The following is a 144,179-nucleotide window of genomic DNA, read 5'->3' as shown; positions in this document are numbered from 1 at the left end:
TCTGTTCGTAATGCTACCATTGTTGGTGATGTTCCACTCTCTGGTCGTAATGCAACCATTGTTGGTGATGTTCCACTCTCTGGTCGTAATGCAACCTTTGTTGGTGATGTTCCACTCTCTGTTCGTAATGCTACCTTTGTTGGTGATGTTCCACTCTCTGTTCGTAATGCTACCTTTGTTGGTGATGTTCCACTCTCTGTTCACAATGCTACCTTTGTTGGTGATGTTCCACTCTCTGTTCACAATGCTACCTTTGTTGGTGATGTTCCACTCTCTGTTCGTAATGCTACCTTTGTTGGTGATGTTCCACTCTCTGTTCGTAATGCTACCTTTGTTGGTGATGTTCCACTCTCTGTTCGTAATGCTACCTTTGTTGGTGATGTTCCACTCTCTGTTCGTAATGCTACCTTTGTTGGTGATGTTCCACTCTCTGGTCGTAATGCTACCTTTGTTGGTGATGTTCCACTCTCTGGTCGTAATGCTACCTTTATTGGTGATGTTCCACTCTCTGGTCGTAATGCTACCTTTGTTGGTGATGTTCCACTCTCTGTTCGTAATGCTACCTTTGTTGGTGATGTTCCACTCTCTGTTCGTAATGCTACCTTTGTTGGTGATGTTCCACTCTCTGTTCGTAATGCTACCTTTGTTGGTGATGTTCCACTCTCTGGTCGTAATGCTACCTTTGTTGGTGATGTTCCACTCTCTGTTCGTAATGCTACCTTTGTTGATGATGTTCCACTCTCTGGTCGTAATGCTACCTTTGTTGGTGATGTTCCACTCTCTGGTTCGTAATGCTACCTTTGTTGGTGATGTTCCACTCTCTGTTCGTAATACTACCTTTGTTGGTGATGTTCCACTCTCTGTTCGTAATGCTACCTTTGTTGGTGATGTTCCACTCTCTGTTCGTAATGCTACCTTTATTGGTGATGTTCCACTCTCTGTTCACAATGCTACCTTTGTTGGTGATGTTCCACTCTCTGTTTATATTGCTACCTTTGTTGGTGATGTTCCACTCTCTGTCTGTTCGTAATGCTACCTTTGTTGGTGATGTTCCACTCTCTGTTCGTAATGCTACCTTTGTTGGTGATGTTCCACTCTCTGTTCGTAATGCTACCTTTGTTGGTGATGTTCCACTCTCTGGTCGTAATGCTACCTTTGTTGGTTGGTGATGTTCCACTCTCTGTTCGTAATGCTACCTTTGTTGGTGATGTTCCACTCTCTGTTCGTAATGCTACCTTTGTTGGTGATGTTCCACTCTCTGTTCGTAATGCTACCTTTGTTGGTGATGTTCCACTCTCTGTTCGTAATGCTACCTTTGTTGGTGATGTTCCACTCTCTGTTCGTAATGCTACCTTTGTTGGTGATGTTCCACTCTCTGTTCGTAATGCTACCTTTGTTGGTGATGTTCCACTCTCTGTTCGTAATGCTACCTTTGTTGGTGATGTTCCACTCTCTGTTCGTAATGCTACCTTTGTTGGTGATGTTCCACTCTCTGTTCGTAATGCAACCTTTGTTGGTGATGTTCCACTCTCTGTTCGTAATGCTACCTTTGTTGGTGATGTTCCACTCTCTGTTCATATTGCTACCTTTGTTGGTGATGTTCCACTCTCTGTTCGTAATGCTACCTTTGTTGGTGATGTTCCACTCTCTGTTCACAATGCTACCTTTGTTGGTGATGTTCCACTCTCTGTTCGTAATGCTACCTTTGTTGGTGATGTTCCACTCTCTGTTCGTAATGCTACCTTTGTTGGTGATGTTCCACTCTCTAATGCTACCACTGTTCGTGAATGCTACCTTTGTTGGTGATGTTCCACTCTCTGTTCGTAATGCTACCATTGTTGGTGATGTTCCACTCTCTGTTCGTAATGCTACCTTTGTTGGTGATGTTCCACTCTCTGGTCGTAATGCTACCTTTGTTGGTGATGTTCCACTCTCTGTTCGTAATGCTACCTTTGTTGGTGATGTTCCACTCTCTGTTCGTAATGCTGCCTTTGTTGGTGATGTTCCACTCTCTGTTCGTAATGCTACCTTTGTTGGTGATGTTCCACTCTCTGTTCGTAATGCTACCTTTGTTGGTGATGTTCCACTCTCTGTTCGTAATGCTACCTTTGTTGGTGATGTTCCACTCTCTGTTCGTAATGCTACCTTTGTTGGTGATGTTCCACTCTCTGTTCGTAATGCTACCTTTGTTGGTGATGTTCCACTCTCTGTTCGTAATGCTACCTTTGTTGGTGATGTTCCACTCTCTGTTCGTAATGCTACCTTTGTTGGTGATGTTCCACTCTCTGGTCGTAATGCTACCTTTGTTGGTGATGTTCCACTCTCTGTTCGTAATGCAACCATTGTTGGTGATGTTCCACTCTCTGTTCGTAATGCTACCTTTGTTGGTGATGTTCCACTCTCTGGTCGTAATGCAACCTTTGTTGGTGATGTTCCACTCTCTGGTCGTAATGCAACCTTTGTTGGTGATGTTCCACTCTCTGGTCGTAATGCTACCTTTGTTGGTGATGTTCCACTCTCTGTTCGTAATGCTACCTTTGTTGGTGATGTTCCACTCTCTGTTCGTAATGCTACCTTTGTTGGTGATGTTCCACTCTCTGGTCGTAATGCTACCTTTGTTGGTAATGTTCCACTCTCTGGTCGTAATGCTACCTTTGTTGGTAATGTTCCACTTTCTGGTCGTAATGCTACCTTTGTTGGTGATGTTCCACTCTCTGTTCGTAATGCTACCTTTGTTGGTGATGTTCCACTCTCTGTTCGTAATGCTACCTTTGTTGGTGATGTTCCACTCTCTGTTCGTAATGCTACCTTTGTTGGTGATGTTCCACTCTCTGTGTAATGCTACCTTTGTTGGTGATGTTCCACTCTCTGGTCGTAATGCTACCTTTGTTGGTGATGTTCCACTCTCTGTTCACAATGCTACCTTTGTTGGTGATGTTCCACTCTCTGTTCGTAATGCTACCTTTGTTGGTGATGTTCCACTCTCTGTTCGTAATGCTACCTTTGTTGGTGATGTTCCACTCTCTGTTCGTAATGCTACCTTTGTTGGTGATGTTCCACTCTCTGTTCGTAATGCTACCTTTGTTGGTGATGTTCCACTCTCTGTTCACAATGCTACCTTTGTTGGTGATGTTCCACTCTCTGTTCGTAATGCTACCTTTGTTGGTGATGTTCCACTCTCTGTTCGTAATGCTACCTTTGTTGGTGATGTTCCACTCTCTGTTCGTAATGCTACCTTTGTTGGTGATGTTCCACTCTCTGTTCGTAATGCTACCTTTGTTGGTGATGTTCCACTCTCTGTTCGTAATGCTACCTTTGTTGGTGATGTTCCACTCTCTGTTCGTAATGCTACCTTTGTTGGTGATGTTCCACTCTCTGTTCGTAATGCTACCTTTGTTGGTGATGTTCCACTCTCTGTGTCGTAATGCTACCTTTGTTGGTGATGTTCCACTCTCTGTTCGTAATGCTACCTTTGTTGGTGATGTTCCACTCTCTGTTCACAATGCTACCTTTGTTGGTGATGTTCCACTCTCTGTTCGTAATGCTACCTTTGTTGGTGATGTTCCACTCTCTGTTCGTAATGCTACCTTTGTTGGTGATGTTCCACTCTCTGTTCGTAATGCTACCTTTGTTGGTGATGTTCCACTCTCTGTTCGTAATGCTACCTTTGTTGGTGATGTTCCACTCTCTGTTCGTAATGCTACCTTTGTTGGTGATGTTCCACTCTCTGTTCGTAATGCTACCTTTGTTGGTGATGTTCCACTCTCTGTTCGTAATGCTACCTTTGTTGGTGATGTTCCACTCTCTGTTCGTAATGCTACCTTTGTTGGTGATGTTCCACTCTCTGTTCGTAATGCTACCTTTGTTGGTGATGTTCCACTCTCTGTTCGTAATGCTACCTTTGTTGGTGATGTTCCACTCTCTGTTCGTAATGCTACCTTTGTTGGTGATGTTCCACTCTCTGTTCGTAATGCTACCTTTGTTGGTGATGTTCCACTCTCTGTTCGTAATGCTACCTTTGTTGGTGATGTTCCACTCTCTGTTCGTAATGCTACCTTTGTTGGTGATGTTCCACTCTCTGTTCGTAATGCTACCTTTGTTGGTGATGTTCCACTCTCTGTTCGTAATGCTACCTTTGTTGGTGATGTTCCACTCTCTGGTCGTAATGCTACCTTTGTTGGTGATGTTCCACTCTCTGGTCGTAATGCTACCTTTGTTGGTGATGTTCCACTCTCTGTTCGTAATGCTACCTTTGTTGGTGATGTTCCACTCTCTGGTCGTAATGCTACCTTTGTTGGTGATGTTCCACTCTCTGTTCGTAATGCTACCTTTGTTGGTGATGTTCCACTCTCTGTTCGTAATGCTACCTTTGTTGGTGATGTTCCACTCTCTGGTCGTAAATGCTACCTTTGTTGGTGATGTTCCACTCTCTGTTCGTAATGCTACCTTTGTTGGTGATGTTCCACTCTCTGTTCGTAATGCTACCTTTGTTGGTGATGTTCCACTCTCTGTTCGTAATGCTACCTTTGTTGGTGATGTTCCACTCTCTGTTCGTAATGCTACCTTTGTTGGTGATGTTCCACTCTCTGTTCGTAATGCTACCTTTGTTGGTGATGTTCCACTCTCTGTTCGTAATGCTACCTTTGTTGGTGATGTTCCACTCTCTGTTCACAATGCTACCTTTGTTGGTGATGTTCCACTCTCTGTTCGTAATGCTACCTTTGTTGGTGATGTTCCACTCTCTGTTCGTAATGCTACCTTTGTTGGTGATGTTCCACTCTCTGTTCGTAATGCTACCTTTGTTGGTGATGTTCCACTCTCTGTTCGTAATGCTACCTTTGTTGGTGATGTTCCACTCTCTGTTCACATGCTACCTTTGTTGGTGATGTTCCACTCTCTGTTCGTAATGCTACCTTTGTTGGTGATGTTCCACTCTCTGTTCGTAATGCTACCTTTGTTGGTGATGTTCCACTCTCTGTTCGTAATGCTACCCATTGTTGGTGATGTTCCACTCTCTGTTCGTAATGCTACCTTTGTTGGTGATGTTCCACTCTCTGTTCGTAATGCTACCTTTGTTGGTGATGTTCCACTCTCTGTTCGTAATGCTACCTTTGTTGGTGATGTTCCACTCTCTGTTCGTAATGCTACCTTTGTTGGTGATGTTCCACTCTCTGTTCGTAATGCTACCTTTGTTGGTGATGTTCCACTCTCTGTTCGTAATGCTACCTTTGTTGGTGATGTTCCACTCTCTGTTCGTAATGCTACCTTTGTTGGTGATGTTCCACTCTCTGTTCGTAATGCTACCTTTGTTGGTGATGTTCCACTCTCTGGTCGTAATGCTACCTTTGTTGGTGATGTTCCACTCTCTGTTCGTAATGCTACCTTTGTTGGTGATGTTCCACTCTCTGTTCGTAATGCTACCTTTGTTGGTGATGTTCCACTCTCTGTTCGTAATGCTACCTTTGTTGGTGATGTTCCACTCTCTGGTCGTAATGCTACCTTTGTTGGTGATGTTCCACTCTCTGTTCGTAATGCTACCTTTGTTGGTGATGTTCCACTCTCTGTTCGTAATGCTACCTTTGTTGGTGATGTTCCACTCTCTGTTCGTAATGCTACCTTTGTTGGTGATGTTCCACTCTCTGTTCGTAATGCTACCTTTGTTGGTGATGTTCCACTCTCTGTTCGTAATGCTACCTTTGTTGGTGATGTTCCACTCTCTGTTCGTAATGCTACCTTTGTTGGTGATGTTCCACTCTCTGTTTGTTTGTGATGTTCCACTCGTAATGCTACCTTTGTTGGTGATGTTCCACTCTCTGTTCGTAATGCTACCTTTGTTGGTGATGTTCCACTCTCTGTTCGTAATGCTACCTTTGTTGGTGATGTTCCACTCTCTGTTCGTAATGCTACCTTTGTTGGTGATGTTCCACTCTCTGTTCGTAATGCTACCTTTGTTGGTGATGTTCCACTCTCTGTTCGTAATGCTACCTTTGTTGGTGATGTTCCACTCTCTGTTCGTAATGCTACCTTTGTTGGTGATGTTCCACTCTCTGTTCGTAATGCTACCTTTGTTGGTGATGTTCCACTCTCTGTCGTAATGCTACCTTTGTTGGTGATGTTCCACTCTCTGGTCGTAATGCTACCTTTGTTGGTGATGTTCCACTCTCTGTTCGTAATGCTACCTTTGTTGGTGATGTTCCACTCTCTGTTCGTAATGCTACCTTTGTTGGTGATGTTCCACTCTCTGGTCGTAATGCTACCTTTGTTGGTGATGTTCCACTCTCTGTTCGTAATGCTACCTTTGTTGGTGATGTTCCACTCTCTGTTCGTAATGCTACCTTTGTTGGTGATGTTCCACTCTCTGTTCGTAATGCTACCTTTGTTGGTGATGTTCCACTCTCTGTTCGTAATGCTACCTTTGTTGGTGATGTTCCACTCTCTGTTCGTAATGCTACCTTTGTTGGTGATGTTCCACTCTCTGTTCGTAATGCTACCTTTGTTGGTGATGTTCCACTCTCTGTTCGTAATGCTACCTTTGTTGGTGATGTTCCACTCTCTGTTCGTAATGCTACCTTTGTTGGTGATGTTCCACTCTCTGTTCGTAATGCTACCTTTGTTGGTGATGTTCCACTCTCTGTTCGTAATGCTACCTTTGTTGGTGATGTTCCACTCTCTGTTCGTAATGCTACCTTTGTTGGTGATGTTCCACTCTCTGTTCGTAATGCTACCTTTGTTGGTGATGTTCCACTCTCTGTTCGTAATGCTACCTTTGTTGGTGATGTTCCACTCTCTGTTCGTAATGCTACCTTTGTTGGTGATGTTCCACTCTCTGTTCGTAATGCTACCTTTGTTGGTGATGTTCCACTCTCTGTTCGTAATGCTACCTTTGTTGGTGATGTTCCACTCTCTGTTCGTAATGCTACCTTTGTTGGTGATGTTCCACTCTCTGTTCGTAATGCTACCTTTGTTGGTGATGTTCCACTCTCTGTTCGTAATGCTACCTTTGTTGGTGATGTTCCACTCTCTGTTCGTAATGCTACCTTTGTTGGTGATGTTCCACTCTCTGTTCGTAATGCTACCTTTGTTGGTGATGTTCCACTCTCTGTTCGTAATGCTACCTTTGTTGGTGATGTTCCACTCTCTGTTCGTAATGCTACCTTTGTTGGTGATGTTCCACTCTCTGTTCGTAATGCTACCTTTGTTGGTGATGTTCCACTCTCTGTTCGTAATGCTACCTTTGTTGGTGATGTTCCACTCTCTGTTCGTAATGCTACCTTTGTTGGTGATGTTCCACTCTCTGTTCGTAATGCTACCTTTGTTGGTGATGTTCCACTCTCTGTTCGTAATGCTACCTTTGTTGGTGATGTTCCACTCTCTGTTCGTAATGCTACCTTTGTTGGTGATGTTCCACTCTCTGTTCGTAATGCTACCTTTGTTGGTGATGTTCCACTCTCTGTTCGTAATGCTACCTTTGTTGGTGATGTTCCACTCTCTGTTCGTAATGCTACCTTTGTTGGTGATGTTCCACTCTCTGTTCGTAATGCTACCTTTGTTGGTGATGTTCCACTCTCTGTTCGTAATGCTACCATTGTTGGTGATGTTCCACTCTCTGGTCGTAATGCTACCTTTGTTGGTGATGTTCCACTCTCTGGTCGTAATGCTACCTTTGTTGGTGATGTTCCACTCTCTGTTCGTAATGCTACCTTTGTTGGTGATGTTCCACTCTCTGGTCGTAATGCTACCTTTGTTGGTGATGTTCCACTCTCTGGTCGTAATGCTACCTTTGTTGGTGATGTTCCACTCTCTGGTCGTAATGCTACCTTTGTTGGTGATGTTCCACTCTCTGTCGTAATGCTACCACTCTCTGTTCGTAATGCTACCTTTGTTGGTGATGTTCCACTCTCTGTTCGTAATGCTACCTTTGTTGGTGATGTTCCACTCTCTGTTCGTAATGCTACCTTTGTTGGTGATGTTCCACTCTCTGGTCGTAATGCTACCTTTGTTGGTGATGTTCCACTCTCTGTTCGTAATGCTACCTTTGTTGGTGATGTTCCACTCTCTGTTCGTAATGCTACCTTTGTTGGTGATGTTCCACTCTCTGTTCGTAATGCTACCTTTGTTGGTGATGTTCCACTCTCTGTTCGTAATGCTACCTTTGTTGGTGATGTTCCACTCTCTGTTCGTAATGCTACCTTTGTTGGTGATGTTCCACTCTCTGTTCGTAATGCTACCTTTGTTGGTGATGTTCCACTCTCTGTTCGTAATGCTACCTTTGTTGGTGATGTTCCACTCTCTGTTCGTAATGCTACCTTTGTTGGTGATGTTCCACTCTCTGTTCGTAATGCTACCTTTGTTGGTGATGTTCCACTCTCTGTTCGTAATGCTACCTTTGTTGGTGATGTTCCACTCTCTGTTCGTAATGCTACCTTTGTTGGTGATGTTCCACTCTCTGTTCGTAATGCTACCTTTGTTGGTGATGTTCCACTCTCTGTTCGTAATGCTACCTTTGTTGGTGATGTTCCACTCTCTGTTCGTAATGCTACCTTTGTTGGTGATGTTCCACTCTCTGTTCGTAATGCTACCTTTGTTGGTGATGTTCCACTCTCTGTTCGTAATGCTACCTTTGTTGGTGATGTTCCACTCTCTGTTCGTAATGCTACCTTTGTTGGTGATGTTCCACTCTCTGTTCGTAATGCTACCTTTGTTGGTGATGTTCCACTCTCTGTTCGTAATGCTACCTTTGTTGGTGATGTTCCACTCTCTGTTCGTAATGCTACCTTTGTTGGTGATGTTCCACTCTCTGGTCGTAATGCTACCTTTGTTGGTGATGTTCCACTCTCTGTTCGTAATGCTACCTTTGTTGGTGATGTTCCACTCTCTGTTCGTAATGCTACCTTTGTTGGTGATGTTCCACTCTCTGTTCGTAATGCTACCTTTGTTGGTGATGTTCCACTCTCTGTTCGTAATGCTACCTTTGTTGGTGATGTTCCACTCTCTGTTCGTAATGCTACCTTTGTTGGTGATGTTCCACTCTCTGTTCGTAATGCTACCTTTGTTGGTGATGTTCCACTCTCTGTTCGTAATGCTACCTTTGTTGGTGATGTTCCACTCTCTGTTCGTAATGCTACCTTTGTTGGTGATGTTCCACTCTCTGTTCGTAATGCTACCTTTGTTGGTGATGTTCCACTCTCTGTTCGTAATGCTACCTTTGTTGGTGATGTTCCACTCTCTGTTCGTAATGCTACCTTTGTTGGTGATGTTCCACTCTCTGTTCGTAATGCTACCTTTGTTGGTGATGTTCCACTCTCTGTTCGTAATGCTACCTTTGTTGGTGATGTTCCACTCTCTGTTCGTAATGCTACCTTTGTTGGTGATGTTCCACTCTCTGTTCGTAATGCTACCTTTGTTGGTGATGTTCCACTCTCTGTTCGTAATGCTACCTTTGTTGGTGATGTTCCACTCTCTGTTCGTAATGCTACCTTTGTTGGTGATGTTCCACTCTCTGTTCGTAATGCTACCTTTGTTGGTGATGTTCCACTCTCTGTTCGTAATGCTACCTTTGTTGGTGATGTTCCACTCTCTGTTCGTAATGCTACCTTTGTTGGTGATGTTCCACTCTCTGTTCGTAATGCTACCTTTGTTGGTGATGTTCCACTCTCTGTTCGTAATGCTACCTTTGTTGGTGATGTTCCACTCTCTGTTCGTAATGCTACCTTTGTTGGTGATGTTCCACTCTCTGTTCGTAATGCTACCTTTGTTGGTGATGTTCCACTCTCTGTTCGTAATGCTACCTTTGTTGGTGATGTTCCACTCTCTGTTCGTAATGCTACCTTTGTTGGTGATGTTCCACTCTCTGTTCGTAATGCTACCTTTGTTGGTGATGTTCCACTCTCTGTTCGTAATGCTACCTTTGTTGGTGATGTTCCACTCTCTGGTCGTAATGCAACCTTTGTTGGTGATGTTCCACTCTCTGTTCGTAATGCAACCTTTGTTGGTGATGTTCCACTCTCTGTTCGTAATGCTACCTTTGTTGGTGATGTTCCACTCTCTGGTCGTAATGCTACCTTTGTTGGTGATGTTCCACTCTCTGGTCGTAATGCTACCTTTGTTGGTGATGTTCCACTCTCTGGTCGTAATGCTACCTTTGTTGGTGATGTTCCACTCTCTGTTCGTAATGCTACCTTTGTTGGTGATGTTCCACTACTCTGGTCGTAATGCTACCTTTGTTGGTGATGTTCCACTCTCTGGTCGTAATGCTACCTTTGTTGGTGATGTTCCACTCTCTGGTCGTAATGCTACCTTTGTTGGTGATGTTCCACTCTCTGGTCGTAATGCTACCTTTGTTGGTGATGTTCCACTCTCTGTTCGTAATGCTACCTTTGTTGGTGATGTTCCACTCTCTGTTCGTAATGCTACCTTTGTTGGTGATGTTCCACTCTCTGTTCGTAATGCTACCTTTGTTGGTGATGTTCCACTCTCTGTTCGTAATGCTACCTTTGTTGGTGATGTTCCACTCTCTGTTCGTAATGCTACCTTTGTTGGTGATGTTCCACTCTCTGTTCGTAATGCTACCTTTGTTGGTGATGTTCCACTCTCTGTTCGTAATGCTACCTTTGTTGGTGATGTTCCACTCTCTGTTCGTAATGCTACCTTTGTTGGTGATGTTCCACTCTCTGTTCGTAATGCTACCTTTGTTGGTGATGTTCCACTCTCTGTTCGTAATGGTGATGTTCCACTCTCTGTTCGTAATGCTACCTTTGTTGGTGATGTGTTCCACTGCTCTGTTCTGTTCGTAATGCTACCTTTGTTGGTGATGTTCCACTCTCTGTTCGTAATGCTACCTTTGTTGGTGATGTTCCACTCTCTGTTCGTAATGCTACCTTTGTTGGTGATGTTCCACTCTCTGTTCGTAATGCTACCTTTGTTGGTGATGTTCCACTCTCTGTTCGTAATGCTACCTTTGTTGGTGATGTTCCACTCTCTGTTCGTAATGCTACCTTTGTTGGTGATGTTCCACTCTCTGTTCACAATGCTACCTTTGTTGGTGATGTTCCACTCTCTGTTCGTAATGCCTTTGTTGGTGATGTTCCACTCTCTGTTCGTAATGCTACCTTTGTTGGTGATGTTCCACTCTCTGTTCGTAATGCTACCTTTGTTGGTGATGTTCCACTCTCTGTTCGTAATGCTACCTTTGTTGGTGATGTTCCACTCTCTGTTCGTAATGCTACCTTTGTTGGTGATGTTCCACTCTCTGTTCGTAATGCTACCTTTGTTGGTGATGTTCCACTCTCTGTTCGTAATGCTACCTTTGTTGGTGATGTTCCACTCTCTGTTCGTAATGCTACCTTTGTTGGTGATGTTCCACTCTCTGTTCGTAATGCTACCTTTGTTGGTGATGTTCCACTCTCTGTTCGTAATGCTACCTTTGTTGGTGATGTTCCACTCTCTGTTCGTAATGCTACCTTTGTTGGTGATGTTCCACTCTCTGTTCGTAATGCTACCTTTGTTGGTGATGTTCCACTCTCTGTTCGTAATGCTACCTTTGTTGGTGATGTTCCACTCTCTGTTCGTAATGCTACCTTTGTTGGTGATGTTCCACTCTCTGTTCGTAATGCTACCTTTGTTGGTGATGTTCCACTCTCTGTTCGTAATGCTACCTTTGTTGGTGATGTTCCACTCTCTGTTCGTAATGCTACCTTTGTTGGTGATGTTCCACTCTCTGTTCGTAATGCTACCTTTGTTGGTGATGTTCCACTCTCTGTTCGTAATGCTACCTTTGTTGGTGATGTTCCACTCTCTGTTCGTAATGCTACCTTTGTTGGTGATGTTCCACTCTCTGTTCGTAATGCTACCTTTGTTGGTGATGTTCCACTCTCTGTTCGTAATGCTACCTTTGTTGGTGATGTTCCACTCTCTGTTCGTAATGCTACCTTTGTTGGTGATGTTCCACTCTCTGTTCGTAATGCTACCTTTGTTGGTGATGTTCCACTCTCTGTTCGTAATGCTACCTTTGTTGGTGATGTTCCACTCTCTGTTCGTAATGCTACCTTTGTTGGTGATGTTCCACTCTCTGTTCGTAATGCTACCTTTGTTGGTGATGTTCCACTCTCTGTTCGTAATGCTACCTTTGTTGGTGATGTTCCACTCTCTGTTCGTAATGCTACCTTTGTTGGTGATGTTCCACTCTCTGTTCGTAATGCTACCTTTGTTGGTGATGTTCCACTCTCTGTTCGTAATGCTACCTTTGTTGGTGATGTTCCACTCTCTGGTCGTAATGCTACCTTTGTTGGTGATGTTCCACTCTCTGTTCGTAATGCTACCTTTGTTGGTGATGTTCCACTCTCTGTTCGTAATGCTACCTTTGTTGGTGATGTTCCACTCTCTGTTCGTAATGCTACCTTTGTTGGTGATGTTCCACTCTCTGGTCGTAATGCTACCTTTGTTGGTGATGTTCCACTCTCTGGTCGTAATGCTACCTTTGTTGGTGATGTTCCACTCTCTGTTCGTAATGCTACCTTTGTTGGTGATGTTCCACTCTCTGTTCGTAATGCTACCTTTGTTGGTGATGTTCCACTCTCTGGTCGTAATGCTACCTTTGTTGGTGATGTTCCACTCTCTGGTCGTAATGCTACCTTTGTTGGTGATGTTCCACTCTCTGTTCGTAATGCTACCTTTGTTGGTGATGTTCCACTCTCTGTTCGTAATGCTACCTTTGTTGGTGATGTTCCACTCTCTGTTCGTAATGCTACCTTTGTTGGTGATGTTCCACTCTCTGTTCGTAATGCTACCTTTGTTGGTGATGTTCCACTCTCTGTTCGTAATGCTACCTTTGTTGGTGATGTTCCACTCTCTGTTCGTAATGCTACCTTTGTTGGTGATGTTCCACTCTCTGTTCGTAATGCTACCTTTGTTGGTGATGTTCCACTCTCTGTTCGTAATGCTACCTTTGTTGGTGATGTTCCACTCTCTGTTCGTAATGCTACCTTTGTTGGTGATGTTCCACTCTCTGTTCGTAATGCTACCTTTGTTGGTGATGTTCCACTCTCTGTTCGTAATGCTACCTTTGTTGGTGATGTTCCACTCTCTGTTCGTAATGCTACCTTTGTTGGTGATGTTCCACTCTCTGTTCGTAATGCTACCTTTGTTGGTGATGTTCCACTCTCTGTTCGTAATGCTACCTTTGTTGGTGATGTTCCACTCTCTGTTCGTAATGCTACCTTTGTTGGTGATGTTCCACTCTCTGTTCGTAATGCTACCTTTGTTGGTGATGTTCCACTCTCTGTTCGTAATGCTACCTTTGTTGGTGATGTTCCACTCTCTGTTCGTAATGCTACCTTTGTTGGTGATGTTCCACTCTCTGTTCGTAATGCTACCTTTGTTGGTGATGTTCCACTCTCTGTTCGTAATGCTACCTTTGTTGGTGATGTTCCACTCTCTGTTCGTAATGCTACCTTTGTTGGTGATGTTCCACTCTCTGTTCGTAATGCTACCTTTGTTGGTGATGTTCCACTCTCTGTTCGTAATGCTACCTTTGTTGGTGATGTTCCACTCTCTGGTCGTAATGCTACCTTTGTTGGTGATGTTCCACTCTCTGTTCGTAATGCTACCTTTGTTGGTGATGTTCCACTCTCTGTTCGTAATGCTACCTTTGTTGGTGATGTTCCACTCTCTGGTCGTAATGCTACCTTTGTTGGTGATGTTCCACTCTCTGGTCGTAATGCTACCTTTGTTGGTGATGTTCCACTCTCTGGTCGTAATGCTACCTTTGTTGGTGATGTTCCACTCTCTGTTCGTAATGCTACCTTTGTTGGTGATGTTCCACTCTCTGTTCGTAATGCTACCTTTGTTGGTGATGTTCCACTCTCTGTTCGTAATGCTACCTTTGTTGGTGATGTTCCACTCTCTGTTCGTAATGCTACCTTTGTTGGTGATGTTCCACTCTCTGGTCGTAATGCTACCTTTGTTGGTGATGTTCCACTCTCTGTTCGTAATGCTACCTTTGTTGGTGATGTTCCACTCTCTGTTCGTAATGCTACCTTTGTTGGTGATGTTCCACTCTCTGTTCGTAATGCTACCTTTGTTGGTGATGTTCCACTCTCTGTTCGTAATGCTACCTTTGTTGGTGATGTTCCACTCTCTGTTCGTAATGCTACCTTTGTTGGTGATGTTCCACTCTCTGTTCGTAATGCTACCTTTGTTGGTGATGTTCCACTCTCTGTTCGTAATGCTACCTTTGTTGGTGATGTTCCACTCTCTGTTCGTAATGCTACCTTTGTTGGTGATGTTCCACTCTCTGTTCGTAATGCTACCTTTGTTGGTGATGTTCCACTCTCTGTTCGTAATGCTACCTTTGTTGGTGATGTTCCACTCTCTGTTCGTAATGCTACCTTTGTTGGTGATGTTCCACTCTCTGTTCGTAATGCTACCTTTGTTGGTGATGTTCCACTCTCTGTTCGTAATGCTACCTTTGTTGGTGATGTTCCACTCTCTGTTCGTAATGCTACCTTTGTTGGTGATGTTCCACTCTCTGTTCGTAATGCTACCTTTGTTGGTGATGTTCCACTCTCTGTTCGTAATGCTACCTTTGTTGGTGATGTTCCACTCTCTGTTCGTAATGCTACCTTTGTTGGTGATGTTCCACTCTCTGTTCGTAATGCTACCTTTGTTGGTGATGTTCCACTCTCTGTTCGTAATGCTACCTTTGTTGGTGATGTTCCACTCTCTGTTCGTAATGCTACCTTTGTTGGTGATGTTCCACTCTCTGGTCGTAATGCTACCTTTGTTGGTGATGTTCCACTCTCTGTTCGTAACCTTTGTTGGTGATGTTCCACCTCTTCGTTGCAACCATTGTTGATGTTCCACTCTCTGTTCGTAATGCTACCTTTGTTGGTGATGTTCCACTCTCTGGTCGTAATGCTACCTTTGTTGGTGATGTTCCACTCTCTGTTCGTAATGCTACCTTTGTTGGTGATGTTCCACCTCTGTTCGTAATGCTACCTTTGTTGGTGATGTTCCACTCTCTGTTCGTAATGCTACCTTTGTTGGTGATGTTCCACTCTCTGTTCGTAATGCTACCTTTGTTGGTGATGTTCCACTCTCTGTTCGTAATGCTACCTTTGTTGGTGATGTTCCACTCTCTGTTCGTAATGCTACCTTTGTTGGTGATGTTCCACTCTCTGTTCGTAATGCTACCTTTGTTGGTGATGTTCCACTCTCTGTTCGTAATGCTACCTTTGTTGGTGATGTTCCACTCTCTGTTCGTAATGCTACCTTTGTTGGTGATGTTCCACTCTCTGTTCGTAATGCTACCTTTGTTGGTGATGTTCCACTCTCTGTTCGTAATGCTACCTTTGTTGGTGATGTTCCACTCTCTGTTCGTAATGCTACCTTTGTTGGTGATGTTCCACTCTCTGTTCGTAATGCTACCTTTGTTGGTGATGTTCCACTCTCTGTTCGTAATGCTACCTTTGTTGGTGATGTTCCACTCTCTGTTCGTAATGCTACCTTTGTTGGTGATGTTCCACTCTCTGTTCGTAATGCTACCTTTGTTGGTGATGTTCCACTCTCTGTTCGTAATGCTACCTTTGTTGGTGATGTTCCACTCTCTGTTCGTAATGCTACCTTTGTTGGTGATGTTCCACTCTCTGTTCGTAATGCTACCTTTGTTGGTGATGTTCCACTCTCTGTTCGTAATGCTACCTTTGTTGGTGATGTTCCACTCTCTGTTCGTAATGCTACCTTTGTTGGTGATGTTCCACTCTCTGTTCGTAATGCTACCTTTGTTGGTGATGTTCCACTCTCTGTTCGTAATGCTACCTTTGTTGGTGATGTTCCACTCTCTGTTCGTAATGCTACCTTTGTTGGTGATGTTCCACTCTCTGTTCGTAATGCTACCTTTGTTGGTGATGTTCCACTCTCTGTTCGTAATGCTACCTTTGTTGGTGATGTTCCACTCTCTGTTCGTAATGCTACCTTTGTTGGTGATGTTCCACTCTCTGTTCGTAATGCTACCTTTGTTGGTGATGTTCCACTCTCTGTTCGTAATGCTACCTTTGTTGGTGATGTTCCACTCTCTGTTCGTAATGCTACCTTTGTTGGTGATGTTCCACTCTCTGTTCGTAATGCTACCTTTGTTGGTGATGTTCCACTCTCTGTTCGTAATGCTACCTTTGTTGGTGATGTTCCACTCTCTGTTCGTAATGCTACCTTTGTTGGTGATGTTCCACTCTCTGTTCGTAATGCTACCTTTGTTGGTGATGTTCCACTCTCTGTTCGTAATGCTACCTTTGTTGGTGATGTTCCACTCTCTGTTCGTAATGCTACCTTTGTTGGTGATGTTCCACTCTCTGTTCGTAATGCTACCTTTGTTGGTGATGTTCCACTCTCTGGTCGTAATGCTACCTTTGTTGGTGATGTTCCACTCTCTGGTCGTAATGCTACCTTTGTTGGTGATGTTCCACTCTCTGTTCGTAATGCTACCTTTGTTGGTGATGTTCCACTCTCTGGTCGTAATGCTACCTTTGTTGGTGATGTTCCACTCTCTGGTCGTAATGCTACCTTTGTTGGTGATGTTCCACTCTCTGGTCGTAATGCTACCTTTGTTGGTGATGTTCCACTCTCTGGTCGTAATGCTACCTTTGTTGGTGATGTTCCACTCTCTGGTCGTAATGCTACCTTTGTTGGTGATGTTCCACTCTCTGGTCGTAATGCTACCTTTGTTGGTGATGTTCCACTCTCTGGTCGTAATGCTACCTTTGTTGGTGATGTTCCACTCTCTGGTCGTAATGCTACCTTTGTTGGTGATGTTCCACTCTCTGTTCGTAATGCTACCTTTGTTGGTGATGTTCCACTCTCTGTTCGTAATGCTACCTTTGTTGGTGATGTTCCACTCTCTGTTCGTAATGCTACCTTTGTTGGTGATGTTCCACTCTCTGTTCGTAATGCTACCTTTGTTGGTGATGTTCCACTCTCTGTTCGTAATGCTACCTTTGTTGGTGATGTTCCACTCTCTGTTCGTAATGCTACCTTTGTTGGTGATGTTCCACTCTCTGTTCGTAATGCTACCTTTGTTGGTGATGTTCCACTCTCTGTTCGTAATGCTACCTTTGTTGGTGATGTTCCACTCTCTGTTCGTAATGCTACCTTTGTTGGTGATGTTCCACTCTCTGTTCGTAATGCTACCTTTGTTGGTGATGTTCCACTCTCTGTTCGTAATGCTACCTTTGTTGGTGATGTTCCACTCTCTGTTCGTAATGCTACCTTTGTTGGTGATGTTCCAATGCTACCTTTGTTGGTGATGTTCCACTGTTCGTAATGCTACCTTTGTTGGTGATGTTCCACTCTCTGTTCGTAATGCTACCTTTGTTGGTGATGTTCCACTCTCTGTTCGTAATGCTACCTTTGTTGGTGATGTTCCACTCTCTGTTCGTAATGCTACCTTTGTTGGTGATGTTCCACTCTCTGTTCGTAATGCTACCTTTGTTGGTGATGTTCCACTCTCTGTTCGTAATGCTACCTTTGTTGGTGATGTTCCACTCTCTGTTCGTAATGCTACCTTTGTTGGTGATGTTCCACTCTCTGTTCGTAATGCTACCTTTGTTGGTGATGTTCCACTCTCTGTTCGTAATGCTACCTTTGTTGGTGATGTTCCACTCTCTGTTCGTAATGCTACCTTTGTTGGTGATGTTCCACTCTCTGTTCGTAATGCTACCTTTGTTGGTGATGTTCCACTCTCTGTTCGTAATGCTACCTTTGTTGGTGATGTTCCACTCTCTGTTCGTAATGCTACCTTTGTTGGTGATGTTCCACTCTCTGTTCGTAATGCTACCTTTGTTGGTGATGTTCCACTCTCTGTTCGTAATGCTACCTTTGTTGGTGATGTTCCACTCTCTGTTCGTAATGCTACCTTTGTTGGTGATGTTCCACTCTCTGTTCGTAATGCTACCTTTGTTGGTGATGTTCCACTCTCTGTTCGTAATGCTACCTTTGTTGGTGATGTTCCACTCTCTGTTCGTAATGCTACCTTTGTTGGTGATGTTCCACTCTCTGGTCGTAATGCTACCTTTGTTGGTGATGTTCCACTCTCTGTTCGTAATGCTACCTTTGTTGGTGATGTTCCACTCTCTGTTCGTAATGCTACCTTTGTTGGTGATGTTCCACTCTCTGTTCGTAATGCTACCTTTGTTGGTGATGTTCCACTCTCTGTTCGTAATGCTACCTTTGTTGGTGATGTTCCACTCTCTGTTCGTAATGCTACCTTTGTTGGTGATGTTCCACTCTCTGGTCGTAATGCTACCTTTGTTGGTGATGTTCCACTCTCTGGTCGTAATGCTACCTTTGTTGGTGATGTTCCACTCTCTGGTCGTAATGCTACCTTTGTTGGTGATGTTCCACTCTCTGTTCGTAATGCTACCTTTGTTGGTGATGTTCCACTCTCTGGTCGTAATGCTACCATTGTTGGTGATGTTCCACTCTCTGGTCGTAATGCAACCATTGTTGGTGATGTTCCACTCTCTGGTCGTAATGCTACCTTTGTTGGTGATGTTCCACTCTCTGTTCGTAATGCTACCTTTGTTGGTGATGTTCCACTCTCTGGTCGTAATGCAACCATTGTTGGTGATGTTCCACTCTCTGGTCGTAATGCTACCTTTATTTGTGATGTTCCACTCTCTGGTCGTAATGCTACCTTTGTTGGTGATGTTCCACTCTCTGGTCGTAATGCTACCTTTGTTGGTGATGTTCCACTCTCTGTTCGTAATGCTACCTTTGTTGGTGATGTTCCACCTCTGTTCGTTGCTACCTTTGTTGGTGATGTTCCACTCTCTGTTCGTAATGCTACCTTTGTTGGTGATGTTCCACTCTCTGTTCGTAATGCTACCTTTGTTGGTGATGTTCCACTCTCTGTTCGTAATGCTACCTTTGTTGGTGATGTTCCACTCTCTGTTCGTAATGCTACCTTTGTTGGTGATGTTCCACTCTCTGTTCGTAATGCTACCTTTGTTGGTGATGTTCCACTCTCTGTTCGTAATGCTACCTTTGTTGGTGATGTTCCACTCTCTGTTCGTAATGCTACCTTTGTTGGTGATGTTCCACTCTCTGTTCGTAATGCTACCTTTGTTGGTGATGTTCCACTCTCTGTTCGTAATGCTACCTTTGTTGGTGATGTTCCACTCTCTGTTCGTAATGCTACCTTTGTTGGTGATGTTCCACTCTCCACTGTAATGCTACCTTTGTTGGTGATGTTCCACTCTCTGGTCGTAATGCTACCTTTGTTGGTGATGTTCCACTCTCTGTTCGTAATGCTACCTTTGTTGGTGATGTTCCACTCTCTGTTCACAATGCTACCTTTGTTGGTGATGTTCCACTCTCTGTTCGTAATGCTACCTTTGTTGGTGATGTTCCACTCTCTGTTCGTAATGCTACCTTTGTTGGTGATGTTCTCTCTGTTCGTAATGCTACCTTTGTTGGTGATGTTCCACTCTCTGTTCGTAATGCTGCCTTTGTTGGTGATGTTCCACTCTCTGTTCGTAATGCTGCCTTTGTTGGTGATGTTCCACCCTCTGGTCGTAATGCTACCATTGTTGGTGATGTTCCACTCTCTGTTCGTAATGCTACCTTTGTTGGTGATGTTCCACTCTCTGGTCGTAATGCTACCTTTGTTGGTGATGTTCCACTCTCTGGTCGTAATGCAACCATTGTTGGTGATGTTCCACTCTCTGGTCGTAATGCTACCTTTATTTGTGATGTTCCACTCTCTGTTCGTAATGCTACCTTTGTTGGTGATGTTCCACTCTCTGGTCGTAATGCAACCATTGTTGGTGATGTTCCACTCTCTGGTCGTAATGCTACCTTTGTTGGTGATGTTCCACTCTCTGGTCGTAATGCTACCTTTGTTGGTGATGTTCCACTCTCTGTTCGTAATACTACCTTTGTTGGTGATGTTCCACTCTCTGTTCGTAATGCTACCTTTGTTGGTGATGTTCCACTCTCTGTTCGTAATGCTACCTTTGTTGGTGATGTTCCACTCTCTGGTCGTAATGCTACCTTTGTTGGTGATGTTCCACTCTCTGTTCGTAATGCTACCTTTGTTGGTGATGTTCCACTCTCTGTTCGTAATGCTACCTTTGTTGGTGATGTTCCACTCTCTGTTCGTAATGCTACCTTTGTTGGTGATGTTCCACTCTCTGTTCGTAATGCTACCTTTGTTGGTGATGTTCCACTCTCTGTTCGTAATGCTACCTTTGTTGGTGATGTTCCACTCTCTGTTCGTAATGCTACCTTTGTTGGTGATGTTCCACTCTCTGTTCGTAATGCTACCTTTGTTGGTGATGTTCCACTCTCTGTTCGTAATGCTACCTTTATTTGTGATGTTCCACTCTCTGTTCGTAATGCTACCTTTGTTGGTGATGTTCCACTCTCTGTTCGTAATGCTACCTTTGTTGGTGATGTTCCACTCTCTGTTCGTAATGCTACCTTTGTTGGTGATGTTCCACTCTCTGTTCGTAATGCTACCTTTGTTGGTGATGTTCCACTCTCTGGTCGTAATGCTACCTTTGTTGGTGATGTTCCACTCTCTGTTCGTAATGCTACCTTTGTTGGTGATGTTCCACTCTCTGTTCGTAATGCTACCTTTGTTGGTGATGTTCCACTCTCTGTTCGTAATGCTACCTTTGTTGGTGATGTTCCACTCTCTGTTCGTAATGCTACCTTTGTTGGTGATGTTCCACTCTCTGTTCGTAATGCTACCTTTGTTGGTGATGTTCCACTCTCTGGTCGTAATGCTACCTTTGTTGGTGATGTTCCACTCTCTGGTCGTAATGCTACCTTTGTTGGTGATGTTCCACTCTCTGGTCGTAATGCTACCATTGTTGGTGATGTTCCACTCTCTGTTCGTAATGCTACCTTTGTTGGTGATGTTCCACTCTCTGTTCGTAATGCTACCTTTGTTGGTGATGTTCCACTCTCTGTTCATAATGCTACCTTTGTTGGTGATGTTCCACTCTCTGTTCGTAATGCTACCTTTGTTGGTGATGTTCCACTCTCTGTTCACAATGCTACCTTTGTTGGTGATGTTCCACTCTCTGTTCGTAATGCTGCCTTTGTTGGTGATGTTCCACTCTCTGTTCGTAATGCTACCTTTGTTGGTGATGTTCCACTCTCTGTTCGTAATGCTACCTTTGTTGGTGATGTTCCACTCTCTGGTCGTAATGCTACCTTTGTTGGTGATGTTCCACTCTCTGGTCGTAATGCTACCTTTGTTGGTGATGTTCCACTCTCTGGTCGTAATGCTACCTTTGTTGTGATGTTCCACCTTTGTTGGTGATGTTCTCTCTGTAATGCTACCTTTGTTGGTGATGTTCCACTCTCTGTTCGTAATGCTACCTTTGTTGGTGATGTTCCACTCTCTGGTCGTAATGCTACCTTTGTTGGTGATGTTCCACTCTCTGGTCGTAATGCTACCTTTGTTGGTGATGTTCCACTTTCTGGTCGTAATGCTACCTTTGTTGGTGATGTTCCACTCTCTGTTCGTAATGCTACCTTTGTTGGTGATGTTCCACTTCTGGTCGTAATGCTACCATTGTTGGTGATGTTCCACTCTCTGGTCGTAATGCTACCTTTGTTGGTGATGTTCCACTCTCTGGTCGTAATGCTACCTTTGTTGGTGATGTTCCACTTTCTGTTGGTAATGCTACCTTTGTTGGTGATGTTCCACTCTCTGTTCGTAATGCTACCTTTGTTGGTGATGTTCCACTCTCTGTTCGTAATGCTACCTTTGTTGGTGATGTTCCACTCTCTGTTCGTAATGCTACCTTTGTTGGTGATGTTCCACTCTCTGTTCGTAATGCTACCTTTGTTGGTGATGTTCCACTCTCTGTTCGTAATGCTACCTTTGTTGGTGATGTTCCACTCTCTGTTCGTAATGCTACCTTTGTTGGTGATGTTCCACTCTCTGTTCGTAATGCTACCTTTGTTGGTGATGTTCCACTCTCTGTTCGTAATGCTACCTTTGTTGGTGATGTTCCACTCTCTGTTCGTAATGCTACCTTTGTTGGTGATGTTCCACTCTCTGTTCGTAATGCTACCTTTGTTGGTGATGTTCCACTCTCTGTTCGTAATGCTACCTTTGTTGGTGATGTTCCACTCTCTGTTCGTAATGCTACCTTTGTTGGTGATGTTCCACTCTCTGTTCGTAATGCTACCTTTGTTGGTGATGTTCCACTCTCTGTTCGTAATGCTACCTTTGTTGGTGATGTTCCACTCTCTGTTCGTAATGCTACCTTTGTTGGTGATGTTCCACTCTCTGTTCGTAATGCTACCTTTGTTGGTGATGTTCCACTCTCTGTTCGTAATGCTACCTTTGTTGGTGATGTTCCACTCTCTGTTCGTAATGCTACCTTTGTTGGTGATGTTCCACTCTCTGTTCGTAATGCTACCTTTGTTGGTGATGTTCCACTCTCTGTTCGTAATGCTACCTTTGTTGGTGATGTTCCACTCTCTGTTCGTAATGCTACCTTTGTTGGTGATGTTCCACTCTCTGGTCGTAATGCTACCTTTGTTGGTGATGTTCCACTCTCTGGTCGTAATGCTACCTTTGTTGGTGATGTTCCACTCTCTGTTCGTAATGCTACCTTTGTTGGTGATGTTCCACTCTCTGTTCGTAATGCTACCTTTGTTGGTGATGTTCCACTCTCTGGTCGTAATGCTACCTTTGTTGGTGATGTTCCACTCTCTGGTCGTAATGCTACCTTTGTTGGTGATGTTCCACTCTCTGTCGTCGTAATGCTACCTTTGTTGGTGATGTTCCACTCTCTGTTCGTAATGCTACCTTTGTTGGTGATGTTCCACTCTCTGTTCGTAATGCTACCTTTGTTGGTGATGTTCCACTCTCTGTTCGTAATGCTACCTTTGTTTGTGATGTTCCACTCTCTGGTCGTAATGCTACCTTTGTTGGTGATGTTCCACTCTCTGTTCGTAATGCTACCTTTGTTGGTGATGTTCCACTCTCTGTTCGTAATGCTACCTTTGTTGGTGATGTTCCACTCTCTGTTCGTAATGCTCTCTGTTCGTAATGCTACCTTTGTTGGTGATGTTCCACTCTCTGTTCGTAATGCTACCTTTGTTGGTGATGTTCCACTCTCTGTTCGTAATGCTACCTTTGTTGGTGATGTTCCACTCTCTGTTCGTAATGCTACCTTTGTTGGTGATGTTCCACTCTCTGTTCGTAATGCTACCTTTGTTGGTGATGTTCCACTCTCTGTTCGTAATGCTACCTTTGTTGGTGATGTTCCACTCTCTGTTCGTAATGCTACCTTTGTTGGTGATGTTCCACTCTCTGTTCGTAATGCTACCTTTGTTGGTGATGTTCCACTCTCTGTTCGTAATGCTACCTTTGTTGGTGATGTTCCACTCTCTGTTCGTAATGCTACCTTTGTTGGTGATGTTCCACTCTCTGTTCGTAATGCTACCTTTGTTGGTGATGTTCCACTCTCTGTTCGTAATGCTACCTTTGTTGGTGATGTTCCACTCTCTGTTCGTAATGCTACCTTTGTTGGTGATGTTCCACTCTCTGTTCGTAATGCTACCTTTGTTGGTGATGTTCCACTCTCTGTTCGTAATGCTACCTTTGTTGGTGATGTTCCACTCTCTGTTCGTAATGCTACCTTTGTTGGTGATGTTCCACTCTCTGTTCGTAATGCTACCTTTGTTGGTGATGTTCCACTCTCTGTTCGTAATGCTACCTTTGTTGGTGATGTTCCACTCTCTGGTCGTAATGCTACCTTTGTTGGTGATGTTCCACTCTCTGGTCGTAATGCAACCATTGTTGGTGATGTTCCACTCTCTGTTCGTAATGCTACCTTTGTTGGTGATGTTCCACTCTCTGGTCGTAATGCAACCATTGTTGGTGATGTTCCACTCTCTGGTCGTAATGCTACCTTTGTTGGTGATGTTCCACTCTCTGGTCGTAATGCTACCTTTGTTGGTGATGTTCCACTCTCTGTTCGTAATGCTACCTTTGTTGGTGATGTTCCACTCTCTGGTCGTAATGCTACCTTTGTTGGTGATGTTCCACTCTCTGTTCGTAATGCTACCTTTGTTGGTGATGTTCCACTCTCTGGTCGTAATGCTACCTTTGTTGGTGATGTTCCACTCTCTGTTCGTAATGCTACCTTTGTTGGTGATGTTCCACTCTCTGTTCGTAATGCTACCTTTGTTGGTGATGTTCCACTCTCTGTTCGTAATGCTACCTTTGTTGGTGATGTTCCACTCTCTGTTCGTAATGCTACCTTTGTTGGTGATGTTCCACTCTCTGTTCGTAATGCTACCTTTGTTGGTGATGTTCCACTCTCTGTTCGTAATGCTACCTTTGTTGGTGATGTTCCACTCTCTGTTCGTAATGCTACCTTTGTTGGTGATGTTCCACTCTCTGTTCTACCTAATGCTACCTTTGTTGGTGATGTTCCACTCTCTGTTCGTAATGCTACCTTTGTTGGTGATGTTCCACTCTCTGTTCGTAATGCTACCTTTGTTGGTGATGTTCCACTCTCTGTTCCACTCTCTGTAATGCTACCTTTGTTGGTGATGTTCCACTCTCTGTTCGTAATGCTACCTTTGTTGGTGATGTTCCACTCTCTGTTCGTAATGCTACCTTTGTTGGTGATGTTCCACTCTCTGTTCGTAATGCTACCTTTGTTGGTGATGTTCCACTCTCTGTTCGTAATGCTACCTTTGTTGGTGATGTTCCACTCTCTGTTCGTAATGCTACCTTTGTTGGTGATGTTCCACTCTCTGTTCGTAATGCTACCTTTGTTGGTGATGTTCCACTCTCTGTTCGTAATGCTACCTTTGTTGGTGATGTTCCACTCTCTGTTCGTAATGCTACCTTTGTTGGTGATGTTCCACTCTCTGTTCGTAATGCTACCTTTGTTGGTGATGTTCCACTCTCTGTTCGTAATGCTACCTTTGTTGGTGATGTTCCACTCTCTGTTCGTAATGCTACCTTTGTTGGTGATGTTCCACTCTCTGTTCGTAATGCTACCTTTGTTGGTGATGTTCCACTCTCTGTTCGTAATGCTACCTTTGTTGGTGATGTTCCACTCTCTGGTCGTAATGCTACCTTTGTTGGTGATGTTCCACTCTCTGGTCGTAATGCTACCATTGTTGGTGATGTTCCACTCTCTGGTCGTAATGCTACCTTTGTTGGTGATGTTCCACTTTCTGGTCGTAATGCTACCTTTGTTGGTGATGTTCCACTCTCTGTTCGTAATGCTACCTTTGTTGGTGATGTTCCACTCTCTGTTCGTAATGCTACCTTTGTTGGTGATGTTCCACTCTCTGTTCGTAATGCTACCTTTGTTGGTGATGTTCCACTCTCTGTTCGTAATGCTACCTTTGTTGGTGATGTTCCACTCTCTGTTCGTAATGCTACCTTTGTTGGTGATGTTCCACTCTCTGTTCATAATGCTACCTTTGTTGGTGATGTTCCACTCTCTGTTCGTAATGCTACCTTTGTTGGTGATGTTCCACTCTCTGGTCGTAATGCTACCTTTGTTGGTGATGTTCCACTCTCTGTTCGTAATGCTACCTTTGTTGGTGATGTTCCACTCTCTGTTCGTAATGCTACCTTTGTTGGTGATGTTCCACTCTCTGTTCGTAATGCTACCTTTGTTGGTGATGTTCCACTCTCTGGTCGTAATGCAACCATTGTTGGTGATGTTCCACTCTCTGGTCGTAATGCAACCATTGTTGGTGATGTTCCACTCTCTGGTCGTAATGCTACCTTTGTTGGTGATGTTCCACTCTCTGTTCGTAATGCTACCTTTGTTGGTGATGTTCCACTCTCTGGTCGTAATGCTACCTTTGTTGGTGATGTTCCACTCTCTGGTCGTAATGCTACCTTTGTTGGTGATGTTCCACTCTCTGGTCGTAATGCTACCTTTGTTGGTGATGTTCCACTCTCTGGTCGTAATGCTACCTTTGTTGGTGATGTTCCACTCTCTGTTCACAATGCTACCTTTGTTGGTGATGTTCCACTCTCTGTTCATAATGCTACCTTTGTTGGTGATGTTCCACTCTCTGTTCGTAATGCTACCTTTATTTGTGATGTTCCACTCTCTGGTCGTAATGCTACCTTTGTTGGTGATGTTCCACTCTCTGTTCACAATGCTACCTTTGTTGGTGATGTTCCACTCTCTGTTCGTAATGCTACCTTTGTTGGTGATGTTCCACTCTCTGTTCGTAATGCTACCTTTGTTGGTGATGTTCCACTCTCTGTTCGTAATGCTACCTTTGTTGGTGATGTTCCACTCTCTGTTCGTAATGCTACCTTTGTTGGTGATGTTCCACTCTCTGTTCGTAATGCTACCTTTGTTGGTGATGTTCCACTCTCTGTTCGTAATGCTACCTTTGTTGGTGATGTTCCACTCTCTGTTCGTAATGCTACCTTTGTTGGTGATGTTCCACTCTCTGTTCACAATGCTACCTTTGTTGGTGATGTTCCACTCTCTGTTCGTAATGCTACCTTTGTTGGTGATGTTCCACTCTCTGTTCGTAATGCTACCTTTGTTGGTGATGTTCCACTCTCTGTTCACAATGCTACCTTTGTTGGTGATGTTCCACTCTCTGTTCGTAATGCTACCTTTGTTGGTGATGTTCCACTCTCTGTTCGTAATGCTACCTTTGTTGGTGATGTTCCACTCTCTGTTCGTAATGCTACCTTTGTTGGTGATGTTCCACTCTCTGGTCGTAATGCTACCTTTGTTGGTGATGTTCCACTCTCTGGTCGTAATGCAACCATTGTTGGTGATGTTCCACTCTCTGGTCGTAATGCAACCATTGTTGGTGATGTTCCACTCTCTGTTCGTAATGCTACCTTTGTTGATGATGTTCCACTCTCTGGTCGTAATGCAACCATTGTTGGTGATGTTCCACTCTCTGGTCGTAATGCAACCATTGTTGGTGATGTTCCACTCTCTGGTCGTAATACTACCTTTATTTGTGATGTTCCACTCTCTGTTCGTAATGCTACCTTTGTTGGTGATGTTCCACCCTCTGGTCGTAATGCAACCATTGTTGGTGATGTTCCACTCTCTGGTCGTAATGCTACCTTTGTTGGTGATGTTCCACTCTCTGGTCGTAATGCTACCTTTGTTGGTGATGTTCCACTCTCTGTTCGTAATGCTACCTTTGTTGGTGATGTTCCACTCTCTGTTCGTAATGCTACCTTTGTTGGTGATGTTCCACTCTCTGTTCGTAATGCTACCTTTATTTGTGATGTTCCACTCTCTGGTCGTAATGCTACCTTTGTTGGTGATGTTCCACTCTCTGTTCGTAATGCTACCTTTGTTGGTGATGTTCCACTCTCTGTTCGTAATGCTACCTTTGTTGGTGATGTTCCACTCTCTGTTCGTAATGCTGCCTTTGTTGGTGATGTTCCACTCTTTGTTCATAATGCTACCTTTGTTGGTGATGTTCCACTCTCTGTTCACAATGCTACCTTTGTTGGTGATGTTCCACTCTCTGTTCGTAATGCTGCCTTTGTTGGTGATGTTCCACTCTCTGTTCACAATGCTACCTTTGTTGGTGATGTTCCACTCTCTGTTGCTACCTTTATTTGTGATGTTCCACTCTCTGGTCGTAATGCTACCTTTGTTGGTAATGTTTCACTCTCTGTTCGTAATGCTACCTTTGTTGGTGATGTTCCACTCTCTGTTCACAATGCTACCTTTGTTGGTGATGTTCCACTCTCTGTTCGTAATGCTACCTTTGTTGGTGATGTTCCACTCTCTGTTCGTAATGCTACCTTTGTTGGTGATGTTCCACTCTCTGTTCGTAATGCTACCTTTGTTGGTGATGTTCCACTCTCTGTTCACAATGCTACCTTTGTTGGTGATGTTCCACTCTCTGTTCGTAATGCTACCTTTGTTGGTGATGTTCCACTCTCTGTTCGTAATGCTACCTTTGTTGGTGATGTTCCACTCTCTGGTCGTAATGCAACCATTGTTGGTGATGTTCCACTCTCTGTTCGTAATGCTACTTTTGTTGATGATGTTCCACTCTCTGGTCGTAATGCAACCATTGTTGGTGATGTTCCACTCTCTGGTCGTAATGCAACCATTGTTGGTGATGTTCCACTCTCTGGTCGTAATACTACCTTTATTTGTGATGTTCCACTCTCTGTTCGTAATGCTACCTTTGTTGGTGATGTTCCACCCTCTGGTCGTAATGCAACCATTGTTGGTGATGTTCCACTCTCTGGTCGTAATGCTACCTTTATTTGTGATGTTCCACTCTCTGGTCGTAATGCTACCTTTGTTGGTAATGTTCCACTTTCTGGTCGTAATGCTACCTTTGTTGGTGATGTTCCACTCTCTGTTCGTAATGCTACCTTTGTTGGTGATGTTCCACTCTCTGTTCGTAAAGCTACCTTTATTTGTGATGTTTCACTCTCTGGTCGTAATGCTACCTTTGTTGGTAATGTTCCACTCTCTGTTCACAATGCTACCTTTGTTGGTGATGTTCCACTCTCTGTTCGTAATGCTACCTTTGTTGGTGATGTTCCACTCTCTGTTCGTAATGCTACCTTTGTTGGTGATGTTCCACTCTCTGTTCACAATGCTACCTTTGTTGGTGATGTTCCACTCTCTGTTCGTAATGCTACCTTTGTTGGTGATGTTCCACTCTCTGTTCGTAATGCTGCCTTTGTTGGTGATGTTCCACTCTCTGTTCATAATGCTACCTTTGTTGGTGATGTTCCACTCTCTGTTGCTACCTTTATTTGTGATGTTCCACTCTCTGGTCGTAATGCTACCTTTGTTGGTGATGTTCCACTCTCTGTTCGTAATGCTACCTTTGTTGGTGATGTTCCACTCTCTGTTCGTAATGCTACCTTTGTTGGTGATGTTCCACTCTCTGTTCGTAATGCTACCTTTATTTGTGATGTTCCACTCTCTGGTCGTAATGCTACCTTTGTTGGTAATGTTCCACTCTCTGTTCGTAATGCTACCTTTGTTGGTGATGTTCCACTCTCTGTTCGTAATGCTACCTTTGTTGGTGATGTTCCACTCTCTGTTCGTAATGCTACCTTTGTTGGTGATGTTCCACTCTCTGTTCGTAAAGCTACCTTTATTTGTGATGTTTCACTCTCTGGTCGTAATGCTACCTTTGTTGGTAATGTTCCACTCTCTGTTCACAATGCTATCTTTGTTGGTGATGTTCCACTCTCTGTTCGTAATGCTACCTTTGTTGGTGATGTTCCACTCTCTGTTCGTAATGCTACCTTTGTTTGTGATGTTTCACTCTCTGGTCGTAATGCTACCTTTGTTGGTGATGTTCCACTCTCTGTTCGTAATGCTACCTTTGTTGGTGATGTTCCACTCTCTGTTCATAATGCTACCTTTGTTGGTGATGTTCCACTCTCTGTTCGTAATGCTACCTTTGTTGGTGATGTTCCACTCTCTGTTCGTAATGCTACCTTTGTTGGTGATGTTCCACTCTCTGTTCGTAATGCTACCTTTGTTGGTGATGTTCCACTCTCTGTTCGTAATGCTACCTTTGTTGGTGATGTTCCACTCTCTGTTCGTAATGCTACCTTTGTTGGTGATGTTCCACTCTCTGTTCACAATGCTACCTTTGTTGGTGATGTTCCACTCTCTGTTCACAATGCTACCTTTGTTGGTGATGTTCCACTCTCTGTTCGTAATGCTACCTTTGTTGGTGATGTTCCACTCTCTGTTCGTAATGCTACCTTTGTTGGTGATGTTCCACTCTCTGTTCGTAATGCTACCTTTGTTGGTGATGTTCCACTCTCTGTTCGTAATGCTACCTTTGTTGGTGATGTTCCACTCTCTGGTCGTAATGCAACCATTGTTGGTGATGTTCCACTCTCTGGTCGTAATGCAACCATTGTTGGTGATGTTCCACTCTCTGGTCGTAATGCAACCATTGTTGGTGATGTTCCACTCTCTGGTCGTAATGCTACCTTTGTTGGTGATGTTCCACTCTCTGTTCGTAATGCTACCTTTGTTGGTGATGTTCCACTCTCTGGTCGTAATGCTACCTTTGTTGGTGATGTTCCACTCTCTGGTCGTAATGCTACCTTTGTTGGTAATGTTCCACTTTCTGGTCGTAATGCTACCTTTGTTGGTGATGTTCCACTCTCTGTTCGTAATGCTACCTTTGTTGGTGATGTTCCACTCTCTCTTCGTAAAGCTACCTTTATTTGTGATGTTTTACTCTCTGGTCGTAATGCTACCTTTGTTGGTAATGTTCCACTCTCTGTTCACAATGCTACCTTTGTTGGTGATGTTCCACTCTCTGTTCGTAATGCTACCTTTATTTGTGATGTTCCACTCTCTGGTCGTAATGCTACCTTTGTTGGTAATGTTCCACTCTCTGTTCACAATGCTACCTTTGTTGGTGATGTTCCACTCTCTGTTCGTAATGCTACCTTTGTTGGTGATGTTCCACTCTCTGTTCACAATGCTACCTTTGTTGGTGATGTTCCACTCTCTGTTCGTAATGCTGCCTTTGTTGGTGATGTTCCACTCTCTGTTCGTAATGCTACCTTTGTTGGTGATGTTCCACACTCTGTTCACAATGCTACCTTTGTTGGTGATGTTCCACTCTCTGTTCGTAATGCTACCTTTGTTGGTTATGTTCCACACTCTGTTCACAATGCTACCTTTGTTGGTGATGTTCCACTCTCTGTTCACAATGCTACCTTTGTTGGTGATGTTCCACTCTCTGTTCGTAATGCTACCTTTGTTGGTTATGTTCCACACTCTGTTCACAATGCTACCTTTGTTGGTGATGTTCCACTCTCTGTTCGTAATGCTGCCTTTGTTGGTGATGTTCCACTCTCTGTTCGTAATGCTACCTTTGTTGGTGATGTTCCACTCTCTGGTCTAATGCTACATTTGTTGGTAATGTTTCCCTCTCTGTCGTAATATTGCCTTTGTTGGTAACGCTCTTGTCTCTGTTCACAATGTTTGTTTTGTTAGTAACATTCAGATTTGCTTAGTGGTTAGTTTCACGGGAAAGTCTTGCATTCAATTCCTAATAGAGTGGGTATATTTTTATTAGATTATTAATTAACATGTCTACAGTAAGATTGCACAATATTAGAAAACAAAACAGAATTACATGATATTTAAGAAATTGGACTATTTGTTAACATTCAAATACAAAGACTGTTTCATATAGTGGTTACATTGTTTAATTAACATGTATTTAATTAGCATACAAATCCCAGAGGAGTTGGTTTGTTTTGTTTGCTTTGAATTTCGCGCAAAGCTACATGAGACCTACCTGGCTAGTCGTCCCTAATTTAGCAGTGTAAGACTAGAGGGAATGCAGTTGGTCATCACCACCCACCGTCAACTCTTCAACTACTCTTTTATCAACGAATAGTGGGATTGATCGAACATTTTAACGCCCCCACAGTTGAAAGGGCGAGCATGTTTGTTGTGACGTATGAGTGTTTTGAGCTCTACAAGAATTAATCACAACGATTAAAGAATTGTATGTACAGCTTTTACGCATGCACACACTATAATACACCGTTTCTTCTATTATTATTTTACTTGAAGCTCTGGTATGTCTACGGTGCTTCCAATAAACAAATAGAAAGAAACGTCTCTTGTCAATAGTAAAATAAATTAATAAAACGTTTATTAGAAACATAGAAATTAAGTTTAGACAAGAGTAAGTCCACGTCGGTGTAGTTATTACACGCATAATTATAATGATTAGAGAGGGTATACAGAAATGAGACAAGAAACAAACCACGTTCAACTTACAATTCCTATTTCCACGGGTCTGGGCAAGACAAAAACACAAATATCAACTGGTAAAGAAGCAAGGTATTGATTAGATGCTAATTCGCGCAGTGTTTTGATTAATTGAGGTTAAACTAACACGTAAAACCTACCACCATATGTTTAACATCGCGAAACTTGTTCATTATATGAAGTTCAACTATGGAAAACGTGTGATATGACACTAGCATGTAACGACAAAAACACGAACAAGGAAAGCTTCAGTTGATGAGAAGGAGTTTGTGAGACGTGAAAACAAAATTTAATTGTGTTAATATAATTTTTATAAAGACATCACCAAATCTGTAAAAACGCTCATTGTATATCTTAACTAAAGTGTTATGTGACCGGCAAATATTTGGTTACCCATTGACCAGAGCGATCAAGTGTAACTCACCACTCCTGAACATATTATGGATTTTTATGGCCTTCGCTACTTTGTCGTGTTTCTTCAGTTTAAGTCTATGGTTTAGTGAATCTCTTCAATCAACTTTCTTTTATATATTAAAACATTACAGTTTAAATCTATCTCTTCTTCTCCATTTATTTTTTGCTTCACTGTATTAGACGACATCTTATACCCTTTGAAAACTTCTGGTTTGTGTTATTCTGTTAGATTGATAACGTATAATAAGCCTAAATGAGAGAAACGTACGGGATGGTCAGGTAGCTAGGGGGCGCTCGACTCATAATCTGAGTGTTATGGATTCGAATCCCCGTCACATCAAATGATTCCAGACGAGCTATGACATGATATATCTATTTCTACTTGAGATTTAAGACAAGGTATGACATGATCGACCGCAACACAAAGTGTTGTCTTTATCCATGTACGTCACGCCATGTTTATTATGTTGTTCTTCACCAAGTTTTAACTTTACGTCGTTGTAATGGTCTCACTAATCCATAAGTGGATAAATGAATTCTGAAACCAAGCTCAATCCCTTTAAGTGTAGTCCATAATGGATGCAGGGCTGTCTTACACAGCGACTTAATGATCCGTTTTTGTTGGTTATTCTCATAAATGTGTTCCCCCTATTTTTGTGTAATAACTAACAAATCCCCAAGTGGCATAACGTAAAATCGATTTACTATCAGATTCAACACGTGGCATCATCATGTCCAACAACTGTAACTACAATATTGTAACCACAGATATTGTACTACATGTATCAATAATAAACAAGACTAACGTTTCACATAACAGGTTAATTCCTTTAGTTATCGGTGTGTGACATTATATACCTGTATCTTAATACAAGTGAAAAACAGCTGTAATAACCTAGGCGTTCAACACTAGTTCCTTCCAAATGAAACAACCAAATACAACGTCTCAAAAGTGTTATACTTTTTGTCACTTATATGTAGTTCTTATGATAGAATGACCTTATGTGTTTTTAGTTTGTTGTTTTTAGAGTAATGCAACGTTGAGCTATATGTTGAATCCAAAATGGAGACTCGTGTCCTGGATATAAGTGTTGTAAGTCCATAGATTTACGCTGTCCTATTGAGGGAAGGTGTCTTATGCACAAGATATACTGGTAATATATATATATATATATGTAATAAATATTGCGTTGGGCGTTTCTGATAATAGGAGAAGTTAGTATTCGTTTGTTTATTGCTAAGGGCAAAGTTAAAAAATAGGCCATCTGGGTTTAATCTGCTGGTATCGAAACCTGATATTTAGTGTGGTAATCCATCAGACATACAGCCGAGGGTCCGTGGAAAAGATAGCTGGAGTTCATACCGTCGGTAATCATTTGGAAGATTATTGTTTTAAAAGAGGTCTACTCACAAGTCTGTAAGAAAAACAAGAGGGAATCCGCAACAGTTGCGGTGCTTCAAAATATTTCATGTAGAATAAGAAAACATTTAATTTGTTGGTATATTTTTTTGCACCGACAATGTCAAACGTGTGGCCGCGTATAACTGATTCGATTTTATTACTCACCGAGGTCTCTCTACCAGTCTACCTCCAAAGTGAAATTTGTTTAAACAGGATTAGAAAATATTAATTTATGAGACCTTCGGTGTGGTCAAATACATCAAGCGAAAGGATTTGACCTCCTGAGTCCAAAACTGTAATTAAATCTCAACTCTGTCAAGACAATGAGGGAACCACGAATTAATAAAAAAACACAAAACCGTTTTTTTTTTCTCTGCGTTTTATTCGTGATAATCGAAAACAAGTCGTGGCTCTCGTGCTGAAGACTGGTCCGCTAGCGCCACCTATTGTTGTGTTGTTGTACTAAAGCTGAGTATATAAGTGATTATATATGAGAAATGATAATTCAAACGGACAACTGTGAAGTAAAGAAAGTATTAAAAAGAAAAACGGGGGATTCAAACCCGCGATCTCAAATTACAGTTGAGTGTCTAAACTACTTGGTCATGTCGGGCCGCACACTGTTAGAAATATATTCCAATAACATATATTGCGCTGCCTTCTGTTTTTGGTGAATATTTTGATAAGTATTTTAAGAACGAACTTACAGTAGAAAATCCTAACGAAAAGAATCTTATAAGTTATCGTTTGGTTTATTATATGTGCAAAACACAAATAAAAGTTAACTAATTTGAAAACTAGCTTAAACGTTTTTTTTAATTTTTGAAACATCAAAAATGTATTCACTTGCACTCCGCTTCATAATAGTATATTGTTTGTTTTTGAATTTCTCGCAAAGCTACATGAGGGCTATCTCCACTAGCCGTCCCTAATTTACCAGTGTAATACTAGAGGGAATGCATCTAGTCATCACCACCCACCGCCAACTCTTGGGCTACTCTTTTACCAATAGAATAGCAAGATTGACCGCACATTATAACGTCCCCACGATTGAAAGGGCGAGCATGTTTGGTGTGTTAGGGATTGGAACCAGCAACCCTCAAATTACGAGTCGTGCATCCCCTAACCACTTGACCATGCCGGGACTCCAAATAGTGAGAATTCACGAACTCACCCACGGTTTTTTGCTCGCGGGATACAAGCCGCAGATTCACAGTCCGATGGAGTTATAAGAAGAGGTCAGTGACCGAGAACAGTTTTTTTTCTTTTTTTTCTTGTAAACATTCTTTTGTTTTCTCTCCACTACTTTCAAAATTGTAAAGGAGAATAGTCGTTTTTTATGAATTCGCTTTCTATTTAATGATAAAACATGAGACTTATTTATCATTCATGACGTTTTTATTAAACAGTTACGTTTACAACTGGTGAGGAACAAATAGTTTGATTTTTTTTTACTATTTGTCGTTCTTTCACGTTAGGATATTTTATTCTTACTATCCGCAACTGTACGAAATGAAATGTCATAGATATTTTGGGATTAATCAACTTAACGAATATTCAACGCAACGGTACATTAGGAGTTTTTTTTGTGCATCGTATGTCATTCACGTAATAATCTTCACATTGTTAAAACGTTTTATAGGGATAACTGAGGCGTGTCAACATATGATGTTCGTAGATTACAGTTATTCCTATTCGTGATATAATGATTATGGAATTAACATGTATGTGTCATTAAATGGTTTGTGGATATAATGGAAGATAAAATTCTCACTGAGAGAGTTGAAAAAGTTCCCCTTTCACACCAACAAAGGAGCTGAGATATATATAAGCCTAAATAAACACAGAATTAGACGATGGAATCTATTACTATTGATAATTAGAATGAACAGATGGTAAGGAGAAATTATAAATTTAGTTTCTATTTTTGTGAGAATTCCATAGTTTACAAAATACAATTTCTATACATTTCAAGTTTCTAGTCTTTCAATTTAATTTTTCCCTCTAACAGGCTTCCTGATGATTGAGAAGTTTGAAGTTTTATAACAATAAAATTACTTATTCGATCCCTGCGATGGGCATAAAGCAGTTTAATACTCTGCGGTGTTAAATTACGTGCTTTAACAGACAACTGAATTGTCTGCATGTTTTCTGCTTTTATGTGGTGTTAGTGATTGAAACTTCCATGTGTTATACTTTACATAAAATCATCTAAAATGAAACTTCCTCGATTGGTTCTATGGTACATTGCTTCTTTTACTAGATATTTCATTAAATATTGGCTTAGTTTGTATCAAAACTCTGTGATTTATGAGATAAGTCTTTAGACTATGCTAAGCCTAATAACAGGCCAGTACCAGCCTGATTAGGCTAACAATAATTTAAGCGATCTACAGGTCTAGACGTGTTAAGTAAGAACTACAGTATACGTTAATTAAATACTGGCTTAGTTTGTATCAAAACTATGTGATTTATGAAACATGTCTTTAGACTCTGCTAAGCCTAATGACAGGCCAGCACCAGACTGATTAGGCTAATTTAAACGATCTGCAAGTGTGGACATCTTAAGTTAGAACTACGACAAACACAGATAAGAAAACAATGTTAAAAATAACCCCTACTTTCAAAAGGTGAGCATTTCTCGTTTGGGTTTCTTTTAATTTATTGACCTTATTGATACATATATCCTTACCACAGTAAGTTTAGGGCTTCTGTTACAGGTTTCGGAATACATCATGTTGTGTACTACAGCAAGACATTGTTGGTTACATACAGTTTCTTGCACTTCGAGTTTAACCAAACGAACTACGCTTCGTATTTGAAAACATCTCTGTGTTAACGTTTTATTGTGTCAATTACGTTATAAAACTAGAACGTTCTTCAAAAATGTCACTCACTCTCGTGTGAAAACGTTGAACTAAAATCGTTAAGTAAACATTAATTTCGTGAATAGATAATTTGATAATTTGTTTAATATAATTATTTCACAGGTATTTGTGTGGTACTTTGTTCTCGCTATTAGTTTATGCATTAAAAAGCATTCCGTAATAATGTTTTTTACATCGCGTCCCAAAATATAATTCTATCAAGCGTTTCTCTTGTATTATAGAAGTAGGCTAATGTTAACAATAATGCACAGTCTTAGTGCAAAATCTGACCTACTTAAGAGAGATAAACACTTTCAAAATAAGTGTGGCTTCTTTGAATATATCTCTTCTTTTCATATAAAACTGACTTTGATCTTCGCCTAAGAATCTATATATGAACGTATGCCACTCTATAAATACAATCTAGGAACAAAAGTCGCAGGTATATTTAAAAAAAGGCGGGAAATTTTGTGAAAATATTATTATAGTTACGATTAATGTTTGCTTAATTTTTTTGCACACCTAGAATTTGTACATAAGATAAAAATGGCTGCTAACTAATGATGTTTAACACACACAAAAAGAATATAATTTTGTTAAAGTTATGGTGATAAAATAAAATAACTTTAATATTATTCAAACAAACAATTATTTATTATTAAAAATACAATTTTTTAAATGTTCCATTTTTTGGCACATTAGTGTATGTGTGATGCTATCACACTATTTGGGTTCTCAATACGTAAAAGTCATGTGTAGTCAATAAATATTTTAAAATGGTTTTGCTTTATTACTTTAGTTATTTATGGCATTTAAATAAAATGTGACGTTTTCCTGTGATTTTTTTCTTAGCCAAATGTGTGACTTTATTTCCTTTCACTGATAAATGTTGTTTCGAACGACCTGAATTAAAATAAAAGAATTATTTCATATATGATAAATCTTCAGTCCACTTCTCAATTCGGTATTACATGAATCTTGTGATTACAGTAACCATATGAAAACCATACTTTGGTTGTTTTTGTTTGTATCCACTTTATATCTTTGCTTTGACGAGTTTGGTTTGCATTTCGCGCAAAGCTACACGAGAGTTATGGGCGCTAGCCGTTCCTAATTTAGCAGTGTAATAATAGAGGGAAGACAGCTAGTCATCATCACCCACCGCCAACTTTTGAGCTACTCCAATAAATAGTGGGATTGATCGTCACCTTATAACGCCCCCACGGCTGTTTGGTGTGACGGGGATTCGACCCCGCGACCCTCGGATTACGAGTCGAGTGCCTTAACCACCTGGCCTGGTTTGACGACATCTGAAACTTAATTGACCATCGTTAACTCCTGGTTCAGCAGTATTCTTATAATTGTATAAATACAGATGAAATGAGTGATGGGTAAATACATAGTAAGTTATTTAAAGAGCTATAGAGACAGAGAAATGACAAATAAATTACAGTATTGTCATTTAAACAAAAATAGTAGATATTTATGTATTTGTCACTCCAAATAAAGTGAAAAATGGAACTTTTCATTTCTTTCTTTGTTTCTTATTCCGTGGAATCTTTACTGATATGTGGCAATTCCTCTCCCGTACTAAGTTTCGTTTATTTCTCTTGTAGTATAGCATGAAACCCTCCACCATTTTGTTTAGTTCTTTCTCAGGTGATATCTTGTCTTTGAGATGTGGTATCAACTCTCTCCCATATCTAGTTGTTTTTTCAGGTGACCTCTTAGTACGAAATATAGCTAGCGCAGACAAGTCATCAAGCGACCTAAGTTAGAATTAGTGAAGAAAGTAAACTGGGATCACCTGTTTTGGGATAAAAAAACATGCACTCAGTTTCATGATAGCAAACTAATAGTTAACGTTGTTTCATCTATGTTTTTAAATAAGACTATACATTACTGAGAAGTAGGGTCATCGTAGTTTAAAAACAGTGAAAATGAGTGTGTCGATATTCATACATTTAATTTACCAAACACTTGAATTTCATCGACCAAAACACAACAGCTCACAAGAACTAGGGTTACTGCTATAAAGTTGTTTTAAAGAACAACCTACGTCACTCAATTAGCAAGCTGTCTTGTCTGGTTTTGTGTTAAACTTCCTTTACATTAATTAGCTGAACGTTACTGTTTACATGATTAATCTACCTTTCTAAAGGAAATACAGAAAAGAGAATGAATCACATTCAGACTAAGTTAAACATATTTTCTCTAAGAAATGCTAATAGAAAGTAAAGGGGGAAAACATCAGTAAAAACCCAGTGTGTGTGTGTTTGTGTGTGTGATCAGATGAAACAACAGAAGGCACGCGGGGTTGGGTGTGAGCATTTTGGTTGTCTAGCATTAAGATTTCTTATCGCATATTCAAAGATATATGTTGGCTGGAGTAAATACCCTCTCACACAACCGGAAGTAGCTGGAGTGAACACCCCCCTCACACAACCAGAAGTAGCTGGAGTGAATACCCCCCTCTCACACAACCGGAAGTAGTTGGAGTGAATACCCCCTCTCACACAACCGGAAGTAGCTGGAGTGATACCCCCTCTCACACAACCGGAAGTAGCTGGAGTGAATACCCCCCCTCTCACACAACCGGAAGTAGCTAGTTGTAAACACTTTTCAACAAAAGGAAGTGTTCTTCATTCGATGCATGCGGACATCAACCTGATTAGTTAACCCTCTTCTGGTCACATGGGTGATAATAACGCTCACTGCGTTCAATAAGCCTACGCCTGTTCGGGAAGACAAGAATTTTGGAGAAAATTGTTTAGAAGACAATGGTCGTTCCAGGGTAAAACCATAACTTAAGAACCTCACAAGGACACTATATCGTTATTAAACCATTTGTTTGTTTGTTTTTTCACTTCTAGAATAAGTGTACGACGTTATGCAAATTGAAATGTTGTACAAGAAATATAGTTCGTTTCTCAGAGAGAGAACACCAAGATAGATTAAAGTATTCGCTCACACAGGAGTTGTACGGCGCAACGTTTCAAACGAGAACTCGCGAGAATATTCTCTGTTGATGTCTGCGGTAGTTGACACTGTATAACACGTAGCGTCCCTAGAAAACGGAGGAAAACTGTAATAAGCCAAGTCTTTCATTGATTCGGATAACGGTATGCCAGGGTTTGTGTTGCGGCGCCCTCTACTGGTCGATGGGCAAGGTGAAGGTTCACGCGATGTATCTCGCGTTCGACTGTTACGCGGACCTCGTGGGTGACGCCTACACGGAACGTGGTCTTCCCCTGATTGTATAAAGTCTTCATACTTCAGTTTTTCCATGTATTTCTTAGAATCGAGCTTGTACCACTGAATGTACAGAAAAAGTGAAAATGTTCCAGACAGTTCACATGTTAAGATACTCGCAATCGTAAAGGCAAAAGTGTACCCATAACGATATTTAAAAATCGGCCCTTGGAAAGAGGATTTCGGTTGGAGTTTGTTCCCAACTTCTGCTTTGAAACTTGAAATATAGATGACCACACCCATGAGAACAAGCAACCCTAAAGAAAGATAAAAATATTTAAAAACATAACACTATATATATATACCTACTCTCGAAATATTATAAAATTAAATTTATGTTAATTAAAGAGAAAGTAGGGCTAATAAGTCTATAAATTTTTTTTTTCAGATAAAGGAAATATTTGATTATTTTTAGTTTTAAAATAGCTTATTCTGGTCTTTAATTAACTTTTAAGCACGAAATATTATGTTTTCTTTGAAAGAAACAACAACAAAGTATGTTAGATTATGGTGGCACATTAACTAGAACAAACTAATACTAATTTAGGTTAAACTGTATCGACCAAAGTAACATTAATACCATTTTATCCTGGGTATTGAACAATATAATAGAGTTAAACATGTTCGAAAATTGCTACAAATTGACATGAAAATTCGAAAGTTTACTATTTACACCTGCGCTCAGATTGGGCTCTAATATTAATTAGCACTGTGATATAACATATTTAGCTTCGTCTTTGTATTTATATATTCAACTTGAAGGTTTCACTCAAAGTTTTATCTCATTTGAAGGATCAAGAACACTTAGAAGTCGTTATGTGATCATATATCAACTCGTCGTTATGTGATCATATATCAACTCGTCGTTATGTGATCATATATCAACCCGTCGTTATGTGATCATATATCAACTCGTCGTTATGTGATCATATATAAACCCGTCGTTATGTGATCATATATAAACCCGTCGTTATGTGATCATATATAAACCAGTCGTTACGTGATCATATATAAACCCGTCGTTATGTGATCATAGATCAAGCAGTCGTTATGTGATCATATATCAAGCAGTCGTTATGTGATCATATATAAACCCGTCGTTATGTGATCATATATCAACCAGTCGTTATGTGATCATATATCAACCCGTCGTTATGTGATCATATATCAACTCGTCGTTATGTGATCATATATAAACCCGTCGTTATGTGATCATATATAAACCAGTCGTTATGTGATCATATATCAACCCGTCGTTATGTGATCATATATAAACCCGTCGTTATGTGATCATATATCAACCAGTCGTTATGTGATCATATATCAAGCAGTCGTTATGTGATCATATATAAACCCGTCGTTATGTGATCATATATCAACCAGTCGTTATGTGATCATATATCAACTCGTCGTTATGTGATCATATATCAACCAGTCGTTATGTGATCATATATAAACCCGTCGTTATGTGATCATATATCAACCAGTCGTTATGTGATCATATATCAACTCGTCGTTATGTGATCATATATCAACTCGTCGTTATGTGATCATATATTAACTCGTCGTTATGTGATCATATATCAACTCGTCGTTATGTGATCATATATAAACCAGTCGTTATGTGATCATATATACACCCGTCGTTATGTGATCATATATAAACCCGTCGTTATGTGATCATATATCAACCAGTCGTTATGTGATCATATATCAAGCAGTCGTTATGTGATCATATATCAACCCGTCGTTATGTGATCATATATCAAGCAGTCGTTATGTGATCATATATCAAGCAGTCGTTATGTGATCATATATAAACCCGTCGTTATGTGATCATATATCAACCAGTCGTTATGTGATCATATATAAACCCGTCGTTATGTGATCATATATCAACCAGTCGTTATGTGATCATATATCAACCCGTCGTTATGTGATCATATATCAACTCGTCGTTATGTGATCATATATCAACCAGTCGTTATGTGATCATATATAAACCCGTCGTTATGTGATCATATATCAACCAGTCGTTATGTGATCATATATCAACTCGTCGTTATGTGATCATATATCAACTCGTCGTTATGTGATCATATATTAACTCGTCGTTATGTGATCATATATCAACTCGTCGTTATGTGATCATATATCAACTCGTCGTTATGTGATCATATATCAACCAGTCGTTATGTGATCATATATCAACCAGTCGTTATGTGATCATATATAAACCCGTCGTTATGTGATCATATATCAACCAGTCGTTATGTGATCATATATCAACTCGTCGTTATGTGATCATATATCAACTCGTCGTTATGTGATCATATATCAACCAGTCGTTATGTGATCATATATAAACCAGTCGTTATGTGATCATATATACACCCGTCGTTATGTGATCATATATAAACCCGTCGTTATGTGATCATATATCAACCCGTCGTTATGTGATCATATATCAACCCGTCGTTATGTGATCATATATAAACCAGTCGTTATGTGATCATATATAAACCCGTCGTTATGTGATCATATATCAAGCAGTCGTTATGTGATCATATATCAACCAGTCGTTATGTGATCATATATCAACCCGTCGTTATGTGATCATATATCAACTCGTCGTTATGTGATCATATATCAACCAGTCGTTATGTGATCATATATAAACCCGTCGTTATGTGATCATATATCAACCAGTCGTTATGTGATCATATATCAACTCGTCGTTATGTGATCATATATTAACTCGTCGTTATGTGATCATATATCAACTCGTCGTTATGTGATCATATATCAACCAGTCGTTATGTGATCATATATCAACCAGTCGTTATGTGATCATATATAAACCCGTCGTTATGTGATCATATATCAACCAGTCGTTATGTGATCATATATCAACTCGTCGTTATGTGATCATATATCAACTCGTCGTTATGTGATCATATATCAACCCGTCGTTATGTGATCATATATAAACCAGTCGTTATGTGATCATATATACACCCGTCGTTATGTGATCATATATAAACCCGTCGTTATGTGATCATATATCAACCAGTCGTTATGTGATCATATATCAACCAGTCGTTATGTGATCATATATCAACCCGTCGTTATGTGATCATATATAAACCAGTCGTTATGTGATCATATATAAACCCGTCGTTATGTGATCATATATCAAGCAGTCGTTATGTGATCATATATAAACCCGTCGTTATGTGATCATATATCAACCAGTCGTTATGTGATCATATATCAACCCGTCGTTATGTGATCATATATCAACTCGTCGTTATGTGATCATATATCAAGCAGTCGTTATGTGATCATATATAAACCCGTCGTTATGTGATCATATATCAACCAGTCGTTATGTGATCATATATCAACTCGTCGTTATGTGATCATATATCAACTCGTCGTTATGTGATCATATATACACCCGTCGTTATGTGATCATATATAAACCCGTCGTTATGTGATCATATATCAACCAGTCGTTATGTGATCATATATCAACCAGTCGTTATGTGATCATATATGAGCTCGTCGTTATGTGATCATATATCAACCCGTCGTTATGTGATCATATATCAACTCGTCGTTATGTGATCATATATCAACCCGTCGTTATGTGATCATATATCAACCAGTCGTTATGTGATCATATATCAACCAGTCGTTATGTGATCATATATCAACCCGTCGTTATGTGATCATATATCAAATCGTCGTTATGTGATCATATATAAACCCGTCGTTATGTGATCATATATCAACCCGTCGTTATGTGATCATATATAAACCAGTCGTTATGTGATCATATATCAAGCAGTCGTTATGTGATCATATATCAAGCAGTCGTTATGTGATCATATATAAACCCGTCGTTATGTGATCATATATCAACTCGTCGTTATATATCAAACCCGTCGTTATGTGATCATATAAAACCAGTCGTTATGTGATCATATATCAACCCGTCGTTATGTGATCATATATAAACCAGTCGTTATGTGATCATATATAAACCCGTCGTTATGTGATCATATATCAACTCGTCGTTATGTGATCATATATCAACCCGTCGTTATGTGATCATATATAAACCATATATAGTCGTTATGTGATCATATATCAACCCGTCGTTATGTGATCATATATCAACCAGTCGTTATGTGATCATATATAAACCCGTCGTTATGTGATCATATATATATCAACCAGTCGTTATGTGATCATATATCAAGCAGTCGTTATGTGATCATATATCAACCCGTCGTTATGTGATCATATATCAACCAGTCGTTATGTGATCATATATCAACCCGTTATGTCGTATATGTGATCATATATCAACTCGTCGTTATGTGATCATATATCAACCAGTCGTTATGTGATCATATATAAACCCGTCGTTATGTGATCATATATCAACCAGTCGTTATGTGATCATATATCAACTCGTCGTTATGTGATCATATATCAACTCGTCGTTATGTGATCATATATACACCCGTCGTTATGTGATCATATATAAACCCGTCGTTATGTGATCATATATCAACCAGTCGTTATGTGATCATATATCAACCAGTCGTTATGTGATCATATATGAGCTCGTCGTTATGTGATCATATATCAACCCGTCGTTATGTGATCATATATCAACTCGTCGTTATGTGATCATATATCAACCCGTCGTTATGTGATCATATATCAACCCGTCGTTATGTGATCATATATCAACTCGTCGTTATGTGATCATATATCAACTCGTCGTTATGTGATCATATATAAACCCGTCGTTATGTGATCATATATAAACCCGTCGTTATGTGATCATATATCAACCAGTCGTTATGTGATCATATATCAACCAGTCGTTATGTGATCATATATCAACCAGTCGTTATGTGATCATATATCAACCCGTCGTTATGTGATCATATATCAACTCGTCGTTATGTGATCATATATAAACCCGTCGTTATGTGATCATATATCAACCCGTCGTTATGTGATCATATATAAACCAGTCGTTATGTGATCATATATAAACCCGTCGTTATGTGACCCGTCGTTATGTGATCATATATCAAGCAGTCGTTATGTGATCATATATCAAGCAGTCGTTATGTGATCATATATAAACCCGTCGTTATGTGATCATATATCAACCAGTCGTTATGTGATCATATATCAACCCGTCGTTATGTGATCATATATCAACTCGTCGTTATGTGATCATATATCAACCAGTCGTTATGTGATCGTATATAAACCCGTCGTTATGTGATCATATGTCAACCAGTCGTTATGTGATCATATATCAACCAGTCGTTATGTGATCATATATCAACCCGTCGTTATGTGATCATATATCAAGCAGTCGTTATGTGATCATATATCAAGCAGTCGTTATGTGATCATATATAAACCCGTCGTTATGTGATCATATATCAACCAGTCGTTATGCGATCATATATAAACCCGTCGTTATGTGATCATATATCAACCAGTCGTTATGTGATCATATATCAACCCGTCGTTATGTGATCATATATCAACTCGTCGTTATGTGATCATATATCAACCAGTCGTTATGTGATCATATATCAACTCGTCGTTATGTGATCATATATCAACTCGTCGTTATGTGATCATATATTAACTCGTCGTTATGTGATCATATATCAACTCGTCGTTATGTGATCATATATCAACCAGTCGTTATGTGATCATATATCAACCAGTCGTTATGTGATCATATATCAACCAGTCGTTATGTGATCATATATCAACTCGTCGTTATGTGATCATATATCAACTCGTCGTTATGTGATCATATATTAACTCGTCGTTATGTGATCATATATCAACTCGTCGTTATGTGATCATATATAAACCAGTCGTTATGTGATCATATATACACCCGTCGTTATGTGATCATATATAAACCCGTCGTTATGTGATCATATATCAACCAATCGTTATGTGATCATATATCAACCAGTCGTTATGTGATCATATATCAACCCGTCGTTATGTGATCATATATAAACCAGCCGTTATGTGATCATATATAAACCCGTCGTTATGTGATCATATATCAAGCAGTCGTTATGTGATCATATATCAAGCAGTCGTTATGTGATCATATATAAACCCGTCGTTATGTGATCATATATCAACCCGTCGTTATGTGATCATATATCAAGCAGTCGTTATGTGATCATATATAAACCCGTCGTTATGTGATCATATATCAACCAGTCGTTATGTGATCATATATCAACCCGTCGTTATGTGATCATATATCAACTCGTCGTTATGTGATCATATATCAACCAGTCGTTATGTGATCATATATAAACCCGTCGTTATGTGATCATATATCAACCAGTCGTTATGTGATCATATATCAACTCGTCGTTATGTGATCATATATCAACTCGTCGTTATGTGATCATATATTAACTCGTCGTTATGTGATCATATATCAACCCGTCGTTATGTGATCATATATAAACCAGTCGTTATGTGATCATATATCAACCATCGTTATGTGATCATATATCAACCATCGTTATGTGATCATATATCAACCCGTCGTTATGTGATCATATATAAACCAGTCGTTATGTGATCATATATAAACCCGTCGTTATGTGATCATATATCAAGCAGTCGTTATGTGATCATATATCAACCAGTCGTTATGTGATCATATATAAACCCGTCGTTATGTGATCATATATCAACCAGTCGTTATGTGATCATATATCAACCCGTCGTTATGTGATCATATATCAACTCGTCGTTATGTGATCATATATCAACCAGTCGTTATGTGATCATATATCAACCAGTCGTTATGTGATCATATATCAACCAGTCGTTATGTGATCATATATCAACCAGTCGTTATGTGATCATATATCAACTCGTCGTTATGTGATCATATATCAACCAGTCGTTATGTGATCATATATTAACTCGTCGTTATGTGATCATATATCAACTCGTCGTTATGTGATCATATATAAACCAGTCGTTATGTGATCATATATACACCCGTCGTTATGTGATCATATATAAACCCGTCGTTATGTGATCATATATCAACCAATCGTTATGTGATCATATATCAACCAGTCGTTATGTGATCATATATCAACCCGTCGTTATGTGATCATATATAAACCAGTCGTTATGTGATCATATATAAACCCGTCGTTATGTGATCATATATCAAGCAGTCGTTATGTGATCATATATCAAGCCAGTCGTTATGTGATCATATATCAACCCGTCGTTATGTGATCATATATCAACCCGTCGTTATGTGATCATATATCAAGCAGTCGTTATGTGATCATATATAAACCCGTCGTTATGTGATCATATATCAACCAGTCGTTATGTGATCATATATCAACCCGTCGTTATGTGATCATATATCAACTCGTCGTTATGTGATCATATATCAACCAGTCGTTATGTGATCATATAAAAACCCGTCGTTATGTGATCATATATCAACCAGTCGTTATGTGATCATATATCAACTCGTCGTTATGTGATCATATATCAACTCGTCGTTATGTGATCATATATTAACTCGTCGTTATGTGATCATATATCAACTCGTCGTTATGTGATCATATATAAACCAGTCGTTATGTGATCATATATACACCCGTCGTTATGTGATCATATATAAACCCGTCGTTATGTGATCATATATCAACCAGTCGTTATGTGATCATATATCAACCATCGTTATGTGATCATATATCAACCCGTCGTTATGTGATCATATATCAACCAGTCGTTATGTGATCATATATCAACCCGTCGTTATGTGATCATATATCAAGCCGTCGTTATGTGATCATATATCAACCAGTCGTTATGTGATCATATATAAACCCGTCGTTATGTGATCATATATCAACCCGTCGTTATGTGATCATATATCAACCCGTCGTTATGTGATCATATATCAACCAGTCGTTATGTGATCATATATCAACCAGTCGTTATGTGATCATATATCAACCCGTCGTTATGTGATCATATATCAACTCGTCGTTATGTGATCATATATCAACCAGTCGTTATGTGATCATATATCAACCAGTCGTTATGTGATCATATATCAACCCGTCGTTATGTGATCATATATCAACCAGTCGTTATGTGATCATATATCAACTCGTCGTTATGTGATCATATATCAACTCGTCGTTATGTGATCATATATAAACCAGTCGTTATGTGATCATATATCAACCCGTCGTTATGTGATCATATATCAACCCGTCGTTATGTGATCATATATCAACCAGTCGTTATGTGATCATATATCAACCCGTCGTTATGTGATCATATATCAACTCGTCGTTATGTGATCATATATCAACCCGTCGTTATGTGATCATATATCAACCCGTCGTTATGTGATCATATATCAACCCGTCGTTATGTGATCATATATCAACTCGTCGTTATGTGATGATAATAATAAACAAATGTATGAATTACTTATATGCTTAACTCCAGCACGAAGTGTATCTGGAATGTTAAGATTTTCAATGTTGTTTGTAAATTAGGTTTAATCAAAACGCTTTCAGTGTGCTACAAAAAAGAAATCGTCTTCAAAATTCCAACGTGACGTATGAACGCATGGCAACTGTATTGAAAACTAGGCACCATTATTGTGGCCTGTAGCCCACCTTCTGAGTCAACACTGAAAATATTTCATATGACGTAATGCGCTCTCGGCCAATCACAACAAATAATTCGTGTTGGGGGTGGAGATTGAATGAAAGCTATTGAGTCTACGATTAGGATCAGTTTAAATTGTTTTAATATAATCTTGTATCTTTGTTTTTTCTCCTACTTACTCACTAAATAAGAGCGTAACCAAAATATGTCACAATTAAACCGAATAAGCGAATATTGTCAAAAATATCGAATCAAGATAAACACAGCAAAAACACAACTAGTGAAAGTTACCTAGTTAACGAAGCACAAAAAAGTACAACCAGAGCTCTATATGAATGGAACACTCCTTCAGACTACCACATCCGCAAACTTTCTAGGATTAACGTATGATTCGAAACTAAGATGAATAAGCCATCTATGTAATATTAAAATTAAAGTCTGGCGATGAACAAACTACGGTAGGATTCTAACTGATAAAAACAATGGAGTAACAGCAGACAATATTCTAAAAATAAACAAAACATATATAATACCTGTAACTGACTACTGCAGCTCCAGTATGGATTAGTGTAACCAGACAATCAAACTACAGACAATGCAAAATACATTACTCAAGACAGCACATGAAGTACCACGAACAACCTGATCAGAGTTCATGCGCAAATATTCAAACATATCAATAACAGCAGATAGACTCCTACATAGTACAATAAATTACTTTGATAAAAATTGGAAGGAAAACGAACCCGTATGCGAACTTGACAGGTACTGTATAAACGATGAAGATAGTTCTAAACATCTCTCCCCTGTGAACTTATACATTAGGTTAAACAAGCATAAACAAATAAATAAATAATATTAATTTAAAAAAAAAAAGCCACCTGCAAGCTAGACATCACATTAGTCAGGAACTCACTAATAAATATTAAAGGGTAGTTTATATAAATGATTTTCAGTAAATTCCTTCTAGTGAAAGTACAACCTATTATAGAACTTTAGAGATAAATAATATATTTGCACCAAATGTATTGGTGAATGATACATGGACATCACCCTGATCGGAGATTGAGTAAGTGTGGGTCTTCATGTAATATTTATCCATACATTTAACCGTTGTGATATATAAAAATAAAGGAAGGAGAAAGAGGTCAAAGCGCACCTGACCCTCCCGGGTATGCAAATAGCCAAACAACGAAAGACAGAAGGTCAGAGAGTAACACTACTTTTTGTGTATGGATTTAACAATATTTTGTTTCTATTGCGTTGTTTACACTTGATGTTAGGTTACATCTACAGTTGATATTCTTTGTGGTTTTTTTTTTTTCAAATCAAAAGAAGTGTTGTCTCATTTCTGGCAATTCTTTAAGAGCCATATTTATTGCTCGTAATCTGAGAGTCGCGTGGGAGCGTTATAATGTGACGGTCAATCCCATTATTCGTTGGTAAAAGAGTTGTCCAAGAGTTGATGGTGAGTAGTGATGACTAGCTATCTACTCTCTAATCTTACATTGCTAAATTAGGGACGGCTAGCGCAGATAACCCTCGTGTAGCTTTGCGCGAAATTCAAAACAAGCCAAACCAATCATATTTATTGATCGTCCGTTTGACAATGTTTTCCCACCAAAGGGGCCTGGCATGGCCAAGCGCGTATGGCGTGCGACTCGTAATCCGAGGGTGGCGGGTTCGCGCCCGCGTCGCGCTAAACATGCTCGCTCTCCCAGCCTTGGGGGCGTATAATTTTACGGTCAATCCCACTATTCATTGGTAAAAGAGTAGCCCAAGAGTTGGCGGTGGGTGGTGATGACTAGCTGCCTTCCCTCTAGTCTTACACTGCTAAATTAGGGACGGCTAGCACAGATAGCCCTCGAGTAGCTTTGTGCGAAATTCCAAAACAAACAAAAATTCCCACCAAAGTCTGTTGTGTTTTGTTTTTTTCTGTAGAGTAGAAGATAGTTTGAAACAATGGATCATAAAGAAACTAAATATCGAAGACTGTCTTAAGTAAACTGACTTGGAAAAAGAAATGAAATGATAAATAATTTAAACAAACTCAACATGATGTAGTCAAAGTGGTGACGTTTTATGGCTTTGCATTTCAAAAGACAAATGTTTTAGTCCGTAACAAACTGTTAGAAATCCATGGTGTTCCACAACTGACCGTTTCTTTTCCTGAAGGTCTGAGAGTACTGCACCATCAATGTGGAATACTTCGATTCTCATAACTTCGTATTTGTCTTGTCTTATATTATTACAGGCCCGGCATGGCCAGGTGGATAAGGCACTCGACTCGTAATCTGAGAGTCGCGGGTTCGAATCCCAGTCACACCAAAATGATCGCCCTACGGCTGGAATGGCGAGCAAGTTTGGTGTAATAGGTATTCGAACCCACGTCTTTCAGATTGCGAGGCCAGCGCCCGAACCACCTGGCCATACTGGGGCTGATTTGGACAACAAACGACTACTCAAAAATACGTGAAAGTCATCTAATCATGTGTCTTAAGGAAACGTCATGTCCTAAGCTGTAAGTGCTTCGTATAACTGAAATTGACATTACCTGATTGTTTTGAATATTAAGTTAGCTAATTTGATGTTTTTCTTATAAAGTATAAGTGACAAGTTTAAATAATCTGTGATGAACTATATTTCTACGTTTGCTTTACATATTAGCCAAATAAATAGGAACTTCGACTTCATCTTTTCAGATACTTTGTCTTACTTCGCGACTACAGAAAGCTCATAATTGTGTTAAATCAGTCTGTCCAAAACTGGACAATATTTGTGTCGTTTTTTTATTATTTAGATCCTTAAAATGTGTTTCCGTCTTGTAACCAGAAAAGTAAATAGTAGAAATCAGTATGACATACATTGATTGACATGTAAGTTTGAGAAACTAGCGGATATCTTTAATTAAAATTATTACTTTAAGTATGGAAACACAGTTCTGGAGTGGTTGAGAACATAACTAGATAGCCTATTTCAGGGCCCGCCACTGCCAGATGGGTTAAGGTGTGTCACCGTCACACCAAACAAGCTCGACCTTTCAGCCGTGGGGACGTTATGTTGTTACGGTCAATCCCACTATTCATTGGTAAAAGAGTAGCCCAAGAGTTGACGGTGGGTGGTGATGCCTAGCTGTTTTCCCTCTAGTCTTACACTGCTAATTTAGAGACGGCTAGCGCAGATAGCCCTCGAGTAGCTTTGCACAAAATTCATAAATAAAACATAAACAAAAAGACTATTTTAACGAGTTAAAAGGCTACGGTACATAAAACATGTAAGTCAATTCTTTAACCTCAGAGGTTTTTTTTTTGCTACCATGCCTTTGTAGTTTCTAACTGTCACTAAAAATAAAAATAAAAAAATAGTGGCGGTTTAAATAAATGTATATTTAAATTTCTATTTCCATATTTCAGTTTTACAGACTTTTAAAAGCAAACGAATTAACTCACCCGATAGAATGAAGGCAACACCTGCAGTGAAGGTTAGAATTCGTCGTCTCGTGACCACGTGACCACAGAAACACAGCATCTCACCAATCAGAAGGGCTATAGAGCTCATGAAGAGAAACGTAGCTGTCCTTTTCATGGAATCTTAACAAAAAACACAACAAAAAACGAAATATAAAAACATTCATAAATAGTTGGAAACTATGAAACTTAGTGAATCTACATTCATATTAAATTAATGACGTAAAACCACCGTTGGGCTCGACCAAACTTCGGGTTGCAAATCGTAGGGTCTAAAGTTCGATCCGCGATATACCGCTGGACTTTCTCTGGATTTTTAACTACTTGAAATATTCTCTATTTCACCCATGTTATTGCTTCCTGCCCTCCGCTAGTACAGCGGTATGTATCCGGATTTAAACGCTAAAATGAGGGGTTCGATTCCCCGCGGTGGGCTGAGCAGATAGCCTTTGTGGCTTTGCTATACGAAAAACACACACACACACACGTTATTGCGTCCACGTTAAACTATCTAAATAGCAATCAGTGTATTAAAATAATGTTTTGTGAACCTTCCAAAGTTTTCTCGCATTACTTTAAAAATATTCCTCAGACGAAACGTTTATCTACACTTCAGCTGTTGCCACATTTTGACACTAGAGCACGCTTGCGGATTACGTCACACGAGGTTTTGAGCACGGGAATATACAATGCTAAGGTTTACTATAGGCGCACTTGGCTCTCTGTTAAGTTCATCGCGGGAAATCGAATCCCGGATTTTTAGATTTTTAGCGTTGTACCTCCGTAGACTTACTGTTTTCCCATTAGCAAACGTGCAGTTAGAAGAGTATTAGAACTTCTGCTTCAGGGTGTGTGTGTTTTTTTGTAGCAAAGATCACATCGGGCTATCTGGTGCTGCTGGGACAAAGAAATAATGAAAAACAGAGAAAAGGTTGGAAAGGATTAGGAGCGAGGTCGGTGCAACCTAAACTGATGATAAGAGTTGTGAGTGAGGTTAGTGCAATTAGAACTATGAAGAAAGAAGACGCGAGCTAATGACTACATATCAGAATGGGCTTAAGTTTACAAAAAAAGCGACAGTGAAGTATACGCCAGTCTCGATCGAAAGAGAAATACCATAGAAAATAAATTACAAAAGATAACATTTTAATATTTTGCACTGACGACCTAATCGCGCTCCTGGGGTTGGTTTTCCATGTTGTGAATTGGCGTGTTCAAGGTTCGAGCCAATATCTGCAAGTACACTCCACTCTCTCAACAGGACTGGCATGGTAAGGGTGCTCCATTCGTAATCTGAGGGTTGCAGGTTCGAATCCCCATCACACTGAACATGCTCATCCTTTCACCTGCGGGGGCGTTATAATGTAACGTTCAATCCTACTATTCGGTCCTCTATCTGTTGGTAAAGGAGTAGCCCAAGAATTAGCCATGGGTGATGATGACCAGCTGCCTTCCCTATAGTTTTACACTGCTAAATTGGGAATGGCTAGCGCATGGTGTAGTTTTACGCGCAATTCAAAAGAAACAAACCACACTCTCAACTGTAGGGTGTTCTAACTGTGACAGCTAATCCAACTATTCAGTTATCAGTTAAAGTTAACCATGTACGAAGCAGGTACTGTTAATTTCTTGCCTTCATTCTGATGGATTTTAATGTATGGATAGTTTTGTTTGAACTTCGGAGTACCCGTCATGACCTTTCAGTTAATACGTCACTTAAGTTGCCACTTAATATGAAAATATCAAATTTAATGGTTAATTTCCTACTTGCGTCTTAAGACCAACCAAGCATGGTTCAAAGGTTGGCAAAATAGGTTAGGAATGTAAAAGTTTGCAATCTTTAAATTACTTAAATATCCGTCCTTTATAAATATTCTCCATATAGGATTAATCTTATTGGTTTATTTTGTAGAACAACGCCGTTTTATCTACTGTGTTCACCGCACGGAATCGAAGTACGAATCTTAACATTGCAATTTCGTAGACTTACCGCTTTCCCACCAGGCGAAGGATTACCTCGACAATCATAAGAAAGCTAGCTAGCTTCAAGGTCTCAGTTGCTTATAAAAACGTGGATTGCAGTTTGTGTCAGAAAGGGTCTCCCACTATGAAAACATCCACTGGCAGAAAGTTCCAATAATAATTAAATGAATATTGTTAACTAAATTGTGAAAACCAACCGATGATATAAAGTAAACAAGGTCGAGTCAGTTACATGAGTTAATATTTTTTATTTATTAAATATGAAAAAAACACTTTTTAATACGTAAACGTCTCGGGTTTATGTAGAAATAACGTCTAGAACACGATAGTTAAATAAATGAAAAAATTTATTCTCAAGACGGCTAGTATGGGTATTAAAACTTTAATTAAAATAAAGTACAGAACAACGTTTTGACCTTCTTAGGTGGCCTGGTATGGCCAAGCGTGTTATAGCGTGGGATTCGTAATTTGAGGGTCGCGCGTTCGCATCCCCGTCGCGCAAAACATGTTCGCCCTTTCAGCCGTGGGGGCGTTATAATGTGATGGTCAATCCCACTATTCGTTGGTAAAAGAGTAGTCCAAGAGTTGGCGGTGGGTGGTGATGACTAGTTGCTTTCCCTCTAGTCTTACACTGCTAAATTAGGGACGGCTAGCGCAGATAACCCTCGAGTAGTTTTGTGCGAAATTCCAAAAAAAAAAAATCAAACCCCTCGTAGTAGGTCAGCGGTAAGTTTCTGGACTTATAGGCCTGGCATGGCCTAGCGCGTTAAGGCGTGCGCTTCGTAATCTGAGGGTCGCGGGTTCGCGCCAAACATGCTCGCCCTCCCAGCCGTGGGGGCGTTATAATGTGACGGTCAATCCCACTATTCGGTGGTAAAAGAGTAGCCCAAGAGTTGACGGTGGGTGGTGATGACTAGCTGCCTTCCCTCTAGTCTTACACTGCTAAATTAGGGACGGCTAGCACAGATAGCCCTCGAGTAGCTTTGTGCGAAATTCCAAAAAACAAACTGGACTTATAACGTTTCGATAGTTGTGGTTGGCAAAGCATAAATAACCCATTCTTTAGTTTCCGCTTATCAACAAATAAAGCACATTCTCTTCAAGTTGTAAACTTCTTCGTTATTATTGTATATAACTGATTCGACTTGCTACTAAGTTTCCTGAAGTCATCAACAAAATTTCATTATTTTATACTCTATATAAAAACAACGAAGTTACTTGACGTACACGTATCTAACGGTCTGATTCAACAATCTTGCACACTATCTGTCAGTTTTTATCAGCCGTGGAATAGTGGTGCATAGAATGGCTATGAATTTTCTTTTATTTTTAGTCGTGGTTTAGCGGTTCATACAAGAGCTCCAGGTTTCTATTTTATTTTCAAGTACAAGCATGTTGCTCATACCTCCAATTCTTCTTGACCAATTTGATATCTAATTATAGTTTTGGGTTCCATTAAGGAGTCACTGATCTATTTTACTGATGTCTCATAAATTAACTTACTTTAATCCTGCCCCAAATAATTTCGATATGAGGGTAGGTAGATGTCCTGATGAGCAATAAAACTGTATTGGGTACACCTGCGCCCCAAGTTTCTTATTGCTGATACACAAAATATTGCTATTTGAAAGGAAAATATAAGGTTTCATAGGTTAACTTATTCTAATCCCACGTGAAATAATTTCAAGTGCTGCGGCTATTGAGGATTCCCTCTTGTTTTATAATTTATAAACCTTTACATGCTGAAAGTTGGTAGGAAGATTGCCAGTACATGTCTTTTATTACTGCCAAGATATGTGGCTTAAGATTGCCAAGAATTGTGGTCTATGATGCCAAGACGTGTGGCCTAAGAGTGCAAAGAATCGTGGTCTAAGTCTGCCAAGAATTGTGGTCTATAATGCCAAGACGTGTGGCCTAAGATTGCAAATAATTGTGGTCCAAGATTGCCAAGAATTGTAGTCAAAAATGTCAAGGCGTGTGGTCTAAGATTATCAAAACAGTGGAAACTGTAGTGCTGAGTAATAATGGGTAAGCAGAATTAGCGCGATAGATAACAAATGAAGTATTTCCAACACTAGTTTGGATGAGAGATGAGGCTGTTGCATTATTAAGATGACAGCTGTTAGATCGTTCTTATTGAGTAAAAGAAATACTTGTAAAACAGTTATGTGTTCCTTATAGTGAAAATTCTGTCCTCATTGTGAAACATAGCGTTTTAGTGAAATGTTTTATTATCGTCGATCTTGAATAAGAGAAAAAAATTAAACAGATAACTAACGGAAAGCAAGAAGTGAAACCTGGTTGATGCTTGAGTACGTCTTCCAAGCATGAAACATACATATGTTTCAAAAATGTTATGAATTGTTCTGCATCAGTTTTTAAAACATCTTAACAAAGACATCATTTTACGAACAAACCAGTTTTTTCCCACTGTTTTTGACGTTTAGTTTATGCAAGAATAATAGTGATAATAATTACGTTTACGCTTGTACTTTTCATTCGTATTAGTTCAGTTATCGCGGTTCAGAAATATGAATGTATGACTGACTTAAGAGTCTCTAATCATATTAACAAAAATATATTTTTTCTGTCATGGAACTTTGAACCCTAGCTCTAATTGATGTATTATATTTATTTTTGCTTCGTCCTAATTTTCTCGAATTCATTAAAATTAGGACAAATTAAAAATAGGTATACCAGTTAGGGCTAGCGTTCAAAGTCCCATAACAGAAAATAAAGATTGAACGCTATTCCTAAGTGACATAATTATTGTTACTTCGTCATAATTTTCCCAAATTAATAAAAATTAGAAATAAGTAAAAAAAAATATAATATGCCAGTCAGGGCTAGCGTTCAAAGTCCCATAACAGGAAATAAAGACTGAACGCTGGACCTAGTCGATGTTATTATTTATACTTTGTCGTAATTTTCCCAAATTTATTAAAATTAGGACGAAGTAAAAATAATGTATCAGTTAGGGTTAGCGTTTAAAGTCTTATAACGGGAAATAAATATTTTCCGAAATGCTTAGAGTCTCCTAAATCAGTCATAAATTTATCTCTGTGTCACGATGACTATGTATGATATATATACGAAAGAACGGTGCAAGGGTAAATGCAATAGTTTTAAGAAATAATATAATGAATTGAAAGAATGTTCAGAAGATAATTAATTTTGTCTTCTAACTTCTACATTAATGAAACAGTAATTTTAATAATTACAAGTCGTCCTCTGGAAAACCTTCATCTGCTTATCATTCAACAAACACTTGCAGTCTATTAAAGTTCGCAAATGTAACATAAGATATTGTTAAATTACTTTCGTGGCCAGGTGGGTTAAGTCGTTCGACTCCTACTCTGATGGTCGAGGGTTCGAATCCCCGTCGGGACGCTACAATGTGACGGTTAATCCCACTATTCGTTGGTAAAAGAGTAGCCTAAGAGTTGGCGTTGGGTGGTGGTGACTAGCTGCCTTCACTCTATTCTTACATTGCTCATATGGGGAGAGATAGCGTTCGTGTAGTTTTGCGCGAAATTAAAAAAAAAATTACCTTTCCTGGTTTAATTTATCAAACCAAATGTCTCGACGCTATTTCTCTGCAGACTCCAGTGCTGTCTGTCTTTATTCACTATTATTTTTAATGAAAACTGGAAAATCATCTAGCTAAAACAATCTGTTAAAATAACAAAGGTATTATGCTTGGAGATAAATCTGTTTATTAGATTTTATATAGATGAAAACATTGTCTTTCATTAAGTAAGCATAGCCTCACTACGTCTTAACTTACGTGGAAGTGCCATCGTGGAGTCGTTGGGGTCAGGGCTGTAGTCTTCTTTTGTAAAATAGTCGATGTCAAAACAGCGCATATTATTTTTGCCAGCTAAAGAAAGAAAACAACACCAATAATGCGTTTTAAACCAATAGAAAGACACGTACATTGGACACGAAACTACTCAATAAATTTTAACAAAAGGAATGATTTTTCTTAAGCGAAAGGAAGTTTTCAGGTAATATAAAAATAAGCGTTTCGTTATTGTTAATTGTCGATAAGAATTTCTAAATTTGTTAATAATTAATTTATGATAAATACTAAATTTGAAACTTATCTTTCGGAACCATTAAAATATTTTTCAGGGTAACGAAACGAGTTATAGACCAGATCGAACATACCTCGGGCAGAAACAAAATACAATTAATTATTGGGGAATATTTGATGAACATTTATCGATTTTGAGTCATTTGATTTTTATCATTTACGCTACAGTTGGAGAACCAAGTCTAGAAATCATCCTAACAGTTCCATAAAGGCCCGGCATGGCCATGTGGGTTAAGACGTTCGACTCGTAATCTGAAGGTTGAGGGTTCGAATCCCCCATCACATCAAACATGCTCGCCCCTTTCAGCTTTGGGGGCATTATAATGTTACAATCAATCTCACTCTTCGTTGGTAAGAGAGTAGCCCAAGAGTTAGCGGTGGGTGGTGATGACTAGCTGCCTTCCATCTAGTCTTACACTGCTAAATTAGAGACGGCTAGCGCAGATAGCCCTCGTGTAGCTTTACGCGAAATTCAGAAAACAAACGAACAAACGGTTCCATAAAGTACATATATAGATAAGGAAAACAGAACTGTTATCACTCTACCAGCACGTGAAACTTCTTTTCTCCGGTGACCTCTGGCGAGTGTTTCGTAAACACAACTTAACCAACAGTAATTCAAATTTCATTTTAGCGTTGCCATAGAAACGGCTAGCTGGTGAAGGTGACTTCTCAAGAATACGCAATTTTATGTAACGAATCTGGAAATAACCAAACAGCTAAGTAAAAATATATGAATACCCAAACACTATATAAAATTATTTAACGTTGCACCTGAGAGCTCCATTTGTTTCTTTAACAAAATTGCTCTGAATAGTCTGTGCAATTAGTTAGCCAGGTTAATTTATAAATAAAGAATTATTTTGATACTAGCGTATAGATCATATAAAATGACGGAGAAAATGTTATCACCCCCTCTTCATAGCATACTCTAAACTTACATTTCGTAGCTAACTGAAATTAATACATTTTGCGAAAGCAAGCTTGACTAACAAAGAGGCAAAAAAGTGGAGCCGAGGTAGATAAACATTTGTAACTTCCTTTGAGAGCCAATCAAAATAACCATGATTCACGAAATAACTTCATGGTGTATTTATAGAACAAATGCTGTTAAAAACAGTTATATTAACGATTTCTAATATATAGAAAAGCCAGTGGGTTTCGGTAACACTACGTACGTTTCAACATTGGCTTTTATGTCATGTCGCTTAGTTATAAAAGTATAACCAGATATTGTTGTTTGTTAATTGTTTGAATTTCACACAAAGCTACACGAGGGCTAGCTGCACTAGAGGTCCCTAATTTAGCAGCGTAAGACTAGAGGAAAGGCAGCTAGTCATCATCACTCACCGCCAACTCTTAAGTTACGCTTTTACCAACGAACAGTGAGATCGATCGTCACATTATATCGGCTTTACGGTTAAAAGACGAACATGTCTGGTTAGATGGGGATTCGAACCTGCAACCCTCAGATTGTGAGCCAAGCATCCTAATCATCTTGCCATGCTGAGCCAATTTGGCGTGTGTATCGTACATGGTATTTTACATTTAATTACGAGATAAAAATTTTATATAAAATCGTTTAATTAAAACATGGTATTTGAACTATTTCGTCATCAAGGGAAGTGTGACTGCCTTTTTCGTCAAATAATGCGGATGTGAAAAACCAAACAACAGCTGAAAACATCCAGCGAATGAGATCCGATTAATAAAACTCGCAATCTTAAACATTCGTTACTAACTTTTACAATTCTTAACATTGCATCAGTGGGCTTTCTTTTTAAAGCGAAACGGGATGACTTCTGTTGAGAAGATTTGAAAATATATTTCGCAACGATTACCAAGTGTTTTAAATTACATGTCATTTCGTTCGGCTCGAGCCATTTCCCTTCTGATATTTGTGGATCATTATTTTTGTTCCGACAGTCTTCTTGAATAATCAGATTAGCGCTGTTAGTGTTTCTTGGAACTGAAAGTCGAATGACACAGACGCGTTATTTTTGTATTTTCGAGGCCAAGCACAGTTTTCCACAAAGCAACAAGTTACAACGACTTCTGCCTTAAACTGAAGAAAGATCAAACTGCGCCAGAAAGAGTGAGCGTTCATTGGCTGTCTCAAGATGAAAGGAAATGACGATGCTGCGCGGGCGTGTATCAATATTTAGTAAGATTTTCATGGTACTATGAGAAAATTATAATTACTTACTTCAGCAAGCTTTAGATTCTAAGAAGCGAAAGGGCAGTTATAAAGGTTAAATACACTGTATACAATACGCTTGTTTTTAACTTCTTGATAAAATTTAACTGTTTCGAAACTTCCAAATATTATTCAATACATGTATGTAGGAAAAGTGAAACTGTCTCTATCCGTTTCTTTTTTTTAACCGTTTAAATAAAAATAAAAAGGGTGGACATTGTTCTTTGAATATGCTGAAAAACGTACAAAATAAAAAAAATAAAATTCCATAGAATATATTTTTTTTACCCACAATCCACTTTGTTAGTTTCTTTGCAGCTGAGTTTCCCTGATAGGTAGTTGTATGTTCAGAATGTGAACCGGTACGTTCGAATATTTAAAAACTATTTGTAGGTTTTTGTGAGTTTTAAGGTGAGTTTCGAGTTTAAAACATTGCAGTATTTTACTGTAGTTAAAGAGAAACAAGGTTCTAGCATAATACTAATATTTTCGGCGGTGTACGCATTTTGCAAGGAGATAAAGGCTTCAGTAATGCAGTATATACAATACATTGTGCCATTAGTCGTACTGTATACACGTGCAGTTGAAGTGAGAAAACCAAGATACCAGATTATGCCCTTGAAAGACTCAAGTTACTTTGCTGTTTAGAAATGGCTCAGTGGAAAGTCTGAAAGCTTTTAATGCTAAAAAACTGGTTTATAATACCAGTGGTAGGCTAAACACCAACATCCCATGTTGTATGGGTTTACCTTTAACAACAAATAAATACATTGTATCTCAGAACGGCTGTTATGGGTATTAACACTTATATTGATAAGGAGAGAACAACCTGAAGGTGACCTAGGAAGGTCAAAACGTTGTTCTCTCCTTATCAATATAACTGTTAATACCCATAACAGCCGTTCTGAGATACAGTTTTATTTCAAGTGGGTTTCTCGTCATCAAGAAATAAATACACGTATTGTGCCATATACGAAACGCCCTGCTTCTCACCTTCGATTATTTTGACTGTAATTTCTAGTTGAAGTATAGAAAAAAAATGGGTTCAAACCTACGTTGACAGTTGTGTCAGTTGTGTTTGTTTTTGAGCTTCGCGCAAAGCTACACGAGGGCTATCTGCGCCAGCCGTCCCTAATTTAGCAGTGTAAAACAAGAGGGAAGGCAGCTGGTAATCACCATCCACCAACAATTCTTGGGCTACTCTTTTACCAACAAATAGTGGGATTGACCGTCACGTTATAACGCCTCCACGGCTGAAAGGGTAAGCATGTTTGGTGTGACGGGGAGCTTTATAAAGGTTGAGTACAATGTTGTATTAACACTCCTACGAAAAGTGGGGCCTAATAGGCCCCAGAGCAACTTGAAAGGTTATTAATATTAGGCTAATAATTTTGTATTTAAATGAAATTGCCATTTAAATCCATTAATGAATCGATTAACGAGAGTCCCACTGTCCCTATCTACTATCTAGCGAAACCACAGTCATGGGAACGGGATTGGAGAAATCAGGACTAGAAACGTCTTTTCGTAGGAGTGTTAAAACTGTTTTGGAACCTTATCACGTCGTTACAGTCCATGTCACCGTGTCAATTTATGACGACCGTGCAGACTGACAATAACCTGCAGTACGGTTTTCATTGTAAAGCTGACACTGTTAAAACGTATCAAGATTGTTTCTCATAATCTGTCTACCGTTCCAGGATGATAGCTTTCCAGTACTTGATTAAACAGTCTGATTGCTTGGCAATCCATAAGCGATAGGCTTGTAAGTTAACCGTTATGTGTTAATATGGAATATTTGTGTCATTTCCAGTTCCTTTCAGTATGCGACGTTTGAAGAGATATATCTAGGAAGCAACTTGTGTAGATATGGTTTGATTTGTAAGGCAGAGATAAGTTTTGTTTGTGTTAAACATAATGTTTACGATTATGTTTTTTCAAGCATTGCGGCGGTTTTTGCAACTCCTCATTATGGTTGGTGGTTCTGGTTTGTTATAAGAGGATGTATTTTACTTAAACAGCTTATTGCAGGTTTCAGTTTGGATGGTCTTGGTTTCTAAGTTGGTCAATATTTCTTGCTTTTACTAACTGTATTAAGTACATGATATATCTTCTATTTTTTAAGGAAACTCTTAAGTCTTCTATCCGTATATATATTCATGATTTAAATGTATGAACATTTTACGTCTGAAATGGACGTCACACACCCTTCAAAGGAGAAATCGATTTGTCCTGACATCACACTACCTACGAATCCCCGAAATTTTTTTCAAAATGTAGTTCTGATACATGGCGTTCCACGAAACTTTATATCTATTGTGATTGTCATGTGACTTATTGGCTTGCATATTCCATAACGTTTAATACAACCTTCTGTAGAAACAACGTTATAAAATTATTTAAGAACTCTGAAATAATATTGTCAGAAATCACACATCATGTTGATATACAAATTTACGAGACAGCAACAGTTGAGAAAAAAATGTCTTCAGCTTCTCATAGTCAGAGTTTTTTGAATAAGTATTATACGAAGAATAAATAAAATAAATTTTAAAATAATGTACACTGACTTATAAACATGTAGATAATATCTTATTCATGTGGCGTCCAAGTGTATTGTGAAGATTATAAAAGAACATAAGGGAAATTTATTTAAAAAATTGCAAACAGAAAGCGTATTGATGTATTGTATTGATGTATTGGGAAACTTGAAACATGCAACAGAATATTACGTTCTTGTTGACTTAATTCGATCGCATAAAATACTAGTCTGAAATAACATTTGATGAATACAACCTCTAAAAATCACATGACGTAATTGTTTCGTTCAGTAAGCGGTACTGGGTTTTGTTATTAGAAACTACCACAGGCCCTGAAGGTCTACAGAAAACGTATTACAGGTTTTGAAATTTCTAGTAGTGGAACGCTACTCCAAATATTTAAAGAAAATTCTTGGATAACTTTGTAGGTTTTGGAGTTCCTAAGGGATACTGAACACGTCCGGTACAGCAATATAAAAGTGTAGGCTGATAAACACATCCAGTAGTGCAATATATAAAGTGAGGCTGATAAACACACCCAGTACTGCTATATATTTAAGTGTAGGCTGATAAACACACCCATTACTGCTATATATAAAGTGTAGGCTAATAAACACACCCAGTAACGCTATATATAAGCTGAAGGCTAATAAACACACCCAGTAACGCTATATATTACCTGTAAGCTGATAAACACACCCAGTAATGCAATATATAAAGTGTAGGCTGATAAACAGATCCAGTACCGCTATATATAAAGTGTAGGCTGATAAACACACCCAGTAGTGCAATATATAAAGTGTAGGCTGATAAACACACCCAGTACTGCAATATATAAAGTGTAGGCTGATAAACACACCCAGTAGTGCTATATATGAACTGCAGACCAGTGAACACACTCAGTAGTGCTATATATGAACTGTAGACCAGTGAACACACTCAGTAGTGCCACATATGAACTGTAGACCAGTGAACACACCCAGTAGTGCTATATATGAACTGTAGATCAGTGAACACACTCAGTAGTGCTACATATGAACTGTAGACCAGTGAACACACTCAGTAGTGCTATATATGAACTGTAGACCAGTGAACACACTCAGTAGTGCCATATATGAGCTGCAGACCAGTGAACACACTCAGTAGTGCCATATATGAACTGCAGACCAGTGAACACACTCAGTAGTGCTATATATGAACTGCAAACCAGTGAACACACTCAGTAGTGCTATATACGAACTGCAGACCAGTGAACACACTAGTGCAGTAGACCAGTGCTATATATATGAACGAACTGCAGACCAGTGAACACACCCAGTAGTGCTATATATGAACTGCAGACCAGTGAACACACCCAGTAGTGCTATATATGAACTGCAGACCAGTGAACACACCCAGTAGTGCTATATATGAACTGCAGACCAGTGAACACACCCAGTAGTGCTATATATGAACTGCAGACCAGTGAAACACACCCAGTAGTGCTATATATGAACTGCAGACCAGTGACCAGTGATATATGAACTGCAGACACACACTCAGTAGTGCTATATATGTAGTGCTATATATGAACTGCAGACCAGTGAACACACCCAGTAGTGCTATATATGAACTGCAGACCAGTGAACACACCCAGTAGTGCTATATATGAACTGCAGACCAGTGAACACACCCAGTAGTGCTATATATGAACTGCAGACCAGTGAACAGTGAACACACACCCCAGTAGTGCTATATATGAACTGCAGACCAGTGAACACACCCAGTAGTGCTATATATGAACTGCAGACCAGTAAACACACCCAGTAGTGCTATATATGAACTGCAGACCAGTGAACACACCCAGTAGTGCTATATATGAACTGCAGACCAGTGAACACACCCAGTAGTGCTATATATGAACTGCAGACCAGTGAACACACCCAGTAGTGCAGAACTGCAGACCAGTGAACACACACACAGTAGTGCTATATATGAACTGCAGACCAGTGAACACACTAGTGCAAGACCAGTAGTGCTATATATGAACTGCAGACCAGTGAACACACCCAGTAGTGCTATATATGAACTGCAGACCAGTGAACACACCCAGTAGTGCTATATATGAACTGCAGACCAGTGAACACACCCAGTAGTGCTATATATGAACTGCAGACCAGTGAACACACACAGTAGTGCTATATATGAACTGCAGACCAGTGAACACACCCAGTAGTGCTATATATGAACTGCAGACCAGTGAACACACCCAGTAGTGCTATATATGAACTGCAGACCAGTGAACACACCCAGTAGTGCTATATATGAACTGCAGAGCAGTGAACAGGTCCAAAGTTGTATGATGTCTCCAGAAGATGTTATCGAACTGTTTGATAGTTTTAGAACTAGGCTTCAGTTTTTTAGTAAAATAAATACCAGTTCGATAAGAAATCACCATTATAGTTTACAATAAAATACACGTTTAGCAAATAACGAACAAAAAGTGCCACTTTGAGCTAACTCGTTAAGTTAATTAAATGTAGTTGATACTATGTCAAAAATTAGATTTCCCATAAATAATCAGGAACACGAGAGGGTAAAATGTCATATTTATGCTAGGAGTTGTGTGTTGAGATGAGTTTACCACTGTAATGACACCGCAATAAGAAACTTCTCTGATAATATTGGCAGAATGTATTAACAGTTGTTTAATCAAAAATCTCAGTACTGTATCACGTTTCATCCGAATCACTCATTTAGGGTAATGAACTTAGTTCCCTGGGGTAATTTTCACAGTTAATGTAGCTCAATGTTTCACGCGCGTGATATAAGTACCTTGCTCGTGCACTCATATCCCAACGTCAGAGTAGAAGACGTAAATATACGTAATTTATCTGTAAACCTGAGCTTACTTGGAAATCTGTAGAAGAGGGAATAAAAAAAAGAAAATATTCAGAATACGAAGAGTGGATGAAACGATTCACGAACTGTCGAATATATTAATTAATACTAACATGTTAGTAGTCCTTCTATGTACATATAGTTCAATACTAACATGTTATTAGTCCTTCTATGTACATATAGTTCAATACTAACATGTTAGTAGTCCTTCTATGTACATATAGTTCAATACTAACATGTTAGTAGTCCTTCTATATAGATATAGTTCAATACTAACATGTTAGTAGTCCTTCTATATAGATATAGTTCAATACTAACATGTTAGTAGTCATTCTATATAGATATAGTTCAATACTAACATGTTAGTAGTCCTTCTATGTACATATAGTTCAATACTAACATGTTGGTAGTCCTTCTATGTATAGTTCAATACTAACATGTTAGTTCAATACTAACATGTTAGTAGTCCTTCTATATAGATATAGTTCAATACTAACATGTTAGTAGTCCTTCTATATAGATATAGTTCAATACTAACATGTTAGTAGTCCTTCTATATAGATATAGTTCAATACTAACATGTTAGTAGTCCTTCTATATAGATATAGTTCAATACTAACATGTTAGTAGTCCTTCTATATAGATATAGTTCAATACTAACATGTTAGTAGTCCTTCTATATAGATATAGTTCAATACTAACATGTTAGTAGTCCTTCTATATAGATATAGTTCAATACTAACATGTTAGTAGTCCTTCTATATAGATATAGTTCAATACTAACATGTTAGTAGTCCTTCTATATAGATATAGTTCAATACTAACATGTTAGTAGTCCTTCTATATACATATAGTTCAATACTAACATGTTAGTAGTCCTTCTATATAGATATAGTTCAATACTAACATGTTAGTAGTCCTTCTATGTACATATAGTTCAATACTAACATGTTAGTAGTCCTTCTATATACATATAGTTCAATACTAACATGTTAGTAGTCCTTCTATATAGTCCTTCTATATAGTTCAATACTAACATGTTAGTAGTCCTTCTATATAGATATAGTTCAATACTAACATGTTAGTAGTCCTTCTATGTACATATAGTTCAATACTAACATGTTAGTAGTCCTTCTATATACATATAGTTCAATACTAACATGTTAGTAGTCCTTCTATGTACATATAGTTCAATACTAACATGTTAGTAGTCCTTCTATATACATATAGTTCAATACTAACATGTTAGTAGTCCTTCTATATAGATATAGTTCAATACTAACATGTTAGTAGTCCTTCTATATAGATATAGTTCAATACTAACATGTTAGTAGTCCTTCTATGTACATATAGTTCAATACTAACATGTTAGTAGTCCTTCTATGTACATATAGTTCAATACTAACATGTTAGTAGTCCTTCTATGTACATATAGTTCAATACTAACATGTTAGTAGTCCTTCTATGTACATATAGTTCAATACTAACATGTTAGTAGTCCTTCTATGTACATATAGTTCAATACTAACATGTTAGTAGTCCTTCTATGTACATATAGTTCAATACTAACATGTTAGTAGTCCTTCTATATAGATATAGTTCAATACTAACATGTTAGTAGTCCTTCTATGTACATATAGTTCAATACTAACATGTTAGTAGTCCTTCTATGTACATATAGTTCAATACTAACATGTTAGTAGTCCTTCTATATAGATATAGTTCAATACTAACATGTTAGTAGTCCTTCTATGTACATATAGTTCAATACTAACATGTTAGTAGTCCTTCTATATAGATATAGTTCAATACTAACATGTTAGTAGTCCTTCTATGTACATATAGTTCAATACTAACATGTTAGTAGTCCTTCTATGTACATATAGTTCAATACTAACATGTTAGTAGTCCTTCTATGTACATATAGTTCAATACTAACATGTTAGTAGTCCTTCTATGTACATATAGTTCAATACTAACATGTTAGTAGTCCTTCTATATAGATATAGTTCAATACTAACATGTTAGTAGTCCTTCTATATACATATAGTTCAATACTGACATGTTAGTAGTCCTTCTATGTACATATAGTTCAATACTAACATGTTAGTAGTCCTTCTATATAGATATAGTTCAATACTAACATGTTAGTAGTCCTTCTATGTACATATAATTCAATACTAACATGTTAGTAGTCCTTCTATATAGATATAGTTCAATACTAACATGTTAGTAGTCCTTCTATGTACATATAGTTCAATACTAACATGTTAGTAGTCCTTCTATGTACATATAGTTCAATACTAACATGTTAGTAGTCCTTCTATATAGATATAGTTCAATACTAACATGTTTATTCCGTTAGTAGTCCTTCTATATAGATATAGTTCAATACTAACATGTTAGTAGTGTACATATAGTTCAATACTAACATGTTAGTAGTCCTTCTATTATAACAATACTAACATGTTAGTAGTCCTTCTATATAGATATAGTTCAATACTAACATGTTTATTCCGCCTATATATATGTGTGTGTGTGTATGTATTATAACCTTATAAATTTTAAGACATTAAACAAAACATATTAACATGAAATAAAATTTGCTGCATATTTTTAAAAAGTATCTAAGGGTCCAAGCTATAATGTGGGATTATAGAATGTATCCTAGGTTTTGAAGGTGACTGATGAAGTAGAACCCACATTGCAGTGGGGATACACTGTCTATCAGTCTTAACCTCTAATTCGCTAATCTCACATAAAATTAGAAATTTATAAATTAGGAAAGTGAGATGTATTTGCTTAAGCCCTCAGTGTCCCACATCTGTGTCACCTTTCACTGCCTGCAGACAGTTGTGGGAAGGTGACTGGTCTCCCAAGTTAAAATAAGAAAAAGAAAAACGTAAACATAAAAACATGAAAAAAAAGAAAACAAGGTATTATCATTTGGTGGTAAGTAAGATAATACGTACCTCTTGAAGTTAACATTCCTACCACCAATATGGTAGAGCATCTAATTAACACGACATCAGTAAAGTGATAGTTTAGTGAGACTGTTGTACTTTGATATGTGACTCGAGGTATACATCCACATAAAGTAGTGCCAAGTTCTTAAATGACCTTATTTTAAACTAAAAATAATATATTTATTAACGTATTACAAAATGTTAAATATCATCCTAATACGTAACGAAACATGAAACATAAGTGCAGACACGTAAACAAACAGTTTGAGAGTGAACTTAAGACGTAGCACTGAGCTTTTAGTTATCGTTGAAATGATTTATTTACCACAAAGAAAAACACAGTTAATCAGTTAATGTATAGGTCATTTATTTATAATTATTATTTATTTATAACTACTTTATTCAAAAATGACACATTTTTAAACCGAAAATAGAAATACCATTAAACAGCCATCGTAATATATATATATATATATATGGCTTACACAGATCACTCTCCCTGTTGGCTCAGCGGTAATCCTGAAGGCTTATAAGATTCAATATCAGGTTTTGATGCCAGCAGCGAGAAAAAAACACAAAACAGCACGTTATGAGCTTCAATAGTAAGAGAAAAAAATAATAAAATAGTATTTTTGATGTGGAAAAACGTTACTGATGAATTTGAAGCCAGCAAATGGATTTTTAAAATCAAACGAGATCACTGTGTAATTTGCTGTTTTATATATTATTCGTTCGTATTATTGTTTTTGCTGTTTATGAATTTCGCGCAAAGCTACTCGAGGGCTATCTGCGCTAGCCGTCCCTAATTTAGCAGTGTAAGACTAGAGGAAAGGCAGCTAGTCATCACCACCCACCGTGGGCTACTCTCTTATTAACGAATAATGGGATTAACCGTCACGTTTTAACGCCCCCACGGCTGAAAAGGCGAGCATGTTTGGTGCGACGGGGATGCGAACCCGTAACCCTCAGATTACGAGTCGCACGCCTTAACTCAACTAGCCATGCTGGGCCGTCGTTCGTATTATATCTGCTGTTACTTCTGTGCTTCGTTTCAGGGATTTATTGCTGTGAACACATCAAAATACCTGTGTACTTGAACGTTCACGTATACAAGTAAGTTGAAGGAGATAAATATTAAATAAAACATATTTAACATTATAAAATTACATTACAAAGTTGATAACTAAATACATAAATATATTTATTATAATATTGTTAATTTTTTGGGTCATTTGTTTCTAGGCCTTTTATACATGAGGTGCAATAAGGAGTCGTGTATTAAAGTATGATGAAGATAGGATATTATTGTGCAATTGAAAGAAGTTCCTTTGCTCTGTTTGAAACGATTTAGTTGGTACTCGTATAAAATAATGCGCTTCAAAACTAGCTTAAAAATGTAACATGTTTTACAATCTTATTGAAAGATTTTCGTCAGGTTAAACGTTGTGTGTATTATTATGTTTTATTCGATAACCTCGCCGAAGCTGGAATAATGTTATTGCTTGACACGAGAAAAGTGCAGAAGGAATTTTAAGGAAGAAATGTCTGTTTGTTGGCTCACCAGACATTTAATCTGGACACTGTGACTTCACACGAGATTTTATAAAGATGGTAACAGTTCTCAGCTACAGAGGGCGCTCACATTCTTTCTTTGATTTCTACGTATCAAATATTTTAAAGATATAGTACAATCAGTGTAAAAATGGTGAATATTTTTGTTATCTGTCTGTTAACAACTGTCGTCCATATTCGATGTACAAGAAAGAGAAGAAAAAAAATATCTTTCATCATCTTAGTTATAGGAAATATTGATCTTTGTGATTTAGTTATAAGTTATAAGGCATTCTTCAAGCTCCTGTCAAATCTTGAATAATTTGTTAAATGTGTTTCTTAGTTTCTTATAAGCATAGATTGATATCAGAATTTTTAAAATGCTTTGGAGAATCGTCTATTTTAAAAGTTTTTTTTCAGATCAGTTAAAGAACTCGTTTCTTAAAATATTTTTAAAAAATATTTGATCAATCTTGATATTATAAAAGAGTCTTTAGACTTCAGGAACCCGTATTTTAAAGGGGTCTATACACTAGATTTTAAAGACACAAATCATCGGGAAAAAATGTCCACAAAAACCGAAAATCACAAAACTGAATTTTTTTGGACCTTATGAATCTCTACACCAATTTTGGTGAGGGTCCATTTACACCCTATGATGTAGTCAAATGAACAGAGAACACACAAAACTATTATATTTATGTAAATGACATACAACAGACAGTATTATTATATTTATATAGATGACATACAACAGACAGTACAATTATATTTATATAGATAACATACAACAGACAGTATTATTATATTTATATAGATAACATACAACAGACAGTATTATTATATATATATAGATAACATACAACAGACAGTACTATTATATTTATATAGATAACATATAACAGACAGTACTATTATATTTATATAGATAACATACAACAGACAGTATTATTATATTTATATATATAACATACAACAGACAGTATTATTATATTTATATATATATAACATACAACAGACAGTACTATTATATTTATATAGATAACATACAACAGACAGTACTATTATATTTATATATATAACATACAACAGACAGTGCTATCATATTTATATAGATAACATACAACAGACAGTACTATTATATTTATATAGATGACATACAACAGACAGTACTATTATATATACATACATAACATACAACAGACAGTACTATTATATTTATATAGATGACATACAACAGACAGTGCTATCATATTTATATAGATAACATACAACAGACAGTACTATTATATTTATATAGATGACATACAACAGACAGTACTATTATATATACATACATAACATACAACAGACAGTATTATTATATTTATATAGATGACATACAACAGACAGTGCTATCATATTTATATAGATAACATACAACAGACAGTACTATTATATTTATATAGATGACATACAACAGACAGTACTATTATATATACATACATAACATACAACAGACAGTATTATTATATTTATATAGATGACATACAACAGACAGTGCTATCATATTTATATAGATAACATACAACAGACAGTACTATTATATTTATATAGATGACATACAACAAACAGTACTATTATATATACATACATAACATACAACAGACAGTACTATTATATTTATATAGATGACATACAACAGACAGTGCTATCATATTTATATAGATAACATACAACAGACAGTACTATTATATTTATATAGATAACATATAACAGACAGTACTATTATATTTATATAGATGACATACAACAGACAGTACTATTATATATACATACATAACATACAACAGACAGTATTATTATATTTATATAGATGACATACAACATACAGTGCTATCATATTTATATAGATAACATACAACAGACAGTACTATTATATTTATATAGATAACATATAACAGACAGTACTATTATATATACATACATAACATACAACAGACAGTACTATTATATTTATATAGATGACATACAACAGACAGTGCTATCATATTTATATAGATAACATACAACAGACAGTACTATTATATATACATACATAACATACAACAGACAGTACTATTATATTTATATAGATGACATACAACAGACAGTACTATTATATTTATATATATAACATACAACAGACAGTGCTATCATATTTATATAGATAACATACAACAGACAGTACTATTATATTTATATAGATAACATACAACAGACAGTACTATTATATTTATATAGATAACATACAACAGACAGTACTATTATATATACATACATAACATACAACAGACAGTACTATTATATTTATATAGATGACATACAACAGACAGTACTATTATATTTATATATATAACATACAACAGACATTAATATTATATTTATATAGATAACATACAACAGACAGTACTATTATGGTTAAACAAATAACATGCAAGAGACAGTATTATTATATATGTATAGATGACATACAACAGACAGTGCTGTTATTTTTATATAGATTCAAAGCATAAACACTAAATGTAAATTTCTTGATATATTTTATGGAATTTTAAAACAGAATATTGTTTTTGTTATTAATTGATGTCTACCCTAAAATAAATACAGAGTAACTGTTATATTTCTACATATCAGTGACTAGGCCTTGTGTTTTATATTTATCGCGAGCATAAACAGCCATTGTTAAAACGTAGTTTGATTATAATTAAAACAAGAATGATTTATTATAAAGTATTCTGTAGGTAAAACATGGTGTGAAATGTGTGTATTTTATTATAGCAAAACCACATCAGGATATCTGTGGAGTCCACCGAGGGAATCGAACCGCTGATTTTATCTTTGTAAATCTGTAGACTTACCGCTTTACCATCGGGACACATAATTGGAAGCAATTTGCTACTTTTCAGTGGCATACCTTATATTTGATAACATTGTCTAATCAAGGGGAGAAAAACCTCCAGTAACAAAGATATTCTGGAAATTAATAGTTCATTCATTACATGAGTACAAAGAAAAACAGAGATATATTTTTAACTATCACGATAACACGATCAGCAGCTAAGACTGACTTCTCCTTACTGGTCACTCGCCATCTTATCGATTTGTGAGCTAAGCTTCAAAAGAATACATTTTTCTGTATGTCAGTTATCCTACGTAAATCACGTGATAACTGAAAGAGATAGCTGCACCCGGTACAATCGTAGGAATATAAAAAAAACAACAAAATAAACAAAAGTTTGGCATTAACAGTATACACACACACACACACACACACATATATAGGTAGAAAATTCTAAACAATCTTTACACTTTTACAGGGTTGACACAGCTTTTAAATGTAATCGAACGTTTCGTTTTCAGCAACTTCTGTGTAACGGATCCTTAATCATGGATTTTCACCTGAAAATTTACAGTTTTTTGTTTAGGTTCTGGTAAGTTACTTTTAGGTTTACGTCTCTCTCAGGTTTCTTTGTTTTGAACAAACAAAGATTCAATTATAGCCATTCAGAGTTCAACTGACGTTTAGGTTTAAGCTCAATTTTTCATGGTAATTTCTTCAATTGCGTGTCTATGTGTTTAAGGCTAAGTCAGTTTTTTAGATTAATTTATGTATGGTTGAGGGGGGGGGTAATATAAACAAGTTTTTATAACAGATTATTTAGCTATGCCTGAGGTGTCAAATCCCTCCAGAGTGAAACGGATCACAGCATCCGGTAATTTCAGTTTAACTGATACAAACGGAGAAAAATGGTAAAAAGAAAATTAAAAAAAATATATATCCATGAACCGTGCACAGAACAACGTGTCGTAATGTTGAATTAATCCATAGGATTAACACACAGAGATATATACTGATAATGAGTAGACATGTCTGTTTGAAGTTAAATATAAAGCCGCACAATAACCTGTTGGTGTTGTGCCACATCCGCAGGGATCGAACATCGGATTTAATTATTGTAAGTCTGCAGAGAGTAAAATTTTCTTCGTTTGTTTGGTTTTGAGCAAAGGCGCCTTGAGCTATCAGCTATATTCATCTCGGAGGACTGAATCCAAGATTTTAACAGTGTAAGTACATAAACTTAGAGAGGACAGAGCGTGTAGTTCCATGATCTTTAATGTTCATTACATGCTCTTCGAAACAGCTGATAACACAATGAATGTTTATGTTTATTAATGATATATTTAGAAACAAGAATAAGTCAATATTTCCCACTAGGTGTGTAAATAAACTATTGTATTAAAAATTAAATTAAATTACATTGATGAAGTAAACTGAAAAAAACTGAACTGAATAAATAATTATTATAAACTGACGTAAATAGTTATTATAAATTATGATAAATAATTATTATAAACTGACGAAAATAATTATTATAAACTGACGAAAATAATTATTATAAACTATGATAAATAATTATTACAAACTGCCGTAAATAATTATTATAAACTGCTGTAAATAATTATTATAAATTATGAAAAATAATTATTATAAATTATGATAAATAATTATTATAAATTATGATAAATAATGATTATAAATTATGATAAATAATTATTATAAATTATGATAAATAATTATTATAAACTGACGTAAATAATTATTATAAATTATGATAAATAATTATTATAAACTGCCGTAAATAATTATTATAAATTATCATAAATAATTATTATAAACTGACGTAAATAATTATTATAAATTATCATAAATAATTATTATAAACTGACGTAAATGATTATTATAAATTATCATAAATAATTATTATAAACTGTCGTAAATAATTATTACAAATTATCATTATAAATGACCGTAAATAATAATTATAAAATATCATAAATAATTATTATAAATTATCATAAATAATTATTATAAATTATCATAAATAATTATTATAAATTATCATAAATAATCATTATAAACTATAATAAATAATCATTATAAACTATTATAAATAATTATTATAAATTACTATTAATAATTATTTTAAATTACTATAAATAATTCTAATTATCCTGTATTAATTTTGATATACAATATTAATTCCATATATTTGTTTCATATCATTACTTTATTTGTACTAAATATCTTTAAATTAATTAGATAATTGACAGATTTATTCAGACAACTATGTAAAAATGTTTTTTGTAAACAAATAAAAACATTATGTGAATAGCCCGTTGAAATAGTATTAAATGTTATTTATTCGATTAAAACGATAATTAGAATACGTTATAGTAAATTTTCTCATCTGCGTTAAAATCATGACAACACAAGGAATGCATTCCGTACTTCGACCATCGAGCGGCCTGTGCAGTTACAGGTTTTACGAGTGGCCCGTCATGGCCTAGCGCGTAAGGCGTGCGACTCGTAATCCGAGGGTCGCGGGTTCGCGCCCGCGTCGCGCTAAACATGCTCGCCCTCCCATCCGTGGGGGTGTATAATGTGAAGGTCAATCCCACTATTCGTTGGTAAAAGAGTAGCCCAAGAGTTGGCGGTGGGTGGTGATGACTAGCTGCCTTCCTCTAGTCTTACACTGCTAAATTAGGGACGGCTAGCACAGATAGCCCTCGAGTAGCTTTGTGCGAAATTCCCAAACAAACAAACAAAAAAAGGTTTTACGAGAGAACCAGAACGGTCGTATTTAACAAAATATCCTATATTTTCTCTTGTGCGACTGCGCGAAACGCTTTATTAGTTGGTTTATAAAAATCCCGTGAACTGTTCGTCTTTGAGCTATTGTAGTTTTATGACAATTCGAGTGAATTGTTCATATCTGTTATATCGTAGTTTTGTTATATTACTGTTGGACGTAAAAACAATCAAATAATGAACAAATGTTTACATTCATCCGTTTCTTCATGTCCCATGAGTGTTTGTTTCGTTAGGAGGTAAAAGATCAGAAAATAAAATGTATTTTAATAAACTAAATATACGTATAATATTTCAAACAAAAGATAAACATTAACACTAGAGGTCGTTGTTGAAAATGTAATAACCTTTCATCAATTTTTGTTCTTCAGTACTAACAAAAATTTTGTATTGGTACTGTTGAAAATAACAATGAAACCCAGGAGAACATTGTAAGTGGCCACTTGTAATTCAGGTGTCTTACGTAATACTAATGAAAACATTTGTTTATGGAAAAATACAACTTCTCGTGCTCTGGACTAAAGGTTTGGTTTGAATTTCACGGAAAGCCACATCAGGCTATCTGTTGAGCCCACCGAGGGGAATAGAACCCCTGATTTTAGCCTTGTAAGTCGGTAAATGCGCTAGCCGTTCCTTATTCAGCAGTGTAACTCTTTAGGGAAGGCAGCTAGTCATAACCGCCAACTCCTGGGCTACTCTTTTGTCAGCGAATAGTGGGATTGATCGTAACTTATAACGCCCCCACGACTGGGAGAGCGAGCATGTTTGATGTGACAGGGATTCGAATCTGCGATCAGATCGCGAGATAAGCGCCCTAACCTCCTGGCCATGCCAGGCCCAGACATTATCCACTTCACAAATCAAACACATTCAGTATTAAAACGTTGGATATTTTATTTACTTTGTTCTAATTTTTTTTGTACGTAGCCTGGCATGACCTGATGATTAAAGGCTTTCGACTCGCAAACTGCGTGTTGGAATCCCTTTGCCAAACATACTCACCCGTTGTTGGGTACTCCCAGAGTTAGCAGTGGATAAAGTTGTTACTAGTTTTTCACTACCAAATTCAAGACGGTTACTTGGAGAGTTGAATTTGCCCAAGAATCCCCAGGGACACCTCAGTTTCTAAGATACACAAGGGTCGTAAAGCATCAATAAGCTTTCACGTTAGTGGGGCAAAGGATTTCATTAAATAAAATAAATAAAAAAACGAAAAATTAGCGTGTAATTAATAAATTTATAATGATTTTATACGTCTTAGAAAATTAATTTTACAGTTTCGAACTATAGCCACTAGAGGGCTTCAAACAGAATAAATAATGTGATTCTTTCTCTGATTTTCTAAGATTGTGTTTTTATCCTTCAAGGGTTTACAATAATATATCGGTGCAGATAGAGAGAATACCCTGTCAGGAATAACTTTAATGTTTATCGACAGAAGGTTGTGAAATTATAAATCAGCGGAGAAACTATATTTTGGTCAATGCTGAAATAAAGAAGGTAAATTTATATTTTCCTCCTTATGTGTGTTCGGAAGCAGAGGCACTTTGTTGTTAAGTGCTTTCAGTTTTCCTGCCAGGGTACTGAATTCATGATGACGAAAGCTGTGCCCTTCACGGCTATTGAAACTAGTGGGGGAAGGTACAAAAGAATATTTAACAAAATATATGTGTGTAATAATTATAAGGAAGACGGAATTGTTTCAGTTTGTATGGAAAAAAATATAGTACACAACAAACCTATGAGAATTTAAACTAAAATATATACGTATAACACAGTAGTATGTTTGCGGACTTCCAACGCTGTAAATCGGGTTTCGATACCCTTGGCAGGCAAAGCACAGATAGTGCATTATGTAGCTTTGTGTCTCATTCAGAACAACAACAGTATTCAAGACGTTTAAATGAGACCCTAATGAGGTTCCTGCCAAAGTAGTTGTTATATTCAAACAATGATAAAATTGTGTTAATTCACTTTGTTTTGTTTTGTTACATTAACCAAGTACAGCTCTTGCTAGTAACTTGAGTCTACAATAATTTTGTCGTATACACAGGTTTGTTTGAAGTTGTCTTAAATATAAGATAACCTGGAAGGGACAGTATGCACAGGTAATGACAGTATGCACAGGTAATAACAGTATGCACAGGTAATACACGAAAAACATTAAATCTTTTCTCTGAGTAAAGCATATAAACTTCAGGGATTATAACCTTTCATAAGCACACACAGCACGAAAAAAGCACATCAGAATTTCTACGAAAGAAAACACTTTTCACAGAAGTAAACAGAGAACTGTTTACAGAAGGCTTGTCGGATTGAGAGCAACAGGTGACACAACATAGGTTAAAAGTACGAGCGCAATCTATATATATATTTATATATTGAATTGTGGAAAAAAATGAGTGGTAGTTACTTACAAGAGAAGCAGATGTGAGGTTATATCATGGCTTCTGAAACAAAACCTAAGCTTTTCATATTGAAAATAACAACACCTAGAAATTGTATACGACCTTCATACAGTTACGAAATGTGTTGAATAAACTAATTTTGAGCTTTGTTTTAATTTGTGTTCTGTCTACCGGGGGTATCGAAATCCAGTTTTCAGGGTTATAAGTCGTCAGAATTGGCGCTTAACTATTGCGAAGGAAATTTAAACAGGTAAAAGATATTGGGTAATCGTGAAATAAATAAAGATTGTTTTAGTTTGGTGGGTTAGAAAATAGTATTATTTTTATTTTATTACGTCATGATACAATGGTTTTGGGTTGTTCTGAATTTCGTGAAAGCTGCACGAGGGTTATCTGTGCTAGCCGTCCCTAATTTAGTAGTGTAAGTCTAGATAGAAGGCAACTAGTCATCACCACCCACCGCCAACTCATGGGCTACTCTTTTACCAACGAACAGTGAGATTGATCGATACATAATAACGCACCTACAGCTGAAAGGAGAAGCAAGTTTGATGGATGCACTTTGTTACAGACAAGACCGATGAAACTGTGTAATTTCCTCAATCGTATTCCGAGGGTCGCAGGTTCAAATCCCCGTCACACCAAACATGCTCCTCTTTTTTACTTGTATGTATCCATTCTATCGAATAAAAACGGTTTTGAAAAATTGACATCAACCTAAATTAATTATGTATAGTTTCTTTTGTAGCAAAGGTATCTGTTGGCTAGATGAAACTAGTTTGTTTTGAAACATAGATATTCCTAAATCAGATTTAACTGTCAAAAATATTTGTATTTATTTAATCACAACATTAAACATCAATAATGACTATCTTCTCTGCTGTGTCGCATATCACACAAAGAAGATTACCACCGTTACCTGTCTCTAATTCTGAAGTGATATACTAGAGGGAAGACAGTCAACGTCACCCAACTCCAATGCTTGTCACACCTTCATTCTTATAACACATCCACAGCTCCAAAGTTCAAAACACAGTTCATTTTATCACTGTCCATTCAGCCCCTCAGGAGCACAGTGACGTATCTTCAGACTCGAACCACTAGAAACCGGGTTTCGATACCTGCAGTGGGCAGAGCACAGACAGTCAATTCATTGTGTAGCTTTGTGCTTAATTAAATACTACTAATAATAACTGTCCAATCACCAAGAGCTAGAGAAGTGTTAGAAATCAACTGGCCTGCTATTGGTGGTGCTACGTCCGTTTCAAATTATTAGGCCTAAAACAATTTCTAAATCGTAATTTCATGAAGAATCAGTTTATGGTTTATTCTCATTACATACAATATTCATTGTACAGATATCTGCGTTTATCATTTCATTGGAAGAGATTACAAAGTAAACACAACTAGTTTAATATTTTTTAACGGAATCGGGTTTGCTTTAAAAGCGTGTTTGTGCCGTATTTAGATATTATGTATTTCTCAATGCCCCACTGGTACAGCGGTAAGTTTACAGATTTACAACGCTAAAATCAGGTGTTCGATTCCCCTCGGTGGACTCAGCAGACAGCCCCCTGTGGCTTTGCTATAAGAAAACACTTACATCATGTGTGACTATTTACGTTATTTTGCACTGACATTTCAACAAAAGCAAATGAATTTTAATTGTCATATCCATTAAGCCTACTCTTAGAATTTTATTCTGGAGTCACTTCCATACTGTTCAATAATTAATAAATCATGAACCCTAAATGCGGTAGATGGACTTAACATAAATCAACGCTAAAACCATCGAAAAGTTTAAAAGAATTCAGGCCGCATTTATTTCACTGGCAAGTCGATCTTATATCCAAGTCAGTGCCTGACTTAAAGATTCACTTCCGACTTTGGCATTTTGCCCGACATAACCTTTCCTCATCGTATCTATCACTTGTAATCTCTTTAACACAGGAACCTTTTAATATGTCATAAACCATGTAGTAACCATCATATGAATAGCTTTTTCTCGACGGTGTCAGAATCTATAAAGAACAAACTGAGAAAGATGGTTTTAATCTCATCTTTTTCAATTCCGTCCACTTAGGCTTGTGAACAAAAATCTGCCCTGGAATTTTCCCCTCTGTTACTAATGCTGCATTACAGTTTTCTCAGTTACTTGAAATGTTAACATGGTCTTTGTTAAATTCGTTTAATCTACTCCGTTCACTTAAACCTAAATTCGACAAGACAAGAGATACGAATCTATTGGCTGTTAACAACACAGCTTTTAAATCTACCCGTTAAAAGTGGATAATTACACGTAAAAGATAAGGGGTTGTTGATGGCCACACTCGAAATAAATTAAATTCCTTCCTCCCCCGCAAAAAAAGTCTGTTATAGGTCTGATCAGTTTTTCAGGCCTGGGCATGGTCTGGTGGTTAATATGGCAGGTTGTGGCCCGAAGTTTGTATCTCAATGCTGTTTAACTTGCTATGCATTTTCACCCATGAGTGTATTATGGTAATGACCCTAAACTCCATGGAAAAGTTCAATAATTAAACAGAAGTTATACTGGGCATGGTGGTCTGGTGGTTAGGGCACTCGACTCGAGCCCTCATCATCAAACAATTTCGTCTTTTTGGCCGTAAAAGCGTTATAATGTGACAGCTAAACCTTTATTCGTTGATAGTCACTGTCCTCCCTCTAATCTGTTGAAAATATCAATAACAAACACTGATTGGTCTGTTTATATCAGATGAAGCAGTGCATTACTGAACATAATATCTCGTTACGAATGTATTACAGTCTTGAATAGCTAAATAGAAACCTGCGACATGTTACACATCACAGTAATTATTTATCAACCCACACCTGATGCACGTGATAAAATTGTCCTCAGTGATCTTGTTTGTTACTTTGCGGATTTACACAGCATGGTACCTCAAGACATACGTATATGTAATAATAAAGTTTAGTGGACAATGTACCAAGAGTTTTCTACAGAGAAAACGTGAAGCAGTAATATCATATCAAACACTAATATATAATAGTAATATTAACAAATTTCAATTGCTTCAACAAGTTATGAAATGAACAGTAAGATTCAGAGCTATAACACTAAAGTTCGATGTTTGATCCCTGTAGTGGGAACAGCGCAGATAGTCCGTTGTGTAGCTTCGAAGTTAAACGAACACACAAGTTGTTACTGTCGCTAAATAGTAGTTTACACTGTTTCGTTAGCAAGCTTATTGTTGCAAATAGATGTTCAGGCCCGGCATGGCCAGGTGGTTAAGGTTCTCGACTCGAAATCTGAGGTTTGCGGGTTCGAATCCCCGTCGCACCAAACATGCTCGCCCTTTCAGCTGTGAGGGCGTTATAATGTGACAGCCAATCACATTATTCGTTGGTAAAAGAGTAGCCCAAGAGTTGGCAGTGGGTGGTGATGACTAGCTGCCTTCCCTCTAGTCTTACACTGCTGAATTAGGGACGGCTAGCGCAGATAGCCCTCGAGTAGCTTTGCGCGAAATTCAAAACAAACAATCTACGCTCATTCAGCATATTTACGCGAGTTTCTTTTATTCAATTCACAAGTTCACAACCTCTGCTTTTCTCGCATCCACCCCCCCCTCCCGGAAAAAGTACCCCCCTTGGAAAAATATTTGCCGAAGTCCATCCATGAAGCACGATCTGTATTCTTCTTAATTCAATGTTTCTAAACGCAAGCGGAATGGTTAACAGTATTTCAAAAGGATATCTTGTTTTTGAAGACGTGTATCTGGTGCACACATGTCCGTAACAATAAAAATCATTCGTAACAGAAATTTCATCCTGAGATTTTGAATGTTGCAACACAACTGCTTTCATGAGTTGTGGTGTAGAATGAGGAATCGCTAGGGATAGTCGAAATGGTTGCATCGATTTCTAGTTTTCGTACACTCTGGTTGTGTCAACTGATTACAACTGGTTCATTGGCGCGCACTCTCTCGGAATACCGCACTACCGAAAGATTATGGAGGGATCTTATATTGCAAAACTGAATTTATGAGTTTGTGGCTTTCACCTTTGTGAGGACTGTTTATGTACAATAATATATTCAATAATAGCTGCTAATTATTCTATTCCACTTCTATTCGAAAACAAACGGAATGTAAATATTGTATTTCAAACAGACCTGAAGTTTCATAGTGATTACCATAAACTGGTAATCTCTAAACACACTTTGTTTCAAACAGACCTGAAGTGTCATAGTGATTAACATAAACTGGTAATCTCTAAACATACTTTGTTTCAAACAGACCTGAAGTTTCATAGTGATTAACATAAACTGGTAATCTCTAAACACACTTTGTTTCAAACACACCTCAAGTGTCATAGTGATTAACATAAACTGGTAATCTCTAAACACACTTTGTTTCAAACAGACCTGAAGTTTCATAGTGATTAACATAAACTGGTAATCTCTAAACACACTTTGTTTCAAACATACCTGAAGTGTGTTAGTGATTAACATAAACTGGTAATCTCTAAACACACTTTGTTTCAAACAGACCTGAAGTGTCATAGTGATTAATATAAACTGGTAATCTCTAAACATACTCTGTTTCAAACAGACCTGAAGTTTCATAGTGATTAACATAAACTGGTAATCTCTAAACACACTTTGTTTCAAACAGACCTCAAGTGTCATAGTGATTAACATAAACTGGTAATCTCTAAACACACTTTGTTTCAAACAGACCTGAAGTGTCATAGTGATTAACATAAACTGGTAATCTCTAAACACACTTTGTTTCAAACAGACCTCAAGTGTCATAGTGATTAACATAAACTGGTAATCTCTAAACACACTTTTTTTCACACAGACCTGAAGTGTCATAGTGATTAACATAAACTGGTAATCTCTAAACACACTTTGTTTCAAACATACCTGAAGTGTGTTAGTGATTAACATAAACTGGTAATCTCTAAACACACTTTGTTTCAAACAGACCTCAAGTGTCATAGTGATTAACATAAACTGGTAATCTCTAAACACACTTTTTTTCACACAGACCTGAAGTGTCATAGTGATTAACATAAACTGGTAATCTCTAAACACACTTTGTTTCAAACAGACCTGAAGTGTGTTAGTGATTAACATAAACTGGTAATCTCTAAACACACTTTGTTTCAAACAGACCTCAAGTGTCATAGTGATTAACATAAACTGGTAATCTCTAAACACACTTTGTTTCAAACAGACCTGAAGTGTCATAGTGATTAACATAAACTGGTAATCTCTAAACACACTTTTTCTCACACAGTCCTGAAGTGTCATAGTGATTAACATAAACTGGTAATCTCTAAACACACTTTGTTTCACACAGACCTGAAGTGTCATAGTGATTAACATAAACTGGTAATCTCTAAACACACTTTGTTTCAAACAGACCTGAAGTTTCATAGTGATTAACATAAACTGGTAATCTCTAAACACACTTTTTTCACACAGTCCTGAAGTGTCATAGTGATTAACATAAACTGGTAATCTCTAAACACACTTTGTTTCACACAGACCTGAAGTGTCATAGTGATTAACATAAACTGGTAATCGCTAAACACACTTTGTTTCACACAGACCTGAAGTGTCATAGTAATTAACATAAACTGGTAATCTCTAAACACACTTTGTTTCAAACAGACCTTAAGTGTCATAGTGATTAACATAAACTGGTAATCTCTAAACACACTTTGTTTCAAACAGACCTCAAGTGTCATAGTGATTAACATAAACTGGTAATCTCTAAACACACTTTGTTTCAAACAGACCTCAAGTGTCATAGTGATTAACATAAACTGGTAATCTCTAAACACACTTTGTTTCAAACAGACCTCAAGTGTCATAGTGATTAACATAAACTGGTAATCTCTAAACATACTTTGTTTCAAACAGACCTGAAGTGTCATAGTGATTAACATAAACTGGTAATCTCTAAACACACTTTGTTTCAAACAGACCTCAAGTGTCATAGTGATTAACATAAACTGGTAATCTCTAAACACACTTTGTTTCAAACAGACCTCAAGTGTCATAGTGATTAACATAAACTGGTAATCTCTAAACACACTTTGTTTCAAACAGACCTGAAGTGTCATAGTGATTAACATAAACTGGTAATCTTTGAACATACTTTGTTACAAACACACCTGGAAGTTTGATACTCATTAAGATGAAGTGGTTATCTTTAAAAATACTTTCTTAAAAACATATTTGAAGTTTAAGTTAAAATAGTAATCTCTGAACACACTTTGTTTCAAACAGACCTGAAGTTTCATAGTGATTAACATAAACTGGTAATCTCTAAACACACTTTGTTTCAAACATACCTGAAGTGTGTTAGTGATTAACATAAACTGGTAATCTCTAAACACACTTTGTTTCAAACAGACCTCAAGTGTCATAGTGATTAACATAAACTGGTAATCTCTAAACACACTTTGTTTCAAACAGACCTGAAGTTTCATAGTGATTAACATAAACTGGTAATCTCTAAACACACTTTTTTTCACACAGTCCTGAAGTGTCATAGTGATTAACATAAACTGGTAATCTCTAAACACACTTTGTTTCACACAGACCTGAAGTGTCATAGTGATTAACATAAACTGGTAATCTCTAAACACACTTTTTTTCACACAGTCCTGAAGTGTCATAGTGATTAACATAAACTGGTAATCTCTAAACACACTTTGTTTCAAACAGACCTCAAGTGTCATAGTGATTAACATAAACTGGTAATCTCTAAACACACTTTGTTTCAAACAGACCTCAAGTGTCATAGTGATTAACATAAACTGGTAATCTCTAAACACACTTTTTTTCACACAGTCCTGAAGTGTCATAGTGATTAACATAAACTGGTAATCTCTAAACACACTTTGTTTCACACAGACCTCAAGTGTCATAGTGATTAACATAAACTGGTAATCGCTAAACACACTTTGTTTCAAACAGACCTGAAGTTTCATAGTGATTAACATAAACTGGTAATCTCTAAACACACTTTGTTTCAAACAGACCTTAAGTGTCATAGTGATTAACATAAACTGGTAATCTCTAAACACACTTTGTTTCAAACAGACCTGAAGTTTCATAGTGATTAACATAAACTGGTAATCTCTAAACACACTTTGTTTCAAACATACCTGAAGTGTGTTAGTGATTAACATAAACTGGTAATCTCTAAACACACTTTGTTTCAAACAGACCTGAAGTGTCATAGTGATTACCATAAACTGGTAATCTCTAAACACACTTTGTTTCAAACAGACCTGAAGTGTCATAGTGATTAACATAAACTGGTAATCTTTGAACATACTTTGTTACAAACACACCTGGAAGTTTGATACTCATTAAGATGAAGTGGTTATCTTTAAAAATACTTTCTTAAAAACATATTTGAAGTTTAAGTTAAAATGGTAATCTTTGAACATATTTTGTTTCAAACAGTTCTGAAATTTGATTAAGTTAAAATAGTAATCTCTGAACATATTTTGTTTCAAACAGTTCTGAAATTTGATTAAGTTAAAATAGTAATCTCTGAACATATTTTGTTTCAAACATACCCGAAGTTTCATACTAATAAAGATAAACTAAAACCTGTAAACTTAATTTGTTTCAAACAGATATGAAGTTTGATTGAGATTAAGATAAACTGGTGATATGTAAAGATACTTTGTTTCAAACATACCTCAAGTTTGAATGTAATTAAGATAAAGTGATTATCTATAAACATACTTTGTTTTAAAAAGACCTGACTTTAAGATAAACTGGTAATCTATGAACAAAATTTATTACAAACAAACCTAAAAATATATATGCAAAAACGGCTCGTTTGGTTTGAGAAAATTTTTTTACGTAGAGGAACGAACAACGTTTCGACCTTCTTCGGTCATCGTCAGGTTCACAAAGAAAGAAAGAGGTAACTGATGGTTGAAACGTTGTTCGCTTCTCTAGTAAAATATTTTCTCAACCCAAACGAGCCGTTTTTACATATATATTTCTCTACAAGTGGGTTTTCTCGACATCACTTAATCCTAAAAATATAATGATTAACATAAAGAGAAATTCTCTTAACAAACTTTGTATCAAACAGACTTGAAGATTGTTAGTAATTAAAAATAACTGTCAATCTCTGAACAAACTTTGTATCAAACAGACTTGAAGATTGTTAGTAATTAAAAATAACTGTCAATCTCTGTACAAACTTTGTATCAAACAGACTTGAAGATTGTTAGTAATTAAAAATAACTGTCAATCTCTGAACAAACTTTGTATCAAACAGACTTGAAGATAGTTAGTAATTAAAAATAACTGTCAATCTCTGAACAAACTTTGTTTCAAAGAGACCTCAAGTTTCATAGTGATCAAAATAAAGTGGTAGTCTCTGATCAAACTTTATTACAAATAAACGTTAAGTTTGATAGTGATTATGATAAACTGCAATCTCTGAACATTCTTTATTACAAAAAGATTTGAAATTTGATAATGATCATGACAAACTGAAAACCTCTTAACTTAGTTTGTCTCAATCAGACCTGAACTTTCATAGTGATTAGGATAAACCTAAAATCTCTAAACGTACTTTGTCTCAAAGAGTTGGTTAGTGATTAAGATATATTGAAAATCTTGGAACGTAGTTCGTCAGAAACAGACATGAAGCTTTATAGTAATTAAGATAAACTGTTAACTTCTGAATATACTTTTTTCAAACAGATCTGAAATTTAATAGAACTTTCGATAAACTGAAAATCTATGAACACACTCTGTTTCAAGGAGATTTTATGTTTTATTGTGATTAAAATAATCTTGTAATATCTGAAGAAACTTTATTTCAAACAGACCTGAAATTTGATAGTTTTTAAGATAAACTGAAAATTTCAGAACAAACGCTATTTCAAACAGACCTGAAATTTGACAGTGATTAAGATAAACTGAAAATCTCTCAATATAATTTGTCTCAATCAGACTTGAAGTTTCCTAGTAATTACGACAAACATAAAATCTCTAAACATACTTTGTGTCAAAAATATCTGAAGTTTGATAGTGATTAACATAAACTGAAAATCACTAAACATATTTTGTATCAAACAGACTTTAAGTTTCATAGTGATTAACATAAACTGGTTATCTCTAAACATACTTTGTTTCAAAGATATCCGAAGCTTCACAGTGGTTAACATAAATTGAAAATCACTGAACATACCTTGTATTAAACACACCTGAAGTTTGATTGTGATTAAATTAGACTGAAAATCACTGAAAATACTTTGTGTCAAACAGATCTGAAGTTTCAGATCGATTAGCATAAACTGAATGTCTCTGAACATACATTATTTTATACAGACCTGAAGTTTGAGAGTGATTGGTATAAACATAAAAATCTCTGAATATACTTTTTTCTAAACAGACTTGAAATTTAATAATGATTAAAATAAAGTGAAAATCTTTAAGTTTGTTTTGTTTCAAACTGAGCTGAAGTTTGGATGTGATTAACATAACATTGTAATATCTAAATATAATTTGTTTCAAACTGAGCTGAAGTTTGGATGTGATTAACATAACATTGTAATATCTAAATATAATTTGTTTCAAACTGAGCTGAAGTTTAGATGTGATTAACATAACATTGTAATATCTAAATATAATTTGTTTCAAACTGAGCTGAAGTTTAGATGTGATTAACATAACATTGTAATATCTAAATATAATTTGTTTCAAACTGAGCTGAAGTTTGGATGTGATTAACATAACATTGTAATATCTAAATATAACTTGTTTCAAACTGAGCTGAAGTTTAGATGTGATTAATATAACATTGTAATATCTAAATATAATTTGTTTCAAACTGAGCTGAAGTTTGGATGTGATTAACATAACATTGTAATATCTAAATATAATTTGTTTCAAACTGAGCTGAAGTTTGGATGTGAGTAACATAACATTGTAATATCTAAATATAATTTGTTTCAAACTGAGCTGAAGTTTGGATGTGATTAACATAACATTGTAATATCTAAATATAATTTGTTTCAAACTGAGCTGAAGTTTGGATGTGATTAACATAACATTGTAATATCTAAATATAATTTGTTTCAAACTGAGCTGAAGTTTGGATGTGATTAACATAACATTGTAATATCTAAATATAATTTGTTTCAAACTGAGCTGAAGTTTGGATGTGATTAACATAACATTGTAATATCTAAATATAATTTGTTTCAAACTGAGCTGAAGTTTGGATGTGATTAACATAACATTGTAATATCTAAATATAATTTGTTTCAAACTGAGCTGAAGTTTGGATGTGATTAACATAACATTGTAATATCTAAATATAATTTGTTTCAAACTGAGCTGAAGTTTGGATGTGATTAACATAACATTGTAATATCTAAATATAGTTTGTTTCAAACTGAGCTGAAGTTTGGATGTGATTAATATAACATTGTAATATCTAAATATAATTTGTTTCAAACTGAGCTGAAGTTTGGATGTGATTAACATAACATTGTAATATCTAAATATAATTTGTTTCAAACTGAGCTGAAGTTTGGATGTGATTAACATAACATTGTAATATCTAAATATAGTTTGTTTCAAACTGAGCTGAAGTTTGGATGTGATTAATATAACATTGTAATATCTAAATATATTTTGTTTCAAACTGAGCTGAAGTTTGGATGTGATTAACATAACATTGTAATATCTAAATATAGTTTGTTTCAAACAGACCTGAAGTTTGGATGTGATTAACATAACATTGTAATATCTAAATATAGTTTGTTTCAAACTGAGCTGAAGTTTGGATGTGATTAACATAACATTGTAATATCTATATATAATTTGTTTCAAACAGACCTGAAGTTTGGATGTGATTAACATAACATTGTAATATCTAAATATAGTTTGTTTCAAACAGACCTGAAGTTTGGATGTGATTAACATAACATTGTAATATCTAAATATAATTTGTTTCAAACTGAGCTGAAGTTTGGATGTGATTAACATAACATTGTAATATCTAAATATAATTTGTTTCAAACGGACCTGAAGTCTGATAGTGATTAAAATAAACTGAAAAATTTCTGAATACACTTTGTATCAATCACACCTTAAGTTTCACAATTATTGAGATAAATTGGTAATCTCTGAACATACTTTATTTCAAACAGACCAGAAGTTTGATAGTGATTAGGATAAACTGGTAATCTCTGAACATACTTTGTCTCAAACAGACCTGAAGATTGATAGTGTTTAAGATAAACTGTTAGTTAGTAAACATGCTTCTTTCAAAGAGACCTGCAGTTTCATAGTGAAGAAGACATACTGGACAATTCTGAGGATACTTTACTTGAAACAAACGTGAAGTTATGACAGTGACTAGAATAAACTGAAAATATGTGAACATATTTTGTTCCAAACAGGCCTGTTGTTTGATAGTGATTAATTTAAACTGGTAATCTCTGAATATACTCTGTTTGAAACAAACCTGAAGTTTGATGGTGATTAAAATAAAGTGGTGATTTCCAAACATACTTTGTTTCAAACAGATCTGAACTTTCATAGTCATTAAAATACCTGAAAATTTCTAAACATGCTTTGTTTCAGACAGTCCTGAAGTTTGGTAGTCATTGCGCGAAATTAAAAATTGCTGAACAAACTTTGTCTGAAACAGACCAAATTTATATAATGACGAAAACACTCTGTTAATCTGTAAACGTACTTTGTTCCAATCAGACTTGCAGTTTATTAGTTATTATTAGTTTTATAAATGATAAGATAAAGTGAAAATCTCTAACCATACTTTATTTCTAACAGAGCTAAAATTTGATAGTAATTAAGATAAACTGGTGATCTCTGAAAATACTTTGTCTCAAACAGACCTGAAGTCTGATAGTCATTAAATTGAACTGAAAATCTCTTAATATAAATTATTTCAAAAAAACGTAAAGTGTGTTTGAGATTAGGATGAAGTGAAAATCTCTAACTATAATTTGTTTTAAACAGAGCTGACGTTTTTGGTGATAAAGATAAACTGAAAATCTCTGAGAATGCTTTGTTTCAAACATACCTCTAAACATTAAAGAATTACGTATGTTTACAACAAGCTGGGCTGTATTGACATCATACTCAACCGTACAAGTAATAATCAATCAAATATTAATGAAAAAGGAACTAGAGGATGGAAGTTCCCGGATGCAGACTTCACTGTCTCCCTTAGCTGCTGTCAAAAGTAAATACAAATAAATGAAGGAAAACCGATCGCGGAATTTTTATTACACACACATATACTGCCGACTTATCTACTGTCATAGTTTGAGTTTAATGTATGTAGCTTACTATAAGTGATTGAGATAAATGTGTAGTTTCCAACAAATGTTTGAATTAGGTGTGTAGTTCACTACAACTGTTTGAGGTGAGCGTGTAGTACACTATAAGTGTTTAAGGTGAGCGTGTAATGCACTATAAGTGTTTGAGGTGAGTGTGTAGTACACTATAAGTGTTTGAGGTGAGTGTGTAGTATACTATAAGTGTTTGAGGTGAGTGTGTAGTATACTATAAGTGTTTGAGGTGAGTGTGTAGTACACTACAACTGTTTGAGGAACGTGTGTAGTATACTATAAGTGTTTGAAGTGAGTGTGTAGTATACTATAAGTGTTTGAGGTGAGTGTGTAGTACACTATAAGTGTTTGAGATGAGTGTGTAATGTACTATAAGTGTTTGAGATGAGTGTGTAATGTACTATAAGTGTTTGACGTGAGTGTGTAGTATACTATAAGTGTTTGAGGTGAGTGTGTAGTATACTATAAGTGTTTGAGGTGAGTGTGTAGTATTCTATAAGTGTTTGAGGTGAGTGTGTAGTATACTATAAGTGTTGGATGTGAATGTGTAGTATTCTATAAGTGTTTGAAGTGAGTGTGTAGTATACTATAAGTGTTTGAGGTGAGTGTGTAGTATTCTATAAGTGTTTGAAGTGAGTGTGTAGTACACTATAAGTGTTTGAGGTGAGTGTGTAGTACACTATAAGTGTTTGAGGTGAGTGTGTAGTATACTATAAGTGTTTGAAGTGAGTGTGTAGTATACTATAAGTGTTTGAGGTGAGTGTGTAGTATACTATAAGTGTTTGAGGTGAGTGTGTAGTATACTACAAGTGTTTGAAGTGAGTGTGTAGTATACTATAAGTGTTGGATGTGAATGTGTAGTATACTATAAGTGTTTGAGGTGAGTGTGTAGTATACTATAAGTGTTTGAGGTGAGTGTGTAGTATACTATAAGTGTTTGAAGTGACTGTGTAGTATACTATAAGTGTTTGAGGTGAGTGTGTAGTATACTATAAGTGTTTGAAGTGAGTGTGTAGTATACTATAAGTGTTTGAAGTGAGTGTGTAGTATACTATAAGTGTTTGAAGTGAGTGTGTAGTATACTATAAGTGTTTGAGGTGAGTGTGTAGTCTTCTATAAGTGTTTGAAGTGAGTGTGTAGTATACTATAAGTGTTTGAGGTGAGTGTATAGTATACTATAAGTGTTTGAGGTGAGTGTGTAGTATACTATAAGTGTTTGAGGTGAGTGTGTAGTATACTATAAGTGTTTGAGGTGAGTGTGTAGTATACTATAAGTGTTTGAAGTGAGTGTGTAGTATACTATAAGTGTTTGAGGTGAGTGTGTAGTATACTATAAGTGTTTGAGGTGAGTGTGTAGTATACTATAAGTGTTTGAGGTGAGTGTGTAGTATACTATAAGTGTTTGAAGTGAGTGTGTAGTATTCTATAAGTGTTTGAGGTGAGTGTGTAGTATACTATAAGTGTTTGAAGTGAGTGTGTAGTATACTATAAGTGTTTGAGGTGAGTGTGTAGTATACTATAAGTGTTTGAAGTGAGTGTGTAGTATTCTATAAGTGTTTGAGGTGAGTGTGTAGCATTCTATAAGTGTTTGAGGTGAATGTGTAGTATACTATAAGTGTTTGAGGTGAGTGTGTAGTATACTATAAGTGTTTGAGGTGAGTGTGTAGTATACTATAAGTGTTTGAGGTGAATGTGTAGTATTCTATAAGTGTTGGATGTGAATGTGTAGTATACTATAAGTGTTTGAGGTGAGTGTGTAGTATACTATAAGTGTTGGATGTGAATGTGTAGTATTCTATAAGTGTTGGATGTGAATGTGTAGTATTCTATAAGTGTTGGATGTGAATGTGTAGTATTCTATAAGTGTTGGATGTGAATGTGTAGTATACTATAAGTGTTTGAGGTGAGTGTGTAGTATACTATAAGTGTTTGAGGTACGTGTGTAGTATACTATAAGTGTTTGAAATGAGTGTGTAGTATACTATAAGTGTTTGAGGTGAGTGTGTAGTATTCTATAAGTGTTTGAAGTGAGTGTGTAGTATACTATAAGTGTTTGAGGTGAGTGTGTAGTATACTATAAGTGTTTGAGGTGAGTGTGTAGTATACTATAAGTGTTTGAGGTGAGTGTGTAGTATACTATAAGTGTTTGAGGTACGTGTGTAGTATACTATAAGTGTTTGAAGTGAGTGTGTAGTATACTATAAGTGTTTGAAGTGAGTGTGTAGTATTCTATAAGTGTTTGAAGTGAGTGTGTAGTATTCTATAAGTGTTTGAGGTGAGTGTGTAGTATACTATAAGTGTTTGAGGTGAGTGTGTAGTATTCTATAAGTGTTGGATGTGAATGTGTAGTATTCTATAAGTGTTTGAGGTGAGTGTGTAGTATACTATAAGTGTTTGAGGTGAGTGTGTAGTATACTATAAGTGTTTGAGGTATGTGTGTAGTATACTATAAGTGTTGGATGTGAATGTGTAGTATTCTATAAGTGTTTGAAGTGAGTGTGTAGTATTCTATAAGTGTTTGAGGTATGTGTGTAGTATACTATAAGTGTTTGAAGTGAATGTGTAGTATACTATAAGTGTTTGAGGTGAGTGTGTAGTATACTATAAGTGTTTGAGGTGAGTGTGTAGTATACTATAAGTGTTTGAGGTACGTGTGTAGTATACTATAAGTGTTTGAGGTGAGTGTGTAGTATACTATAAGTGTTTGAGGTGAGTGTGTAGTATACTATAAGTGTTTGAGGAACGTGTGTAGTATACTATAAGTGTTGGATGTGAATGTGTAGTATTCTATAAGTGTTTGAAGTGAATGTGTAGTATACTATAAGTGTTTGAGGTGAGTGTGTAGTATACTATAAGTGTTTGAAGTGAGTATGTAGTATACTATAAGTGTTTGAAGTGAGTATGTAGTATACTATAAGTGTTTGAAGTGAGTATGTAGTATTCTATAAGTGTTTGAGGTGAGTGTGTAGTATACTATAAGTGTTTGAAGTGAGTATGTAGTATACTATAAGTGTTTGAAGTGAGTATGTAGTATTCTATAAGTGTTTGAGGTGAGTGTGTAGTATACTATAAGTGTTTGAAGTAAGTGTGTAGTATACTATAAGTGTTTGAAGTGAGTATGTAGTATACTATAAGTGTTTGAAGTGAGTATGTAGTATACTATAAGTGTTTGAAGTGAGTATGTAGTATTCTATAAGTGTTTGAGGTGAGTGTGTAGTATACTATAAGTGTTTGAAGTGAGTATGTAGTATACTATAAGTGTTTGAAGTGAGTATGTAGTATACTATAAGTGTTTGAAGTGAGTATGTAGTATTCTATAAGTGTTTGAGGTGAGTGTGTAGTACACTATAAGTGTTTGAAGTAAGTGTGTAGTATACTATAAGTGTTTGAGGTGAGTGTGTAGTATACTATAAGTGTTTGAAGTGAGTGTGTAGTATTCTATAAGTGTTTGAAGTGAGTATGTAGTATACTATAAGTGTTTGAAGTGAGTATGTAGTATTCTATAAGTGTTTGAGGTGAGTGTGTAGTATACTATAAGTGTTTGAGGTGAGTGTGTAGTATACTATAAGTGTTTGAGGTGAGTGTGTAGTATACTATAAGTGTTTGAGGTGAGTGTGTAGTATACTATAAGTGTTTGAGGTGAGTGTGTAGTATACTATAAGTGTTTGAGGTGAGTGTGTAGTATACTATAAGTGTTTGAGGTACGTGTGTAGTATACTATAAGTGTTTGAGGTGAGTGTGTAGTATTCTATAAGTGTTTGAGGTGAGTGTGTAGTATACTATAAGTGTTTGAGGTACGTGTGTAGTATACTATAAGTGTTTGAGGTGAGTGTGTAGTATACTATAAGTGTTTGAGGTACGTGTGTAGTATACTATAAGTGTTTGAGGTGAGTGTGTAGTATACTATAAGTGTTTGAGGTGAGTGTGTAGTATACTATAAGTGTTTGAGGTACGTGTGTAGTATACTATAAGTGTTTGAGGTGAGTGTGTAGTATTCTATAAGTGTTGGATGTGAATGTGTAGTATTCTATAAGTGTTTGAAGTGAGTGTGTAGTATACTATAAGTGTTTGAGGTGAGTATGTAGTATACTATAAGTGTTTGAAGTGAGTGTGTAGTATTCTATAAGTGTTGGATGTGAATGTGTAGTATTCTATAAGTGTTTGAAGTGAGTGTGTAGTATACTATAAGTGTTTGAGGTGAGTGTGTAGTATACTATAAGTGTTTGAAGTGAGTATGTAGTATACTATAAGTGTTTGAAGTGAGTATGTAGTATTCTATAAGTGTTTGAGGTGAGTGTGTAGTATACTATAAGTGTTTGAAGTAAGTGTGTAGTATACTATAAGTGTTTGAGGTGAGTGTGTAGTATACTATAAGTGTTTGAAGTGAGTGTGTAGTATTCTATAAGTGTTTGAAGTGAGTATGTAGTATACTATAAGTGTTTGAAGTGAGTATGTAGTATTCTATAAGTGTTTGAGGTGAGTGTGTAGTATACTATATGTGTTTGAGGTGAGTGTGTAGTATACTATAAGTGTTTGAGGTACGTGTGTAGTATACTATAAGTGTTTGAGGTGAGTGTGTAGTATTCTATAAGTGTTGGATGTGAATGTGTAGTATTCTATAAGTGTTGGATGTGAATGTGTAGTATACTATAAGTGTTTGAGGTGAGTGTGTAGTATACTATAAGTGTTTGAGGTACGTGTGTAGTATACTATAAGTGTTTGAAATGAGTGTGTAGTATACTATAAGTGTTTGAGGTGAGTGTGTAGTATTCTATAAGTGTTTGAAGTGAGTGTGTAGTATACTATAAGTGTTTGAGGTGAGTGTGTAGTATACTATAAGTGTTTGAGGTGAGTGTGTAGTATACTATAAGTGTTTGAGGTGAGTGTGTAGTATACTATAAGTGTTTGAGGTACGTGTGTAGTATACTATAAGTGTTTGAAGTGAGTGTGTAGTATACTATAAGTGTTTGAAGTGAGTGTGTAGTATTCTATAAGTGTTTGAAGTGAGTGTGTAGTATTCTATAAGTGTTTGAGGTGAGTGTGTAGTATACTATAAGTGTTTGAGGTGAGTGTGTAGTATTCTATAAGTGTTGGATGTGAATGTGTAGTATTCTATAAGTGTTTGAGGTGAGTGTGTAGTATACTATAAGTGTTTGAGGTGAGTGTGTAGTATACTATAAGTGTTTGAGGTATGTGTGTAGTATACTATAAGTGTTGGATGTGAATGTGTAGTATTCTATAAGTGTTTGAAGTGAGTGTGTAGTATTCTATAAGTGTTTGAGGTATGTGTGTAGTATACTATAAGTGTTTGAAGTGAATGTGTAGTATACTATAAGTGTTTGAGGTGAGTGTGTAGTATACTATAAGTGTTTGAGGTGAGTGTGTAGTATACTATAAGTGTTTGAGGTACGTGTGTAGTATACTATAAGTGTTTGAGGTGAGTGTGTAGTATACTATAAGTGTTTGAGGTGAGTGTGTAGTATACTATAAGTGTTTGAGGAACGTGTGTAGTATACTATAAGTGTTGGATGTGAATGTGTAGTATTCTATAAGTGTTTGAAGTGAATGTGTAGTATACTATAAGTGTTTGAGGTGAGTGTGTAGTATACTATAAGTGTTTGAAGTGAGTATGTAGTATACTATAAGTGTTTGAAGTGAGTATGTAGTATACTATAAGTGTTTGAAGAAGTGAGTATGTAGTATTCTATAAGTGTTTGAGGTGAGTGTGTAGTATACTATAAGTGTTTGAAGTGAGTATGTAGTATACTATAAGTGTTTGAAGTGAGTATGTAGTATTCTATAAGTGTTTGAGGTGAGTGTGTAGTATACTATAAGTGTTTGAAGTAAGTGTGTAGTATACTATAAGTGTTTGAAGTGAGTATGTAGTATACTATAAGTGTTTGAAGTGAGTATGTAGTATACTATAAGTGTTTGAAGTGAGTATGTAGTATTCTATAAGTGTTTGAGGTGAGTGTGTAGTATACTATAAGTGTTTGAAGTGAGTATGTAGTATACTATAAGTGTTTGAAGTGAGTATGTAGTATACTATAAGTGTTTGAAGTGAGTATGTAGTATTCTATAAGTGTTTGAGGTGAGTGTGTAGTACACTATAAGTGTTTGAAGTAAGTGTGTAGTATACTATAAGTGTTTGAGGTGAGTGTGTAGTATACTATAAGTGTTTGAAGTGAGTGTGTAGTATTCTATAAGTGTTTGAAGTGAGTATGTAGTATACTATAAGTGTTTGAAGTGAGTGTGTAGTATACTATAAGTGTTTGAGGTACGTGTGTAGTATACTATAAGTGTTTGAGGTGAGTGTGTAGTATTCTATAAGTGTTTGAGGTGAGTGTGTAGTATACTATAAGTGTTTGAGGTACGTGTGTAGTATACTATAAGTGTTTGAGGTGAGTGTGTAGTATACTATAAGTGTTTGAGGTACGTGTGTAGTATACTATAAGTGTTTGAGGTGAGTGTGTAGTATACTATAAGTGTTTGAGGTGAGTGTGTAGTATACTATAAGTGTTTGAGGTACGTGTGTAGTATACTATAAGTGTTTGAGGTGAGTGTGTAGTATTCTATAAGTGTTGGATGTGAATGTGTAGTATTCTATAAGTGTTTGAAGTGAGTGTGTAGTATACTATAAGTGTTTGAGGTGAGTATGTAGTATACTATAAGTGTTTGAAGTGAGTGTGTAGTATTCTATAAGTGTTGGATGTGAATGTGTAGTATTCTATAAGTGTTTGAAGTGAGTGTGTAGTATACTATAAGTGTTTGAGGTGAGTGTGTAGTATACTATAAGTGTTTGAAGTGAGTATGTAGTATACTATAAGTGTTTGAAGTGAGTATGTAGTATTCTATAAGTGTTTGAGGTGAGTGTGTAGTATACTATAAGTGTTTGAAGTAAGTGTGTAGTATACTATAAGTGTTTGAGGTGAGTGTGTAGTATACTATAAGTGTTTGAAGTGAGTGTGTAGTATTCTATAAGTGTTTGAAGTGAGTGTGTAGTATACTATAAGTGTTTGAAGTGAGTATGTAGTATTCTATAAGTGTTTGAGGTGAGTGTGTAGTATACTATATGTGTTTGAGGTGAGTGTGTAGTATACTATAAGTGTTTGAGGTACGTGTGTAGTATACTATAAGTGTTTGAGGTGAGTGTGTAGTATTCTATAAGTGTTGGATGTGAATGTGTAGTATTCTATAAGTGTTTGAAGTGAGTGTGTAGTGTACTATAAGTGTTTGAGGTGAGTATGTAGTATACTATAAGTGTTTGAAGTGAGTGTGTAGTATTCTATAAGTGTTTGAGGTGAGTGTGTAGTATACTATAAGTGTTTGAAGTGAGTATGTAGTATACTATAAGTGTTTGAGGTGAGTGTGTAGTATACTATAAGTGTTTGAGGTAAGTCTCAAGTGTTCTGTAAGTGGTTCAGTTAATTAGTGCTGGTACTTTACAGTAAGGAACACTGTGAACTGGACTAGAAACAGTGTTGCAACTGTAGGATAAGCGGATAAACGTAAAGTACAAACAAAAATGTTAAAAATTACTGCGATGGACTTGCAACATTACATTCCAGGGTTTGAATCCCTTTTCAGACAAAAACGTTTTCTTAACAAAAAAGCATGAATGACTGTAATGTGATGCTAACTTATTGTTGTTTATCATTCAAATTTCGAGAACGTGTATTACTACTTACAGGAATGCCTTCTGATGGTTTAATTCAGCCTCCGGTTTTTCTTTTCTCCTCTATTGATTAGTGACGTTTCAATATTATTTTGATGTTTATTACTATATTTGTAAGCTTTACATTTGTACCGTTTGCTTAAGTAGGGTCAGCAGTTTTATTAATTAATTATTGTGTGTGATTTCTTAGAGCAAAGCCACATTAGGCGATCTGCTGAGCCCACCGAGAGGAATCGAACCCCTAATTTTAGCATTGTAAATCCGGAGACATACCGCTGTACTAGCGGGTGGCAATTAATTATTAAGAAAAGTTAGTACGTGAAATCTATTGTCCTATGTGAACTTTAATTTACCTTAATTAGTTCATTGTAGTTTAATTCTACGTTTCTCATATCCGTCTTTGAATGCGTAAATCCTGTTCATGTCCAGACATTCATTTCAGTATTTTGAATTTTTAATCATTGTTCCGAGAAAGTCGCGAGGTGAGCAAGTTTTTTGTTATAAACAGCAACCCTGATTTGTAAAAACAAGAATAAAAACATTATATCTTTCTGCTTATTACACATCACAGAGAAATTTATTAGAAATATAACTAGCTGCATGTGATGTTTTTGATTTCAGGATATTATTACGGTTAAAGAACAAAAATAATCCCATTATTCTCGCGAGAATAGGGATTTTTAAAATTAATATTTTGCTGAACGTATGCAAACTTTCATTGGTCTTTCGACCGTAATACACTTTATTAGAATAATATTACACGGTTCTTTTCATTTGTAATAAAATAAAATAGAAATTGACAATTGCTTAGTGCAATTTCAAACTAGGTAATAAACTGTAAAGTATGAACCAGATTCAAACTAAGTAATCAACTGTAAAGTATGAACCAGATTCAAACTAAGTAATCAACTGTAAAGTATTAACCAGTTTCAAACTAAGTAATCAACTATAAAGTATGAACCAGATTCAAACTAGGTAATCAACTGTAAAGTATTAACCAGTTTCAAATTAAGTAATCAACTGTAAAGTATGAACCAGATTCAAACTAAGTAATCAACTGTAAAGTATTAACCAGATTTAAACTAAGTAATCAACTGTAAAGTATTAACCAGTTTTAAACTAAGTAATGAACTGTAAAGTATCAACCAGATTTAAACTAAGTAATCAACTGTAAAGTATTAACCAGTTTTAAACTAAGTAATGAACTGTAAAGTATCAACCAGATTTAAACTAAGTAATCAACTGTAAAGTATTAACCAGTTTCAAACTAAGTAATGAACTGTAAAGTATTAACCAGATTCAAACTAAGTAATCAACTGTAAAGTATGAACCAGATTCAAACTAAGTAATCAACTGTAAAGTATGAACCAGATTCAAACTAAGTAATCAACTGTAAAGTATTAACCAGATTCAAACTAAGTAATCAACTGTAAAGTATTAACCAGTTTCAAACTAAGTAATCAACTGTAAAGTATTAACCAGATTCAAACTAAGTAATCAGCTATAAAGTATGAACCAGATTCAAACTAAGTAATCAACTGTAAAGTATTAACCAGTTTCAAACTAAGTAATCAACTGTAAAGTGTGAACCAGATTCAAACTAAGTAATCAACTGTAAAGTATTAACTAGTTTCAAACTAAGTAATCAACTGTAAAGTATGAACCAGATTCAAACTAAGTAATCAACTGTAAAGTATTAACCAGTTTCAAACTATATGATCAACTATTAAGTATGAACCAGTTTTAAACTAAGTTATCAACCCTAAAATATTAACCAGCTTCAAACTAGATAATCAACTATGAAGTCTGAACCAGTTTCAACTTGATGATCAACTCTAAACTATGAACCCCTTTGAAACTAGATAATGAACTCTAAAATGTTAATCAACTTATAATACTTTTAAATTAATTTAACTTGAGCTTCGTGGAGTACATAATGAATTGTATTACCAAAAAAAAAAGAACAAATATACTTTATAGGTGTTTACCTAACGTGGCCTGATTTAACCTGACGTAATTTACCTAAACCTTCACAAAATTTTCGAAATTAATATAAAATGCACAAGCCAGTTACAAAAGTATCTAGATTACGTAAATTAAGTTAAATTACTTAGGCCTATTTCAACCTTACTGACCAACTATTTCAACTTAGACTGAAATTGTTTTATGTTTCTTGTTATCTGCACCAGAAAACATTCAGACTAAATGAATAAGTCTGACATTCAGTATTTCTTATTTCGCTGTTAAAGATTGAATCAAAAAGCTGTTCATGGGTTTCATTGCACTACGTTTCTTTACGTTTTATCGGGACGTACTTATTTGCTTACTTTTTTGATAGTGAATTTTTAACTAAAACTTTTTGTCAGCCATAAATGTCTTAATCTGTGTAGTTTAGAAAATACCAGTATGTCACATATGAACTCGAATAGTGGAATTAGGTATATAGAACTAAACACAATAGTTTGTGGCGTTAGTTTTGTTGAGAAACTTTTTTAACTTTAACTGTTGCTCAGGATAAGCACACGTTTCTATACAGATATAGTAAATGTTTAACAAATTTTATGTTTGGTTTGTTTTGAATTTCGCGCAACGTTACACGAGGGTTATCTGCGCTAGCCGTCCCTAATTTAGTAGTGTAAGACTAGAAGGAAGGCGACTAGTCATCACTACCCACCGCCAACTCTTGCGCTACTCTTTCATGAACAAATAGTGGGATGGACTATCACATAAAACGCCCCTACAGATGAAAGGGCGAGCATGTTTGGTGTAACGAGGATTCGAGTTTTTGTTTTCTGCGTTAATAACGCAAAAATAAACAAACAAACAGTATTATTTTTTCAAAAGTACAGGATATGACCGTACAGACATAACAATAAACGTTTTATAAATATCTTTCAGCTTATCTTTCTTACAACGTGCTACTTGCTTACTCTAATTTTGATACAAAGATAGAACACAAAACTGTTCTTGCCGTTGTAAAGAATGAAATAAGTCTGTATCAGTATTTAGAATCTAACTATCTAGTGATCTCTTGTTGAATTTAAACAGAACATATTACAAAGTATTTTTCAATACCACTAGAATTAACCTGTTTCATTACGTTGATTAAAGACTATCAAATTACCATTCGGTGAACAAAATCACAGATAAGCCTTCACTTTAGCTTTTCATCAGTAAGATAAGACCTACAATATAGAAAGTTATGGCAAGGAGACAGTTTCATACTATTTAAAAGAAGCACTCCTATGTTTATAGAGCCTTTTTGCGTGAAAGGAAATCACTTGTAAGTCGTTTAAACTAACTTAAGCGCCCTGTTGAAAAGATGTTTCGTTAGAGAATTTATTGTACTTCACTGGAACGCTAAGATAATCATTTCATTTATTATCCATAATTTTCCCAGTTTCTAGTAAAATAATAAAATTGTTAATTTACGCAATATTCATTTATTATTACTAAAAATAACCAAATTATTGGTATGGAACCCTCGATTTTAGCTCATTACAGGTAAGAAAAGCACAATGATTTATTGTTTTTTGTTGTTTTTTTAATTAAGCACAAAGCTACACAATGGGCTATTTGTGCTCTGCCCACCACGGGTATCGAAACCCGGTTTTTAGAATTGTAAGTCACAAGATATACCGCTGAGCCACTGGGGGGCAAAACACAAAGAACAAACGTCTGATAACAAAATGAAATAGTTATGGAACTTCTGACATACGTTAATTTCTTATTATCAAGAAAACTGTCAAAGTAAAAGGAAGATATGTAACGTACACTAGTACAGGCCAGCAAATTTAAACTTCATAAAAGTTGTTTAGGTTTCAATAGCGAATCTTCCATAATTCAGCTCTGCGGATTTCTAGGTTTCAATAACGAATCTTCCATAATTCAGCTCTGCGGATTTCTAGGTTTAAATAACGAATCTTACATAATTCAGCTCTGCGGTTTCTAGGTTTCAGTAACGAATCTTCCATAATTCAGCTCTGCGGTTTCTAGGTTTCAATAACGAATCTTCCATAATTCAGCTCCGCGGTTTCTAGGTTTAAATAACGAATCTTCCATAATTCAGCTCTGCGGATTTCTAGGTTTCAGTAACGAATCTTCCATAATTCAGCTCTGCGGTTTCTAGGTTTCAGTAACGAATCTTCCATAATTCAGCTCTGCGGATTTCTAGGTTTCAGTAACGAATCTTCCATAATTCAGCTCTGCAGTTTCTAGGTTTCAATAACGAATCTTTCATAATTCAGCTCTGCGGATTTCTAGGTTTCAGTGACGAATCTTCCATAATTCAGGTCTGCGGATTTCGAAAATAGTATTCTCTCTTCTTTCTCTTATGTAAAGATCTTTCACAAATCGTGAAGTGAAATGTCGCACTTAGAATAAATTATTATCTCACTTACTACAATGAATTCTTTCTGTTATAACGTTTGTTATGTTTGAATTCTAGAACGATGGATAAGACTATCGCGTCGCGATTGGTCCAGAGAAATCTACAGCCAGTGGTTGTCAATATTTTAAGCATAACAGAATGTGACCTGATTTCAATGAAAATAATTCACTCACGTAAAAGTACACACGAAAGTGCGTGATGGAAAAAAATGCATATATTTTTAGGGTTCAGCAAACAGGAATTATTGTAGAACATGTAAAAATGTAATATTGGCCACAATAATATTACAATAACTGTGGTGAATTCTGAAAATATGTGTATACTGAATCTAAACTATCATATGTGAATGAAAAACAACGTTGAACGAGGCTTACAACCTGTTATAAGTTCTCTTTTAATGAGATCACCTGAACTTCTTGTTATTTTACCTGCAAACTTTCACTACTTTCTTAAGAAAGTTAGAAAACAAGAAAAGATTTTATCAAGTTAGGTGAAAAATAAATTTTAGAACTATTAATATTATTTAAGTTACAAATAATTTGATCTGTAGATTAAGCTTCTAGAAATGTCTTTAGTATTATATAAACTGAGAAGTTAGCTTCATTAGAAGGTTTAAAAATGTAAAAACTAGTAAAATAATTTTAATATTCACTCCCGTTCTTAGACACGTAAGATAGAAATATAACTAAACATCAGCTATTATAGAACAGCAACAAGTTTGTTTTAGAATTTCGCACAAAGCTACACGAGGGCTATCTGTGCTAGCCGTCCCTAATTTAGCAGTGTAAGACTAGAGGGAAGGCAGCTAGTCATCACCACCCAGAGCCAATTCTTGGGCTACTCTTTTACCAACGAATATTGGTATTGACCGTCACATTATAACGCCCCTACGGCTGAAAGGGCGAGCATGTTTGGTGCGACGGGAAACTTTTGAATGCAAGTTGTTCAAAAGCTGCATTTCAGTCCAGTTCTTCATTAGAAACACAAGTGTTAAAATCTTTAGTCATGGAAAATTACTCACTCGTTTGCGAGCTTATTTGATGCGACGGGGCTTCGAACCCGCGACCCTCGGATTACCCTTAACACACTTGACTATGATGGGCCAGAACAACAATAAAACAAACTGAAACTGTTCTAATATTCTTCTCGGTTTCGTCAGAATAAAACAACAATTTCAAATATGATCAGAAACAAAACGAAACCAGCATCTCACGCAACCTTGCCCAACGAGAAAATGACTTAGACCGGTATTATTAAACTGTATCGAAAGATAAACCTAAATTATCAAATCGCTATTAAAATGTAAAACCTGGTAAATAAACAAAGCCCTTGGTGAATATCTTCGTTATAGAAGAACATTTTAAATGGGACAGACAATAAACTAATTTCCTTTATTCAGAGAAAATGTTCCTGTCAGCGATGGATTTACGGGATTTCTCTAACATTCGGGGCTTGATTCCGCGTGGTGGACATGGCAGAAAACCTAATGTAGTTTTACTCTAAAATAAATAACAAAATGATCCCCATCAGTTTTAATGGTAAATTCGTTGGTAAAATAGTAGCCCAAGAGTTGGCGGTGGGTGATGAGGAGCAATTGCCTTCCCTCTAGTCTTTCACTACTAAATTAGGAAATGTTAGGGCAGATATCTCACGTGCAGCTTTGTGAGAAATTCAGACAAACAATACACATCCAAGCTGTCTCCAATCTTCAGTTCGACTTCAGTTTTGAAATGCACAATACACATTTGCTTTAGTCGCAAACCTCACAAGAACCAGACATCTTAAATTACTTCAATTACTTGCTTGTTCAGAAGACCCGTGACAACCTTAGAACTACGTAGTTGTTAAAGTAACAAGCTTGGTACCAAATATAATCTCTAATAATAACGAAATATAAAATAAACTTTAGTTACAGTATTACTGTTAATTTAACAGCCCATTTGTATGACAGTAAGATAAAAATAAAATAATAATAAAAATCAATACAGATGGATTCTCTGAAGTTTGATAAAAAAATATGCACAAGAAAATTTAGTTTACTACGCTTCAAAAATGTTTCAGTTTTCGAAGTTTTATTCTTTTACGACGAAGACGAAATATTCCAATTATATATATTATTTTCTTCCCACTAAGATCTTGCTAATTCAGCTCTTCCAATTTATTTGTAATAGCGGGCCATAAAATAGAAAATATTAGTTCTGATCGCCTAGGCCTCATAATCTTAATTATATGTTTCATCAGGAATTGTTGCGTTCTCTTGCAGGCTTGAACCAAGGATTGAGTTATGATCTACAAGTTAATTAAGTGTTTTAGTCTAGGACACAATTCAACCATATTAAACTTACCAAATTCTGTTGAAAATCGAACACAAGTAATATCTTCTAAAAGTTGTGAAATAATAAAAGTTATGCTTAACGGATTTTAATATTACTGAGTATAATTCTCTCGTAAGTTTCGAGTTTTATTTGTGAAAAGAACATATATAAATGATGTTTAAAATTATTCAGTGATAAATTAGTTATACAATCGCTTGCGATGAATGGTAAATAACGCCTAACTATGATAACTTCTTGTAGATGTGCCAAGAAATTTTGAAAAATACGTAATTAACATGATCTGTGGATATTTACCATTAAGATATAAAACTGCTGTTGTCTTATTCAAAATGTACGAAGTTAAGGGTAAGAAGCATTGGTTGAGGCTGTGAGAAAGGAGAAAGGGTCAGCTTTAGGTAAGTCTCTTAGATATTAAAATACGAGGGCTGTTCAAAAAATACGCGGACTGACGTCATAAAACAAAGTGTACTTTATTTAGAAGTTACAGGTCTGGGACCCCTTCAAAGTACTCTCCTCCCCAACGCACACACTTATCTCAACGGTGTTTCCACTTGTTGAAACAGTCCTGGTACGCTTCTTTTGTAATGTCCTCCAGCTCCTTCGTCGCATTTGCCTTAATCTCGGGAATCATCTCAAATCTTCTTCCTTTCAAGGGTTTTTTGAGTTTGGGGAACAAGAAAAAAATCGCAAGGAGCAAGATCAGGTGAGTAGGGGGGGGGGGGACGAACAGTGATCGAGTGTTTGGCCAAACACTCACGAGTTCTGAGGCATAAATTTCGCAGCAACGCGGTGCATCTTCAATTTTTCGGTCAAAATATCGTAACAAGATCCAACTGATATCCCACACTCTTCAGCAAGCTCCCTGACAGTCAGACGTCGATTTGCCCGCACCAGGGTGTTGATTTTGTCGACGTGTGGGTCGTCAGTTGACGTGGAAGGACGTCCAGGACGCTCATCATCTTTAATGGACTGTCGACCATCCTTAAGACGTTCATGCCACTTGAAACATGCCTTACGATTCATAGCAACATCACCGTAAGCCGTGTTAAGCATAGCAAAAGTTTCAGTCGCAGAGTTTCCAAGTTTAACACACAATTTCACAGCAAGTCGTTGCTCCTTCAGGTAATTCGTTCTGAAATCCGCCAAACGAAAAAATCGCACTTCACTTAAACCCGCGTAGCTAATATACAAATGAAGATATCTGCAATCGGGAAATGGCGTCGTAATCAGCTGATCTGTGCGAACCTAGCGTCACAAAGCGGATTCCCGTGGAACCAACTGGAGCCGCGCAATTCAAATAGTTCGCGTATTTTTTTAACAGACCTCGTATAACAGCACTTTAAGATAGAAAACTATTAGAAGGTTGTCGTTTTTATTCAGTATGGGAAAAACAGCACCTCTATGATTATAAAACGCCATAATCAACATAAATGTACAAGGTCAGAGAGAAAAAGACTTGTTTGGCGTGGATTTTGAGAAAGGAATTTAATTAAGACAGGCGTTAAACTGGACAAAGAAACGAAACAATATCCGGAGATGTGAGAGCGAAAGAACAAACCGAGAAATAGGAGACGAAAGAAATAATATGCTGCTAGGAAAACTAGTTAAAAACCTATTCATTGTTGATAATACTGATAAACAGAAACTTCTGTGTATATTAGTAGGACACAGTTGCTGACTGATAAACAGAAACTTCTGTGTATATTAGTACGAAACAGTTGCTGACTGATAAACAGAAACTTCTGTGTATATTAGTAGGAGACAGTTGCTGACTGATAAACAGAAACTTCTGTGTATATTAGTAGGAGACAGTTGCTGACTGATAAACAGAAACTTCTGTGTATATTAGTAGGAGACAGTTGCTGACTGATAAACAGAAACTTCTGTGTAAATTAGTAGGAGACAGTTGCTGACTGATAAACAGAAACTTCTGTGTATATTAGTAGGAGACAGTTGCTGACTGATAAACAGAAACTTCTGTGTATATTAGTAGGAGACAGTTGCTGACTGATAAACAGAAACTTCTATGTATATTAGTAGGAAACAGTTGCTGACTGATAAACAGAAACTTCTATGTATATTAGTAGGAGACAGTTGCTGACTGATAAACAGAAACTTCTGTGTATATTAGTAGGAGACAGTTGCTGACTGATAAACAGAAACTTCTGTGTATATTAGTAGGAGACAGTTGCTGACTGATAAACAGAAACTTCTGTGTATATTAGTAGGACACATTTGCTGACTGATAAACAGAAACTTCTGTGTATATTAGTAGGAGACAGTTGCTGACTGATAAACAGAAACTTCTGTGTATATTAGTAGGAGACAGTTGCTGACTGATAAACAGAAACTTCTGTGTATATTAGTTGGAGACAGTTGCTGGCTGATAAACAGAAACTTCTGTGTATATTAGTAGGAGACAGTTGCTGACTGATAAACAGAAACTTCTGTGTATATTAGTAGGAGACAGTTGCTGACTGATAAACAGAAACTTCTGTGTATATTAGTAGGACACAGTTGCTGACTGATAAATTGAAACTTCTGTGTATATTAGTAGGAGACAGTTGCTGGCTGATAAACAGAAACTTCTGTGTATATTAGTAGGAGACAGTTGCTGACTGATAAACAGAAACTCCTGTGTATATTAGTAGGAGACAGTTGCTGACTGATAAACAGAAACTTCTGTGTATATTAGTAGGAGACAGTTGCTGACTGATAAACAGAAACTTCTGTGTATATTAGTAGGAGACAGTTGCTGGCTGATAAACAGAAACTTCTGTGTATATTAGTAGGAGACAGTTGCTGACTGATAAACAGAAACTCCTGTGTATATTAGTAGGAGACAGTTGCTCATATTAAGAAGAGCATCCTTAAAAACCTGAATAGGAGACGAAGTGCAACCCGATCATAACGCTGAAGCGTGAGAAGTTTCAGTTGTAATGCGGATAAAGAAAATTCCCCAGTTGTTCGTGGATCATTAATTAATTAATTAATTCAATAGAAAACAGGGAAATATCTCACGACACCTTCTCGTCGTGAAATACTGCATTCAAAATCTTTATCTCAAACTGCAATACAGTGTATTTCCACGTGACTTAAGATTATTCACTTTATCAGAAACAGAATAATATCTGCAGATGCTACTGTTTTAGATACTTCCTTAATCACGTCATATGAATTAACTGTTAAATGATAATACTCGACGACAGGAAATTAAATATGTACATAAACAATTATTATGAAATAATGAAGAAATGTATTTTAAAGAAAGCCGAAACATAGCTCAAACTCGTCAAATCACAACACTACTCAATTAACACGTAAGTCGCAGTCACAGGGGTAATTATCCTTTGCTTCTATCGAACTGTATGTAGCACACATTCAACGAGGACAATGCTGGAAGAGACAGCGTCAAATCTGTGTTTGAAAATTTATAAAGTACTAATATTGAGATGGATAAACTTATTACGTTTAACAAGCTTGCTTTAGCTGAACCATTTTTGCTATCTCTAATAACAAAAGTAGTGAGACCTATGTCTTTATACGTTTTCATCTAACTATATATAGGTATACATACGTATGTTAAACAGAATCTCTCGGTAAGCTAAGCCATTAGCTCGATATACATATATTGATTTTATTCATTCATTTTAATTCTGCTAGCCTGATTGACCACTTTGTCTGTTGCATATATATCAGTTTCGAGTCTTATTCTGTGCTGTATGTTTTACACTTTAGCTTCAAGATGTTAAATTGGATTAGTTTAGCGGGGAAACCAGGCGCCACCTCTGGAAACAAAGCCTTGTTAACTGATTTACGTTTATGTCAGACATCAATCTAATCTTTGGACATTTCAATAAATGTCTTAAAAACCAAACGTTTAGTGAGGCAAAATTCTTCTACGATTATTTTTGTTAATTTCTCGACGACAAATTTGGCAGAAAATTACAAGTTTCCAAAACACGCAATTATTCGGTAAGGTTTAGAACAACAGTATTGAACTAAGTTTTATTTCGTGTAAGTACATTAAAACATATTACTGTACCGTATATCACTACAGAATGGTTAACAGTACTGTGTATCACTACAAAATGGTTAACAGTACCGTATATCACTACAGAATGGTTAACAGTACTGTGTATCACTACAGAATGGTTAACAGTACCGTATATCACTAAAGAATGGTTAACAGTACTGTGTATTACTACAGAATGGTTAACAGTACTGTGTATTACTACAGAATGGTTAACAGTACTGTGCATTACTACAGAATGGTTAACAGTACTGTGTACTACTACAGAATGGTTAACAGTACCGTATATCACTACAGAATGGTTAACAGTACCGTATATCACTACAGAATGGTTAACAGTACCGTGTATTACTACAGAATGGTTAACAGTACTGTGTATCACTACAAAATGGTTAACAGTACCGTATATCACTACAGAATGGTTAACAGTACTGTGTATCACTACAGAATGGTTAACAGTACCGTATATCACTACAGAATGGTTAACAGTACTGTGTATTACTACAGAATGGTTAACAGTACCGTGTATTACTACAGAATGGTTAACAGTACTGTGTATCACTACAAAATGGTTAACAGTACCGTGTATCACTACAGAATGGTTAACAGTACTGTGTCCTACTACAGAATGGTTAACAGTACCGTGTACTACTACAGAATGGTTAACAGTACTGTGTATCACTACAAAATGGTTAACAGTACTGTGTATTACTACAGAATGGTTAAAAGTACCGTGTACTACTACAGTATGGTTAACAGTACTGTGCATTACTACAGAATGGTTAACAGTACTGTGTCCTACTACAGAATGGTTAACAGTACCGTATATTACTATCGAATAGTTAACAGTACCGTGTATCACCACAGAATGGTTAACAGCACCGTGTATCACTACAAAATGGTTAACAGTACCGTGTATCACTACAAAATGGTTAACAGTACCGTGTATCACTACAGAATGGTTAACAGTACCGTGTATCACTACAGAATGGTTAACACTACCGTATATTACTACAGAATGGTTAACAGGACTGTGTATTACTACAGAATGGTTAACAGTACTATTACTACAGAATGGTTAACAGTACCGTGTATCACTACAGAATGGTTAAAACTACCGTGTATCACTACAGAATGGTTAACACTACCGTATATTACTACAGAATGGTTAACAGTACTGTGTATTACTACAGAATGGTTAACAGTACTATTACTACAGAATGGTTAACAGTACCGTAAATTACTACAGAATGGTTAACAGTACCGTGTATCACTACAGAATGGTTAACAGAACCGTGTATCACTACAGAATGGTTAACAGTACTGTGTATTACTACAGAATGATTAACAGTACCGTGTATCACTACAGAATTGTTAACTGTACCGTATATCACGACAGAATGGTTAACAGTACCGTGTATTACTACAGAATGGTTAACAGTACCGTGTATTACTACAGAATGGTTAACAGTACCGTATATTACTACAGAATGGTTAACAGTACTGTGTATCACTACAGAATGGTTAACAGTACCGTGTATTACCACAGAATGGTTAACAGTACCGTGATTAATAATACATTATTTACATTACAAAATGGTTAATAAAACTGTGTATTTTTACAAAACAATCAATAGCACCAGATATTCTTATAAAATAATTAATAACACCAGGTAAAACGATTAATAACACCGGGTATCGTCACAAAACGATTAATAACACCGGGTATCCTTACAAAACGATTAATAACACCGGGTATCCTTACAAAACGATTAGAATCCCTAGGTGTCTTTACAAAACATTTAATAACACCGGGTGTTCATACAAAACGATTAATAACACCGGGTATCCTTACAAATCGTTTAGTAGCCCTAGGTGTCTTTACAAAACATTTAATAGTACCGGGTGTTACAGTTTCAGTCTTGAAGTATCTTTGTAATGATTTTCTATTGGATTGTGATTCACTGTTTTTTAAAGCAAATTTAAATCGGATGAACTACTTTTAAATCACCTTGTTTCTTTTGCATGTATGATGTGTTACATGTCTTTTCAACTCACCACAGTTAACTTATATTTATACAAGATTTGAACATTACACATAAACTAGTTCATTCTTCTAATTTTTAGGCAGATAAGCTGTTTGAACACTAATTGGGAGACTAGACTAATAAGACTAGACTTATTATAGTGGTGGAGTGTAAGTTATATGTATGGTGTTTTTAGTTGTCTCTTTAAATAATATATATAACTGATGTTACTAATTCATTATTGTGGTACCAGCATTGTTATTTAAATTACTAAAAATGAAACGCGTCTTCGCTAAATAATGTAGAAAAATAAATCATTAGGTAAAACTATTTAAACTGTAAAACATTTGCTTGTAAAACTAATTCGTTATATGATCGTAATTTTAATGGAAATCAGTTAATTGATTCTTACGCCATCTTAAAAATCTGGCACATCCATCCCTGCAAAAAAATTATAAAATATATATTATAATTACAAAATTTTAAAGCTAGCTTTGGACAGAATCTTTAGAATTTTGACGTGATGTCTACCTACTCTTTAAAGGTTTAATATTTTGAAATTAGTGTGTTGTTGTTAGCATTAAAAATTTATTTTTAAGCAATGAAACACTTCTCTGTATTTAACGTACTGACGAACTGTTGTTTAAAACCGAATTCAATTGTTCGAAATAAGATTACACTGTATAACCTTTAAACAGAACATTTTAAATGTTCTTGATATATGTGTAACGATTTACTATTACATATTTATTTCAATATCAATGTATCAGTTAAATATACATTCAGAAGTGCATACAATTTATAATGTTCAAAGTGTATTGCAAAATTCCCGCATATTCACTGAATTTATAAATATCCTTCAGCGTGAGAATCAATAATGTACTATGTGTATATGTAAATACTAGTGACTGACAGCATTGTAGCCAGCTGAACTTTCGAGAACCTCGCCTGACGTTGGTAAACCTACGCACCATATTGTTCGTTTGCTACGGTTAGTATACCATAAACCCCTCGGAAGCTATAATTGTGATTAATGCTTACTAATCTGAAACCTATAGATATCTGACCAGGAAGGTTTATAGATTTCGAACATTACAAACGTTTAACTTCAGCAGATTAGCTTCGAACGTTACTACTTCTCCAAAGACATTATATATCTTTGTTGTAGAAAAGTCATTTTGTGAACGACGTGAGACCAGTCAAGAATAAAAAACTGGCTAGCTAGCTGTTAAACGAATTGTACCGATATCAACTTGAAATTCATTCACTCATCGTGAATCGTAGATATTCAGTTCGAGCTAAATAGAAGACTCAGTATTGTTTGTAAGTTTCTGAAACTTTTGTATATTTAAACGAATTGTACCGATATCAACTTGAAATTCATTCACTCATCGTGAATCGTAGATATTCAGTTCGAGCTAAATAGAAGACTCAGTATTGTTTGTAAGTTTCTGAAACTTTTGTATATAAATCACTGTCTGTAATAACTGGCATTTTAAATTGTATTGGTCTTTGTAAATGAAAATAGATTTGTGTTAAAAATAAAACCTTATGCATCAATCTTGTTTGCAAATGTCGTAAATTTGATGCAATTCGACATTTAATTAACTTATAACTAAAATTAAAATTCCCGGCTATTTCAAATTGTAATACTAAAAACAATAAATCGTAGATGCGTTTGGAATAAATTATAATACGTAACATATGTCGGTCCGTTTGTTTCGAATTTCGCACAAAACCTTCCCTACTTTTGAAGTGATAGGCAGAAGGGAAACAACCTTATCAACAGATATTGGAATTGATCATCGTATTACGATATGCCCATGGATGAGAGAACGTGCATAACAGGAGAAGAAATTCGAGACCTGACCCTCAGCTTACAAGTGAAATACCATAGACACCAGGCCATACATATATATGTAAGACTTTATACAATTGTCAAAGATTTTTTATGGGGCCCTTTGAACAATCATGAGGCCCGGCATGGCCAGGTGGTTAAGGCACTCGACTTGTATTCCGAAGGTCACGGGTTTGAATCCCGGTCACATCACACATGCTCGCCCTTTCAGCGGTAGGGGCGTTATAATGTGACGGTCAATCCCACTATTCGCTGGTAAAAGAATAGCCCAAGAGTTGGCGGTGGGTGGTGATGACTAGCTACCTTCCCTCTAGTCTCAGTGTGTATTAGTAAATCAAATATCAAAAACATTTAACTGATTTCTGTTCAGAACTGTTAACGTGTACCTTTTGATACTGTAATTACACTTAACAGAGTTACACGTATGATTTAAAACCACTCAGTTAATTTAGGTCATATAACATTTGAAAATTTTAATTAATTAATCTATTCGCTAAAACTTTACATTAAGTCAATTATATCTTGTAATGGATTAGAACAGTAATGTATTAATTATTAACACTAAACAGCACTTTTCTTAAAACACACAAGAACAACATTACATGAATACACACCTGACAATAAATTTCAAACTTGATTTAAATTATATTTGAATTTTACCTAGTGGAGAGAGGGGAAAAGAGAGAGGAATTCAGTTATTACATAATGGAAACTTCTAGCAGAAAATACGAAATTTGTTTCTCAGAGCAGAGAAATGGAAATTTGTACGTGGACTGGAACACTAACTGAGGAATCGTACAGACTTTCTACTGTATTCTCATTCTGGATACAACAACAAAAGTAATATACAGTCGTTTCCACAGAAAAAACAAAGATTACTTCAATTTCAAAGTGATTTCATGGAGAAATGCTTCTCTGTGTATTTATGTAAAAACTATCAGTGACACGTTTACGTGTTGGATTCGCTGGATTTACACGTTAGAAAAAAGCACCACTGAGCATGACTCACCTACACCAGGGTGTTCTAAGGTGTTTGTAGAAGTATTCACGCCTTGGTGCCCCTACCGTGTTGTATTATGTTGATATCAGAGTAGCCCAGCAATCAAGCAACCTTAGACTTGAAATCGATTTCAAATATTCCACGTGAGCGATAAACAGGAACATTACAGTACGGCTCAGCGACTTTGTAGTTTACTAAGAGAATGTTATTGTACAATATTCAATATACTCTTCAAACAATGCTCAATATATTCCAAAAGGACAATATACTTTGTTCACTACAACCAATAACTTCAGAACCACAATATTATTTTATAATAGTCAATATGCACCAGAACCTCTATATGTTTCCAACAATACTCAATATTCACCGAAACCACAGCATACTCTTCCAACAATACTTAATATGCTACAAAAGAACAATGTAGTCTCTCAACTATACTCTATATGCTCCAAAACCATAATGTTCAGTTCCAACAACACTAAGTATATTCCACAATCACAATATTCTCTTACAACAATACTCAGTATTCTCCAGAAACACAGAATACTCTTTCAACAATACTCAATATGTTCCTTAACCACAATATTCTCTAACAACAACACTCAATATTTTCCATAATCACGATGTTATCTTACAACAATACTCAATATTCTCTAAAACAATAATGTTCTGTTCCAACAATACCCAATATGCTCCATAACCACAATATTCTCTAACAACAACACTCAATATTCTCCATACAACGATGTTATCTTACAACAATACTCAATATTCTCTAAAACCATAATGTTCTGTTCCAACAATACCCAATATGTTCCATAACCACAATATTATCTAACAACAATACTCAATATTCTCCATAATCACGATGTTTTCTTACAACAATACTCAATATTCTCTAAAACAATAATGTTCTGTTCCAACAATACCCAATATGCTCCATAACCACAATATTCTCTAACAACAACACTCAATATTCTCCATAATCACGATGTTTTCTTACAACAATATTCAATATTCTCTAAAACAATAATGTTCTGTTCCAACAATACCCAATATGCTCCATAACCACAATATTCTCTAACAACAACACTCAATATTCTCCATAATCACGATGTTATCTTACAACAATACTAAATATTCTCTAAAACAATAATGTTCTGTTCCAACAATACCCAATATGTTCCATAACCACAATATTCTCTAACAACAACACTCAATATTCTCCATAATCACGATGTTATCTTACAACAATACTCAATATTCTCTAAAACCATAATGTTCTCTTCCAACAATACACAGAAACATTGTTCTCTAACACGAAAACATTGTTCGTTAACACAAAAACATTGTACTTTAACACGGAAACATTGTTCTTCAACACATAAAAAATGTTCATTAGCAAGGAAACATTGTTTTCTAACACGTAAACAATGTTCTTTAACACAAAAAAAATTGTTTTGTAACATGAAAACATTGTTCTTGAGCGCGGAAACACTGTTCTTCAAAACAGAAACATTGTTCTTTAACACAGAAACATTGTTCTTTAACACAAAAACAATGTTCTTTAACACAGAAACATTGTTTTTTAACACAAACACAATGTTCTTTAACACAGAAATATTGTTCTTTAACACAGAAAAATTGTTCTTTAACACAGAAAAATTGTTCTTTTTTCTCTTAGGTTCCTTTTGTCGACTCTCATTACTTTTTTCTTTAACAACCTTTGCCGGTTTCACGAGGCGACACCGTTGTGTCTCTTCTTATTTTAATAATTTTCCGGTTTCAGTTGACAACATTTTGGTACATTTTTTTCTTTAGTTAATCTCTCCGTTTCAACTAATGACACCAGTGTTTCGTTTCTTTAGTCAATCTGTCCGTTTCACACTGATATTTTTTTCTTCAGTTAATATTTTCGGTTTTAGCTAATAAAACCGATGTTTCTTTTCTTTGGTTCATATTGCCTGTTTTACACTCTGAAAGAGATTCAGATGATCGGTTTATCTCTCAGAAGATATTTATCAGACCGCAGTGACAAATTCATCGCTTCTGTTTTTCTACTGGGAGCCTTCGATTTTTAAAGACTGTTTCTTCTTTTTTCTTCTAATTATCAGGAGAGAGCATTAAACAAATAACCTCAAGAAAGATGTTCCATTAAGACTATTCTTTGTCTAGTAGATTACGGTTCTCTTTTAAAGTGTTTTTTTTTTTGCATATTTGTTGCCCGCAGGTTCTTCCTTGACCTTTCCATGCAGGAGAACCAAAGCTAAAATAAGGTACATCAATAATATGATGACAGTAGCACCAGCTACGACAGTTATTACTTTTGGATTTATATGTAAACCGACCCAATCTTTTGGCATTCAACTCAAATAGATTCATAACCAGTTATGGTTGGGAAGTATCTATCTCAATAGCACTTCATGCACATATGATATATTAATAGTTAGCTCAGGGATATTCCTGTCCGTATTTCTGAATTTACTGATCATATGAGGGGCATTTATTGAGGGGCAGAATCCGTCACAGCAAGAACAGGATTAATTGTCACTTTTATAAACGATCTATGATTCAGTGTACAGAATGAGTTTAACAGAATCGCGTATCGAACTTCGGGCCCTTATATTTACACCTTAACAGTTAATGGTTAATTTATTATGAGAATAAATTAGCATTTTCTACTAGGACGAAGATTTATGCTTTACTAAAATGCGTGTACGATAAACTATTGACAAATCAGTTATCTTAAATAATTTACGAAATGGAAACACGGTGGTTGAATATATCGGTCTGAAACACAGTTAAACAAAACAGAGGGTCCATTCGAAAAGAATTTACATGATTCGTGCTGATATCTGATGTAAGAAACTCTAACACTTTAAACATAATATCATTCCTTTTGAGCGTATATTAATATTAACAAATATTTAGAGAATTGGAGGAAATAGTTGCCACAGATATTAACGTGGATAATAGTGGTCAGATGGTTAGGGCGCTTGATTTGCAGTCTTACGGTCGCAGGTTCGAATCCCTGACCCATCAAACATTCTCGCACATTCAACTGTGGGTAGCGTTATAATGTACGGCCAATCCCCCTATTCTTTGGCAAAGAAGTAGCCCAAGTGTTGGTGGTGGTTAGTTACTATTGACTAGCTGCCTTCCTTCCAGTCTTTTACTGCTACATTGGGGACAGCGAGCGCAGATAGCTTTCGTGTAGCATTGCGCAAAATCCAAAACAAACCTTCCTAGTATCGAGGAAGACCATGGAATTATAAATACGTGTACTATTGCTACGTCACTGAAAGAGATTGCAGGTTTTTCTGGACGCTTTTCTCAGTTAATTTCTGGTTTTCAATCTGTGTTTTATTAAACTCTGTATTTTATATCGGTGTGTCCAAAAGCTTCAAACAAAACCTACCACACTATTTTTTCTCTGGGTTTCCCTTTTTTGTTTCATCGAATTGCTGTTTTCGGATACACTGACGTCGTGTAAATTACATGGAGTTGCATTAGTAACTTACATACAGAAATGTTTATTTAAACATCACAATTCATAAAAACTTAAAACATTCCTAAAAAACAAAATTTGATTCAAGGTGTCACATTTTTTTTCAGTGACATCTATTTAAACACTTACGGCCCGGCATGGCCAAGCGTGTTAAGGTGTTCGACTCGCAATTCGAGGGTCGCGGGTTCGAATCCCGGTCGCGCCAAACATGCCCGCCCTTTCAGCCGTGGGGGCGTTATAATGTTACGGTCAATCCCACTATTCGTTGGTAAAAGAGTAGCCCAAGAGTTGGCGGTGGGTGGTGATGACTAGCTGCATTCCCTCTAGTCTTACACAACTAAATTAAGGACGGCTAGCGCAGATAGCCCTCGAGTAGCTTTGCGCGAAATTCTAAAAAACAAACAAACAAATTTAAACACGATCTCCAATTTATGTTTGTATGAACTTCAATGTTTTAGTATTCAGCTTGTTGGAATGTGTATCTTGAGGCCCAAGGATAGAGTATTGTTATATTGATGAACCTGTTCCTTATTTTCTGGTTTGCGGACATTGGTCCTGTTTTCTTTTAGTGATTTTACCCTCAAATCTATCCACAGTTTTAAATTAAAGACCTAGAACATTAAGAGATTCATTTGAAATAAGATTAATATTTCTATGTTTCGTTGGCTCGACATGGCCAGGTGGTTAAGGCATTCGATTCGTAATCCGAGGGTCACGAGTTCGAATCCCCGTCACACCAAACATGCTCTCCTTTTCAGCCGTGGGAGCGTTATAATGTGACAGTAAATCCAACTATTCGTTGGTAAAAGATTAGTTCAAGAGTTGCCAGTGGATGGTGATGATGACTAGATGCCTTCCATATAGTTTTACACTGCTAAATTGGGAATGGTTAGCACATCGTGTAGCTTTGCGCGAAATTCAAAAAACAAAACAAACTATGGATCGTTAGTTAATTGGTACATAATTAAGCACAAAGCTACGTAATGGGATATGTGTGCTCCGCCCACCATGGGTATTGAAACCCGATTTTTAGCGTTGTTAGTCCACAAACATACGGCTGTACCACTAGGAGAGAGAAAGGAAACTTCCCAGGGAAAGGAAGAACCTCATAGTTGACAAAAGAGCTGTCACCGCCGTTACTGAATTGGTTACTTCTGTTATTGTCCAAAATAAATATTTTGGGTTTATTCAGTACACATTACTGTACGTTTAAAATACCCAAAGAAAAGTTACTTTAAATATGGTGATTTTAAAAATTTCATTCATTTATCTATTTGGACACAATTTCCTCCTTTGCTAACAAATATAATGCAACTCCTTCTTTGTTTGAATATAGAATCACAAAAAAATCAATCATTGTTAGAAATTCCTTATTCGATAGCAGTCTTATAACTTTAGAAAATGAACTGGTTTATGGTAAAACCTATGCCTAAATTCGCTGACAATTCTCACCCGTTCTTTCAAAGGTGATGAATGAGATGGTAATGTTATAAGATTTATTTTTCAGATGAGGAATTTCCATCTGCACGTGATAATGATGAACAAGAAAAATGCAAAACGTTATATGAGATGATATAAATTTGAATAATCGTCTCAAGTTTAAGCCAATTCCATAATTCTGGAGCTTAAGCACTTCTCTAAAAATGATGTTTTTTTTAGATTTTTTATTTATTTAAGCATCAAAATCGCTGAGACATTAAAAAAATGTTAGTTCATCCACTCGCTGCTGCATCTAATGTTAAAAACAGTCAATTATAGAGTTATTATATTTATGTTTGGTCAGTTTATAGTTATTATGAGCTTTAGATAAACTAGGATGTACAATGTTTATTTAGCAGATAGACGTACAGTGACAGTTTATTTGAGTTCGTGTCAAAGAGATACAAATTGCATTACGTAATTTGTGGCATCCGTGTCTATCACAGGGATATAAACTGTATTACATGAATTGTTGTAATTATGTCGCTCACAGGGAACACACTGTATTACAACACATTGGTTGTCATTCACAGGAACATATAACGGTTTAAAATAATGTTCGACGCCTGTGTCGTCAATGAGTATATACACTGAATGTAGTGTATTATTATTATTATTAGTCTATTATTTACTGTCGATTTGGCCCGGCATGGCCAAGCGTGTTAAGACGTGCGACTCGTAATCTGAGGATCGCGGGTTCGCATCCCCGTCACGCCAAACATGCTCGCCCTTTCAGCCGTGGGGTGTTACAATGTGACGGTCAATCCCACTATTCGTTGGTAAAGAGTATCCCAAGAGTTGGCGGTGGGTGGTGATGACTAGCTGCCTTCCCTCTAGTTTTACACTGCTAAATTAGGGACGGCTAGCACAGATAGCCCTCGAATAGCTTTGTGCGAAATTCAAAAACAAACAAACAAAAATATTGTCGATTTTTTTACATTTGAATAATTTGTAAAAAGAAATATTTTTGGAACGAAAAGCACTACATTTCTCTAGACTTATCCAACATCTGCCCCCTGGTGGTTCAGCGGTAATTCTGCTAGCCTATGACACTAAATATCGGGTTTCAGCACTCACGGTGGACAGAATGCAGACTGAGGTTTAACAGCAAGTTAGCACAAATCAACAATATCTAAGTTCTAAGTGCTACGCGAATAAAACATAGTAGAAACAGTTTCTACTTCCCAGCAGACTTTTTCACTTACCAAAAATAAAATAAAATCTCAATTTGTGTCATAAAATAAGTATGAACAGAGTTATTACAAGCAGGAGACAAGTACTAAAAGACAATCATTTTACGGTGTATTACAGCATACGTCCCCCGGTAATACAGCGGTAAGTCTACGGATTTACAACACTAAAATTAGGAGTTCGATTCCTTTCGGTAGACTCAGAAGATAACCCAATGTGACTTTGCTATATGTAAACGTACACGTATTACAGCATACCTGTAAACCTTTATATTTTGTTGCAGCAAATTTCTAAGCCCAATTATAATGTATTACAGCAAATCACAAAACTGTGGTACACTAATCAGAAGGTTTTGTAAAAACTGTGACAAAGTCGAGTAACAATTATCTACCGCTGAATAAAATTAGGTGTCAAATAAACCTGTCAAGTGTAAAATCACTATTGGCCTTCTGGGGAACAAACTTTATTTTAAGAATCGTACATCATGGTCAATTTATCATTTTCAATGTAAACTAAACTAAACCATTCAAAAAGACTTAAAGAACACTTGGTATCTTCCTCTGGTGAGCACGTGGTTACACATAACCAATCAGTTCTCACACTTGGTATTTTCCTATGATAAACACGTGGTTACACGTAACCAATCAGTTCTCACACTTGACATCTTCCTCTGGTGAACACGTGGTTACACGTAACCAATCACTTCTCACACTTGGTATCTTCCTCTGGTGAACACGTGGTTACACGTAACCAATCAGTTCTCACATTTGGTAACATCCTATGGTGAGCACGTGGTTACACGTAACCAATCAGTTCTCACATTTGGTAACATCCTATGGTGAGCACGTGGTTACACGTAACCAATCAGTTCTCTTTACTTTTTAAGATGTTGAAATCATGGACAAAGTAAACAATGTAAAAAAATTAAAGAAATATTTTTTTGAAAAGTAACCAAAAATCTAAAGTTAATAAATATGTAATTTTACGTTTATTGTAATTTTTGTTTCTCTTACTTGGCTATTTTTGGTATCTGTTACTTTATTTAATAGTGACAAAGCAACACACTAATACTGTTACATCAAAAGCCATCAGTATAACGCCTAGTATATTTTTAACACTACATTATTAGTTTGAAAATGTCCAATATGGCGTGTGGTTTTCATCATAATATTAATTCTGTAATTATAGTCCCTTCTGGAAAATTATGAGTGTATAATAATAGTACTATAACCACTCTACGTTCACCATATCCAGAAGTTCGCCGGCCCGGCATGGCCAAGCGTGTTAAGGCATGCGACTCGTAATCTGAAGGTCACGGGTTCGCATCCCCGTCGCGCCAAACATACTCCACCTTTCAGCCGTGGGGACATTATAATGTGACGGTCAATCCCACTATTCGTTGGTAAAAGAGTAGCCCAAGAGTTGGCGGTGGGTGGTGATGACTAGCTGTCTTCCCTCTAGTCTTACACTGCTAAATTAGGGACGGCTAGCACAGATAGCACAAATGTGCGGAATTCAAAGAACAAAGAAACAAAACTTGCCACTTGATGGCGCTTGATATTAACTAAAGATAAAAAAGAGAAAAATAGGTGTGAAGTTTGATAAAACGTTTTATTATTATTATGTTGTTACTTTAATTATGAAACAGTGGTCCAAAATAATTTGTTTTGTTTTTTCTTTTCAACAACTGGCCAAAGCCACTGTAGGCCATCTGGTGTGCCCACTGTGGAGAATCGAACAGTATTGTTTACTATTGTCACTTCGTGGACTCACGTTGTATCAACGGGAGACCACGTGAACATTATTCCAGTGTGATTGATATCTAAGTATGCTACAGTATTAATTTTATTCTATGATAATATTTTAATAAATAGTAATCTGATGGTCGCGAGTTCGAATCCCCGTTGCACCAAACAAGCAGTGGGGTCGTTATAATGTTACGGTGAATCCCACTATTCGTTGGTAAAAGAGTAACTCAAGAGTTGGCGGTGGGTGATGATGATTAGCTGTCTTCCTTCTAATATTACACTTCAAAATTAGGGACGGCTAGCGCAGATAGCCCTCGTGTAGCTTTGCGTGAATTTAAAAACAAACAATTAATGTATGATTTATTCTCCATTATTAGGTCAGAACATGTTCAACAGAAACAGAACCTGTACGGTTCCTAGGGCTTCTTTATTTTGACAATATAATAAAAATATATTTTCAATAAAAGCTGTATTCATATCGTTGGACAGCTTATTCCTGTTGACCGAGGCTGTTGATTGAAAACAGCTTTTCTTAATAAATCCAAAAACTTTCGAGTGACTAGTGTCATTTTGAACCATAAACGTTTTTTCAGCTCAAGGATTATTAAGTAAAAACACATATAATGATTTTAAAATGGGCCAAAGACTGTACTATTATGTTCCAATGGCCCGAGGAATAAGAAAACATATTCCAGTGTATGTTTCATCTTGAAGTAATCCACACTAAATATTGCACATTAAAATAATATAAACCAGTTCCTCGCAAAGCAACAACGTATTATTGAACCAGTTCGTCGCTAAGCAACAACGTATTATTGAACCACTTTGTCGCTAAGCAACAACGTATTATTGAACCAGTTCGTCGCTAAGAAACAACGTATTATTGCACGTCAAATATACTTTTACCGGCGTTTTCATGCTCGTGCTTACGGATACGTCTGCGTGACGTCACAGATTCCTAGGTTCAGCGTGGTATTACTATTTTCTAATAAACAATCATAAATTAAACTTATAATACATTCGCAAATTAAGGTAGTAAAACTCCTGATTATTAGTTTGATAACGTAAAAAAAAAACACTGTAATTAATTGATTATGGATAAGGTTATAAATATAACGAAGCGGTTATAGTATTGGTTATAAATATAATGCAATAAGTAGGGTATGGGTTATGGATATAAGGAACAAATATGGTATGGATTATAATAAAATGGTTATGAAGTGGATTATGAATATTATGAACCGTTTTTAGATTTGGTTGGGAATTTTATGAATATAAAATGAATTGAATTTCAAACTATCACAGTGGTGACCACTTCGAAATAAAACAGGTATAAACGGATATATAGTTTTCAATATGATATTATATTAACGCTTGACACACCACCCAGTCCAGTATATTTCAATACTGACCATAGGATGATAAACTAGGAGGAGTGGGAAAAGAGGTCATTTTAGAAATCAATGATTTAGGGTTACTTCGATAGATTGCTGTGAATGAAATTAGGCACAAAAACGAAGAAAAAAACTAGATATGGTTGGAGAATCATTAAGGAAATCATCATCTAGTAATGCATCGTACATCTGCTACAACACTACACCTTTGGTCATTAAGGAAATCATCATCTAGTAATGCATCGTACATCTGCTACAACACTACATCTTTGGTCATTAAGGAAATCATCATCTAGTAATGCATCGTACATCTGCTATAACACTACACCTTTGGTCATTAAGGAAATCATCATCTAGTAATGCATCGTACATCTGCTACAACACTACATCTTTGGTCATTAAGGAAATCATCATCTAGTAATGCATCGCACATCTGCTACAACACTACATCTTTGGTCATTAAGGAAATCATCATCTAGTAATGCATCGTACATCTGCTACAACACTACATCTTTGGTCATTAAGGAAATCATCATCTAGTAATGCATCGTACATCTGCTACAACACTACACCTTTGGTCATTAAGGAAATCATCATCTAGTAATGCATCGTACATCTGCTACAACACTACACCTTTGGTCATTAAGGAAATCATCATCTAGTAATGCATCGTACATCTGCTACAACACTACATCTTTGGTCATTAAGGAAATCATCATTTAGTAATGCATCGTACATCTGCTACAACACTACATCTTTGGTCATTAAGGAAATCATCATCTAGTAATGCATCGTACATCTGCTACAACACTACACCTTTGGTCATTAAGGAAATCATCATCTAGTAATGCATCGTACATCTGCTACAACACTACACCTTTGGTCATTAAGGAAATCATCATTTAGTAATGCATCGTACATCTGCTACAACACTACATCTTTGGTCATTAAGGAAATCATCATCTAGTAATGCATCGTACATTTGCTGCAACACTACACCTTTGGTCATTAAGGAAATCATCATCTAGTAATGCATCGTACATCTGCTACAACACTACATCTTTGGTCATTAAGGAAATCATCATCTAGTAATGCATCGTACATCTGCTACAACACTACATCTTTGGTCATTAAGGAAATCATCTAGTAATGTATCGTACATCTGCTACAACACTACACCTTTGGTCATTAAGGAAATCATCATCTAGTAATGCATCGTACATCTGCTACAACACTACACCTTTGGTCATTAAGGAAATCATCATTTAGTAATGCATCGTACATCTGCTACAACACTACATCTTTGGTCATTAAGGAAATCATCATCTAGTAATGCATCGTACATCTGCTACAACACTACACCTTTGGTCATTAAGGAAATCATCATCTAGTAATGCATCGTACATCTGCTATAACACTACATCTTTGGTCATTAAGGAAATCATCATCTAGTAATGCATCGTACATCTGCTACAACACTACACCTTTGGTCATTAAGGAAATCATCATCTAGTAATGCATCGTACATCTGCTACAACACTACACCTTTGGTCATTAAGGAAATCATCATCTAGTAATGCATCGTACATCTGCTACAACACTACATCTTTGGTCATTAAGGAAATCATCATTTAGTAATGCATCGTACATCTGCTACAACACTACATCTTTGGTCATTAAGGAAATCATCATCTAGTAATGCATCGTACATCTGCTACAACACTACACCTTTGGTCATTAAGGAAATCATCATCTAGTAATGCATCGTACATCTGCTACAACACTACACCTTTGGTCATTAAGGAAATCATCATTTAGTAATGCATCGTACATCTGCTACAACACTACATCTTTGGTCATTAAGGAAATCATCATCTAGTAATGCATCGTACATTTGCTGCAACACTACACCTTTGGTCATTAAGGAAATCATCATCTAGTAATGCATCGTACATCTGCTACAACACTACATCTTTGGTCATTAAGGAAATCATCATCTAGTAATGCATCGTACATCTGCTACAACACTACATCTTTGGTCATTAAGGAAATCATCTAGTAATGTATCGTACATCTGCTACAACACTACACCTTTGGTCATTAAGGAAATCATCATCTAGTAATGCATCGTACATCTGCTACAACACTACACCTTTGGTCATTAAGGAAATCATCATTTAGTAATGCATCGTACATCTGCTACAACACTACATCTTTGGTCATTAAGGAAATCATCATCTAGTAATGCATCGTACATCTGCTACAACACTACACCTTTGGTCATTAAGGAAATCATCATCTAGTAATGCATCGTACATCTGCTATAACACTACATCTTTGGTCATTAAGGAAATCATCATCTAGTAATGCATCGTACATCTGCTACAACACTACACTTTTGGTCATTAAGGAAATCATCATCTAGTAATGCATCGTACATCTGCTACAACACTACACCTTTGGTCATTAAGGAAATCATCATCTAGTAATGCATCGTACATCTGCTACAACACTACATCTTTGGTCATTAAGGAAATCATCATTTAGTAATGCATCGTACATCTGCTACAACACTACATCTTTGGTCATTAAGGAAATCATCATCTAGTAATGCATCGTACATCTGCTACAACACTACACCTTTGGTCATTAAGGAAATCATCATCTAGTAATGCATCGTACATCTGCTACAACACTACACCTTTGGTCATTAAGGAAATCATCATTTAGTAATGCATCGTACATCTGCTACAACACTACATCTTTGGTCATTAAGGAAATCATCATCTAGTAATGCATCGTACATTTGCTGCAACACTACACCTTTGGTCATTAAGGAAATCATCATCTAGTAATGCATCGTACATCTGCTACAACACTACATCTTTGGTCATTAAGGAAATCATCATCTAGTAATGCATCGTACATCTGCTACAACACTACATCTTTGGTCATTAAGGAAATCATCTAGTAATGTATCGTACATCTGCTACAACACTACACCTTTGGTCATTAAGGAAATCATCATCTAGTAATGCATCGTACATCTGCTACAACACTACACCTTTGGTCATTAAGGAAATCATCATTTAGTAATGCATCGTACATCTGCTACAACACTACATCTTTGGTCATTAAGGAAATCATCATCTAGTAATGCATCGTACATCTGCTACAACACTACACCTTTGGTCATTAAGGAAATCATCATCTAGTAATGCATCGTACATCTGCTGCAACACTACATCTTTGGTCATTAAGGAAATCATCATCTAGTAATGCATCGTACATCTGCTGCAACACTACATCTTTGGTCATTAAGGAAATCATCATCTAGTAATGCATCGTACATCTGCTACAACACTACACCTTTGGTCATTAAGGAAATCATCATCTAGTAATGCATCGTACATCTGCTGCAACACTACATCTTTGGTCATTAAGGAAATCATCATCTAGTAATGTATCGTACATCTGCTACAACACTACATCTTTGGACTTTATTGTAACGGTGTTTACACAAACTATTAAACTAATGATTTATTGTATAATGATTCCAAACTTCCCGCTCTTTTTGATACTACTGTGCTCTTGATTTTTTTATTCGCTGTCAGTGTAGTAGTCAATGACATATCTTCGATTCAAATGCTTTATGAAATTGATTGGAATATTTTGGAATAAGTGTTTCCCTTATTCGACGTGAACCCACTGTTTAGTTTAGTCACTAAACTTAAACCATCACATCTAGAACATTTCAAGCATGTCTGAATGCTACATAGTTTTAATTAACACTTACAAGGTTACTTCTCAATGTTTGCTCTCGGGTCAGGTCACAGGTAGGGTTCAGCAACCTCGAAAATAGTACGAAACGTTTTTTTCTAACCTAACTAATTAATATTTTTCCGGAACAACTCTTTTTTTCTCTTTAAGACACATCAAAATGCAGGACTGACCCATGGGTAACAGATGTTAAATTTGAAATGAAAGCAGTTCCAAACGTCGTCCCTAAGTTGACACAGATGCAACCTATAAAAGTTTATAATCCATTTAGACTGCCTAACACTTTCGCTTAAACGAGATGATTTAATTAAGTTATTATTATCATAATAAACGTTGTATCCCGATCACAGATTGATCGACATAAAAACGAGGAGAGACATATACAACCCCAATTTTGTGCTTTCGGCTAGACAACACCGTAAAACCTGTGTTGAGCTCGCCAAAGTTACGTTAGAATCCAAAATTGGTTCAAATACAAAGAAAAATAATAACCCGTGGACAATTAATACAATTTGTTCATAAAGACATGTGACAGTTTAATGTGGACGTCAATGCCGTAATGTAGTGAAAACAGTTTTACAGGGTAACGTTCTACTTGCACATCGAGATAACATGCCCATAAATGTTTTTAACCACAATTTGATTAAATAGTGCGTTTTGAAAGAAAGAAACGAGTTGTTAAAAAGATGTAGTGAGTTTTTAGACGTTTTACCTCCTTATCTTTACCTATTTGAAAACAGAATTGTATAAGTTGATGAGATAATTTGCTAAGGTTAAAAAGGCAGTTTCAAAGTTATAGAGATAATTTATTTTTGGATAAACAATGCACTTTGGAAGCTCGTCGAGAAAAAAAAGACACAAAAGTTATAAAAGCGTAAACGCTGAAAGCCAATTAGAATAGTTTAGAAGGTTACAGAATAGACAAGTCTGTTGGCCATGGTGTCTGCATATTTGCCAATATGAGAAAATTTAACGCCAGCTTTCCAAAGGAAAATGTCAAAATTCAGTTAGGAACTACAAATTTTGACTCGATTACAAAATTTATTTGTGAAGTTTCCAGAACCTAATGAGCTCATTAAAACTTCTGACAACTGAGAAAGTTGTTTAGAGATACGTTTATTGTTTTGTTGTTCTTTCGAATTAAGCAAAGCAAAAAGCTACACAATGGGCTATCTGTGCTCTGCCCACCACTGGTATCGAAACCCGGTTTATAGCGTTGTAAATTCGCAGACATAACGTTGTGCCACGTTTTGTCTCGAAATAAAATCAGCACCTTAGAGCCTGATTTAGAGATTTCTGATTAGAAGAAATGTAGCAAATGATAATTATTAAAATGAAATAAATTATAGGAGGAAAGGCACGATCTTCATTGGTTACAATAATTTCTTGATGAATGAACTAAATGAAACAGTGGAAGCAGTGACGTATAAATCTGTTTTCTAAAACCTTTACTTTTCTGTCATTTGCTTTTACATATTCTTCTATTCGGTTTAAAATAAAGCCTGTGATTTTAATATACAACTAAAGTAAGATTACCGTACAGGCTGTAAGTTGTAAATAAAGCATACTTTATTAGTATGTAAACTCAAAACAAAAAGATTACATTAATTTGGACTATTTTACGGCAATTATAAAGTACTTAGGAGACAGATTTCAAGAGAATTTCTCTTTCATATAATGATACGGTTACTTAACCGACAGCCTTGATAATACTGGCGACAAATAAAAGAACTTCAGAGGTAAAAAAAAATATATATATATATATCCAATAAAATTGTTTCCCTGGGGAGTCCATTTTCCCTTCCGATTTCTCTTTCAACCCGTGACAGTTCATCTTCTGAATACACCGTGAATCATTATTTGCTTCCAACCTCACGGAACAATAGTTTTCTTACGTTTCCAGTTTGATGAGCGTTTTCACTGGTCTCAATACTCGTGTGGCAAATTCCTTTTGGAATAATCTATCATTATTCTTTTCTCACTTAAATGTAAGAGGTGGAACAGGCAATGCACGATAAGGACGAGGTATCCAATTCTCCTGAAATATGTGAGTCTACCTTGCACTAAATGGGGCGTATATATCATTTACGTGTGCTGGAGAAATTCCGTTGTCGAACAAGCTAACGGATGAAACAGTATTCAAATATCAAATATTAGTTTGTTTTAAAACATACATTCTGGTTATCACGTTTAATTTTATTTTAAACTGTTTATCTTTAATTTGTGATCCACATACATATTGCCGCTAAAACATTAAATACTTTGAAGGCGTAGCTGCGTTGTAACCGAACGCGTAAAGTTTTCACCCTGTACGTAAAGAGGGAACATTGGTTATAATTCACGATCTAATTAGTGTATCCACACGAAATGTGGCAAGGTTTCGTTGAATTGTACAAGACTGTTGTACAAATATACTCGAGTTGCAGCTGTCGAAGTACAAGCTGATTAACAAGAATACGTCTGTCTGTTGTACAGTTTGAATAATGACATCTCTACTGTTTATTCCAGCATTCCTGTTTACTATATCTGACATTTACTCTCTGTTACTACGAGCTGACATTAAATTAATATTACAGAGTAGAATGAATAGTTGTTAACCATGACATCAAATAAATAATACCATGTTGAATGTCATTCATATGAACTTTTATCTCCACTTGTGCATATAGAGATAAGGCCGACACTTCAATCCTACTATTGGGTCAGACAGAGGTAGCCCAAGGGTTAGCGGACAATGCTGTGGCTAACTGCTTTACTTTAGTTTATGAGTTCTAAATTATCAATTATAAATTAGTGATGGGTAACATAGTTTGTGAGTTGCAAATTAGGAATGGGTAACTTAGTTAATGAGTTATAAATAATAGATGGGTAACGTAACAAGACCCACACAATGTATAAAAGTACTGTGATTAATCAGTCTAAAGAAAGAGTTAAAGATGTATTTTACGTCCATCAAATATTTAGTTTGTATTATAATCTATAAGAAATATCTAATCCAAAGCTGTTAGACTATAAAAATAGACTTAATCCAATATTTAACGATGCTTTTATAAGGAGAAATTAATTTTACATATTACAAGGTTCATAGTGTTAAGCCGTTCCTTGTTGTTGAAGTAATGAAAAAAACGTGCAATGCACGTGTATAAAGTTATACGTATCCATGGAAACTATAGCTTTGTTGATTCTAACTGAGCTGTTGCTTGAATTTCTAAAGATAAAATACACCTGGCTCATGGCTGGCCACCACGTGCTGGCTAAGAGAGCGTGCCTTCAGCCATCGATATTATTCTCAGCTGTAACTACAAACATGATCGGCAAATTTTACGTCGCTAAATTTCAGAACAAGGCTGTGAAAAGTGCATTGTTTCAGAAATAATATTCTGCTAAGCGAGTGTTATTATCTGAGCATAAAACATTTTTGACAGATACGAAGACGGTGAGAGCCAGAAAAGAACCGTTATCAGGTTTTTTATCGTGAACTAGTCTTAACTCACTGTTGTTTTTGTGCTTATTTTTGAATGACTTTGATTTTATGGTGTTCTGAATTAGGTGAACTAATGACAGAAGCTCGCTGGCAGTAATTACACCTCTTTATTAGTATTTCAACAAGCACTGACTGACAGACAAACCGAGAGTATCACTGCTGTACTTTTTACAGCACTTAACACTCTGTCAGGATTAAACCTGACAATTTCTACGTTAGAATTCAGAGGCTAATACCTGCGTAAGTTGTCCATTGTACACCTTTCGGCTAAACAAGAAATAAACAGAACCTTGAGATGTATGTATTGTATTAACAAACCCCAAGATTAAAAGTGTTTAGGTTAAGTTTAAGTATAAACTATCCATCTTGTTTAATGTAGTCTTGATAAAGAATAGATAATTATAAATTTCTTTTGCCTGATAAAGTAAAATATATCGCAGATTAACTAAAAACTCTGTTATCCACAAACTTTAATTTCTAACTGACAGAATTTTTCACATCATTCATTCAAAATATGTTCCTTACGAGAGTTCTCGTAATCAAATTACTCAGTTGAAATAACCACAATGTTTCGATGAAACAAGACAGTTTCTTTTACCAACGAACAGTGGTATTGACCGTAACATTATAACGCCCTCACGGATTAAAAGATGAGCATTCTTGATGTGACGGGGATTTGAACCCGCAATTCTTGGATTACGAGTTGAGCGCCCTAAGTATCTAGTCATGGAGGGCCATGTCTATATAAAATTGAGCGAATTATTATTATTATAATGCGAGGTTTGTTAGTTTTGAATTTCGCGCAAAGCTACACGAGGGTTATTTGTCCTAGCCGTTCCTAAGTTAGCAGTGTAAGACTAGACGGAAAGCGGGTTAATCATCACCAACTACCACCAACTCTTGGGATACTCTTAATACCAACGAATAGTGGGATTTACTGTCACATTATAACGCCCTCACAACTGAAAAGGCAAGAGTATTTGGTGTAACGTAGATTCGAACCCACGTCCCTCAGATTACGAATGGAGCACCCTAACCACCTTGGCATATGGGCCCCAAGACAGTAACCGAGTACGAATAAGAAACGTCTTATCTTTCCTTGTGGATCAGTGTTACATATGTCAGAGAGTACTAGATTAGAACGTATCCAATGGAAACCTAATGTTCTTTATGTCTTCAGTAACGGCTTTATGTCTTCACTACATATATAATTTTCAATATATTTTAATGTTGGATAAACATTTTATTTGAAAGGTACTCACAGTTTTCTATCATCCTTAAAATACAATTAAGTTAATCTTATGACCAAAAGTACAAAAACAGGACCTCAAAAAATGTTGTTTTAACTGTTACCTATACACGAATATGCTAGAACTTTTATTACTAGTACCACGAGGTTTCTGAACCTCCAAACTAAACTTATGTGGCAAAAAACACAGAGTAAATCCTTAAAGAGTGTTTTTGTTTTAACAGTAATGTTACATTTATGTGCAGGAAAATGAAATACATTAACACGTTAACTATCTCTTTGTGTTTGTTTGTTTTATAACGTTCCTTTAACTATGAAGATGACAATAAATTCATGTAAAAATAATATATTAATCAGACACAGTAATTATGACCACGGCTTACAATCGTGCAATCATTAGAGGCTTTTTTGTTAACTAACATTCTCTCTCAGTTTTTCTTCGCAGAGTGAAAGGGCGTTCGTTACAAAGCTGCCAAGCAAGACGGTAGAATCTATACCACAATGGCGTCGTATAGCCCTCAGTTCTATCAACACGTAGCCTAGGAGCATGCGCACTTCACTCGTACTAGTTGGAAAGAAAATTCACATCATCACGGTCGGAGAATGTTTATTAACCAGCCTAGCGATAGCAACAGTTTCATAAGCGGTTGCTCGGTTGCAGTGTCGTTAACAAAGAGAGAACATGAGAGTTATTTTAAGAAAAACTAATATGTATAACGATATAAAATATCTAAAACATTTCGCCCTAATTTTTAAACTGTGTATTCACATCCAAAAAAAAAAAAATCTCAGATTAATACTTGATAGACATTTCCTACTAATTATTTTGTATTTATTTCAGACATCGGCTGTTAATTTGAGGCTATGAATAACTATTGGATAAGAGTCGAGAAATATTAAAAGTTTCATACGAATGTTAATACTCGTACGTATCACTATGACTGGAGTAATTTTGACTATAAGAGTTTGTCAAAAGTATGTTTGAACGCAGCTTTTCTATCAGAAAGGACAAGAGGACATTCAAAACAATTAACTGACCTCATTGGTTGAGTTATAGCTTGATAACATACAAACCATTCACCAAACAAATCTCACTATACTGTCTAAACTGTGAAATTTCATAAGTTTAGTTTGTGAAAATTTGCTACATGTACATATAGAAATATTGAAATGTAATCGATTTGTATGGCACAGGTTAAAAACACATCACATGGATACCGTTAATCATTTTTCTAATAAACAAATTAATAATTATGCAGGAAACCAAAGATCATTTCGAGTTTAAAAATAGTGTTCAAGTTTCAAATGATCAAACTTATATTTGTCTGTCGACTAGGCTTACGAAACATAAACTGAAGAATGCTTTTAGGATTGTAAAAAACAATATTTATTCATAATTTCATCAACATTTCTTTCTGTAAAAACAGGTTTCAAATGAAACTTGTTTCCTCAAACACTGATTTTCTAAATCAAGTTACGTTTCACTGATATTTTCCTAACGTTCATTGAGATTAGGAAAAGTCCAAGCCTCTTTTTTAGGGTGGGGTACGTTTGAAAGTGAGGGAAATAAATACGGGCGTTTTCACGTACATGTGAAGAAGAAATACCATGAAAGTTGTATCGTTTAGCCTATTTCCTACCTAGCTTAACTGTGTTCTCCAGAAAATAAACATGATTTTTTTCTGAATATTCTCATGAAATATACGAAGATCTTTAGATAATTTTTATGTATATGTTGAAAAAACATACAGGAGCCATTGAAGTACACCATAGTTTACAAAACGAACTACCGATATTGAGAAATTCTAATATTTTGCAAAGCAATTCACAGTTCATAGGTATGCAGTATAACTAAGCATATGAAGGTAACATGAGGCACATAACTTTGTTTTATGTATCGCTGTTATACATTTGTGTTAAAACAAAGAGTGTTAAATTATACACGTTGGTCTAAGAATATTATTTTAAGATCTTCGTGTCTTTCTTAATTTTGACAAAACAGAGAGATATGTTACAAGCATAGAACATTACAGATGACGCTTCGTTTCACTTCAGAGTTTATCGAATCTTAATTTTTAGGGAACTGTAATGTTAATGTTTGTCAGAATGTATCGAACTTATCTTAAATATACAGGATTATTTAACGTACAAAACTACCGATAAGGCATTACATAATTCCTAGATAAAATTACACCTGAAAAACATCTGTTTTATCAAACTAATGAATCACAACACGGTGAAAACTATTTAACTCCACAACGTTTCACCTTGGATGAAGCCTTGGTGTGAAACATTGATGAATTAAGTTATTTACTTTGGTTTTTGACTGTTTTTCTCTTTCATAAAACAATGTTACATTTCGGTGCCCACTGCGCTACGTAAATAATAATACATTGTGGACACAACTGTAAGTCACGATTATTATTGTGCGAAATACAATATTAATAAAAAATAGTAATTATTATTCATTATTTCAACAGTCTAAAGTATTTCGGTTAACAATATTAATAGACAACAATGTTTATTTTGTTTTACGTACCATATAACATTACTTATAGTTGTATAGAATTTGAAACAATTAACAATGCGCCACGGTTTTTATATAAAATATAAACTTCTTACAGATATGACCAAGGAATATAGTGTTAAAGCTATTCACCCAGTTTTCCTATGGATTGTCAAGCCAAACATTCAACACCAATAAGAAAATTATAAATACTTGAAATATGGCTTTTTATTGTGCTCTAGCCCTGACCTCCATTATGTTATGTTTAATAAATTAATGTTACAACTTCACCTCTGTAATGTAGCGTCTTAAGACAGGGATTTCTTGGTTAAGCCTAACTTATATTAAACAATCAGTATCTTTAAGTTTGATATAACAAACACCTTACTATACCTTCAATCTTTCCGATGTATTTATAAAGTTACCAATTTTGGTGAATATCTTATCGATTACTGATGGAAAGCTAGTTACAAGTTCCAAAATTATGACTTCCAGGCAACGAGTTATCGGATACTGTAATTTACTACCAGATAGAGAGACTTTTACAAATCTAAATAACCATGCTTAATAGAAAGTATAGTTAGCCTGAACAGTCAGGTCATCTCAATATGTGAATTAGGAGAGCCATATAAGTAATATATAACATAAAACGATGTTATGTTACTTATGTATAACAACTATAGCTGATTAACATGCTAACGTATTATACAGGGTGTTCGGAAAGTCACTGTGCACTTATATATTTATTAACATACATGTTTCAATATAGAATACAGGAGGTAAATATGAATGACAATTATAAACAATGTTGAAAGTGACACCCGTTGGCATCAATGCAGGCCTGGATCCTTCTTACTTTGTTTCTAAACACTGCTATCAGTTGCTGGCTTGAAATAGACTGAATAAAATATGATTACAAAACTGCACAGTCACTCTCAACACCCTGAATATGTACGTGTTTTTTCCAGCAATGTTTATGTTAAAACTCTTGCGAAAAGAAAGGACAGTATTTCTTTAAAAATGTAACTTTGTTACAAAAATAAAATGGCAACCATCAGTCTTTTAACTCTTAGTTAACAATAAAACTATATTACTTGATTTCGTTTTCAAAATTTAACTGCATTTTTTTAACATCTCGTACAGACCTCTTTCGTTTAAACTGTCTTCTAAAACAATATCCTGGTTTTTATTCTTTATTCTACGTAATTCAAGCTTCCAAATTACAATGAATTAATCTAGAGGTTATACCATACAATTAATTGTACTATTATACTATTCTAGAACTGTAAAACAAATTATTGTTAGCTATTTCTATAAAAGCATTCTGTTGGAGAATAACTTAATGATAAGTGGACGTTTAATAACAAATTAAAACAACTTACGATCGTTGTAACAAAGTCGCCAAAGCCCGGATGTGGTATACTTGGAAAGATATTCTTTATCCCCGGTACCGTTGTACAGCGGGTTCTGCATAAGTTCCTCGGTATGGATCCACGCGTTAGAACACAGCATGACACCCTGCGCAACTAAGGACATAACGGCGGTCAGCGGGGTCAAAACACGGAGTAGACGCACAGTAAACCAGGGCATGGCGGCTGTGAAGGCTTAGGTGGTCAGGTGCGGTGGTTTTTTGGGGCCTCAAGGCCCTGCTCATTAGGTGGGCCAGCGTGGCGCACAGCATGGGCTCAAACACCCGTAGTGAACGCAAAGTAAAGGAACTTTTGAAAAGTTCTCATCCATTCAAAAAGGAAACCGGCGCCTGTTGAAGGCAGTGCCCTCTGGTCACAGACATGAACACAATCAAGAACTGCAGATAGACAAATAACCTAGAAGCAGCAAGAGTAAAGAAAGAAGAACCGGTTTACTATCTTCAGCCTGTCGTTTCCAAGGTGCCACCTGTCTCCACAGCGACTTCACATCCGGGGCCACAAAGAGAGCACGCGCAAACAGCTCGTGGAGCTGGCAGCAGACTTGGATGTTACTCCACTGCTGGCGTCGTCTATTCCCGTTACTAGGGAGGAAGGTATGTCACGCACGAACAGGCGGATTATGTCATCTCATTTATTAACAGTCAATACCAAAATTCTAATCTTGCTTTCCACACGATTACTTATGTGTCTTTTTCTCAACTGTGTGTTTTATAGAGGAGAAATAATGAGACGGTAAGGTTAGCAATCATCGAGATGTGTATCTAAGGTGAGAAGAGACACGCGCAACAGGAGCATCTTGAAATGATTCTAAACTCGAAGAATTTTTATGCAAATTCTAAAAGACCTGTTTATATAACGATTTCATGTCCTTATTTTCTCTCAGAACAAAATTATAACTGCACAGTTTCAAAGTACAGACAGTAATTCAGGAAGTGATAAAATGATGTGTTGTTGAGAACCGATGTTGCTTTTGTAGTTGTTGTGTTGGCAAGAACTGACGTTCGTTGAGTTGTTTTATTCTGTTTCTGTTCTATCGGTTTAGGAGAGGAACTATCTGGTCACGTCTTTCATATGTTAGGCTTAGATTCAGCTAGACCAAAATCACATGAAACACATAATTTAACAAGCATGACGAACAACTGTTATAAATAAATAATATACATAACAAATTGGACACTTTCATAAATTTACCGGTTTTTTGGAAGGAAACAAGGCAGAGGAATAATCAGTAGATCCTAAAATATAATAAATATAAAGGTGTTAATTATTTTCACTAACGTAAAAGGAGAGAGATTATATCTTGGCTAAACAAATCGTTAACTTGACAAGTATCTAATAAAGCGTGTGTGTGTGTTACACAATTATAATATCATAAAATTCGCCCTCTGAAAACATCATGGTAAAGATAAAATATATCCAGAGAACTATTACTTAACTAAACTTACGGACAATATCAGTAGTCTCAAATTACAGAGAACTCGCGAATTTACTAGGAGAAGGGAGATAAGTGTCCTAGATAATAATATAAAGGGATATGAAGGGTTCTGATTAGACCCTCTTTCACCAACGTTGTAAAAGACCAGGATAAAACAGTATTAACCTACTAACCTTCACCAACATTGTGAAAGACCAGGATAAAACAGTATCAACCTACTAACCTTCACCAACATTGTGAAAGACCAGGATAAAACAGTATCAACCTACTAACCTTCACCAATATTGTGAAATGTCAGGATAACAAAGTATCAACCTACTAACCTTCACCAATATTGTGAAAGACTATGGTAAAATAATATCAACCTACTAACCTTCACCAACATTGTGAAAGACCAGGATGAAACAGGTGTTTTGAGCTCTGTGTTTATATATGTGTATTTATTTATAATGTGAAGAACATACAGTATTGACACTATTTATTCTTTCTTTTTAGTTATAGTATGGTTGAGCTGTTTGAGATGTTTTATATAAATATAAAGCTCAATCCATCGCTCAATTCAGTACTTGTCACTGAAATGTTTCTGTTTTGGGAAAGTCTGCTCGTCATCAGTGACCCTAAACAGTAACAAATTTTAGTGATAAATATATATGTATATATTCAACTAAATACTCCCTACGTATACCATTTTACTTTTAACACAAGTCTAGCCTTTTTGTTTCGATTTTTCCTTGTCTAGGACTAATAATGAAGGAGTAATTAACCAGAATAACCTGGTGACAAATAGTGACCCTAATGCTGTATCATCTCTGATGTTTATGATGTTCTAAAAATACGTACATCCAAGAAGTCTTGATCAAAATGAAATAGAAACCTTATTAACCATTTTTAACCCCAATTTTAATTTTATTTTTATTATTAACACATGATGTAAAATGTTGAATTAAAATATATAATTAAAATAAAATAGAATATAAATATATACACATTTGTACATTGAAAGTACTAATATGTAGATAAGTTTTGGTAACTTTCAGACATGTCTTCTCTCCTTACAAATTTGTATCCAAATTACTTGGTTTGCACGCAACATGCTATGATAGCTTTGTTTTTATGGAATATATATACACTGCTGGCCAAAATCTTAAGACTAATGAACATAAAGAAAAAATATGCTTTTTGCGATGTTAGACTCAACCACTTCTTTGAGTAGAGCTACGAAAGATGAAAATAAGAAAAGGGAAAATAAAAATAAAAAACTTTTTTAGTATTTAATAGGGAAAATGTGAACACTGTGAAATTAGCCTAAATACTAGCTGGTCAAAAGTTTAAGACCATATTGAAACGAAGCGTTAATTGATAAACATGTAATGAAATGTAGTCATTTGTGTTCAAGCGTTAGCGTTGTCAACATAAGCAGTGTATATCTTAGTTCTGTTTCTTTTTAAAAACAGTTTTGAAACTTGATTGTAACATTACACCTTACTCACGTGTAAGAAACAGTTTATTGGAAGGTTGTTTGTTTTTGAATTTTGCGCACTACTAAACGAGGACTATATGCGCTGGCCATCCCTGATTTAGCAGTGTAAAACTAGAAGGAAGGCAGGTAGTCATCACCACCCACCACCAACTCTTTAACTACTCTTTTACCAAAGAATAGTGGAATTGACCGTCACATTGTAACGCTCCCACGGCTGAAAGGGCGAGCATGTTTGGTGTGACGGGGATTCGAACCCGCAACCCTCGGATTACGAGTCGAACGCCTTACCAGGACTTTATTGGAAGATACAACCGACCAAAGTTTTTATTACAGACTCACTAGTTTACTAATCAATAATGTACCTTATTTTAAGTTTAATTCTCAATAAAATATGATATATAAGATATCTCATGCATGTTTACCTCATTCCGTTTTGTTCAGTGGTATAACAGAGTGGATATCATTGTTTATATGACTTACGTGACAATGGGATTTCACAACAATAAACACTCTGTGAACACGCGATAGGATAAAAAAAAACAAAAAAACTCGTTTCTGCTACAGTTAGTCATAGTTATCAAAGGAACGCTCTGTAAAGACAGTGATTCATACAAAATAACGTTTATGCAATCTCCATTTTCTGTGTAAGTAATGACTCACTCCATGAACAGTAGTTATATCTGTCCTAAGTGGTGGGATATTACATAATGGTTTTGTTTAGTATAAACGTAAGTTAAATCACATTTTCAAGTTGAATGTTATAAAGTATTGAAAACAATGTCGTATATCAAATAAACTATTAAAGATGTTTAAATGTTTCGGGACAAATAGGGTATTTATATTTTTGGAATTCTACCTTGTATATAATCAATATGAGCTTTATATGTATCATATGTTTTTCTGATTTAGTAATTGATGTATCAGAGTGACAATTTAGAAGAAATTTGAAGAATTAATTATTGCTTGCTCACAGACACATCAATCACACCATTTATTCGCAAGGAAAGGATGTGATTCCGACAAATACATCTCTCTTATCGATAAGGTGAAGACGTACATTCTGAAAGGAGTAATTATACATCAAGTAACGGTTCACACTCCGACTAGGTTCGTAAATAATTCAATTTTTATACAGAATAGAAAATTATGTAAGTGATACGTGAAGGGAAATGAAAACGGTTTTGTGAGGAAATTTGTTGGTGTTGATGAAGTATTGTTTTATTTTGTCTAATTCATCGTTAATTTTATCTGGTGAACATAGTTTTATGGATGTGTTTATTTGGTTTATTAGTGTGTTGTGTTTTTGTTTTGTTTCATGTCCTGAGTCCCAAGAAATGTATTATCCAGTATGGGTGTTTTTTCTGTTGATATCTGTTTTGAACTGTGTATCGGCTCGTATGATCTTGAGGTTAAGAAATGCTATTTTGTTAGTTTTTCTGTTCACAGGTGAACTTAATGTTGGGATGTATAGAGTGAACGTGGTTTAAAACACTAATTGTATGTTCTGTAGATGTGAATCCAACAATTGTATCATCAACATACCTGTACCAGTATAGTGGTGGATGTAGTGCTGAACTGATCGCTTGTGATTCAATGTGTGTTCTAAAGATGTTGGCTAGAACTGGTGATACGGGATTCACCATACTTTGGTAATTTATTTGTAGGTAATGTTAGTCATTGAACATAAAGCTAGTTTTAGTGGTAGTGAACTCTATAAGGTTTGCTAATTGGTTGCTGGGGATGTGTATCAATGGGTTGGGGTCTTGGATATAAAGTTCTAAAGCTATCTTGCAGGCTTCAGTTGTGGGGACTTCTGTGAAGAGTTGAAAAAATCATACACACACACGTAGATCAATAACAATAAAACAATAATAAATCCTAAGATACAATAAACTAAATAACCTTATACTGCTGCATACCATATACTCCCGACTCCAGCGAAAAATAACCAGCCTTTGGAAAAAAATTATAACAAAACACAACATTCCAGTAAACACCAGTAAAAACTACACTGACAAACACAACACCAACATAATTTATAAAATACAATGCAACAACTGCCACGACTTCTATATTGAGAAACAAGCAGAAAAATGGAAACTATATTAAAAAATTATAAAAAAACACTTTCACACGTTTTGAACACTGCAAGTAAAATAAACACAACATAATCATAGAAAACACCCAAATACTAAGTAGAGAAACAAATATAAACAAACGTAAAATCAAAGAAGCCCTACTTATACAACAACTAAAACCAAAAGGAATACCTTTGTACCTATACTAATTAATAACCTAACATCCACTTGCAATGTCACCTACAATCCTGTTTACGGTCAATAGTTACAAACTCTATCTTTGTTAATTTAAAGAAGACCTTAGAAGGTAGAGACGTTGCTCTCTGCTTTATTTTAAAACCCATATCAGCCGTTTTGAGAGACAAATGTGTTATGGTTTCAATAATATCAAGGCTTTATTACATTTGTTCTCCATGGATACAATACAGGACAATAGTAAAATATTTACAAGTGTATTATTTACATTTGTTCTCCATGGATACAATACAGGACAATAGTAAAATATTTACAAGTGTATTATTTACATTTGTTCTCCATGGAGACAATACAGGACGATAGTAAAATGTGTACAAGTGTATTATTTACATTTGTTCTCCATGGATACAATACAGGACGATAGTAAAATATTTACAAGTGTATTATTTACATTTGTTCTCCATGGAGACAATACAGGACGATAGTAAAATGTGTACAAATGTATTATTTACATTTGTTCTCCATGGAGACAATACAGGACGATAGTAAAATATTTACAAGTGTATTATTTACATTTGTTCTTCATGGAGACAATACAGGACGATAGTAAAATATTTACAAGTGTATTATTTACATTTCTTCTCCATGGAGACAATACAAGACAATAGTAAAATGTGTACAAATGTATTATTTACATTTGTTCTCGATGGAGACAATACAGGACGATAGTAAAATATTTACAAGTGTATTATTTACATTTGTTCTCCATGGAGACAATACAGGACGATAGTAAAATATTTACAAGTGTATTATTTACATTTCTTCTCCATGGAGACAATACAGGACAATAGTAAAATGTGTACAAATGTATTATTTACATTTGTTCTCCATGGAGACAATACAGGACGATAGTAAAATATTTACAAGTGTATTATTTACATTTCTTCTCCATGGAGACAATACAGGACAATACTAAAATATATACAAGTGTACCGTTTACATTTATTCTCCATAAAGACAATAGAAGACGACAGTAAGATATATAAGTGAACCAAGTTAGCCTGTATACTGTCATGTCAAGTGTTAATCAAACCTTAAAAAATATAACAACAAAAACTTGGAAGGTTTCTGTAGCTTATTACGCTCTAAGTTTATACTCAAAATAACCTTATCAACAGGTCCTCGTCAAGTCCAAAAAATAAAACATAAATGAAATTTGCAAAACTTATTTTACCAAACACAAAGAAACGTTCTTATGTTGTGTCACACACGAAATACTCACTTAAATGACACGTGTGTATGTTAATTAGTATATTGAGAATATACTAATTTGGTTGAATTAATAAGTTGGTTGATAGAATAGAATAACAGTTTTTTCTCAGGTATGAAACGTAGTTTTGAGACGTTTCAACCCCAAACTGGACTTATCATAGTAACTCCATGTGAATAGTTGTATACAAGACAACGTTTTAACTTTATGATCGAACAGTTTATATTTCCTACAAACTGACAAGTAACTCATTTGATAACAGTGTTTTTGACCATCTTAATATTCTTAAAACTCTTCCCGAAAAATGCTTTGAACCTTTGAACCCACAATAAACTGACCAGAGATATAATCGCTTTAGAAACTGAACACAATCATTACTACAGTCACTGTAACTGTGTATTAATTAATGTAACACTGCGCTTATTAATGGACAATGGCGTTACACTCAGTTACATAGTGATATTTAACTATTTATAGGAACGATGTTCCAACACGTGCTGGGTACCACAAAAGAAACACGCCAGGTATGAAGTTAAAAACGGAGTCGTTTAGATTGTATATCGTTGATGTATCATGTTATATAGCAGGTAACGAATTTCAAACAAACAAACAAACAAACAAGTATATTACACAGTAAGCAAGTTCTGATATTGTAGTATATAGTCACCACAAACAAGCATATTACACAGTAAGCAAGTTCTGATATTATAGTATATAGTCACAACAAACAAGTATATTACACAGTAAGCAAGTTCTGATATTATAGTATATAGTCACCACAAACAAGCATATTACACAGTAAGCAAGTTCTGATATTATAGTATATAGTCACCACAAACAAGTATATTACACAGTAAGCAAGTTCTGATATTGTAGTATATAGTCACAACAAACAAGTATATTACACAGTAAGCAAGTTCTGATATTGTAGTATATAGTCACCACAAACAAGTATATTACACAGTAAGCAAGTTCTGATATTGTAGTATATAGTCACAACAAACAAGTATATTACACAGTAAGCAAGTTCTGATATTGTAGTATATAGTCACCACAAACAAGTATATTACACAGTAAGCAAGTTGTGATATTATAGTATATAGTCACCACAAACAAGTATATTACACAGTAAGCAAGTTCTGATATTGTAGTATATAGTCACAACAAACAAATATATTACACAGTAAGCAAGTTCTGATATTGTAGTATATAGTCACAACAAACAAGTATATTACACAGTAAGCAAGTTGTGATATTATAGTATATAGTCACAACAAACAAGTATATTACACAGTAAGCAAGTTCTGATATTATAGTATATAGTCACAAACAAACAAGTATATTACACAGTAAGCAAGTTCTGATATTGTAGTATATAGTCACAACAAACAAGTATATTACACAGTAAGCAAGTTCTGATATTATAGTATATAGTCACAACAAACAAGTATATTACACAGTAAGCAAGTTCTGATATTATAGTATATAGTCACAACAAACAAGTATATTACACAGTAAAGCAAGTTCTGATATTATAGTATATAGTTACAACAAACAAGTATATTACACAGTAAGCAAGTTCTGATATTATAGTATATAGTCACAAACAAACAAGTATATTACACAGTAAGCAAGTTCTGATATTGTAGTATATAGTCACAACAAACAAGTATATTACACAGTAAGCAAGTTCTGATATTGTAGTATATAATCACAACAAACAAGTATATTACACAGTAAGCAAGTTCTGATATTATAGTATATAGTCACAAACAAACAAGTATATTACACAGTAAGCAAGTTCTGATATTATAGTATATAGTCACAACAAACAAGTATATTACACAGTAAGCAAGTTCTGATATTATAGTATATAGTCACAAACAAACAAGTATATTACACAGTAAGCAAGTTCTGATATTGTAGTATATAGTCACAACAAACAAGTATATTACACAGTAAGCAAGTTCTGATATTATAGTATATAGTCACAACAAACAAGTATATTACACAGTAAGCAAGTTCTGATATTATAGTA

General features: G+C 36.1%; 1 protein-coding gene across 2 annotated transcripts; it reads right to left on the bottom strand.

Moving 5' to 3' along the window:
• Window positions 1-33,933: 33,933 nt before the first annotated feature.
• On the bottom strand, window positions 33,934-136,267 carry LOC143224763 (voltage-dependent calcium channel gamma-5 subunit-like). Of its 2 annotated transcripts, XM_076453035.1 has the most exons (4): window positions 135,636-136,258; window positions 57,708-57,800; window positions 51,920-52,060; window positions 33,937-39,976 (listed from the first exon to the last, which is right to left on the bottom strand). In XM_076453035.1, exons 1-4 carry the CDS (start codon window positions 135,841-135,843, stop codon window positions 39,435-39,437), a joined length of 984 nt encoding a protein of 327 aa, XP_076309150.1. In that variant the 5' UTR covers window positions 135,844-136,258; the 3' UTR covers window positions 33,937-39,434. The 2 variants fall into 2 exon arrangements, with proteins under 2 accessions (XP_076309151.1, XP_076309150.1); XM_076453036.1 differs by lacking the exon at window positions 57,708-57,800 and having other exon boundaries at window positions 33,934-39,976; window positions 135,636-136,267.
• Window positions 136,268-144,179: the final 7,912 nt, after the last annotated feature.

This window comes from Tachypleus tridentatus, chromosome 9, assembly GCF_004210375.1.
Source record: "Tachypleus tridentatus isolate NWPU-2018 chromosome 9, ASM421037v1, whole genome shotgun sequence".
In the NCBI taxonomy this organism is placed as follows: Eukaryota; Metazoa; Arthropoda; class Merostomata; order Xiphosura; family Limulidae; genus Tachypleus; species Tachypleus tridentatus.
This window is presented reverse-complemented; position numbering and strand designations above follow the sequence as displayed.

Bases quoted from the DNA above. Each gene is read 5' to 3' on its own strand.
- LOC143224763 (XM_076453035.1), bottom strand. From the start codon at position 135,843: ATGCCCTGGTTTACTGTGCGTCTACTCCGTGTTTTGACCCCGCTGACC. The intron at 57,801-135,635 runs GTAAGTTGTTTT...TTCTTTCTTTAG, and splicing joins GCGACTTTGTTACAACGATC to CTGGCAAAAATAATATGCGC. The intron at 39,977-51,919 runs GTGAGTTAATTC...ATCTTTCTTTAG, and splicing joins TGTTGCCTTCATTCTATCGG to GGTTGCTTGTTCTCATGGGT.